At 41.9% G+C, this 144,179-nt stretch overlaps 2 pseudogenes; both read left to right on the top strand.

Moving 5' to 3' along the window:
- The first annotated feature begins 26,098 nt into the window (after nucleotides 1–26,098).
- Nucleotides 26,099–78,997, top strand: LOC132654827 (baculoviral IAP repeat-containing protein 1a-like; annotated as a pseudogene).
- Nucleotides 78,998–84,121: 5,124 nt separating this feature from the next.
- On the top strand, nucleotides 84,122–87,101 carry LOC132654826 (baculoviral IAP repeat-containing protein 1a-like; annotated as a pseudogene).
- The last annotated feature ends 57,078 nt before the right edge of the window (nucleotides 87,102–144,179 follow it).

The raw sequence follows: 144,179 nt of genomic DNA, 5'->3' as shown, positions 1-144,179 counted from the left end.
AGGGAACTCCTAAAAATGATAAACACCTTCAGCAAAGTGGCTGGATACAAAATTAACTAAAAAAAAATCAGTAGCCCTCCTGTATACAGAAGACAAAAGGGCTGAGAAAGAAATTAGGGAAACAACACCCTTCACAATAGCCACAAATGACCTAAAGTACCTTGGTGTAACCCTAACTAAGGAATTCAAAGACATGTATGAAAAAAATTTCAAGTCTCTGAAAAAAGAATTAGAAGAAGATGTCAGAAGATGGAAAAATCTCCCATGGTCAGGGCTTAGCAGGATTAACATAGTAAAACTGGCCATCTTACCAAAAGCAATCTACAGATTCAATGCAATTCCCATCAAATTACCAACATACTTCTTTACAGACCTGGAAACAAAAATTCTCAACTTCATATGGAATAACAAGAAACCCAGAATTGCTAAAACAATCCTCTACAATAAAAGATCTTCTGGAGGTATCTCCACCCCTGATCTTAAGCTGTACTATAGAGCAACAGTAATATAAACTGCACCCTACTGGCCTAGAAACAGAATGGTGTGTTTTAAGTGGTTATTAATATTTACTATTGGTTTATCTTCTGGTAATGCTGCTGTTAATCCTCAGCATCTGCATAACCAAATCACCACACAGAGACTGGGTTTTTAGTTAACCTAGAAAACAATGCTGGGCAATATTTACTCCCTCCTAAACCTCCAAGCCCTCAGTTTCCTAACATTTAGATTTCCCACATTATATTTGCTTTTTGTGAAATCTTAGGTCTGGTTCATGCTCCATGTCCTCCAAGATCTCTTCTCTATCTCTGCTCTCTTAGCTCTCCTCACGCCCCTTCTCCTCCTTCTCTTCCCACACCTTTCCTGCTCTCTAGCTCCTCCCCTTTCCTGTCCTCTGCCTCCTGCCATTCACTACATTTTATCTAGTTGCTTTATTTTGTCCTGTTTACACAAGTGTTAAGACAGGATGCTTAGAATGAGTATCACAATGCAATATCTGGATTAAAACCAGAGAGTTGGGGGTGGGGGAGAAATCAGTATTTGAATGAACAAGGGTAAGGTGTATACATTAAAAAAAAATTATAAGATCAATGTGTATCAATGGAACTGAACAGAAGACCCAGAAATAAACCCACACACTTATGGACCCCTGATGTTTGACAAAGATGCCAAAACCATACAATGGAAAAAATATATCATCTTCAACAAATGGTGCTGGTCTAACTGGATGTCTACATGTAGAAAAATGCAAATAGATCCACCCTTATCACCCTGCACAAAACTAAAGTCCAAGTGGATCAAAGACCTCAACATAAAACCAGACACATTAAATCAGTTAGAAGAAAAATTGGGGAAAACCCTAGATCTCATCGATACAGTAGATAACTTCCTGAACAGACCACCAACAGAACAGTCTCCAAGAGCAACAATCAATAAATGGGATCTCATGAAACTGAAAAGCTTCTGGAGAGCAAAGGACACCGTCATCAAAACAAAATGACTCCCTACAGATTGGGAAAGAATCTTCCCCAACCCTTTATCTGACTGAAGGCTAATATCCAGTATATATAAAGAACTAAAGAAGCTGCAAAGCAGCAAACCAAGTAATCCACTTAAAAAATGGGGAACAGAGCTAAACAGAGAATTCTCTGTAGAGGAATATCGGATGGCAGAGAAACACTTAAAGAAATGCTCAACTTCATTAGCCATTAGGGAAATGCAAATCAAAAAAACCCCTGAGATTTCACCTTACACCCATCAGAATGGCCAAGATGAAAAACTCAAGTGACAACACATGCTGGAGAGGTTGTGGAGAAAGGGGAACCCTCCTCCACTGCTGGTGGGAATGTAAACTTGTACAACCACTCTGGAAATCAATCTGGCACTTTCTCAAACAACTAGACATAGCGCTTCCTCAAGAACCAACCATACCACTCCTAGGCATATATCCAAAAGAGGCTCAAGTACACAATAAGGACATTTGCTCAACCATGTTTGTAGCAGCTTTATTTGTAATAGCCAGAAGCTGGAAATAGCCCAGATGCCCCTCAACTGAAAAATGGATGCAGAAATTGTGGTACATCTACACCATGGAGTATTACTCTGCAATGAAAAATAAGGAAATCATGAAATTTGCAGGTAAATGGTGGGATCTGGAAAGGATCATCCTGAGTGAGCTGTCCCAGAAGCAGAAAGACACACAAGGTATATACTCACTCATATAGACATATATCAGGATAAACCTACTAAAATCTGTACATCTAAAGAAACTAATCAAGAGAGAGGACCCTGACTAAAATGCTCAATCCCTATCCTGAAAGGCAAGGAGGATGGACAGAAGAAGAAGAAGAAAACAGGAAACAAGTTAGGAGCCTCCCACAGAGGGCCTCTGAAAGGCTTTGCCCTGCATACTATCAAAGCAGATGCTGAGACTTATGGCCAACTGTTAGGCAGAGTGCGTGGAATCTTATGAAAGAAGTAGGAAATAGTAAGACCTGGAGAGGACAGGAACCCCACAAGGAGAGCAACAAAACCAGAAAATTTGAACACAGGGGTCTTCTCAGAGACTCATACTCCAACCAAGTACCAGGCATGGAGATAACCTAGAACCCCTGCACAGATGTAGCCCATAGCAGCTTAGTGTCCAAGTGGGTTCCATAGTAATGGGAAGAGGGACTGCCTCTGACATAATCTGATTGGCCTGCTCTTTGATCACCTCCCCCTGAGGGGGAAGCAGCCTTACCAGTCCACAGAAGATGACAATGCAGCCACTCCTGATGAGATCTGATAGACTAAGATCAGAAGGAAGGAGAGGAGGACCTCCCTTATCAGTGGACTTGGGGAGGGGCATGCATGAAGAAGGGAGAAGAAGGTGGGATTGGGAGGGGAGGAGTGAGGGGCTTATGGGGAGATACAAAGTGAATAACGTGTAATTAATAAAATTAAATTAAATTAAAAAAATAAATAACAATTAAATTCTTAAAAATAACACACTTTCATCATATTAGCCAATAGGCAACGCTGTGGAGAATTTTCTTTCTTTTTTAAGCTTTAGTTAAGAAAAAATTACATCATTCCCCCAGCTCCCTTTTCTCCTTCTAGTTCCTCCTTAATCTCTCCACCTTTAATCCTTCCCAAACTAATGACTTCTTTTTCTTTGACTGTTGTCATTTCACACACACACAAATACTTAAATACAACATATCTTGTCCATTTATTGATTCTTCAAAAAATGAAGAATCAGGAAAACAAATAACCCAATCAAGAAATGAGCTATAAATTAATGAAGAAGTAAAAATAGTCACAAAATATCTTTAAAAGTATTCAGCACCCTTAACATTTAGGAAAATGTAATTCAAAATTGCTTTGGGATTTCATCTTACCCCTGCCAGAACGGGAAAGATCAAAAACATCAATTGCTGGAGAAAATGTTGGGGAAAGGGAGCCATCAGTCAGGATTTCAAACTGGTGCAGCCACTCTGAACCAATGTGGAGAATCCTCAAAAGGCTAAAAATCAATCTGCAATATGACTCAGTTATGCTCCTCCTTAGCATATGTGCCCAAAGGACTCAACAAGCCACTCCACAGAGATTTGTTCAGCCCTGTTCATTGCTTCTCTAGTTATGATAGCTAAGGAACAGAAACAGCCTAAATCTCTGTCGGCTGATGGGTGAATAAGGAAAGTGTGGTACACACAGGCAGTGGAACTCTATTCAGCTCTAAAGACGCAAAACAATGAAACCATGAAATCTGCAGATAAACAGTGAAAGCAGAAAATATACTGAGTGAGCAGAGTCAATCCCAGAAGGATAAATGCTGCAAGTTCTCTCTTATTTGTGGTCCCCAGTTCTGAACCTTAGATGTGAATCTATAACCTGGAGTAAGTGCAAAACCCAGGCAGGTAGGAAGAGGCCATGGGCAAGGGGAGAGGGGGCTCTAGAGAGGGGGATAGGGCACAGATGCTATTAAGAGGGGAAAGGGGAAAATGGAGGGGGGAGAGAGAGAGGAAAATGCGGAGGGAAAGGGAGGGATGGTGGATAAGTAACTCTAGGGATGTTTGAAAAAGTCATAAGGAAACATTATTTTATGTTTTTAAAACTGCATATATATGTATGTATGTGTATATAATTTAAATTAAGTTATAAAACATGATGCTGTTCCAAAGAGTTATAGACTATCTAATAAAAGTCCCAGTGCCAGACATGGATAACCTCCCTTTGAGTCTCCCACAAGAATCCCAGAAGCAGGTTATTGCCTTTGCCCTTGGTTTCCTTCTAGAACTTGTAAAAGACCCTACTGCTAAAGATGGCACACACTTTGGACATAGTCCTTGAAGGGTTCAGGCTCAAAGAGATCTGGAAACCTCTTCCTTGACGATTCGCCCTCACGGTATCTGAAGGTGTTATGCAGGCTGCCATGAGAGAAAAGCAATCAGCACTCCTACCCCTCAGAAAAGCCTGGAGCCTCTACAGTGAGGGGCTCATTTACCTCTGTGGCAGGGAAGCTGCCCCTGGGAAATAGCAACTATACGGCCACCTAAATAAGACCTGCAGAATGACACAAGTTTGACATGCCAGTGCGTAAGGGGGAATGTCACAAGGCCTCCCGGCTGTAAGAAGTCTGGGCAGTGAACAGCTGCTGAGAGAGGGACAAGCCCCTGATAGGATATCCAGTCCCAACTGGTCAGCCCCAAACACATATGCATATGAGGAACACTAAATAGACTCAGTAAGGATGTGTGTGTATCATAATTAAAGAAGGAGTCAGTAATTTGGTGGGATCATAGAGGGGTGGGTAGAAATAATGTAAATACAGTTCTCAGATATGAAACTATCAAAAAGTTTTTAAATAGGGCAAAACGAGGAACACCTTTGTGCAAGCATATGACCAATCTACACATTTCAGTGCTCTCAAAGGAATATCAAATCTATTTTTGGGTAGAGGTAGTGCTGCCACATGATGCTTTATCTACCTCATTCAATTTGGAATTTTCCTACCTAGCTACACTTTTGCAAAAGCTGCTGCAAACTGAAGGTTTTCACTTGTTTGGGGGACAGGGTTTTGCTCTACAGCCCATGCTAGCCTCAAGGCTGACATCATCTCACTTAGCCTATTGAGTGGTTGGACTAGAAGCATGTGCCACCATACCTGGCCAAGTTGAACCTTTTAAAGCACACTCTTTCATCGGGCAATTTTTATGATGAGTTTGCCCAGTGTAGCAGATAACCATTTTTGACTATCCCTAATAAGATAAAAAGAACTCCTCCTCACTAGCATGCGAAGTGCCCAGCAATGGTCCTTCTCGACTTCTATCAATCCTCAGGCTACTCAACATCTAGTCTAGTTATTTTTGAACTTCTCCCTTGATACACCACACCTTACAGTCTCATTAGCAGTTAAGAGACAAAGGTCATGTTCTTATCTATAGACACAATTACCCTACTCTAGCTTCCTGTTCCTTCCCTTTACAGAAGGAACTGGCCAGGACTTGCCAGCCTAAGGCTCTGCTTGGTGAATTTCCATTTTCACTAGCACAGCCTGTCATTACTTTTCTGTTGCTGGGATAAAAGCCCTTGACAAAAGCAGTGCACAGAGAATAAGGCTTATTCTGGCTTACAGTTTGAAGATCTCTATTTCATCGTGGCACAGAAGACCAGCCAGTTGGTCACAGTGCATCAGCAGCGAGGAGGCAGAGAAAATGAACAGGAAGTGGCACCAGCGTCTCAAAGCCATGTCTCAAAGCCATGTTCCCCATGACCCACTTCCTCCACCAGGCTCCACCTCTTAAAGGTTCGACAATATATCACCAGCTAGAAACCAAATGCTCAAAGACATGAGCTGCGCATGAGGACATTTCACATTCTGACCACATTATAAATCCAGAGACAGTGTCCTCCAGTAACCTCTGTATGTGAATCTCTCTCCCACTCTCCTCCTTGTCATAGTCTTCGCTTTTAATTTTCTAAAATTATTCTACCTACCATGTTTTTTGGTCTATCCTAGGAAGTCACCAGGATCGAATGGGAGCTTCACCTTAATGACCTTCCATGGATCCTACCTCAAAACACAATAAAGTTCCCACTCTTAGACTCTTACAATGATGATTCCAGTTTAACACATGACTCTTTACAGAACTATCAAACCATCACGGCACAGCTAATCTTGGTTGTCAGCTTGACTACATCTGGAATCAAATAAAATGCAAGCTCTGGGCATTCCCATGAGGGATTTTCTTAATCAGGTTACTTGAAGGAGGAAGACTTATCCTAATGTCAAGCACTCTCTGCTGGCAGCCCAGATAAAGAGACATGGAAGAAGAGAAGTGCTTTTTTCTTGTACTCATTCTCACAGGCAAGTTCATCTATCCTGCTTCTGTGGCATTCCTTCACTGGTATTAGAAACAACTTCTTCATGAGTAAAATGTAGACTGAAGACCAACCAGCCCTCTCCAGGAATCCCCTAGGACTCCAGTGCCAGACTGGGACTGCTGAGTCATCATCCCACCTTGTAGAGTCAACAACAGCCAGATTCTCAGCCTCACAGTGTGAGACAGCCATTGCTGGATGACCCAGGCTACATCCTGTAAGCCAGTCTCATAATATCCATGCATTTGGATATACAGATACATTTCCACATCTATTCTATATATCTATCTATGTCTACATATCTATATTGCTACCTAGACCTATATTTACATATTCTATCAGTTCTGTTCCTTTAGAAAACTCTGCCTAAAACAGAAGGGGGAACTTCCCAGGAAAAGAAAATGACAGCTACAAAAGCTCTGGAACAAGACTATACACAAATATTTTTGTTGCAACACATAAGGAAATCAGTCTCAAACTGACTAGGAAAGTTGCTTCTTTCTAGAGAGCTTTCATAATGCAGTCTGTGTTCAGTTCCACAGGTGTGTCCTGTTTCCATTCCAAGGCATACCTAAAAGTGCTCTAAACTGATTCAAATCTAATTGTTAAACTTTATTTTTTATACAATTTTTTATTTATCACAATTTATCCATTTTGGATCCCAGCTATAGTCCCCTCCCTCATCACCTCCCAATCCTGTCCGCCTTCCCTCCCTCATCTCCTCCCATGCCCCTTGCCCAGTCCACTAATAGTGGAGGACCTTCTCCCCTTCCATCTGACCCTAGCTTATCAGGTCTCATCAAGACTGTATTTCATAGTCATTTGAGGGGGGCTGGTAAGGCTGCTCCCCCCTTAGGGGGAGGTGACCAAAGAGCCAGCCACTGAGTTCATGTCAGAGACAGTCCCTGTTCCCCTTATTAGTGAACTTACTTGGAGACTGAGCTGCCGCAGGCTACCTCTATGCAGGGGTTCTGGGTTGTCTCCATGCATGGTCCTTGGGTGGAGTATCAGTCTCAGAAAAGACCCCTAGGCCCAGATTTATTGGTTCTGTTGCTCTCCTTGTGGAGCTCCAGACCTTCCTAGGTCTTTCTGTCTCCCCCTTCTTTCATAAGATTCCCTGCACTTTGCCTGAATTTTGGCTATAAGTCTCAGCATCTGTTTTGATACCCTGCTGTATAGGGTCTTTCAGAGGCCCTCTGTGGTTAGGCTCTTCTCTTGTTCCTTGTTTTCACCTTCCTCTGATGTCTATCTCATTTGCCTTTCTGAATGAAGATTGAGCATCTTACCCAGGGTCCTCTTTCTTGCTTAGCTTCTTTAGGTGTACAGATTTTAGTATGTTTATCCTGTTTTATACACCTAAAATGTACTTATAAATGAGTACATACCATGTGTGTCTTTCTGCTTCTGGGATAGGCCACTCAGGATGACCTTCTGTAGTTTCCACCATTTGCCTGCAGATTTTATGATTTCCTTGTTTTTAATTGCTGTTTAATTCCTTGTTTTTAGATCCATTGTGTAAATGTACCACAATTTCTGTATCCATTCCTCAACTGAGGGACATCTGGGTTGTTTCCAGGTTCTGGCTATTATGAATAAAACTGCTACAAACATGGTTGAGCAAATGTCCTTATTGTATACTTAAGCATCTTTTGTATATATGCCTAGGAGTGGTATAGCTGGATCTTGAGGTATCACTATTCCTAATTGTCTGAGAAAGCACCAGATTGATTTCCAAAGTGGTTGTACAAGTTTACATTCCCCCCAGCAGTAGAGGAGGGTTCCCATTTCTCCACATCCTCTCCTGCATGTCTTGTCACTTGAGTTCTTGATCTTAACCATTCTGATGGGTGTAAGGTGAAATCTTAGGGTCGTTTTGATTTGCATTTGCCTGATGACTCAGGATGTTGAGCATTTCTTTAAGTGTTTCTCTGCCATTTAATATTCCTCTATTGAGAATTCTCTGTTTAGCTCTGTACCCCATTTTTTAATTGGATTTGTCAATGTTTAACTTCTTGAGTTCTTTATATATTCTGGATATTAGCCCTCTGTCAGATAAAGGGTTGGTGAAGATTCTTTCCCAATCTGTAGACTCTTGTTTTATTCTGATGACAGTGTCATATGCTTTACAGAAACGTTTCAGTTTCATGAGGTCCTATTTATTGATTGTTGCTCTTAAACCCTGTGCTGCTGATGTTCTGTTTAGGAAGTTATCTCCTGTGCCAACGAACTCAAGACGCTTCCCCATTTTTTCTTCTGACAGATTTAATGTGTCTGGTTTTATGTTGAGGTCTTTCATCCACTTGGACTTTAGTTTTGTGCAGGGTGATAAGTATGGATCTATTTGTATTTTTCTACTGTGGATATCCAGTTAGACCAGCACCATTTGCTGAAGATGTTATCTTTTTTCCATTGAATGGTTTTGGTATCTTTGTCAAAGATCAAGTGTTCATAAGTGTGTGGGTTTATTTCTGGGTCTTCTATTCAATTCCATTGATCCTCCTGCCTGTTTCTATTCCCCAGGACCAGGCAGATTTTATTACTGTTGTTCTATATTACAGCTTGAGATAAGGGATGGAGATACCTCCAGAAGATTTTTTATTGTAGAAGATTGATTTAGCGATTCTGGGTTTCTTGTTATTCTATATGAAGTTGAGAATTTTTCTTTCAAGGTCTGTAAAGAATTGTGTTGGTAATTTGATGGGAGTTGCATTGAGTCTTTAGATTGTTTTTAGTAAGATGGCCATTTTTACTATGTTAATCCTGCCAAGCCATGAGCATGGGTGATCTTTCCATCTTCTGATATCTTCTTCTATTTATTTTTTCAGAGACTAGAAGTTTTTTTTCATACAAGTCTTTGACTTGCTTGGTTAAAGTTACACCAAGGTACTTTATGTCCTTTGTAGCTATTGTGAAGGGTGTTGTTTCCCTAATTTCTTTCTCAGCCCTTTTTTCTTTTGTATACAGGAAGGCTACTGATTTTTTTTTTAGTTAATTTTGTATCCAGCCACTTTGCTGAAGGTGTTTATCAGCTGTAGGAGTTCTCTGGTTGAATTTTTGGGGTCACTCATGTATACTATCATATCATCTGTGAATAGTGATACTTTGACGTCTTCCTTTCTAATTTGTATTCCCTTGATCTCCTTTAGTTGTCTTATTGCTCTAGCTAGGACTTCAAGCACAATGGTGAACAGATATGGAAAGCCTGGGCAGCCTAGCCTTGTCCCTGATTTCAGTGGATTGATTTAAGTTTCTCTTCATTTATTTTGATGTTGGCTATAGGCTTGCTGTATATTGCCTTTACTATGTTTAGGTAAGTGCCTTGTATCCCTTATCTTTTGGGGACTTTAAACATGAATGGATGTTGGACTTTGTCAGCATCTAAGGACAACTGTTAAACTTTAAAATGTAAAGGTTTAAGTAATCATCTGGTCTTTAGATAGAACAGGAATAATATCCCAAACCCTTAAAAATTTCTTTAAAAACGTTTTATTAGTGTACATTAATTATATACAATAACATTTCATATATAGATTATGTTTTACATGTTTATTATATATATTACAGTTTATTTCAATCTTGGTCACCACCAGCTTCCCATTACCCTTTCATATCTCCCTCTAGTTCTCCTGCTCCCCTTCTGTCTAAAATCATATGTTTCATACCAGCCCAGGACTACATAGCAAGAGTTATCCTCAACTTAGATAGATAGATAGATAGATGAAGTTAGAAGATGAGTGACATCAGTGGCCACTTTTTTCTTTTCCTGTTCCTTTTTAAAGTATTTGACTTTTGGGTGTTTTGTCTGCATGTATATCTGTGCACTGCTTGCATGCCTGGTGCCCACAGAGGTCAGAAAGAGGGCATCAAAACCCCTAGAACTGAGTTACAGGAGGCTGTGAACTGCCTGATATGGATGTTGGGTGCAAACCTGAGTCCTCTGCAGGAGTAGTGACTGTTCTCCCATGGAGACATTTTTCAGGCCCCACTTTTTTTCTTTTTATGTGGAACTGTTGAAAATATAGAAGCCTTCTTCTTAATCCCTCTTCCCTTGTGGCAAGTTGGGAAACAATCTAGCTGTATTTAAAACTTGTTCTAGAATCTATCAACAAACTTTGTTTTATTTTAATTAAAACTAGCATATGTAATGCGTATCTACTGTAATTACGTATCTGCTTGAAAGGACAATAACAATAAAGCCTAGGAGCTGAGCACTAAATTCAAGAAGTCAAGGTCTCCCAATGCCTTAGAGGCCACTGTGCCAATCCCTTGTCCTGGTTGATGCTGTCCTCCTCTTCCAGTTCTCTGTCCTTTTACCAAACACACACACACACACACACACACACACACACACACACAAACACATCTACATGAACCTTCAACTTTGCCTGTTCTTCTTCAGTTGTTTGTTGTTTCTTTTTGTTTTAGTTCTATGTCCTGTGTGTGGGAGAGAGAGAGACAGAGAGATTGAATCTAGGTGCCATGATTGCTAAGTACACACTAAACTGCTGCCCTACTCCTGAAATTCTTGGTTTTCCTATATTTCCTCTGTAAGATGTTTGACCTGGAATTGAAGGCCTTTCCTGAGAGTGAGAAGCACTTTGCTACTGAGCTATAGCTATAGCCCTCAAATTGTTTGAGACAAGATTTTACTCTGTCTACAAAGAGAGTTCCAGAATAGTCAGGGTGACAGAGAACCCCTGTTTCAAAAAAGCCAATTTAAGAAAAGATTTTACTATGCAGCTGATCTTGATTTGTAGTATAGCTCACATTTCTCTTGAACTCACATTTTCTTGCCTTGGTCTCATGAGTTCTCAAAGCACAGCCATGTGCTACCATAATACATGACTTACTTACTATTTTTGTTGGGGAGTAGTCAGCTGGTAGAGGGGTCTTTGAGACAGAGTGCCAGATAACCTGGGATGGCCTCAAACTCAGTGTTTAGGGAGGATGGCCTTAAACTCATCCACCTGCCTCCACCTCCCAAGTGCTGGATGACAGGCATGCTCCACCACGCCCAGATCTTGTTTTGTTTTGTTTTTTAGATTATTTATTTTTATTTTGTACATTGGTGTTTTGTCTGCATGTGTGAGGAAGTCAGATACCCTGGAACAGAAGTATAGACAGTTGTGAGGGGTCATGTGGGTGCTGGGAATTGAGCCCTGGTTTCTGGAAGGGCAGTAGGAGCTCTTGAACACTGAGCCATCTCTTTAGCCCCAGCTTTTGTTTAGATAGACAACAGCAAGATGTAAACTGACAATTGACAACAGTGACTATATCCTTTCTTCCAAGTGTCTCTCTAGGACACCCCAGGGCTCTTAGTTGCTAATGGGAGTCTGGAATGAACACAAATTCAGACCTTGACAAGAACAGAATTCCGGAGACTTACAACAAGGTCAAAGTGCAGACAGTAAGTGACAGGGTGTGCTCATTCCTGAGGGAACACTTCCTCCCCCCAAACTCAGGGGCTATTGCAGAAGAGGGGCCCAAGAGGTCAGAAGAGCCAGAGGCTATAGAGGACAGCTTGGGTTTGTCTTGTTTTGTGCACAGCAGGGTCTTTCCCTCAGGAACTCACAGTTGCTGTGGTTGCTTATCCATACAAGCCTGCCCCAAATCCAGCCAAGCCAAGCCCCACCTTTAGGAGGGGAGCTGTTGACACTTGTTTCTGCTGGAGTCAGTCTTCTACAGCCTGTGGGCCTTGAGGTTTCTCGAGCTCTGCTGGATGGCCCCATGTCAGTGACAGATCCTGTCTCACCAGGTAAAGAAACCCAGAAACCAGCACAATACTGAGAAAATACGAGGAAAAAAAGGTAACAATGTAAATTAACAATTTTATTTCCCCAAAATTGGGTTACTAGAGAGAAAAGAGTAGAAAAAGGATGACATGAAAAGTAAATAATAGACAATGATTGCCCATGCTTGATGGTGGTATAGACAAGTGCTCTAATTGAAAAGGCCATTGACTATCCAATACAATAGCAGTCAAAGACCTATACCTAGGATTTGCCTAGCTGAAGGAGAGATCTGATCTTCACCACACGCCTCCACTATGTGGCACGTGTATACCTTGTGAGCACATGCAAAATAAATAAAATGCAATAAAACTTTTTTTATAAAAGGAAGAGGAGCATAAGGATGGAGTGGGAAAAGAAGCTGTTCGTATATTTGGAAAGTTAGTAGAGGGGGTACTGGTTCTTGATTATTATGACATGATTGTAAATTAGTCCTTATAGGCAGCTCCTGGGTTTGGATATTTCTTGCCCTTTGAGCAGTTTGTGGAACCTTTAACAGGTGGAGCCTCCCTGGAGGAAATGAGTACTTGGTTACAGCCTGAAGGGTTTATAGCCTGGCCCAACTTCTTACTTTCTTTCTCTCCTTCTTCCCTGAAGATGAAATGTAACCAGTAACCTCTGCTCCTTCTCCCACCCTTTCCCTGCCACAATGGAAGTTAGGACTTCAACTGTCTTCATTAAGTTGCTTTTGTCAGGGTAGCTTGTCCAAGCAAAAGGAATGCTGCAGCTTGTGTGGGCAAACATGAAGTAACTAAACAGAGCTGCCAAGTCATGGCCAGTTCCTTCTGCAGAGGCATGGAACAGGAAGCCAGGGTTGGGGAAGTGTGTCTTTTGTCTCATCCTCATTAAGTTGACTTTAAGGAGAGGGCATCGGGGGACAACTAAAAAGAACCAAAGAGGTGAGTAGCTGTGTGGGGCCTCAGAGGCATGATTCCTGGAGGATTTTATACATTAATGATAAGGAGTCTTCAAAAAATCTTATTAGGTATTGTAAAATGTGATAATTTCTCTATGGTTGGTTGCCAAATGTACCCTTAAATGAAAAGGTGCACTCTTCATTACCTTCAAGGTCTGCAATTTAGCATGGTGGCACATGCAGAGAATCCCAACACTCAGGAGACTGAGGCAGGATGATGTCAACGGTGAGGCCAACTTGGGCTTCTAGCAGGGCCCTGTCCCCAAAGCAAAATAAAAAGAGATGGAAGAAATTAAAGCCTTCAGTTTGCTGTGGTTTTTTGCAGAAATATGGGTAGTAGAAAAATTCGCAACTGGATGAGATAGATCAAGGTAGAGTGTGTAAAACATGTGATAAGGAAGGTCTGTCCAACTGTAGCTCAAGTGTTAAGCTAGATACTCCTGTGGGATATACTGAAATGCTGAGAATGCAGACAAGGCCTGAGGATTGCTCTATGTGGATAAAGGGTGGAAGAGGAAGCTGCAGTTGCACAATTGTGTCTTTTGGCTTAAGCCTTTGGTTTAAGTAATGATTCATTTTTCAAAAGTTCTCTAAGCAGATAAACTCTACATATGGGTCTGATGTTGGGGAAAGATGAGATAGGCTGTTGTAGACTAAATTGGTCATTTGCTACAAATTGTGTTGTATGATGATCAATGAGAATGAAAAGTTTCAGGTCTAGTAAGCCAGATGGTAATGTGCAGGTAAATCCTTAGGCATGACATCCAGAAAGAAGGAAAAAAGTGGGGTTACTTCTGAAATTTCAAATGATGTGATAATTTATGCCAATGATGGCTACAGGGTCTGTTCCACCAACTCCTCCAACTGTCAAAGCACCAGGGTGAATTTCTAATTTATTATAGTCTTACCTGTCTCAAATGTATATATGAAAGAAACAATCAAAGATCTGTTGTGGTTATTTAATATTTATTATTAATATATCTTTTAGTTAAGCAGCGGTTAGTCCTAGATCAGCTGTATACCCAAATCACCACACAGAGACTGGGATTTATTAATTAACCTAGAACACAATGCTGGGCAATAGTTATTCCATCCTAAACCTCCAAGCTGACATAGTTTCCTACCATTCAGATTTCACCCACAATACTTGCTTTCAGTCATATCTTAGGTGCAGTTCATCTCTCCATGTAGTTTCAAGACCTCTCCTGCCGACCTCTGCTCCTACTCCCTGGCTTCCTTTCCTTCCCCTCCGGACCAGGAGGTCCCACCCTATCCTCTCCATTGCACAGCATTGGGGCTGGTTGTTTAATTGACAATACAGAAAACAAATGGTGGCATGTTTACACAAACTTGAGACAGTTTGTGATGCTTATTTTAAGCATCACCATGCAATGTCCTAATTGAACCCAGATAGTGGGGTAGAGAAATCAACATTTAAATGAATGAGGGTAAATTGTGTACATTCCAAAAGAACATTATACCAACAAAGCTCCCAGTAGGCAGTTCTTCTGTTAATGCCATTCCTGCTGCTGTCTTTGCAGTGTACAAAAAAAAAATTCTTTTCTTTCTAAAATGAAATAAAACAACAAAGAATATAAAATGAAAATGCCCTGCACTCTGCCCAAAAGTTGCCCATAAGTATCAGCATTTGCATTGGTAGTCTGCAGGGCAGAGCCTTTCAGAGTCCTCTGTGGGAGGCTCCTAACTTGTTTCCTGTTTTCTTCTTCTTCTGATGTCTGTCCTCTTTGCCTTTCTGGATAGGAACTGAGCATTTTAGCAAGAGTCCTTCCTCTTGATTAGTTTCTTTAGGTGTATAGATTTTAGTAGGTTTATCCTATGTTATATGTCTATATGAGTGTGTATATACCATGTGTGTCTTTCTGCTTCTGGGAAAGCTCACTCAGGATGATCCTTTCCAGATCCCACCTGCAAATTTCATGATTTCCTTGTTTTTAATTGCTGTTTAATTCCTTGTTTTTAATTCCATTGTGTAAAAGTACCACAATTTCTGTATCCATTCCTCAACTGAGAGACATCTGGGTTGTTTCCAGATTCTGGCTATTACAAATAAAGCTGCTATGAACATGGTTGAGCAAATGTCCTTGTTGTATACTTGAGAATCTTTGGATACATGCCTAGGAGTAGTATAGCTAGATCTTGAGGTAGCACTATTCCTAATTGTCTGAGAAAGTGCCAGATTGATTTCTGAAGTGGTTGTACAAGTTTACATTTCCACCAGCAATGGAGGAGGGTTCCTCTTTCTCCACATCCTCTCCAGCATGTATTGTCACTGGAGTTTTTGATCTTAGCCATTCTGACGGGTGTTAGGTGAAATCTCAGCGTCGTTTTGATTTGCATCTCCCTGATGGCTAAGGACATTGAGCAGTTCTTTAGGTGTTTCTATGCCATTCTATATTCCTCTACAGAGAATTCTCTATTTACCCTGTACCCCATTTTTTAATTGGATTGCTTGATTTGTTGCTCTTTAACTTCTTTATATATTCTGGATATTGGTCCTCTGTCAGATATAGGGTTGGTGAAGATCCTTTCCTAGTCTGTAGGCTGTCATTTTGTTCTGAAGACATTGTCCTTTGTTCTACAGAAGATTTTTAGTTTCATGAGGTCCCATTTATTGATTGTTGCTCTGAGAGCCTGTGCTGTTGATATTCTGTTCAGGACATCTGTGTTCTCTGCCAATGAGTTCTAGGCTCCTCCCCAATTTTTCTTCTCACCAATTTAGTGTGTCTGGTTTTATGCTGAGGTCTTTGATCCACTTGGACTTCAGTTTTGTGCAGGGTGATAAATATGGATCTATTTTCATTTTTTTGCATGTAGACATCCAGTTGGACCAGCACCATTTGTTGAAGATGCTGTATTTTTTCCATTGAATGGTTTTGGCTTCTTTTTCAAAAATCAAGTATCCATAGGTGTGTGGATTTATTTCTGGGTCTTCTATTTGGTTCCATTTATCCACCATTCTGTTTCTATGCCAATACATGCAGTTTTTATTACTATTGCTCTGTAGTACAGCTTGAGATCAGGGATAGAGGTACCTCCAGATGATCTGTTGTTGTACAGGATCGTTTTGGAGATTCTGGGATTTTTGTTTTTCCATATGAAGTTGAGAATTTTTCTTTCAAGGTCTGTAAAGAATTGTGTTGGGATTTTGATAGGAATTGCATTGAATCTGTATATTGCTTTTGGCAGGATGGCCATTTTCACTATGTTAATCCTATTGATCTATGAGCATGGGAGAGCTTCCCTTTTTCTGGTATCCTTTTCAATTTCTTTCTTCAGAGACTTGAAATTTTTTTTTTCCGACAGGTCTTTCACTTGCTTGGTTAGAGTCACACTGAGGCACTTTATGTCCTTTGTGGCTATTGTGAAGGGTGTTGTTTCCCTAATTTCTTTCTCAGTCCTTTTATCTTTGGTATACAGGAGACCTTCTTAATTTTTTGAGTTAATTTTGTATCCAGCCACTTTGCTGAAGGTTTTTATCAGCTGTAGGAGTTCTCTGGTTGAATTTTTGGGGTCACTCATGTATACTATCATATCATCTGTGAATAGTGATACTTTGACTTCTTCCTTTCTAATTTGTATTCCCTTGATCTCCTTTAGTTGTCTTATTGCTCTAGCTAGGACTTCAAGTACAATGGTGAACAGATATGGAAAGACTGGGCAGCCTTGCCTTGTCCCTGATTTCAGTGGATTGATTTAAGTTTCTCTTCATTTATTTTGATGTTGGCTATAGGTTTGCTGTATATTGCCTTTACTATGTTTAAGTATGTGCCTTTTTTAACTTATTGTTTGAGAGTGTGAAGTATATATACATTTGATTAAAGATATGTCATATATTTTATATATGCTAAATACATATATATTTTAATTTTTCCAAAATTTATTGACTAAATATTTTGTGAGTTTGTCAGTTAAAATTCTTTGGCTATTTTCTTTAAAGCTTTTAAAATTTATTCTTTGAGATTTCATACATGCATGTTATGTGTCTGGATCATACACACTGTGAAGCTTGCTCACACATTCCACACAGGTCCATTTCTCATCCTCATTTTCCTCCATCTCTCTCTCTTTTTCTCTTTCTCTCTCTCTCTTTCTTTCTTTCTTTTTCCCTTCCTTCCTTCTTTTTTTTTTAACATAATCAACTGAATTCAACTAGTGCTGTCTGTATGGGTTTGAGGCCATCCTCTGTATCATAGAGAACCTACAACTGTCCACATCTCAGGGAGAATAAAAAAAAAAGACTCTGTCCCAAAGCACCCATAAACTGCCAATATGCTATTCATTTGGGATGGGACCTTCTGAGGCCCTCCCTTGTCTGTGCTAGAATGTTGACTGGCTTCATCCTATAACGTCTTATGCAATTAAATACAGGTGCTGTTGAGTTCATGAGTTCAATGTCCATGTCATTAAAAACAACATTTTCAGCTTCTTCCTCATTCTCTAGCTCTTAGTTTCTTTCTACCCTCTCATTTATGATGTTCTCTAAGCCTCATGGGGTGAGGTTGATATGGACATCTCATTTAGGGCTAAACATTCAAGAGTTACATATTCTGAGCACTTTGACCAGATATGAATCTATACATTGATAGGTATACGTATATTATATGAATCTATAATCTTCTGTTCACTGCAAGAGGAACTTCTTTGACCAAGACTGAGAGCAGAGTTAATCCATGGGAATATATATTAATACTCAGACAGCAATTTGGTATTACCTAATGTAAAACATCAGTAATGGGTTGCTGCCCTGGTTGGCTTTGGAGGTCACCTTGACACAGTCTAGAATTTTTCTAAGTGGCTTTTGGCTTTTGGTCATGGTATTTATCACACTGTCATAGAAGAAAAGCAATTAGAGCAGTTTCTCCCTAGGGTCTATGACCTCCCAGCTCCAGGCATTTTAAAAAGATTTATTTTTACAAAGGCTGTCACTCTGCAGCTTTAGCTGGCTTGGAACTTGCTAAGTAGACTAGGCTTACCTCTAATTCATAGAAATCTTCCTGCCTCTGCCTTCTGTGTGATGGGATTAAAGACAGGTGATGCCACACACAGTTTAACCAAAGGCTTTTAGCTTGGTTCACAGTACCAGGTGTGAATTTCTCCCAGGTGGAGCATGCCTCAAATCTAATGAGAAAGCCATTCACTACCCCTGTAACAGTCATGCCACTATGTCACCACTGTGCCTCTCTCACCAGAGATTCTTTGGAGAAATATAAAACTATTGGTGGCTACATGAGAACCCAGAGTAAAGTTACTACCAACTGTTAAGGATAAAAAAAAAACCCTAAGAACAACATATATAGAGAGCAATGGAATGGGTTGACATGTAATAAAGGAGAGTTAAGATGCTCCACTGCACAGGTGGACAGAGGGGAGGATGTCCAGATTCACAAATGGCCTGAGACAGGGGTTCATGAGAACAGTTAGGTCTGTGACTTGTTTTGACCCAAAGATACTGAGGAGGTACATGACAAACTGGCCTTCCCCCGTGTCTGTGAACCAATGGGTTTCACTGTCTCTTTATCTGTCTCATACACATCTTAGCTGAAACACCATTATTACATAATATCTTTGGCTTTTTTTTCCTCACAATTACAGACACTCAATAGGTATTCTGCACGCATCAATAACTCTGCTTTTCTTTTAGTTTTTTTCTTTCTCTGTGTGGTGTGTGGTGCATGTGTGTATACTACGAGCATACAGAGGCTAGAGGTGAGCCTTGGTGCTATTTCTCAGGGATATCCACCTTGTTGGTTCAGACAGGTCCTTTCACTGGCCTAAGGGTACCGATTCTTTGGCTTGGCTGTCTGTCCAGATAGACCTAGAAATCCACCTGTTTGTCTTTCTGTACTGCTGGGATCAGAAGCATGCATCACCATGGCCACTTCCTTTTAGGTGGGTTACAGGGGTTGAACTTGGGTCATCATGTTCTGGAGGCAAGCATTTTCACCTCCTGAGCCATTTACATAGCCTAACTTTGTTCTTGCTTTTGTGCTCATGAAAATATTTCTTTTGTTCAGTGCTCAGAGACATAACTCATGAGTCCTGGCACTGTAGAAATAATGGTAGAACTCTTAGGTAGCAAAATAAATGGATTGAAGGGAGCTGTGGATGGGGTGGTTTGGGTGAGAATGACTCATAGGTTTGTGTGTTTGAATACTTGGTCCCCAGTTGGTGGAACTGTTTGTGAAGGGCTAGAAGGTGACTTTGTGTGTCACAAGGATGGGCTTTGAGACATCAAAAGCCTAACCATTCTCAGTGCACTCTCTGTTTCTTGCTCTCCTTCCTGTGGTTTCAGATGCGAACTCTAGGCTGTTTCTGCCATTCTGCTTTCACTCCACTGTCAAGAACTCTAACCCTCTGGAACCATGAACCCACTTAAATACTTTCTTTTATAAGTTGTATGCCACTAACTTTATACCACCACCTACCAGAAGGGTTGCTCTAGCTGAGCACTTTTCTAAGCCATTTAGCAGGGAGAGAGTAAAGGAGCTGTCTGTTACAGACCACAAGAGAGTGGCAGTTATGGCAGCTTCTCTGTGTGGGATAAAAAAAGGAAATGACTCAGCATCTTCCTGATGCTATTGCCAGCCCAAACCATCCCAAGCAGGTGGTGCTAAAGCATGGGTCCTCCTTACTCCAGATAGCTGCTGAATGCTTCCCAGAAGTCAGTCACACCCCAGCATTTCAGGCCATGAGTTCATCAACAGAACTGTGTGAATACAAAATTAGTTGCTCACATAGGAAATGCCATGTGGAGGCTCAGTGTGCAGCCGTCATGGTCATGAGCCCTGATATCCACTGAGGTGAATGTTGGAATCTTTGTTTCTGCCCAAGGACTGTGGCTTGTGCAAGGAGAAACATGGCGTTTTTCTCATGTTGCTGTTTTCAAATAATTGAATGACTGCATCACCTTTTCCTGGAAAAATGAGAATAGAGTAAATTAGAAGTGTGGTAGGGCTAAGGAGATTGAGGAAAAATGGAAAACCAACGAGTACTCATAGATACAGTTCTTTCTTTTGGGAGTGGTAAATTGTTTGAAAATCACTGATTGTACCAGTCTGTGAATGTCCTCAAATCCATAAACTGCATTGCAAAGAGGAGAACGTATAATGAGTGCATTGTGTCCCAATAACATTGTAATATTAATAGTGAAAATGCTTGAAAGTAGGAATTTATGTGATAAACTGCATGATTGTGTCTTACCTGAACTATTAGAAAGGATGATAAAGTATCTGAATGGAGAACCCATCCCTGACCCCAGCTCTGAGGCAAGAAATTTCATGAATATCTCCTTTTTGGCTGTTTGCAGGTGCTGAATAGAAACATTTGAATCACTGAGGCCTACTTATATATCTACTTTGAAACACTCTATTGTAGTGGTTCTCAGCCTTCCTCATGCTGAGACACTTTAATACAGCTCCTCCTGTGGTGACCCAGACATAAAGTTATATTTGTTGCTACTTCACAAGTCCAACTTTGCTACTGTATGAATCTTAATGTAAATATCTGTGTTTTCTGATGGTCTTAGGCAACCCCTGTGAAAGAGGCCTTTGACCACAAGGGTTCAAAGCCCACAGGTTGAAAACCATGGATGTATAGGCTCTCTGGGGAATGTCAAGAGATGCAGCCTTCATTGAAGACATAGTATATTTGATAACCATTATGAATTATTTAAAAATCTCTTATTGGGTGTAATAAAGTTGATGATACAGCAAATGAATTGTAGACGATAGTGTATGTACTAAAGTGTAACCTTCTTTATACTACCACCTTCTACTTGCTTCATTCTGAACTGATAGGGTTTTAAGAACATATTGTCTAGATAGCTCAGCAAGTAAAGGTACCTGTGTGGAAGCCTGATAACATGAGTTTGCTCCCTGGGATACACCTGGCAGAAAGAGAGACCTGATATGCACTCACACACACACATACTTTCCAAATATAATAAAAAGAATTCATTAAGTTATCTAGGATTTGGGAGAGCAAGGCACGAGTTCAAGGCTAGCCAAGACTATATAGCAAGAGTGTTTTAAGCTTGGGGACACTGGTGCTCTAAGCAGCTGGCACATGCTTTCATTATTATTAACCCTATTTTAGCAGAAAAGTAAAAATTAATCCATTCAAGAGGAGAGGATTTACGATGCTCGCAGAGGATATTCATTTATTTGTTTATTATTCTTTTTTGGGAGAAGGGAGTTTTAAGACAGAGTTTAGCTCTAGCCGTCCTGGAACTCGCTCTATAGATCAGAATAGCCTTGTGCCCAGAGGTCCATCTGGTTCTGCTCCTGAGTGATGCACTTTGGGTGTGTACCACCACACTGGCAATTCCAGAGGCAGTAGAAACCCTCTTGCTTACTGCTACAAACTGTTGATGAAAAGTGTCCATTTGATTCAACTGGGAAGCACAGCCTCATTGCAGGAAGGAATCAGGTTGAACTGAAAGTTCCAGTTCATCAGCTAACCAGTAGGAGGGGCTAGTTGGCTGAGATAAACAAGGCTTCACAAATGGGAAAATTTTTTATTTGGGTTACTCTAAAAAAACCCAATTTTCAGAATTATTTTACTAGATACAAGATGGAAATGAGATAGACCAAAAATTGGCTTTGTTTCTTGATTGCTGGAGAAATCACATATCATGTTTGAATGTTTTTGCAAACCTCTATTTTCAAAGTTACCCAAGTTGGCTTGGGTGGGTGTTTGGAGTAAACTTTATATGTGGCTTTGAAGAACAGGAGGTTCTTTGGGAACTTGAAATAGCCACTGACCAATAGATTATGATGGAACCACACAAGCTCAGTTTCACTTACTTATGACCACGTGTGGAGGCCATGCTTGTCCCCCAGGATAGCCACTGGGGTGCTGGACTTGGACATCACTGTGACTCCTGACCAGGCTTTTCCCTTGGGAAATCAGTTTTTGGTTTGTAAGCAGACTTTAATTTCTGTTACAGAGAGACATGGAATTCTGATATGTGAAACCTCATTGCAGGAAACCACCTGAGAAAAAGCAGGACTGTGACCTTACTGAAGGTAAAAGGAGCCCAGATGACCATTAGCAAAGCCAGTGCCTAACAGACACCCAAACCCTTAAGAGGATGCATGTGTTAGACTCAGCAATTCTTATTTCAGGAATTTACTCTGAGAAAATGTTTAAATTTGAGGAAAGGTTTTGTTTTTAGCAGTTTGAACCCATCTTTGTTTATGAAGAGAAAAATGGCAGTGGCATAAATGCTCCATTGTAGGGGAATGATTAGCCATTCAGAAGTCAATGAACTAAACAACAAACAAGCAACGAAAGCCCAAAGCAGTGCAGGTAAAAGAGATTGCCTGGCAAGCCTGAGCTCAATCTCTGGGTTCCACTGTGGAGGGAAAAACAAGCCTCACAGACACACTGTGGCCTGGGTCACCCACAATCACAAGTCACAAACACTCACACACACAACCTATTAGGGGGAAATCAAGGTTCCCTTCTTGGGTTCTTAGTCTTGTTAATTAAAAAAAAGTAGAGAATCAGAAGGAATCTCAGGGATCATTTTATTCAAATTTCAGAGAAAAACGATGAGACAGGCGAGGTATAAATCACAGCAGCTTCCAGAAGGAGAGACATGGAGAAGAGGAGAGAAAGTTACACCTTTCAGTTAGGACCCAAGGACACAGGCAAATTCAGCAGTGGAGTTCAACAAGCAATGTGTGGGTTGCGAGTGGAGGTCTTCAGAGAAATGGAGTCTAGCGTGTCAGGAACCCACACTTAGGCTTTTGGTCAGTATCCAAAAAAAAAAAAAAAAATAAAAGAAGGAAGAAAGAAATAGAAAAAAAAGGGAAAGTTACAGGCTTAAGGAATTTTATTTATTCATCATTTATTTTGAGTGTAGGTATGTTATGTTTGCATGCATGTCTGTGCAACCAACATACATGCCTGGTGTCCATGGAGGCCAGAAGAGGGCGCTAGATCTCCCTGAAACTGGAGTAGAGACTATTGTGAGCTGGGACTTGGGTTTACTGGGAATGGAACCCAGGTCCTCTGGAAGAGCATCCAGTGTTTTTAGTCCTCAACCCCCTAAGCTACAGTTTCCCTGTTAGAACGGAGAAAGTTGGGCAGGTTTAGCAGTGCTGAGTGGTGAAAGCTCTGTAAATACAAACACTATCCTCTGAGGAAATAATTATGCCTCCCAACTTAGCGAATCTTCTGGTGAGTCAGATTCCCTGTGGAATGGTCTCTTGGCTAGGAGACTGGCAAGGGACATTATCTGTAATGTTCTAATCCTTGGAGCAGATCAGAAAGTCTACAAGAGCAGTGAGTGCAAAAGAACTCAGATAAGGGGAGAAAAGTCCTGTTTGCTCAAGCCCTGACTGCAGGGCTGTCTCTAGTAGCTAGCAAACCAATAAATACCCAGTGGGAAAATAAAAATAGTTTACTCTTGCAGGAAAACCACAGACTTGTGTCTCTGTCTACTATTACCCTGCTATGTCCCTGTACTGCCCATGGCTGTGCTGGCTGAGGCAGCTCAGAGGTGTGGTACTTTCCTTGTATGCAAAAGGTCCTGGGCTCAGTGCTTAACACCCACCCTGGACTACTGAAGGGACTAAGGGCTTGGTTACTCCAAGCCTGTTAGGCAAAATAGAGGACCCAGTCTTGATCCCTAACAGCCACCCCAGTACATTGCAGGTATATGTACATTTATGCGTATGTCGATGTCTGTCTATATCTATGTCTATGTCTCTGTTCTGTTTATGTCTATATCTAGGTCTCTGTCTCTATGTCTGTATCTATGTCTATGTCTTTGTATGTCCATGTCTATATCTATATAGGATAATGGGACAATGCAACATTTTAATAGAGAAAAATAATGATAAAATAAATACTGTAGCAACTATAATAACAATTATGTTCTACTAATATAATAATAGAATAGGGACTAGCGTAGAGGAAGTTCCATAGATTAACAGGAAAGACAGCAGCAGTGGAAGACTGGAAGCCCTTCCTGACCTGGGTTTCATTTCAACCAAAGGAGCATGCTGAAGAAGAGATAGCTTTGTAAGAATACTGGGAGAGGCAAATATGGTGTGAACTGTCATGCAGAGCTGTCCCTTTCCTCTCTTGGGTCTGGGTCACAGTCCAGGCAGCAATCTTAGCTGATTAGAATGTCTCCTTTAATAAACTATCTCCTTGCCTGTAAGCATCCCTGTGCTTCATACAACCCACTGGAAGGAGGGATAAGATATTGGGAAGCTCAGTGGCTGACTGCCAGACTAAAATCCTCCCCTGCATCTGGAGTTTGTAAGCAAGGGAGAGTAAAACCACTGAACTGGACCACCCATGAGTAATAAAAAGTTTAATTAGGAAATTAAAGTGCCAGGTGTTCACTTGGAGGCCAGGGAACAGTGGCACAGAAAAAGCCTTGTCAATCTTAAGGGAATAGGGAGGAGAGGTGTGGCTCAAAACAGCCTGGGAGTTAGTGCAGGCTTTTGCTGTGAGGGTTAACAGGAACTAGATGTCTGTGCCCCAGGTAGGTGACTGTTAGGGACAGATGGATAAAGGAAGTGGTGATTTTCCTGGTAAACAGAAAGGTGCCTTTGAGGTTCCTGAGGGATGCTGAATTTACCCTCTGGTTTACTCAATAACCTTCTGTTTCCCTGGCCAGAGTCCTGCCTGAGATAGGACATGGTTATTGGCACTACCACTGTGGGGGCCACTGTGGACCTAACACAACTTACACGCAGAGCACTAGCCCTGACAAGTGAACAGAAGAGAAGGGTTTAAAGAACAGGGTAATTTTACCACGTTGTCTCTGTGAGGCTATGGGATTTCGTGTATATTTTTCTCTAACATGCATGGCAAATATGTGCCCGCCCGCATCACAATAATGGGGCCATTATTCACATTTGGAACAAGTCTTGGTGATACAAACTATGTTGCATCCTATAGGCTGATGTGGTCTGTCTGTTTTTAAGCTCTTGGCCTTTAGTTCAAACAACTGAAAACAAGGGCTCTAACATTTTCAAAAGAAGCAAATAAGTTCTTTTGGAGCAAAATGAAGCTACAGATTAGAGGAGGATACACTGTCAAGATGGACAAATGTCTGTGTGAATGAGAGTTCTGACACACCCTGATTATTGCTTGGGCTTTCACTCAAGGGGTTGAGGAAATGAGGGGTTGAGTTACAAGAAAGGAGACAGGTTCTTTGTTTTGTCTGAAAGCCTGAATTTAACCAAGCCTTTAATCCCTGAGCATCTCCTTCACAGAACACATATGACTTTCTTCATATGCATATGTAGTTATGCAAAAGATAAGATGCTCAATAGGGAACTTTCCATAAATGAGAGAAAGTAGTTTTACTTTCCTGCATATGCAGCTCAAACCAGTGAGCAGGTGAGATCAGCCTGTCCATTCTCCCTTCCTAATTCATTGGTGCCATACCTGACTAGAGACTGCCTACACTTGACTGTCCAAAAGAGGAAAGAAAAAAATTCAAAAGCCCAGAAAGTGGCCCAATGAAAGTGGCAGGTCTTCTGTGGTATATGTAGGTTATTACAAGAGGGAGATGTGCACAACCCAAACCAAAGAGGGTCCCAGGGTAAACACCTTCCTGTGGCACCTGCCTCGGCCACAAGTTGTAGACCAGAATGGAATACATAGCATAATTCTATCTCAGAATAACAAAAAAAGAAACAAAAGGTGGGCAGAGCCTTTATGGATGGAAACAGGCCTATTTGTCTTGTTCATAGCTGGTCCTCATGACCTAGTCCACTTGCTTGAAACACAAGTCAACACAGCAATTATTTCTTCTTAGTCCCTTTGTTTTGACATATGGGGCAGGGGCATGACTGTCTGTATCCCCATGTCCATGTGGAAGTCAGACGACAACTTTTGGGCATCAGTTCTCTTCTTTCACCATCCTGGGATTAGCTGCAAGTGTTTTTACTTTCTGAACCACCTCATGGGACCTAAATTCATGTTCTTTATAGCAAAGCATTGTTATCACCATTATCTGTTTTCCTTTCTCTTTTAGAAGATGGCCGAGCACGGGGAGGCCACTGAGGAGCCAGTTACTGAGTTTGATTATGATCATCTCCATGAGCTCTCTGCTCTTCTCGGTGTGAATGCAGTGCAGCTGGCCAAGAGCCAAGATGAAGAAGAGCATAAAGCACAAATGAAAATGAAGAAAGTTTTTAACCCACAGATGCACAGTGAAGCCAGGAGATTAAAGACTTTTGTGACCTATGACCCATATAGCTCATGGACGCCTCAGGACATGGCAGCTGCTGGGTTTTACCTTACTGATGTGAAACCTGGGGTGCAGTGCTTTTGCTGTAGCTTAATCCTCTTTTACACCAGCCTCAGGAAATTTCCCATAGAAATCCACAAGAAATTTCATCCAGAATGTGAGTTCCTGTTGGGCAAAGATGTCGGTAACATTGGCAAGTATGACATAAGGGTGAAGAGTCCAGAGAAGAGGCTGAGAGGCAGCAAAGCACAGTATCAAGAAGCGGAGGCCAGGCTGGAGTCCTTTGAGAAATGGCTGTTTTATGCCCATGGGACCTCGCCACATGGACTCTCCGCAGTCGGCTTTGTCTTTACAGGTAACTAACTGGGTCCCATTTTGTGAGGTTTTCTCTGGTGGTTAAGGGTTAGGTTCCATTTTGTGGGCAGTATTTTGCTAATCAACAATTATTGGAGAACTGTATTACATTAGACATAATGTGTATTTCATTACATTTCAATTTTAATAACTTTGCTCCTCGTGTGTGTGTGTGTATAAAGTAAAATGTGGTCATTTTGATTTGCATCTCCCTGATGGCTAAGGATGTTGAGTGTTAATTTGGTGTTTCTCTGCCATTCTATATTCCTCTACAGAGAATTCTCTCTTTAGATCCTTTTTGTTTACTTGATTTGTTGCTTTTTAACTTCTTTATTTCTTTATATATTCTGGATATTAGTCCAGATATAGGGTTGGTGAAGATCCATTCCCGGTCTGTAGGCTGTCGTTTTGTTCTGATGACAGTGTCCTTTGCTCTACAGAAGCTTTTTAGTTTCATGAGGTGCCATTTATTGTTTTTTTTTTTGCTCTTAGAGCCTGTGCTGTTGATGTTTTACTCTGGAATTTGTCTCCTGTGCCAACGAGTTCTAGGCTCTTCCCCACTTTTTCTTCTAAGCGATTTAGTGTGTCTGGTTTTATGTTGAGATCTTTGATCTACTTGCCCTTTAGTTTTGAGCAGGGTGATAAATGTGGATCTATTTTCATTTTTCTGCATGTAGACATCCAGCTGGACCAGCACTATTTGTTGAAGATGCTGTCTTTTTTCTATTGAATGGTTTTGGCTTCTTTGTCAAAAATCAAGTATCCATAGGTGTGTGGGTTTATTTCTGGGTCTTCTATTCGTTTCCATTGATCCACCATTCTGTTTCTATGCCAATGCATGCAGTTTTTATTACTATTGCTCTGTAGTACAGCTTGAGATCAGCCAAGGAGATACTTCTAGATGATCTTTTGTTGTAAAGGATCATTTTGGAGATTCTGGGTTTTTTGTTTTTCCATATGAAATTGAGGATTTTTCTTTCACAGTCTGTTAAGAATTGTGTTGGTATTTTGATGGGAATTGCATTGAATCTGTATATTGCTTTTGGTAGGATGGTCATTTTCACCATGCTAATCCTACTGATCTATGACCAAGGTTTGGTTATGAGTCTCAGCATCTGCTTTGATATACTGCTAGGTAGAGTCTTTTAGATGTCCTCTATGGTATGCTCCTGTCCTGTTTCTTGTTTTCTCCTACTTCCAATGTCCATCCCATTTGTCTTTCTAAGTGAGGTTTGATCATCTTACCCCGGAACCTCCTTCTTGTTTAACTTCTTTAGGTGTACAGATTTTAGTAGGTTTGTCCTATCTTATAGGCTTAGTATCCACTTATAAGTGAGTATATACTGTTTGTGTCTTTCTGCTTCTGGGATACCTAACTCAGGATGATCTTTTCTAGATCCCACTATTTGTCTACAAATTTCATGATTTCCTTGTTTTTAATTGCTGAGTAGTATTCCATTGTGTAAATGTACCACAATTTCTGTATCCATTCCTCTGTTGAGGTTCATCTGGGTTGTTTCCAGGTTCTGGCTATTATGAATAAAGCTGCTACAAACATGGTTGAGCAAATGTCCTTGTTGTGTATTTGAGCATCTTTGGATATATGCCTAGGAGTGGTATAGCTGGATCTTGAGGAAGCGCTATTCCTAATTGTCTGAGAAAGCACCAGATTGATTTCTGAAGTGGTTGTACAAGTTACATTCCCACCAGCAATGGAAGAGGGTTCCTCTTTCTCCACATCCTCTCTACCATGTGTTGTCACTTGAGATTTTTATCTTAGCCATTCTGATGGGTGTTAGGTGAAATCTCAGGGTCGTTTTGATTTGCATATCCCTGATGGCCAAGGAAGTTGAGTGTTACTTTAGGTGTTTCTCTGCCATTCTATAGTCCTCTATACAGAATTTTCTCTTTAGCTCTTTTTTGTTTACTTGATTTGTTGCTTTTTAACTTCTTTATTTCTTTATATATTCTGGATATTGGTCCTCTGTCAGATATAGGGATGGTGAAGATCCTTTCCCAGTCTGTAGGCTGTCATTTTGTTTCTGATGACAGTGTCCTTTGTTCTACAGAAGATTTTTAGTTTGATGAGATCCCATTTATTGATTGTCGCTCTTAGAGCCTGTGCTGTTGATGTTCTGTTCAGGACATCTGTGTTCTCTGACAATGAGTTCTAGGCTCTTCCCCACTTTTTCTTCTAACCGATTTAGTGTGTCTGGTTTTATATTGAGGTCTTTGATCCACTTGGACTTTAGTGTTGTGCAGGGTGATAAACATGGATCTATTTTCATTTTTCTGCATGTAGACATCCAGTTGGACCAGCACCATTTGTTGAAGATGCTGTTTGTAGTACAGCTTGAGATCAGGGGTGGACATACCTCTAGATGATCTGTTGTTGTACAGGATAATTTTGGAGATTCTGGGTTTTTTGTTTTTCATAGGAAGTGGAGAATTTTTCTTTCAACGTCTGTAAAGAATTATGTTGGTATTTGGATAGGAATTGCATTGAATCTGTATATTGCTTTTGGCAGGTTGGCCATTTTCGCTATGTTAATCCTACCAATCCATGAACATGCAAGATCTTTCCATCTTCTGATATCCTCTTCAATTTCTTTCTTTAGAGACCTGAATTTTTTTTCAAACAGGTCTTTCACTTGCTTGGTTAGAATCACACCAAGGTACTTTATGTTTTTAGTGGCTGTCATGAAGGATGTTGTTTCCCTAGTTTCTTTCTAGGCCCTTTTATCTTTGGTATACAGGAGGGCTTAAGAGTTTTTGAGTTAATTTTGTATTTAGCCACTTTGCTGAATGTGTTTATCAGCTGAAGGAGTTCTCTGGTTGAATTTTTGGGGACACTCATGTGTACTATCATATTATCTGTGAATAGTGACATTTGACTTCTTCCTTTCTGATTTGTATTCCCTTGATCTCCTTTAGTTGTCATATTGCTGTAGCTAGGACTTCAAGTACAATGTTGAAGAGATATGGGGAGAATGGGCAGCTTTGCCTTGTCCCTGATTTCATTGGAATTGATTTAAGTTTCTCTCACTTTAGTTTGATGTTGGCGATAGGCTTGTCCTAAATTGCCTTTACTATGTATCTTGTATCTTGTACTATGTATCTTGTATCCCTGGTCTCTCCAAGACTTTAATCATGAATCGGTTTTGGATTTTGTGAAATGCTTTTTTGGCATCTAAGGAGAAGATCATGTGGCTTTTCTGCATAAGTTTGTTTATGTGATGGATTACATTGATGGATTTCTTTATGTTGAACTACCCTTGCATGCCTGCCATGAAGCCTATTTGGTGATGGTGGATGGTATATTTTATGTGTTCTTGGATTCCGCTTGCAAGTATTTTATTGAGTAGTTTTACATCAATGTTCACAAGAGAGATAGGTCTGAAGTTCTCTTTTTTTGTTGGGTCTTTGTGTAGTTTAGGTATGTGACTGTGGCTTCATAGAATGAGTTTGGTAATGTTCCTTCTGTTTCTATTTGTCAAATAGTTTAAAGAGAACTGGAGTTAGCTCTTTCTGAAGGTCTGGTAGAGTTCTGCACTGAAAACATCTGGCCCTGTTTTTTTTTTTTTTTTTTTTTTTGAAAGGGAGACTATTGATGACTGCTTCTATTTCCTTGGGGCATATAGGACTTTTCAACTTTTCTGCCTGATCTGTATTTAACTTTGGTAAGTGCAATCTATCAAGAAAATTGTCCATTTCATTTAGATTTTTAAATTTCGTTGTGTATAGCTTTTGTAGTCAGACCTAATGATTGTTTGGATTTCTTCACTGCCTGTTGTTATGTCCCTCTTTTAGGTTCTCTTTGCCTTTTAGTTAGTTTGGCTAAGGGCTTGTCTATCTTGTTGATTTTCTTAAAGAATCAGCTCTTGGTTTCATTGATTCTTTGAATTGTTTTATTTGTTTCTAATTGACTGATTTCTAACCTGAGCTTGTATATTTCCAGCTGTCTACTCCTCTTGTGTGTTTGCTTCTTTTTTTTCCTAGGGCTTTCAAGTGAGTTATTAAGTTGCTTGTATAGGATGTTACAAATTTCTTCTTGCAGGCACTGAGTGCTATGAGCTTTCCTCTCAGCGCTGCTTTTGTTGTGTCCCATAAGTTTGGGTATGTTGTACCTTCATTTTTATTGAATTCTAGGAAGTCTTTAATTTCTTTCTTTATTTCTTCTCTGATCCAGCTCTCTTTGAGTTGCAAGTTGTTCAGTTTTCATTTATGTGTAGACTTTTTGCTATTTCTGTTTTTGTTGAGGTCCAGATTTAGACCATGGTGATCTAATAGGATACAAGGGATTATTTCAATCTTCTTGTATCTGCTGAGGCTTGCTTTGTGACCAACTATATGGTCTATTTTTGAGAAGGTTCCATGAGGTGTTCAAAGAAGGTATACTCTTTTGAATTTGGGTGAAAAGTTCTATAGACATCTATTAGGTCCATTTGATTTAGGAGCTCTGTAAGTGCCCTTATTTCCCTGTTTAGCTTCTGTCTGGATGATCTGTCCCTTGATGAGAGTGGAGTGTTGAAGTCTCCCACTATTAAGGCGTTGGGATGGATGAGTGATTTCAGCTTTAGTAATGTTTCATTTACAAATGTAGGTGGTCTTGTATTTGGGGCATAGCTGTTCAAAATTTTGATGTCCTCCTGGTGGAATTTTCCTTTGATGAGAATGAAGTGCCCCTCCTCATCTTTTTTGATTAATTTTGGTTGAAAGTCTATTTTATTAGATATTAGGATAGCTACTCCAGGTTGTTTTTTGGGTCCATTTGCTTGAAAAACATTTTTCTAGCCCTTTACTCTGAGGTAGTGTTTATCTCTGTTGCAGACGTGTGTTTCTTGGATGCAGCAGAATGTTGTATCCTGTTTCTGCAAGCATCCTGTTAGTCTGTGTCTTTTTATTGAAGATTTGAGTCCATTGATGTTGATGGATAATAGTGACCAATGACTGTTAGTTCCATTTATTGTGGAGTTGGTGGTCTTACTGTGATTCATTGCTTTTTTTTTTAATTTTGTTGGAAAATTATCTGTATCCTATGTTTTCTTGGGTGTAGTGTTTTCATTGGATTGGAGTTTTCCTTCTAGTATCTTCTGTAGGGCTGGTTTCCTATGTAGATATTGCTTAAATTTTGTTTTGTTATGGAATAGTTTGTTTTCTCCATCTATGCTGATTGAAAGCTTTGCTGGGTATAGTAGTCTGGGTTGGCAACTGTGGTCTCATAAGGTCTGCATGACATCTGCCCAGGTCCTTCTGGCTTTCATAGTTTCTGATAAGAAGTCTTGTGTGTTTCTGATAGGTCTACATTTATATGTTACTTGGGCTTTTTCTCTTGCTGCTTTTAATATATTTTCTTTGTTCTGTAGATTTAGTGTTCTGACTACGATGTGACATGAGGAGTTTCTTTTCTGGTCTAGTCTATTTGGTGTTATGTAGGCCTCTTGTATATTTATGGATATCTCTAATTTGGGAAATTTTTCTTCTATGATTTTCTTGAAGATATTTTCTGGACCTTGGAGCCTGGTATGTTCTTTCTTGTCTATTCCTATTATTCTTTGAATTTGCCTTTTTGTGGTGTCCTTGATTTCTTTGATGTTTGTTTTTGGGAGTTCTCCGATTTTACTTTTTCTTTGAGAAAAGTTTCATTTTCTGCAAGTGTATATTCAGCACCAGAGATTCTCTTTTCCATCTCTTGTATTCTATTGGTGATGGTTACCTTTTTGTTTCTTGATCTTTTCTCTAAGTTCTCCAGCTCCAGGTTTTTCTCTGTTTGTGTTTTCTTTATTGCTTCTAATTCTGTTTTCATGCATCATTTCCTTCATCTGCTTGAATGTGGATTCCTATCTCTCTATGATAGTCTCTGTTTTTTGTTGTTTTCCTCTCTATATGCCACTAAATTGCCTCTACTTGTTTGGCTATATTTGCCTATGTTTCTTTGAGAGCTTTGTTCATTTCTTCTTTATTTGCTTCCATCCATGTTTCAGTTTCTTTGAGAGATTTGTTTGTTTCCTCTTTATGTGACTCTAATAACTGGATAAGCATAGCTTTAAAATAATTTTCCTGTGTTTCCAATGAATTGGAGTATCCATAGATTTTGGGGGTTGCTAGTGACACCATGATGTCCTGGATTTTGTTGGATGTGTTCTTTCGCCAACCTCTGGCCATTTGCTTATCTGTAACTGTCACTGTTTGTTCCTGGACTCTTCATTTCAGAGTGGTACCATCTTTCTCTGGTGTCTGGAGAATTATTCAGGAAGATGAGAGAGGTCCAGTGGTTTGAGAGTGTGCGTTGGTGTTTCAGCTGTACCTATGGGAGAAAGATTCATGGGCACAGAAGGACAAATGTGGGTGGGCATGTGAGTGTGTGTGTGCATGGGCATGTGTATGGAAGTGTGCCTTGACTGACAGGGTGTTAGAGAATATAAATGCCTGAAGTGTGGAGCAGGAGACTGTGCAGGCACCAAAGGGATTATAGGTGCTGGAGGTGTTCACAGGTGCAATTCGCTTGTGCAGATTCCCTGAATACCTCAATGGCATTGCAGGCCACAGGTATTCAGCTCTGAGCTCCAGGAGTTATTTGCCTGAACTCTACTGGTAGACCCCCAGTATTCTGGGGGCCTCAATGTTGAGAACACTGTCCCTCTGTTTCCCACAGTTTGCACATGGGTGGGAGGGTTGGATGTCTGGCTGCTAGCTTAGAAGGACCCTGGATCTGGGGCTCTGCAAGCTCTGGAAGGCACCCTCACTCTCTAACAGGTCAAATTGGAAAGCACAGGGGTTCCCCCTGTTTTCTACTCTCAGTTGGGGCCTGCTCAGTCAATGCAGGGGTAGGAGCTCCTTCAGCTCACTGGTGCTGTAGCCACTGAACTTGGAAGTCCAGCTGCAGCAGCTAGACTGGGAGGCTGGTCCAGGTGCCTGATGGGAAGTCCTGGGGGGCCAAAACAGTGGTCCACAGACCTACGTGGCCCAGTGCCTGGTGTAAATGGGTGGTTTGGCTGTTCTGGCAACTTTGATGGTGTACAGCCAGCTGTCACCACTGAGGGATTGGGTGGCCCTTACAGTCACTGGCTGGGAGGACCTGTGGAGTTCGTATGGCCACCTCCATACCTGGGACTCAGAAGGATGGTACTGTGGATCTGGGAATCAGAAGGCTGGTAGAGCTGGCAGCTGTGGCTAAGGAGCTAGGAGCCCTGCCTCTGCTGTCTCAGTCCCCAGGCAGTGAGTTCTCTGCTGAGAGTCTCTGGAGTCTCTAAGAGTCTCTGTGGGACCGCTCTACTGAGGAGGAGGGAGCCCCTAAATGGGGAAGTGAATATTCGCCACTCTCCATCCCCAGAGAAGTCCACGGGTGACCTGAATCTAAATGGTCTAGCTCATGTGATGTCTCCGCTCATTCAGGAAGCCTCAATGTTGATTTTGTGGCTTCAGTTGCCCTTCTAATCACCAATTTCAGAGTTTCAGTTCCTCTGCCTCTCTGATACGGTGTGCTGCCATCTTGGATCCACCTTAAAGTAATTTTGCTTTCATTTGAGAACATATTTTTTGGTTTGGTTTGGTGTGTGTGTGTTCACTTTGTGGGCACAGGTTGACCTAGCATGCTTTCCCTATCACTCTCTTCCTATCCTTAGACAGAGATCACTGAACCAGAACTCAGATTGGCTGACTAGCTGGCCAGGGAGTGTCTAGGACCTGCCTGTCTCTGTTGACCCAGGGCGAGGGTTGAAGAAGTGTGTGACCATACCCCACCTTTACATACACACTGGGCTTCAAACTGCAGACCCTCAAGCCTGTACTGTGCCATTTTCCCTACTAACCTACCTACTCAGCAACCCAAATACTAAGACAATGTCTGTCAGGCAACAGCCCCGTGACTTATCCCAACTAATAAATGTGTTGGTCTGTATAGGGGTAGAATTAGTGTATAAAACAAAGAAAGTCAGAATGTTTAAGGCATTACAAGTGGTTTCACATGTGTGGAATATGCACCAAATGAAAATGCTTGCTGGATGCAGTGGCACATACGTGTAATCCCAGCACTAGGAAGATGAAGAGTGGAGAATCAGGAGTTCAAAGCCACCATCTGCTGAAAGGCAAGAGGGCCAGATATCTAGGTCATCCACATCCTCGTGCCACAAGAGAAAAGTTGTTTTGCTTCAGAGATTCAAGGATTTTGGTATTTCAGTGGTCTTTAGCTCTCCGCTTAGAAAAAAACATATTTTAATTAATTTTAGTTATCTGTTTAGTACTGGTTTTGTCATTTCTTTGCTTTTCTTTATTTGTTTCTGCCAACAAAGATTTACTTCTTTCACTGGTTTTCAAGCCTTGATTATGGAACATCTCATGGAAATGAAAAGATCACTATAATAAGCACTTGTCAGCACCTGGTCAGGAACTATCTCCTTCTCCACTGCCTGCCAATGTTTTCTATGGAATAACAAGAACCAGCCTACTTCAAAGTGAGTTCCAGGGACCACGTAAAGCATCTGTTAGTATTATAGTGTGTGAGATGGAACCACAGTATCCTTAAGTCTTCTAGGAAAAGATGGCATAAGTGTCTAATGTCAAATACGTGAATCAGCATTGAAATGCTCATCTTCCTCCCTCTGTTACAGTTTTGTTTGTTTGTGTGTTTGTTTTTAAAATAAAAAAGTGCACTTCTGGGGCTGTGAGAATGGGGGTGTTGTTCTTCTGCTAGGATGTGTGTGGAGGTCAGAAGATATAGCAAACACAGCTGCCCTCTTAGCTGTTTTTCCAGCCCAGAATTATGAATCCATTTTCCCCACCTTTCACCTTTTCAATTATTTCTTAAAAGAAATCACTTAAGCTGCTCTGTATAATTTCCTGCACTTTATACTTGGCTGAATGTTCCTATTTATTTAGTTATTTATTTATTTATGGCTGTATTTTTTCTGTAATGTCAGTGAATGGTGCTTGACTCGAAAGGGCTTTTATTTTATTTTATTGATGGGCCTCATTATATATCCCAGGCTGGCCTCAACTTGCTCATCTTTCTGCTTCAACCTCTGACATGATAGGATTGTGGGTACACACCACCGTGACTGGGATATATTTTTTCCAAATAGTTGTAGCTCATACCGTGTATAGGAAAGTTCCTGGGTAGATGTTAGATCACACACAAACCAACTAGGGAAGTATTTACCAGACACCTTACACAGAGGCAGCCATGCTCACAGAAATGAAAGGCTATCTAGGATTATTTGTAAATGGAAACATAAATAGGCACAATTCATTTAGGGTGAACAGTCTTTAAAAATTCTAAAACTAGCACCTGGGAGGCCAGAGGGCATGTGGATCTCTATGAGCTCAAGGGCAGCCTGGTTTCTGGTCTATAAAGTGAGTCTAGGACAGCCAAGGCTACACAGAGAAACTCTGTCTCAAAAAACAAAACAAAAACAAAAACAAAAAAAAACCCAAAACTAACCAAACCAAAAAAATTCTTAAATTATATCGCAACATGTTCACAAATGTATAGAAAAAGCTATGAAATGGTGATGTAAATTAAATAGATGATCTTGGGCTTGGGTTTGTTGAGCTGTGAGGTGGCAAGAAAACTTCACACTTTACTTGCTTCACTTAAATTATTGAAAAGGAAGCCTAAAAGAAAGTAAGAGGAGGTTTAAAGGGAAGAGAGGACACAGAGGAAAGGAAAAAGAGGTGAAAACAGTAGCTGAGGAAGAAATGGTTCCTGGAAATCAATGATATAGTCATAGGAACGATGGGCCCTGGGTTTAGTGTTGCTGGCTACACACTGGACAACTTCCAGCCACACCATTCCCATGTGATCAGCCCTAACTAGAGCTGCACATCTGCCTCTAGTGGTCTTTGGTTGCTTCTCTGACACAGCAGAGTGAACATGACCTACACAGGAAGAGGAGACAGTCCAGCCACTGGCCCACAGCTGGAAGGAGTAAGGCCTTGTTAGGCCCAGCATGAGCCTAAATATAAGAAGGTATGAAGAGAATTCAGGAAACTAATCATCCATCGATGCAAAATCACAAGAGGTTCATCTTGACCACTGTGCAATGTGGTCACCCCTGCTGGTCAGCTAGGAGTGGCACCTGGAGACAAAGATCTTAGGTTTTTAAAAGACAAAAGGTGGGAATCTCCTGGGGTTGCTATCTTGGTGATTCGGGATTAGATGAGGTGTTTAACTTTTAAAATAATTGGTTAGTTCTGGTCACCCTTAGGTCTGGTCAGCCCTGTTGTAAATATCTGATCTTTAAGTCAGTTTGGAATTTCCTGCCATATGAGACATAGCTACAGTTAAAGGTGGGAGAATGATTAAATCATCTCGGTTTCCAAACAAAGCTCATTTTACAGGCACCAGCCAGTGATTTACTCTCCATTTAGTAGGGATCTCTGCTTGTTTTCTTCCTTATCTCTGCCCTCACAGATGGCTGATGTCAGGAACTTTTACATTTCTCGGCTCTCTGGAGAAGCACTAAGAGGCTTTAATTAATATGGGCCTAAAACTTGAAAATATAAGGCAATTAAAAGAAACATAGGTTACAAAGTTAGTGTGATTCTTTCAGCCTGCTCACACAAGAAGGACCAGACAGAGCTGGAGTGAGGCAAACTTGCACGTGGAGGCCACCTGACATCCAGTCCTGAACTGAGGCACTGACCCTTGTAGAGCCTTGATTGTAAAATGCAGATAATAACATATAGCTTGTTGGTCTTGTAAAACCTACCACACATCACATGCAATGAGTGACGTACCTTCCATATGTCTGTCAGCATGAGCACAGGGCTGACATCAGAACTCAGTCTCCAAATTTCCTGTTGTGTTCTTTATCCTTAGCTTCTGAGACTTCAGTTTTAAACACTGGCCTGATCACTTCTTTTATGAAATTTTGGTAAAATATCTGAATATTTTCTTACATTTTTTTTAAAAACTGAATAATAAATGTGAGCTGGTTTTAGTATAGTTTTAAGTTTTAAAACATGGACTCACTCTGTATCCCAAACTGACATCAAACTCACCGTGCTCCTTTCTTTGATTTCCAAGTGTTGAGATTGCAATTTGCATCATCATGCCCAGCTATCACAATAGTTTTTAAAGATTATTATTTTTACAGTATTCTGCCTGCATGTACACCTGCACACCAGAAGGGGGCACCAGATCTCACTATAGATGGTTATGAGCCACCACATGTCTGCTGGGAATTGAACTCAGGACCTTTGGAAGAACAGCCAATATTCTTAACTTCTGAGCCATCTCTCCAGTCCCTGCAATTGTTTTAAAAATAGCATTTAAGAAAGTAATGTTGAGGTGGGAAGGACAGCACATGTCAGTGATTCCAGGTCTTGTGAGTGGGAGACAAGAGGAGCAGGAATTCAAGGTTTTTGTTCCAGAGAGCCTAAAATGAGTCTGTGCCATATAAAATCCTATCTCAAAAGAGAAAGAGTTATTGAAATATTTTAAAAGCAAGTTCATTTATTACTATTCTAAAAAGAATTGATAACATCAAGTCACTGCTCTGTGCCACATGGGTACATTTAGGTATAGGGCAATGCATGGAAAGTTGAAAAATGGAGCCAGGATCCATGGATGCCACAGAAACCGAATGGAAGTCCTGGAGCTATGTAGAGTTCATCTCCTCATGATGTTAAAAGCAGCAAGGCAAGGCTGGTCTCATCCCCATTGACAAAAGAGCTCTCAGTCTCCTCCTTACCACACTGCTAGGAACACTAGTGTCAGTTAGAGAAACATTGTTCAGTCTTAAAAGCAGCTTGGTTTGTATGGGAAAAGGAATGCATTTCAAGATGATATTCGACATATGTTATAAAAATCAAAACCAATAGATTAATATCTGCTATTTTAAAAATTATCATGGCAGTTTTCTTTAGTAGGTGAAATATGCTACAACTAATTTTCATATTGTTCCCTTTACTGTCACTGTGATCTGACTGTGGGAACGAGGCTCAACTGCCTGTTCTGCATGTTTAGTTTAAGAAAAAATTGTGCTCTATTGTGTGCTTATAATGCTCCTGAGACAGAGGCAGGAGATTACTTTTAGCAAGGAATTTATCACCAGTCTGGGCAACATAGGAACCCCTCAATATAAAATAAAAATAAAGTAATCTTAAGACTGAATTTTAAGTAAATATATGTATTTTCCTTAATATAAATAAAAATAATTCTATCAGAACACTTGTAATTCTCATGAAAAAGGTTTGGGGTGAGTTAAAATCTTTTTTAATACAATATGTTTTGATCATGATTTTCCCCCTCCTCCAAATCCTCCCACATCCTCCCCACTTCCCTACTCAGCCAACTTGTGTTCTTTCTCTCTGTGTTTCAAAACGCCCCTCTTCACAAGAAAATCATAACAATCAAAAAACTAGTATGACCAAAAAAAAAAAAGTGTGTTTTGTGTTGGCAAGTATTCCTGGGCATAGGCCTGCCCTGAAGTGTGTGGTTATACCCAGTGACACTCCACTGGAGACTGATTGTTCCCTCATCAGTAGGTTCCAGTGGAAATAGCTTCTTGGTTAGGGTCCTTGTGTCCACTTCCCTGCTCAGTGCTGGGTCTCCATCTGGTTGGGACCTACTCAGGTCTTGTGTTTGCAAGTATTTTTCCTGACAGTATTAGTGATGTATAAAGTCCAATAGTTTGAGAGGTTTTATCAAATGGTCTTTGCAGTGTAGAACATCTCTGTTTATAGAGTCTTTTTTAATTTTGTGGCATACAGTTTTAGAAGTATGATCTATTGATTCTTTGGATTTCCTCGGTATGTATTGTTATATCCCCTTTTTCATTTCTGATTTTATTAATTTGGATACTCTCCCTCTGTCTTTTAGTTGGTATGGCTAAGGGTTTGTCTAATTTGTTGATTTTCTCAAAGAATCAGCTCTTGGTTTTGTTGATTTTCTCAAAGAATCAGCTCTTGGTTTTGTTGATTTTCTGTATTGTTCTCTTTGTTTCTAGGTTATTGATTTCATCCTGATGCCTACTCCTCTTGGATGTGTTTTCTTCCATTTTTCTAGAGCCTTCAAGTGAGCTATTAAGTTGCTAGTATAAGCTCTCTACATTTGTTTATGAAGGCACATAGTGCTATGAACTTTCCTCTTAGTACTTCTTTCATTGTGTCCCATAAGTTTAGGTATGTTGTGCTTTCATTTTCATTGAATTCTGGAAAGCTTTTAATTTCTTTATTTCCTCCATGACCCAGTAGTCATTAGCAAGAGAGTTGTTCAATTTCCATGAGTTTTTAGGCAATCTATTGTTTCTGTTATTGTTGAAGACTAGCTTTAATCCATGGTAGTCTGATAGCATACAAGGTGTCATTTCAATTTTCTTATATTTGTTGAGGCTTGCTTTGTATCTAAGTATGTGGTCAGTTTTGAAGAAGATTCAAAGAGGTCCTGAGAAGAAGGCATATTCTTTTGTGTTTGAGTGAAATGTTCTGTGGATCTCTGTTAAGTCCAAATGACTCATAACGTCAATTAGCTTCATTATTTCTCTGTTTAGTTGCTGTCTCAATGATCTGTCTTTGGTGAGAGAGATGTGTTGAAGTCCTCCCACTGTTAACGTGTGGGGTTCAACATGTGATTTAAGCTTTAGTAATGTTTCTTGTATGACTGTGGGTGCTCTTGCATTTTGGCCATATATGTTCAGAAATGAAATATAATCTTGGTTGATTTTTCCTTGGATGAGTATGAAGTGCCCTTTCTCATCTCTTTTAATTAATTTTGGATGAAAGTCTATTTTACTAGATATTAGAATAGCCACTCCAGCTTGCTTCTGTGACCATTTACTTAGAAAACCTTTTTCCAGCCCTTTATTCTGAGGTAATGTCTATCATTGTTGCTGAGGTGTGTTTCTTGTTAGCAACTGAATGATGGGTCCTGTTTACACATCCATTCTGTTAGCATGTGTGTGTGTGAGTGTGTGTGTGTTTAACAGGGAGTTGAGGCCATTGATGTTGAGAGAGATTGATGACCACTGGTTGTTGAGTCCCATTATTTTGATGGTGGTGGTGGTTTTGGTGGTGGTGGTGTTTGTGGTGCTGGGTGTGTGTGTGTGTGTGTGTGTGCCCCTTCCCTGTTTTGGTTTATTGTTGTGGGGTTATTTGTTTTCTGTGTTTTTCTGGGTGTGATTAGCCTGCTGGGGTTGCAGTTTTCCCTCTGTAGTTTTCCTTCTGTAGGGCTGGGTTTGTGGTTAGATATTGTTTAAATTTGTTTTTGTCATAAAATATCTTGCTTTCTCCCTCTATGGTGATTAACGTTTTGCTGGACATATTAGTCACGGCTGACATATATGGTGTCTTAGTGTCTGTAAGATAGCTGCTCAAGCCCTTCTTGCTTTTAGAGTTTCTGGTGAGAAGTCAGATTTACTTCTGATAGGTCTGCCTTTTTACGTGACTTGGCCTTTTTCCCTTTCAGCTTTCAATATTCTCTTTTGTTCTGTACATTTAGTGTTTTGATTATTATGTGATGGGAGAATTTTTTTTCTGGTCCAGTCTATTTGGTGTTCTGTAGACTTGTATATTAATAGGCACCTCTTTCTATAGGTTGGGGAACTTTTCTTCTATGATTTTGTTGAAAATATTTTCTGGGCCTGGGAGCTTGGAGTCTTCTCCTTTGATTCCTATTATTCTTAGGGTTGGTCTTTTGCTATTGTCTCAGATTTCATTGAAGTTTTGTGTCAGGAATGTTTTATATTTAACATTTTCTTTGGCTGATGAATCGATTTCTTCAATAGTATCTTCTACAGCTGAGATTCTCTCTTCCATCTCTTGTATTCTGTTGGTGATGCTTTTGTCTGTAGTTTCTGTTCTCTTCCCTAGGTTTTCCATCTTCAGGATTGCCTCAGATTGTGTTTTCTTTGTGGCTTCTATTTACCTTTTTAGGTCTTGAACAGTTTTATTCTTTTCTTTCTCCCATTTGTCTGTTTTTTTTTTTTTTCTGTGTTTCTTTGAGGGATTTATTCATTTCCTTTACCTGTTTGATTGTATTTTCCTGAATTTCTTTGAGGGATTTATTTACTTCTTTTAAGGCCTTAATCATTTGTTTTCACAACCTCAGATTTAAGATTGTTTTCTTGAGCTTCTGGTGTGATAATATCCCCAGGACTTTCTGTGGTAGGATAGTTGGGTTTGGGTGATGTCACGTGGCCCTGGGATTTGTTGCTTGTGTTCTTGCACTGATTCTTAGTCATTTGGTTGACTTTGGTATTAGCAGGCCTGGTGGTCTCTGATGGTAGCAGGTCTCTGGAGTTATAGGTGGAAATCTTGGTCCCAGATGGCCTCAGTCTTCTGGTTTTCCTACTCCTCCCTGATCCATGCGGGTCTGCTACTCCCTGATCCTCAATGCTGCTCTCTGATCATTACTGTTCTCCAAGGCCACAGATCGGAGTGGTTCCTGGGAAATGGCACAGGCCCGGGGAACTGAGGTTTAGGGCTCACAGGGAAGTGGAGCTCAAGCACTCTGGGCTGACCTCAACACTATTGCTGGCAGGCTCTGGCAGGCCAGTATATGGGGAAGCGTGGGGGATGTTTCACCTGCTACTCTCTGATCTGTGCAGGTCTCTAGGGCTGCCGATTGGTGTGGGTCCTGGGAAATGGTACAGCTCCGGGAACTCAGAGTATATTTTAATTATATTTTTAAGTATAGATGTGAATTTCTTAAAAGTAAGAAATTGTCAGAGGAAATTGCCCAGTATATTCAAAGCTTCGAGGGATTTGTTCATGTAACGGTAATTTACAAGGGCCATTTCTAATAGCATATGTTTGTTACCTAAGAATATGTGATTCATCAGGGTGAATCACATATTATTTCTCTCTCTCTCTCTGTCTCTCTGTCTCTCTCTCTTCATTTTTTTTTTGTTTGTTTGTTTTCCCAAATACTCTGTTTTTCTTCCTTTCTCTTGTCTTGTCCTGCCTCTTCTCTGCACAGAGGAAACAAAACTCTTGTCTTGTGAAGCTGGAACCACTTAGACAGTTTCCAGGCTGGCTTTGGGTTGCTTCTGCTGCCTCCTTCATCTTCCCTCTGAGTGAGGCCACTCACTACTCTAGCTACCTCCTGCTGCCTCCATCTGGATGTCTGACTCAATCTTCTGACCTAGTACATGGCAGAGGCAGGGCACTCAAAGGTGGCTCCCGAACCTGGTTATTTATACCCTTAAATTAGTAAGGACTTCCTAGTGGCAAGCAGTGGGAACCCACCTTAAACTGAAGCCAAAGGAGACTGTATTGTCTGACTGACTGAGAGGCAGCCTCTGCAGAGGGCATGGGCTGACAGTTGGGGTGCAGTTTTCTCAGAGGGAGAGCTGCATGGTTGGAGAACATGGCTCCCTTCCCATGTCTCAGTTCCTCATGAGTCCAAATACACCTCTGTGTGTAACTGCAGTTCTGTGGTTGAGCACGGTGTATGGTAAGAGTGACCCCGAGAAGCTTCCATTTCACTGATGTTTGGCACTGCATAAAAGTTTACAAGATCAATAGAAATCAAACCAAAATTAAAGGAGTGCTTTGTTCAAATTCTGCTGCTCGAATGAAAATTCACTTCAGTTTGGGAAGACCTTAAGTTGCAGGCCACAGATAGATGTATATCATGTAAGTCAGCCAATCAGGCAGTAACCTGAATTTCTTTTCCTCAGAGAGAACATTTTGTGAATTCCTGGGTCAGAAGAGAATTACCTATGGTATCAGGTAAAACCTCAGGCACATTCCAAAGTCTTTGTTTGGTTCTTTCTTTTGGTGTTTCTCTCTCTCTCTCTCTCTCTCTCTCTCTCTCTCTCTCTCTCTCTCTCTGTATCTCGGTCTCTGTCTCTCCATCTCTCTGTCTCTCTGTCTCTCTGTCTCTCTCCCTGTGCACACGGTGCATATATACAGGTGCTTTTGGAAGCCAGACAAGGGCATCAGATCCCTTCGAGGTGGAGTAACAGGCATTTGTGAGCTGTCTGATGTGGGTGCTGGGAACCAAATTCAGGTCCCCTAAAAGAGTAGAAAGTGCTTTTAACCACTGGGCCATCCCTTCAGCCCTCATCAACTTTCTTCAAAAAAAAATTTTATAAATGATTTCTCCATCATGGAATGACTTTTTTTTTTTTTTTTTACTTTATGGCTGGGAGAGACGGCTGAGGGGGATTTATTCAATTCCTTTACCTGTTTGATTGTATTTTCCTGAATTTCTTTGTACTTGTGCTCCTGGGAAGGACTTGGGTTATGTTTCTAGCACCCTGTAGTAGCTGACAACTCTGCAAGTCTAGTTCCAGAGAATCCAATACCGTCCTCTGACCTCCTTGGCTATTGCACACATGTGGTACAGCCAAACACGCAGACAGAACACCTACATCAAAAATAAAAATAAGTGAATCCTTAAAAGTAAAGTTTTAAAAAATTGACACCCAGCCAAGCTCTGTGGCACATGCCTGTAATCCCAGCACTCAGGGAGGCAGAGGCTGGTGGATCTTTGTGTTTGAAACCTGGCTGGTCTACAAAGCATGTCCAGGACAGACAAGTCTACACAAAGAAAATCTGTCTCTAAAACAAAGGAAAATAAAACCCAATTTACACTCAGTTATTTCCATAATGTATATGTGTATGTGTGGGTGCATGTGTGAAGGTCGGAAGCCAGAGGACAACATAGGAGTTGCTTCTCTCCTTCTGCCATGAGGGTTCCAGGGATTAATTAAAAGTTTGTTGGGCTCAGCAGCAAGCATCTGTACCGTGGAGCCATGAACTGGCTTACTGTTTAGCATAGGTAAACACAGCTAAGTGTGGTAGGGTAGGCGCTGTCATAGATGCTTCTTTAAAACAGCTAACATTTTGGATAACATGTTTTGGAAGCATTTTTGAGCATCTCTCCTGTTCCAGGCTGGCCTCAAATGCAAATGAATTTTGAACTTTTGTTTCTCCTGCTGAGTGCTGAGACAGAGCTTCTTGGGTGCTGGTGATGGAACTGAGGACTTCCTGAAAGCTACTAGAGCATGCTACCAACTGAGCTACATTTCCAGTCCCCCAAAACATTCTTAAGTGACATAGTGTGCTGTTAAGAAATTAAGGAATATTCACATTAAAATGATGTGACAGGCTTAAGGATATTACTCACTTGCCTAGAATGAACAAGGTCCTTGTGTTTCATGCCAACATCCAAAGGAAAACAAAACCTTAACGTTAGGAATTTAGCTCAGTTGTAGGGCATCCATACATTAAGTAAGACAGGCTCTGAGTTCAGTACTAGCAGAGGTCAGAGACATGGGAACATGGGGTAGTAGACAGGTGAAAATAGTGGTAAGAATAGAGTAAGAATAGAGTAAGAATTCTACGGTCACATGAGTGTGCTTCTCCCTGTATTTCCTGCTCTTGGAAGGTGGAATAAGGTGTCCATGGCCAGGAGGACTATGATAACAGGTTAGAGGCCAGTATAGGCTGCATGAGGTTACTGCCAAGTGTAGAGGTCTATGCCTGTAATCCCAGCACTAAGAAAGCTGAGTCAGAAATATGATGGGTTTAAGGATAGCTTAGCCTAGCCTACATGACAAAGCACTGTGCCTCCTTCCCCAAATGAGCATGAGGGTGAAGGGATGCCTCAGATGTTATGAGTATTTGTTGTTCTTGCCAAGGACTCAGTTTCAGTTCAAAGTGTCTCCAAGGTAGTCGCTTACAACAATTTCTAACTTCATCTCGAGGGGATGTAACATCCTCTCTGTCCACCTGGGGCCCCAGGCACACCTGTGGTATACATACATGCTTCCTGTAGGCAAAACACTCACACATACATTCATAATCGAGTGAGTGTACACACACAGACACACACACACATATACAAACAAAGAGAGAGAGAGAATGAGAGAGAGAGAGAGAGAGAGAGAGAGAGAGAGAGAGAGAGAGAGAGAGATGGCATCCTTCTGGCTGGAAACACCGTTTCCCAGTAACTTGCTAAATAACAAACACAAAGGGAAAAAGAAGATGCAGACAATGTTTGTTCTCTTGGTCTTTGAACGCAGAGCTGTTTCTTTGGCCACATATGCAAGAGTCAACAAAAAAAAAGTGATATTGTTGCCATGGGGAATGTGCTGTCAAAAAGGCATGATCATGAATACTACCATAGCAAAACTGGAAGAGTCTACAGTGTTACCCAGCATGCTCTTTTTTATTAAAGAAGCAAGTCATGAGCAGGATTCCTGGGAAGAGAATCACTGAAAGTATTTATCTGATTAGGAACTCTAAGGGTCAGGGATGGGGCAGTAAGTGCAGGGTGCTTTCCTTGCAAACACAAAGCTTTGCATTCTTTTTCCAGAAACCATGTGACAAAGCCAGGTGTTACTGTTGTGCATGTGTAATCTCAGGGCTGGGGAAGCAGGGAAAGATGGAATCCTGGGGATCTTCAACCACACCATAGAAGTGAAAGCCCCTCACAACAAGGGAGACACAGTGAAGGTTGTCCTCTGACTTCCACAGATATCTGAACAATGTACCTGCACGTATACCTGCACACACATGAACACACACAGAACTCTAAGTCCTGAGACAGCTTCCTAATATAGGTGAAGGAAATGATCAGATAAAGAAGGAAGCCAAAGAAAGACACAAGTGCCAGCCTGCTCCAACCAGAGAAACATACTTGTGAGAACTAAGAAAAAACAGTAGAGCAGGCCAATCAGTTCATGTCAGAGGCAGTCCCTGTTCCCATTACTATGGAACCCACTTGGACACTGAACTGCCATGGGCTACATCTGTGAAGGGGTTCTGGGTTATCTCCATGCATGGTACTTATTTGGAGTATGAGTCTCAGGAAAGACCCCTGTGCTCAGATTTTTTGGTTCTGTTGCTCTCCTTGTAGAGCTCCTGTCCTCTCCAGGTCTTACTATTTTCCACTTCTTTCCTAAGATTCCCTGCACTCTGTGCAAAGTTGGCCATATGTCTCAGCATCTGCTTTGATAGTCTGCAGGGCAGAGCCTTTCAGAGTCCCTCTGTGGCAGGTTCCTAATTTGTCTCCTGTTTTCTTCTTCTGATGTCCATCCTCTTTGCCTTTTAGGATGGGGATTGAACATTATAGCCAGAGTCCTCCCTCTTGATTAGATTCTTTAGGTGTGCAGATTTTATTAGGTGCTCTTTGATCACCTTCCCGTGAGAGGAGAGCAGCCTTACCAGGCTACAGAGGAAGACAATGCAGCCACTCCTGATGAGATCTGATAGACTAGCATCAGAAGGAAGGAGAGCAGGACCTCCCCTATCAGTGGACTTGGGGAGGAGTATTCGTCAAGTAGGGGGAGGGAAGGTGTGATTGGGAAGGGAAGAGGGTGGGGTTCATGGGGGGGATACAAAGTGAATAAAGTGTAATTAATAAAAATAAAAAATATATACATAGGATACATTGTTGAAAAAAAAAAGAGAAAAACAGTAGAATCTATTCACCATGACATTATGGCTTAATAGAAGTCAAAAGTCAATAAAATAAAAGGTTCTAGACTCTAAAAATATTTTTCTGGTAAAATTAAAGTGTAGTATCCCAAATGTCAAAGAAAAACTTAAAGCAAAAGGGGAAATAAAGGGGAATCTAGGATTATATGTGAACACAGCAGGCTTTCATCTTGAGAAACTTGTCAGACCAAGGTTGGGACACTTTAATTTTCAAGGCCTCACAGTGTGGAGAAGACTATACCAGTGGCCCAGGGCCAGGATGAGGTAAACCCTCTTCCCAGTATGGTGATCTCCAAGAGCAAGCCATGAAAATGACTGTTTTTAAGAAAGCCACAGGAGAAATGACCTTTCTCAAATCTTCACACTGTCTCCGGAAATAGGAAAATCCTCTCAATATTCTTCCATCCTGATGCTAGATGACCAGGGGATACTATTAAATTACACCTTAACACAGTGACCATGCACAGAAATGAAAAGAATGAATGCAATACCTCACTGTTTGACACTCTGCTCCAGCAGATCTAACATGGTCTTTCTATACCTCTTATTTCTTCCCGCTCTTCTAATCACCCTCAATTATTCTGACACAAGCACAGATCATGAGATTATTCCTCCTATATACACAACTCACTTGGACTTTGTTATCAAAGCCTGCTCTTCTCACCCACATCTTTTCCCCAAGCTTACTGCAATGACAGCGTCTTTGCTAATGAAGAAATGAGGAAGGACACTTATAAGGACTGGCCACGAGTCACCTGTGGCTGTTGAAGCTCTTGTCAAAGCAGGGCTTTTCTACACAGGTCAGTCGGGGTTTTCCCCTTTATTTGTACATTTCTGTGTGTGAGTGTTGCCTGAAGGTAAGTATGGGTGCCACATGTCTGCCTGGTGCCCTCAGAGGCTAGACAGGGTGTTGGATCCTGGAACTGGAGTTATAGTTGCCATGAGCCAGCATGTGGTGCTGGAAACAAACCTGACTCCTTTGCAAGAGCAGCCAGTGCTCTTCATGCTGAGCATCTCTTTAGCACCTGAAATAGTCAGTGTTTTGTGTCTGCCATGTAGTCTAATCCCGGACTTGCACTTTTCTTTATTTCCATTTATTATAGATCTCTTGGGGCCTCATAAGACCTTCACCTTTCCATAGTTCCCTTGGTGCTCAGCCTCTGTGCTTGGGGATCTTGAGGTCACTTCATCTGACAGGCTTATTCCACTGGCACAAAACTCACCACCCGGTCTTACCGCATTGTCTTCTCTTGCCAGCCTTGCCTGAGTGTCACGGATGATGTGCTCCTATTTCTAGGGGAGGAGAGCTGGCAATAATGTGAGGAGAGACAGGGATTCTTCATAATCTGCCTTATATACAGGCTCCTAAGTTTGCTCTTCCATCCTGTCCCAGCTACAAGTACATTCTTCCAATTTACTCTGTAAGCAATTGATGGTTGATTGCCTATGTCTGTGAATGTCCCCTATGTCATCATTGTCCAGAACAGACAGAAATCTCTGCCCTCATGGAGCTGCTACTGCAGATCCTGATGGCAAATCTTTCAGGATGATGGTTTGGGAGAGGTTCATCAAAGCACATGGTGCACAGGAAACTTCAGCTACTTTTGCTGACTGTTGCTGACCACCCCACTGAAGGACCAAGAGTCCTGTGTGAACTCTTGTGTCCTGTGCGTGGTATTGCCACATAATCCAACTGGAGGAGCAAGCAGGATTTCACTAGTGAAATCTGGAGTCGAATTCTTGTGAGTTGACAGGTGTATGTGCTGTTGAGGTGACCCCATCTCCTTTTCCTAGGCAAAAAGGACCTTGTCCGGTGTTTTTCCTGTGGAGGATGTATGGAGAAGTGGGAGGAAGGTGACCACCCATTAGCAGATCACACCAAGTTTTTCCCAAAGTGAGCAAAATGAGTTCTCTTGACTTTGAACTCACTTCATCTGTTATTCCCTCACTGTCCAGGTTTCTTATCTGTGGGTAGTGTCTGCTCACTCTCTGGTTCCCACTGTGAAGGATACATCCATGTATCTTTATTTCTTTTCCCCCTTGATACTCTCCCTCTCTAGCTTTTTTCTCATTATAGTAAGATCATAGTTGGATCTATGTACACACTTTTAAAAACAGGATCTGTGTAGCACAGACTGTCATAACAATTCTGTCTAGTAGGACTTGATCTCATGATCCTCCTGCCTCAGCCTCCCAAGCCCACTGCAGAGGCCACGTCATGTCTGCCAGTTTAAGGCCTTTCTGATTTTTTTGAGTACAAACTAGTTTTTCTTTTCACCTCCTTTTAGAATGCTTTACAGGTTTCTATTTCTATTGTCTAAGATTTCCTCAGTAGTTTTCTTTTTCCACGGTTGGGAGTGAAAGCACTGATTTGAGCACACCAGGCAATCACTTTACTATGGAGCTACTCTCACCCCTCTTCTGTCAGTCCTTAAATGTATTTTTATTCCTCTTCTACACATAAGAAAACCCTAGAAAGATCCACTTGCACAAGGAAATTTGTTATTGTGTAGTAATTAGAATTTTCAAAGATAAATATCAATATGCGCAGATTGAAAAGTGGGTATTTCTGGGCAAGGTGGTTGCCACATGAAATCCTAGGTCTCAGGAAGCTGAATGACGAAAAATGTAGTTTTGTTTTATATTAAATACTTTGATATGAATTATCCTAAAGTTGATCTGTTTTGAAATCCAGCACTTGTAATTAAGAAAGAAGAGTCTTTTGATCCGGTTTCCCTTGGAAGGCAGGAAAATCTGCAACTGTGTTGGTGCCTCGGCAGTCTGTGTTCAGGTCCACCAGTGTGTTTTCTTTCCATCCAACACATACATAAAAGTGCTCTAAATTGATTTATGTTTAATTATCAACATTTAAATGTAAAGGTTTAAACAACCATCTGGTCTTGAGATAGCATGCTAATAATATCTGAATCACTTAAAATATTCCTTAAAAATGTTTTCTTAGTGTACATTAATACATACAATAACATTGCATATATACATATACATTATGTTTTACATATATGTTATATATATTACAGTTTACCACAATCATGCTCACCACTGTCCTCCCATTACCTTCTCTTATCTCTCTCTAGCTCTTCTCAGTTCTTTTTCTTCTAAAATCACATGTTTTGTGCCCTCCCAGGGCTATATAGCAAGATTTATCCTGGTTTTAAATAGATAAATAAATACATAGAATATTTACATTTAATTTTGAAGTTAGAAGATGAGTGACAGCAGTGCTCACTTTTTTCTTTTTCTTTTACTTTTTAAAGCATTTGACTTTTGGGTGTTTTGTCTGCATGTATATCTGTGCACTGCTTGCATGCCTGGTGTCCACAGAGGTCAGAAAGAGGGCAATAAATATCCTAGAACTGAGTTACAGGAGGCTGTGAACTGCCTGATATGGGTGTTGGGAAGCAAACCTGAGTCCTCCCAGGAGTAGTGACTGTTCTCCCACTGAGACATTGTAGGCCCCACTTTTTTTCTTTTTTCTTTAGGAGTATGTAGAAAATAGTTGAGAATGCCAGGGCCTTCTTCTCAATCCCTGTGTGGCAAGGAGGGAGAGAATTTTTTTGTACTTAAAGCTTGTTCTAGAATCTATCAACAAACTTTGTTTTATTTTAATTAAAACTAGCATATGTAATGCATATCTACTGTACTTACGTATCTGGTTGAAAGGACAATAACAATAAATCCTGGGAGCTGAGTGCTAAAGTCAAGAAGTCAAGGTCTCTCAATGCCTTAGAGGCCACTGTGCCACTCCCTTGTCCTTGTTGATGCTGTCCTCCTCATCCAGGGGGAAACATAGTCCTGATTTTCAGTTACTGTCCTTTTACCAAACACACACACACACACACACCTACATAAACCTTCAGCTTTGCCTGTTTTTCTTCAGTCGTTTGTTGGTTCTTTTTATTTTAGTTCTACGTGTGTTGTGTGTGTGTGAAAGGGAACAGGAAGTTGAATCCAGAGTGTCATGAGTGAGAAGCAGCACTTTGCCACTGAACTACTGCTCCAGCCCTCAGATTGTTTAAGACAGAATTCTAGTATGTCTACAGAGTGAGTCCCAGAAAGCCAGGGCTACACAGAGAAACCCTATTTCAGAAAAAAACAATTAAAAAATTTGCTGTGTAGCTGATCTTGATTTGTAGTATAGCTCAAATTTCCCCTGAACTCACATCTTGCCTTAATGAATACTAGATGCACAGCCATGTGCTACCATAATTGATTGCCTTGACTGCTATGTTTGTTGGGGGGGGTGTCAGCTCGTAGAGGGGTGTTTGAGACAGAGCACCATATAACCTGTGATGGCCTCCAACTCAGTATTTAGAGAGGATGGCCTTAAACTCATCCAACTGCCTCCACATTCCAAGTGCTGGATGATAGGCATGCTCCACTACACCCAACATTTTTTTTTTGTTTTTTAGCTTATTCATTTTTATTTTATACATTGGTGTTTCATCTGCATGTGTGAGGAAGTCAGATCCCATGGAGCAAGAGCTATAGACCATTGTGAGCTGTCATGTGGGTGCTGAGAATTGAGCCCTGGTTTCTGGAAGAGCAGCCAGTGCTCTTGAACAGTAAGCCATGTCTTTAGCCTCAGCTTTTGTTTAGATAGACAATAGCAAGATGTAAACTGACAACTGGCAACAATGACCATATCCTTTCATCCAAGTTTCTCTCTAGGACACCCCAGGGCTCTCAGTTGCTAATGGGAGTCTGGAATGAACATAAATTCAGACCTTAACAAGAACAGAATTCCAGAGACTTACAACAAGGTCAAAGTGCAGACAGTATGTGACATGGATTGTTCATTCCTAAGGAGGACACTTCCTCCTCCCAAACTCAGGAGACATTGCAGAAGAGGGGCCCAAGAGGTAAGAAGAGCCAGAGGTTGTAGAGGACAGCTTGGGTTTTCTTGTTTTGTACACAGCAGGGTCCTTCTCTCAGGAATTCAGTTGCTGTGGTTGCCTATCCATGCAAGCCTGTGCCAAATCCAGACAAGCCAAGCCCCACCTCTAGGAGGGGAGCTGTTGACACTTGTTTCTCCTAGATTCATTCTTCTTCATACCATGGGCCTTGAGGTTTCCCGAGCTCTGCTGGATGGCCCTGTGTCCACTCACCCATGAGCAGCACTAATTGAATTCATTTAAAAGAGGATACAAAGCTGGGAGGGGACCTAACTTGAGGAGGAGTCTGGGGAAACTGAAGAAAGGTAATGGGGGTTGATATAATCCACATACATTGTACACACATCTGTGATTTCCAAAGAATAAAATACTTTTAAAAAAAGAACAGGCTTCCAAACCGTGGCTCAGAAAGCTCTGCCACATTGATCAGCGATTATGGATGAACGAGAGCAACAGAGGATATAATTGGCGAGGGAGAGAAGAGTGAGTCAGGAGAGGTGCTCAGGGGAATTTTGCAGTTCTGATTGACTAGCAATGAGATTGCTTCTTTATTACACAGGTTTCACAGAACAAAGACGGACTAATGACAGACTAACCTGTCCAAGAAGTGCAGATGATTTCTTTGATTTTTCATTACAAAGTGTTACAACTTCAGTCATCATTAGAAAATATAAACAGAACAGATTTATGCTTATTATAAGCCTTATAACTCCAAGTTATAGAATCTAAAGATTGTGTTATCCAAAGCAAACACATTTCTTATATAACAGCCTACTTTAAGGCTGACAGAATTTGTAGTTTTAAGGCACTCCAGACAAACAGAAAACACCTGAAATTTTTTTATGAAGACCAAATATTAATACCTAACTCCTTTTACTACTTGTGTCATCATCTACACTATAAAGTAGGAACAAGTTATTTTAGTCAATCTATCTTATTTACTGATTTCTCTTCCTCCAGGGGTGTACCCTCTATGACCCCCGATAGGATATTCAAACTACATTTTCAGAGAGTTCTAAGAGTATTGTAAAGGGAGGCCTTGAATCTGTTACCTGGTTTTCTGGCCAGTCAGAGTTTGTCCTTGTCTTTGTTTCCCCTGCACCAGTTATTCTGTTTGAGTTTGCTTAAGGGCAGATATCCACAAAAGATTCCTGTAGTAATGGCCTCATAAAAGAATTTCTAGTTTACGTGCTAATCTGTGCTCAATGATCTCCAAAGCATAAGGAAACCTTCACAACAGTGGCCAGATAATGTAATTTTTCTAAAAGAAAATAACTCAGACATAATTTTCTTGGGAAAAGACAGAAAAAATCATAATGCATAAAGGATTCCCCACCCCCCAAATAAAACACATAGAGCCTAAAAACCTACAAAAGAGGGAAAGAATGAAAATGATTGCAGCATTTGGCTCACCTATGCTAGAGCCATGTCAAACAGCTGTGATGGCTTCATTGCTTTTCCTGTGCTGTGGCTGTGCCGTGAGATGCTCCCAGAGCCATGGTGTGAGGTTGACAGAGATATCTCATTTATTGCTGAGCACTTGATCATCAATTATTATCTAGCCAAGGTTCAAAGCAGCAGAATTCTTTGCATAGGAACATAAATATTTCGAAGGCAATTTGACAGGATGTCCATTAAGCCAGATAGCATTAGTTGATCCTGCCCTCCTAAGACCTTTGTAGACTCTCTGGGCCATGGGCGTTTGACCAGGTTTAATTTAGGTTTTTGTTTTCTTTAGTTTAGGTTTAGTTTCTTTAGTTTAGGTTTTGTTTTCTTTCATTTTGTCTCACTGTGTTGCCCTTTCTGTAGATTAGTCTGGCCTTTGACCCAGAGATCCACTGGTCATTGAGACCCAAGTGCTGAGATTTACAGGCCTGCACCACCAAACCCAGCTTGACCACATTTAGAGCATCTGTGAAGCAGCCTCAAGACCAATTCAAAAGCAGTTGGTTATCCCCAAAGATTCAGGCCACTCTTCACCATTGGCCACATCTTGTCTGGCATGATAGTGATGTTGTAGAATGCAGGTGGCCCTCCTACCCCAGCAGACTGCAAAGCCTCTTCCAGTACTGTGACAGGGAGACAGCAGGGAGGAAATTCTGAGCCAGTTCCAGCTTGATTCCTCTCTATCCTGAAAGCTACATGCTCTGTGTATTCAGAAATAGGTCTGTAGTTCTTATTTTGTGAGACAGGTCTCTCATTAAACCTGGAGCTGGCCAATGAGACTTACTGGCTGGTTATTGAGCCCCTACGGTCTTCCTGTCTCTCCTTCTCCGGCACTAAGATTACACTGTCCCTATTGCCTCGCTGTTACACAGGTGCTGGAGATCTGAGCCCAGTCCCCATGTTTGCCCAGCAAGCATTAAAATTTTATTTAACTGTGTGATATCTATGTTTTTAATCTTAATGTGAATTTCATGTAGTTGACATACTCAGTTCCTGTGGGTTTGTTTCTGACAGTTTGACAAGAGTTGAAATGGTTAAAAATTATTGTTATCTAAATTCTTAATTGTACACTTTGTTTAGTATGTTTTAATCTCCTTTGTTGTTCTTTTTCCATGACTCTATAATTTCTCATATTTTAATCTATGAATTTTTATTTATTTTTTACCTTATTCACTTAGGTAAAGTGTATTTGTGTGTGCACTGTGTGTTCTACATAGGGCCAAAGGGAGACAGCGAATCTCTTCTCCTTTATGTCAAACTCTTGTTCCCTTGAAGCAGGGTCTCTCTCTGAACCTGCTAGCATCCAGCGAGCCCTAGTTATCCACTTGCCTCTGCACCCACAATATAGCATTCTGGAAGCTGAGGCTAAAAGATGGCTGTGAGTTCAAGATCAGCCTGGATTATATTATAAAACCCCATCTCTAAAACCCTATCTGCCCTTTTGCTGCAGGCAGTAGTGCTGTGTCACTATTTTTTATTCTTTAAGATTATTTTAGCTGGTTTCACAGACAGGCACTGACTCTGTTCTCACCCCAACACATTCCCCGAATATCCTCACCATTACTTTACAAACCACATGCATTGTTATTGGAACCCACTGACTGAAGGTTACACAGGATGCAAGACTGACAGAGTCACTGAAAATGTTCACTTTCTATTTCACTCCTGGTCCTGAATCTTCATGTTCTCAATGAAGCTAATACAGACACTTAACTGCATGGGACCATTTCATGACTTTTATCTTCTTTGCATAGTTGCGTATTTCTTCAAAACCTGAAGTCCTCTGCAGAAGTGATTCCAGCCCCTGAGAGCCACCATGCACTTCTGGAAGCCATGGTAATGAGCCCCGCCTCTTCTCTGACTCAGCAACACATGATTGTGGGGTTGAGCTGTGATTGTCAACTGTAAATGTATCATAATTAGATAGAGTCCACGAGAATCTAAGAAGCAACTGTCACACGATAGCTATAGATGGGGCTTCACAGTGAACAGTGAGCCCTCCTCCCAGAAGAAGCAGATGCTTGAGACCCTTTTAGACTTCAACTTGATTAAAACACAGACTAAACACATTTCATCTGCCCTTTTGCTGCAGGCAGTAGGCTTGACTTTCTGCTAGAACTTTTGAAACTTAAAGTCACGTGTCATTTTCCTTAGTTGGACTTTTCCTTGAGACAGATTTTCAGTTTGTAGCATAGGCTGATCTTGATGTTTGTGTGGAGCCAAACCTGACCTGGAACTTGTGATCTCTGCCTCGGCCTTAAAAATGCTATGGTTCCAACTGTCTGCACTCAAGTCCAGCTGATTTGACTTTTGATGTTGTTTCTTGTATTGAAACCAAGACCTCTTTTGTGCTACACAATAACTCTGGACTGAGACATATTTCTGGCCCGTGAATGTGCTTTATAAACAAAACCAAATGCCAAGTAATAAATCAGGAAATCTATTTTTGCAACAGAAGACACAACTTTCAATCCGATGGGCATACCAACTGCTGCATGCCACAGTTGTTTGGTAGGTGTGCTATGATTGCTCCCCACAAAGCAAAAGCAAATCTGGGAATCATGGTTCACGTCTACAATATAGGATTCTGGAAGCTGAAGCTAAAAGATGGCTGTGAGTTCAAGATCAGCCTGGATTATACTATAAAACCCCATCTCTAAAAACAAACAAAGCAAAAAAAAAAAAAAAAAAAAAAAAAAAAAAAAAGCTGACAGCAAACAAACCAGAAAAAATGAAGAAAAAAGGGTGAAAACTGAAAAGATAATCAACTCTGGTTGATGTCATATGTGTACAATATTTGCGAATTTCAAAATGAGGTTGCATGGTCAGGAAACTTTGTTCAGTTGGGAGAATACATGCCACAAAGACAGAGTGAAGTCTAGAAGACTTTGGGTTCTCAATGATAACATGTCTCACTATCATGCAAATTTCAATTTAATAAAGGATTTCTCTTTCAAAGGAAATCACAACTGAAAGCAATCACGAGGTCTCAGTTCATCCCACCGAGGCTGGTAGGGACATAAAAGCACATGGGATTCTGTGTATTTGTATATTGGACAGGAAAGCATATTTCTAATTATCTGGAAAGCTCCTAGAGGAGAGCACTGAGGTAAAGGGGGCTGTGAGTGAGAGAGTCAGTGCTCCTGTGGCATCTTGAGAGTGAATGCAGGACTACAGACAAAGGTCCTCATGCCAGATCCAAAGCAGCCAGTGTTAAAGGCATTGTGCAGCAGGTTGGTCTCCTGAGATCCTAAAGGGAAATTAAGGTGCCAGGATATCCAAGTCCCTGTCAAATGAGAGGCCTTAGACATTTTACCCCATATTCTGATGCTATAGAAAGATGAGAGGGTCTTAGGGTATGGAGGGGGTCATGGGAAGGAGAGGAGAGTCCTAATCCACCCTTAGCAGACAAACAAAGCAATCAGAGAGATGTGAAGGTACATTGTCCTCTGCTTCCCTTCTCTCCACAGGCTTGGCTCTGAGGGAAGCCCACTGGTTTCAAGAGGCAAAGAGTCTGAGTGAGCAGCTACAAGGCGCCTATACCAAAGCCACTTTCCGCCACATGAATTTGCCAGAGGTGTGCTCCAGCCAAGGCACTGACCACTTGCTTGGCTGTGATGTGTCCATAGTTTCAAAGCACATCAGCAGGCCAGTGCAAGGGGCCCTGACGATTCCTGAGGTCTTCACCAATCTCAGCTCGGTCATGTGTGTGGAGGGGGAAGCTGGCAGTGGGAAGACAACCTTCCTGAAGAAAATAGCTTTTCTTTGGGCATCAGGGTGCTGTCCCCTGTTGAACAGGTTCCAGCTGGTCTTCTACCTCTCCCTTAGTTCCACCAGACCAGATCAGGGTCTGGCAAGCATCATCTGTGCCCAACTTCTTGAGGCAGGAGGCTGTGTTAGTGAAGAATGCCCTGAGCAGCATTATCCAGCAGTTAAAAAACCAGGCGTTGTTCCTGTTGGATGACTATAATGGGGTGGACTCGCTCCCCCAAGCGCTAGAGACACTGATTACCAAAAACTACTTGTCACTAACCTGCTTATTGATCACTGTCCATACAAACAGGGCCAGGTCCATCCATCCATACCTGGATACAATTCTAGAGATCAAAGAGTTTCCTTTCTATAATACAGTCTCTGTATTAAGGAAGGTCTTCTCAGAGAGTATAACATGTCTGCAAGAGTTTATGGTTTACTTTGGACAGAATGAGAATTTACAGGGAATTCACAAAACTCCTCTTTTCATGGCAGCAGTCTGTACTGACTGGTTTAAAAATCCTTCTGACCAGCCCTTTCATGATGTGGCAGTTTTCAAGTCCTATATGATGTACCTGTCCTTAAAGTACAAAGCTGCAGCTGAGGCCCTCAAGACCACTGTGTCCTCATGTGGGCAGCTGGCCTTGAGCGGGCGTTTTTCTTCATGCTTTGAGTTCAACAATGATGACCTCACAGAGGCCGGAGTGGATGAAGAAGACATGACCACCTGCTTGATGAGCAAATTCACTGCCCAGAGGCTGAGACCAGTCTACCGGTTTTTAAGTCCTCTCTTCCAAGAATTTCTTGCTGCTATGAGGCTGACTGAACTCTGGGTTCAGACAGACAGGAAGACCAAGATCTGGGAATTCATTATTTGAGACAAATTAACTCGTCCTTGAAGGCTCTGGCCACCTACCACAACTTTTTGAAGTATGTCTCTGGCTATCCTTCATCAAAGGCAGGGCCAGAAGTTGTGTCTCATCAAAGGCAGGGTCAGAAGTTGGTGGATGAGAAAGAGTCACTGAAGAACATGTCTGAAGAAGAGGATTATGAAAAGCAGGAGTAGAACCTTCCTTGATAACACAGTCAATTAAAAAAAAAATGTGACAGTTTTCTCCTGAAGCTTTTTCTTTGATTTTTTTCAGAAAATTTATTGGGCATTGCTCTAAACTTTGCTTATGAAAGCAACACAGTTTCTGCATGTTCTCCATTGATTTTACAATTCCTTCTTGGGAGAACATTGGCTTTAAATGTATTGAATTTCCATTACTTTAGGGACCACCCAGAAAGCCTGTTACTGTTGGCAAGTATTAAAGTCTTCATAAATGGAAAGAAAATGTCACCTAATGTAGGTTACTAAGTCATGAAAAAGTGTTATGAAACATTACAGCCACCAACTCTAGATGAGGACTATGCATCTGCCTTTGAACATATGAAGGAATGGGAGGAAATTTTAGCTAAAAATGAAGAGAATTTATACAGTTTTTTGAATATCCAATGCAGCTATCTACCCAAAATAAATTCTGGGTATTGGAAACTGTCACCCAATTCACACAAGATCCCTAGGTTGGAAGTTGCAGTGGCCAACATGGGCCCTGCAGACCAAGCACTGCTCTGGGTCCTAATGGAAGTCTTCTCAGCTTCACAGAATATTGAGCTTTGCTTGTCCAACAGCAGTGGCTTTCTTGAAATCATCAAGACCTCTGTCACCAAATGCTCTGTGTGCAGGCTGGAGCTCAGCACAGCAGAACAGGAGCTGCATCTCACCCTGCCTGCCCTGCAGTCTCTTGAGGTCTCAGGGACGAACTAGTTACCAGGTATCCCTGAGTGTGCTTACACAAGCATTCTGGCTGACTCTGTGGTTTTTCATTCTTAGTGTTAGCTGAGTAAACTTCTTAGGCACACGCCATGAATGTGCCATGATAGGAGAGATCTGAATACTCTCACTGTTTGGGGCAGTGTATAAGGCCCAGAATCCTAGAATGGGTTTCAAGTAACTCAGACAATACTAGGAAAATATTGCCACCTTTGTTTCATCTCTCAATGTCCTTAGAAGGGTGCTTGAGTAGCTTGTTGTTGGTAAATGGGGCATTGTGTGTCAGATGATGCTGGAGAACCTTCTGCACTCTCGCTGCCCAGAGGAGGAAATGGCTTCTCCACAGAAGACATTTAATCTGCATAAATAATAATTATGTCTTCTTCTAAGCACTGTTTGATAGTTTTCAGGATAGACTTTATAATGATGTCTTTTAAAATATATTTATGTCAGTGTGTGTGTGTGTGTGTGTGTATGTGTGTTCCTGTGCATGGATGTTTAGTTGCCCCCCAGAGGTAAGAAAAGAGTGTCAGATCCTTTGGAGCTGTGGTTACAGGTTGTTTCAGCTGCCTAATGTGGGTGATGGGAACCTAACTGTGGTCCTCTGCTGAACAACAGGAGCTCTTAGTTGCCAAGCCATCTTTTCAGCTCCTAGACTTTACTATCTTTCATTCAGTTCATTTCTCAGTTTTTATACCATGGCAAATATTTAATTTTTAAATTTTGTTATTTTTAGTAGCAGCACTTTGATTTTTTTTAGCAGCCTGCTATATGCTCAAGTATTCTTTGCTCTGTCTGTATTGTCCTTTTTCTTTTTGTCTTTTAACTTTTTTTAATGACTTTTTTGTTTTTTTTAATAATTTATTTAATTTTTATTTTATGTGCATTTTGTGTGATGATGTCAGATCCCTTGAAATTGACATCACAAACAGTTGTGAACTGCCATATGGGTGTTGGGAATTGAACCCTGGTCCTTTGGAAGAGCAGACAACACTCTTAACCACTGAGCCATCTCTCCAGCCCTGTCCTTTTTCTTTTTAAGAATTACTTTTGAGACTATAAAATATATCATGTCCTTTTTTCCTATCTTCCATCCAAGCATTTCCATATACCCCTTCTTGCTCTCTTTCAGATTCATGGCATGTATTTAAAATTTAGTTGTTGATATTGATATTGACATATATACATACATGTGTGTATATATATTTCTAATATACTTGTATACTAATTATGTGTATACATTTCTCAATATTTAAATACCGGATCAGTCTGAATATTACTACTTGTATATAGGATTTAAGGGCTGACCATTTGTTAGGACATAACCAACTGGCATGCTTTTCCCTGGGAAGACTGTTTTTCCCATCATTAGCATCCCTTAGGTTTTTATAGTTCTTTATGTAGGGTTGAGGCCTCATGAGCTTTCAATCTTTCTTTTTCCTTTTTATTTCTTTTTTCCTTCCTTCTTTTTCTCTCTCTGTTTATTTTGTTTGCCTGTTTTATTGTTTTTACTGACATTTATTTCATTATATTTTTGACAATGTCATACATGAGTGCTGTATTTACATACTTTCTATGCCATGCTCTCTTCCCTCCAACACCTACTGTTGTTCCCCAGTTCCCTGTCAACCTAGTCTACATATCTGTATATATAAACACATATATAAATACAAACTGCTGAGTCTATTAGTGTTGCTTGTATACGTATGTGCTCAGGGCTGACCGCTTGGGATTGGATAACCTGCTGGGCATTGTCTGTGGAGAAGCTGGTCCCCCCTCAGCGTCCACTAAGCACACATAGCTCTTCATCTAGGGGTGGGACTACCCATATTATTTTTAACTGGTGTTGTCATTGTATAGGCCTTGCTTAGGCAACCACATTGTTGAGATTTTATGGGTGTAGCTTTCTGGTCATTTGTATAGAACTCACTATCTCATAGCAGATATTCTGATCCTCTGGCTCTTACAAGCTTCCTGTCCCCTCTCCTACCATGTTCCCTGAGCCTTGGGTATAAGAGCAGTCTTATATATATCAATTGGGATGGGCTCCACATGGTTGCTTGTTCCCTAGGTTTTGTCCAGTTGTGGACTTCTGTGTTTTATAGTCTCTGTCTTCTATAAAAAAGAAGCTTCTTTGACAGGTGGTGGTGGCATACACCTTTAATCCCAATACTTGGGAGGCAGAGGCAGACAGTGTTCTGTGAGTCTGAGACAGTCTGGTCTACAGAGTGAGTTCCAGGACAGCCAGGGATATGCATTGAAACCCTGTCTCCAAAAAGCACACACACACACACACACACACACACACACACACACACGGAAAAGAAAAAGAAAAAGAAAGAAGAAGCTTCTTTGATTTCTTTGCTGCAGATCGACAGCTACATTTCTCTGTGGATATAAGGACAAGTATTCAGAATGCAGGTAGAAATTACACTTGTTTAGCAAATGGCAAGAGTAGGCTGTCTTTCAGGGTCCATGACCTTACCAGCCACAGGAAGTTAGCTAGGTTTATGGTAGCAGGCATGAATTTCCTATTCCTGAGCAGTCTTTACATTTTATTGGGTAGGTGTTGGTTACCTCCAAGATAAAAAAAGCCATTAATATACCATAGGATATATCCATGCTGGTCATTGTTATGGTTCATAAGCTTTGTGGCTAGGTAGGATGGTGAATTGCTTTTCTCCCTTGACAGCTTTCATAGCACCTTTAGGTACTGTGAGTTAGTCTTTTTTGTTTGTTTTGTTTGTCTTAATCAGTGGTGAAAGAATGGTCTCAGAACTGTTTGTCTCAATTGGCCATTTAAGTTTAATAGTAAAAGACTGGTTAGTGATAACAATGCATCGTAAAACCTTCAGAAGAAAAGAAGAATGTTTCCTGGACCTTTGTGTGTATGTGGCAGTTTTAAGTTATTAGTTTTCGAAATCAGTACTTTTTAATGGACACAACTTGACCAAAAATCTGTCACAGAATTTTGAGACCCATTAAAACAAGTTTAATGAGAAGGGAGAGAGAGAGAGAGAGAGTCTTTAGGGAAGAGGCTTCCAAGGTCAGTTCTAGATTCTTTCACATCTTGAGCTTGAAATATGTCATGTCTTGAGTAATAGGATCTTGTCATCAAATTCTGTGAGGTAACCAAGGGAAACAGCAAAAGCCTATGTTATATTGGAGGGGGGTGTCTCCTGACCACAATGTGAAGAGAAATTTTTATACCTTGCACTTGGACTTTATTTTTTTCATGGCATTTTCACCTCCAGTGGCATAACTTCACTTCAGTTATGTTTATATGTACACCTATACTTACATATATTATATGTGCATTTTTAGGTAAACATTAAATACGACTTATTCCTGGTTTTTAAAAATGTGCCTCCTGCTCTTGGTTCTGGTGTTTAGATAGTGTCTTTGCTTGCGCAGGTTAGATTTAAACTCACTATGTACTGGATAGTTCTGCTTCTACATATCTCATCCTTGAAAAAAAAATTAATGTGATGAAAAATATCCACTCACAGATTCCAGAAGAGCTGGTTGACTCTCATGCAACAGGTAGACAAAGCAGGGTAAGAATGTAGCTCAGCTGGTAGAATGTTGATATGCCATAAACATGCATTGTATAACATAAACATTCATAAGATCTTGGGGTGAATTCCCAACACTGTGCAAACTGAGCAAGGTTGTTCATGTTTGTATTCTCAATACATGGTAGGTGGTGGTAGAAGAAATTCATGGGCAGCTTCGGCTACATACTAAATTTAAGGTCAGACTGGGAACTTGAGATTCTGTCTCAAAATAAGAGAAATGAGAAAAATGTAGATGGAGGGATAGATGGAAGGGAGTGTAAAAAAAATGGAAAGTGAGAAATAATGTAATTTTATTTTAATCTCAAAACAATTTAAAAATTAAAGATAAGAGATATAGGATAAAAATATAGCTCAAAGTAGATCAATGACAGTTCAAGAATGAAACCATAACAGGTAATCTTTTAGACGTTAGATTTGAAAATGGATCCTTAACTATGACATAGAACACAAAAGAAAAAATATGCATTTGAACTAAGAAAACAACCAGCAGGTAACTATTACCCTAAGTTTACAGTAGTGGAATGAATACCTTGGCATTAACTAAATGCTTTTTTATTGAACAGAAGGCAGAAACACACACACACACACACACACACACATACACACACACACACAAGTAACATTGGACAAACCAATCAGGTGTATTTATATATTTGTGAATATATGTATACACACATATGTGTGCATAAAACAATTATATTTTTCTCCCTTCCTCTTCTTTGCTTCAACCTCTTTGATGAACTCCCCTTGCTCTCAATCGAATTTATGACCTTTTTCTTTAGATGTTTTATACACACATACATACACACACACACACTCTCTCTCTCACACACACACATACACACATATGCAACCTGCTCAGTCCATACAATGTTGCACACACACACACACACACACATATATATATATATATATATATATTTGCATCCATATCAGTCCATATGATGTCACACACACACAGAGTGATGACCATTTGACATTGTATAACCATTTGGTGTGCTCTTCCCTGGGAAGAGTATTAATCTCAATCTCAGCAGTCCTTAGTTGCCTGATGTTCTTCCTTCTGGCTGAGGCTTCATGAGCTTCATCCTGTCCATGTTAGTATGTCCATTGGTGTGAATCTTGTTCAGGTCATGTTTAGGAAACCTTCTTAGTGAGACTTCATGGGTGTAGATTCTCTGACATTTCCAGAAGACAGAACCTCAGTAAATCTTGGCATTCCTCTGGCTCTTAGAATCTTTCCTATCCTTTTCCCCACAATGATCTCTGAGCCTTAGGCCAATCAGTCATGTTGTAGATGTGTCAGTTGGGACTAGGCATCACAATTCTTAATTTTGATCAGTTTTGGTTTTCTGTAATAGTCTTCCTCTGTTGCAAAGAGAAGTGTCTTTGATGAGGGTAGGGATAGTCTGTGGGCACAAGGACAGATATGTAGAATGTAGTTAGGGATAATGCTGGTTTAGTACAGTAGTTTAGTACAGTGGAGGTTGTTCTTCAACATCCAAGCTTTGCAAGCCCTGAGAACTTGGCTAGGTTTCCAGTACCAGTCATGTCTTCCCTTTTGTTGAGTGGACCTTATGTCCAATTAGAGATGGTTGGTTACCATTAAGGTATAAACGCCACCATTACTCTGTTAGAGGTATTGTGTCACGCTGGTCATTGCTGTGGTTCATAGATACCATAGCTGTGAAGAATTGGTTGCTTCCCTCCCTTGGAAGCTTGCATGCTGCCTTCTGGTACAACAAAAGCTAGTCCTCAGGGAGGAGGGTCTCAGGTCAGTTCCAGCTCACATCTTAAGGTCCTGTGCCTGAAGTGCATGGTCTCTTCAGCAATAGAGATATATCTTCCCCCTCTGGAAGGCAAACAATGCCATCAGAAATAGTCTATAATGTTTGGGGAGCTTCTTAGACAATCCTGACTGACAACACAAAAAGAGGGCTTCTCATGCCTGGTGTCAGGATTTTTGTTAGATAACCTAGGGATTTTGGGTGGAGCATTGTCAGCACAGATGGGAAATTTTCATTTAAGTTATGTATATTTGTATGTTATTTATATATGTATGTATAGATTTATATATTACTTAAATGTATCATAGGTATATTTAAGTAGATATAGTAGTTAATAGTCCCTCCATCCTCCTTCTCTATTTGTCTCCTTCCTCTCCTCTGTGTTTAAAGTCCCCTGTTTTTCGTATTTTCTCTTTACATTGCTTGAACCCTGTGATTTCCCCTCTGTTGCTATTTCTCTCTCTATTGCTCTCCTCACACTGGCCTTTCCCCCCTGTTTTATGCTGCTACTCCAGATTATATACTCATATCTGAGATTTTGAGCCAGGAACCTCCAGTTGTCTTTCTAGGTTTGGATTGCCTCACTTGTTTAGTTGGGCCAAGGGCCTGTCAATCTTGTTTATCTTCTCAAAAAAGCCACAATTCTTATTTGTTGATTCCTGTTGTTTTATTTTAGTTCATTAATTTCCACTTTGAGTTTTACTATTTCTTGCCATTAACTGGATCTGGGTTTGGTTTCTTTTCATTTTTCCAAATGTTTGAGTTGTACCATTAAGTCACTGATCTGTACTTTATCTGTTTTTTTTTTTCAATGTAGTACTTAGAGCTATAAAATTGTCATGTAGGATTATTTTTAATCTGTCTCCAGGTTTTTGTGTTGTGTTGTATTTATTTAGTTATAGTTAATCTCTTTCATTTCTGTCTTGATTTCCTCTTTGACCCATTCATCATTCAGTAATGTGTTTAATCTCCATACTATGTGTATTTACTAGAGATGTGTTGATTTTAAGTTTTATATATTATATTATGACCATACTGGATACACTGAGTTATTTAAATCTTTCAGAATTTGTACAGATTTGTTTTGTGTCCCAGAATATGATCTATTTTAGAGAAGCTTGTGTGCGTAGCTTAGTAGACTGTATGTTCTTTGGTGTTTGGGTGAAATATTCTATAGGCATCTGTCAAGTTCATTTCATAGATGATGTCATGTAAAGTCGATGTTTCTATGCTTATTTTTTATTCTATTGGCGAAACAAGGTTATTGAAATCAGCTAATTCCAATGCGTTGGTGTTAGTATGTGTCTCTAATTCCAGAAGTACACTGTTTATACAATTGGATGCATCAGAATTTGGTGCATATATGTTTACAATAATAATGTGTTTTGGTTAGCTGTTTTCTGATTAGAGTGAAGTATTTTTCCTCATTTCCTCTACATCATTTTTGTTTAAAGTATATTTTCAGATATTAGCATAACAATGCTTCTTGACTTTTAGTGTCATTTAATTGGAGTATTTTGTGTATCCTTTACTCTATATAAGTGCCTATCTTTATTTTTTTAATATTCATAGAAGCTTTTTTCTTTTTTAATAATAATTTTTATTTTTTATATTAATCACAGGTTATTTACTTTGTATCCCAGTTGTAGCCCCATCCCTCATTCCCACCCAATCCTACCGCCCCTTCCTCATCTTCTCCCTGCCCCTTTCCAAGTCCACTGATAGGGCACTGATAGGGGAGGACCTCCTCCCCTTCCATCTGCCCCTAGCTTATTAGGTCTCTTCAGGAATGGCTGCAATGTCCTCTTCTGTGATCTAGCAAGTCTGCTCCTCCCTTCGGGTGGGGGGATGAAAAGCCAGCCATTGAGTTCATGTCAGAAATAGTTCCTCTTCCCCTTACTAGGGTACACATTTGGATACTGAGCTACCTTGGGCTATATCTGAGGAGGGGTTATAGGCTATTTCCATACATGGTTCTTGGCTGGAGAAATAGTCTCATAAAAGACCCCTGTTCCCTGATATATTTGGTCCTTGTGGAGCTCCTGTCGTCTCAGACAATTAGGAATAGTGATTCCTCAAGGTCCAGCTATACCACTCCTAGGCATATATCCAAAAGATGCTCAAGTACAAAACAAGGACATTTGCTCAACTGTGTTTGTAGCAGGTTTATTTGTAAGAGCCAGAACCTGGAAACAACCAAGATGTCCCTCAGTTGAGTAATGAATAGAGATATTGTGGTACTTTTACACAATGGAATACTACTCAGCAATTAAAAATGAGGAAATCATGAAATTTGCAGGCAAATGGTGGGACCTAGAAATGAGTGAGGTATCCTGAGTGAGGTATCCCAAAAGTAGAAAGACACACATGGTATATATTCACTTATATATTCCTATAAGATACGATAAACATACTGAAATCTATACACCTAAAGAAGATAAACAAAAAAGGGGAACCAGGGTAAGTTGATGAATCCTTACTTAGAAAGACAAATGGGATGGACAGTGGATGTAGGAGCAAAAAGAAACAGGACAGGAAACTACCACAGAGGGCCTCTGAAAGATTCTACCTAGCAGTGTTTCAAAGCAGATGCTGAGACTCATAACCAAACCTTGGGCAGAGTGCAGGGAATCGTATGAAAGAAGGGGAAGTTAGTAAGTGCCTATCTTTAAATCTAAGATATGTTGCTCATAGACAATAGATAGATGAATTTATTATGATGATGATGATGATGATGATGATGTTTTTAGAAACAAGGTGTTTTTGTTTGGCCTTGGTTATCTTGGAACCTGCTCTGTAGAACAGGCTAGCCTCATTCACAGAGATCCACCTGCCTCTGCCTCCTCAGTGCAGGAATTAAAGGTTGTGCTACTACTGCCTGACATGATTTTTTTTTTTCTTGATTCATTCAGCCAGCCTGAATCATTTGATTGGAGAATTGGGACCATTAATATTTGAAGGTATTATTGAAGTGCATATGTTGGTTGTAGTGATGTGTTGTTGATTTCTGGTGTTGTTTGTGCTCTCAGTGGTACTTTGTACTTTAGTAATCATACCTTCAAATTCCTTCATCTCTTAGCTCTGTTCACCCCTCTCTTCAGTCTGAAATAATGTCTCCCTTAATTTCTTTAGGCTGTTTTTTTGGATATAGTTTTCATAGGCTATTTATATCATAGAATTTCCCCCCAATCACATATGTTAGATAGTTTTACTATCAGTATTAACCTAGATTTTCTGTTGTTGTTTTTTTAGGATTTAATATGCAGTGACACAGAATTTTCTGGCATTTAGTGTTTCCATTGAGAAATCAGCTGGTATTCTGATGGGTGTTCCTGTATGTGTGACTTGTATTTCTTCTCCTGATGTTTTCAAATTTTTTGTATACTTAATGTTTTCATTAAAATATGCCATGTAGCAGAGTGCAGGGAATCTTATTAAAGAAGGGTGAGAAAGACCTGGAGAAGTCAGGAGCTCCACAAGAGAGCAACAGAACCATAAATTCTGAACACAGGGGTCTTTTCTGAGACTGATACTCCAACCAAGGACCATTCATGGAGATAACCTAGAACCTCTGCACAGATGTAGCCTATGGCAGCTCAATCTCCAAGTGGGGTCCCTAGTAAAGAGAAAAGGGCCTGTCTCTGACATGAACTCAGTGGCTGGCTCTCTGATCACCTTCTCCTGAGAGGGTGCAGCCTTGCCAGGCAACAGAGGAAGACAATGCAGCCAGTCCTGATGAGACCTGATAGGCTAGGGTCAGATGGAAGGGAAGGAGGACCTCCCCTATCAGTGGGCTGAGGATGGGCTTGGAAGGAGAAGAGGGAGGGATGGTTAGATTGGGAGGGGATAAAGGAGGGGCTATAGCTGGGATGCAAAGTAAATAAATTTTAATAAATAAGAAGAAAAGAAACAACAATAGCTAAAAGGTTAAAAAAGACATCAGCATTATTGTGTAGTTAGTAATTAAATTATTGAAATTAAAAGAAAATATGCCATGAAGAGTTTCTTTTCAGGCTTTTTTATTTGGCGTTCTCTGTGCTTCCCATATCTTCTGTATGGGTATGTCTTTTTTTAATTTTGCCAAATTTTCTTCTATGATGTTGTTGGGGAGCTGGTCTATGTCATTGACACGGGCTTTTTCTCTCTCATCTATTTCTCAAATTCGAAAGTTTGGTCTTTTCTTGCTGTCCCACATTTCCTGTATGTTTCTTTGCTGTGTTTCCCCCCATTTTCTTTGCTAATTTTTTGTACTTTATCTTCAAGTCAGTCCTCATACTGAATCATCCACTTGATTCATTCTACTTGTAAGTCTGTCCTTTGAGTTTTTTAGTTCAGTTATTGGGTTTTTCAATTTTATATATATTTATCTTGAGTCCTCCTCAGTGTTTCTATCTTTACTGAATTTTATTTTCAAATCCTGAATTTTCTTTGTCATTCCATCAGTTTTATGATTGTGAGGGTTGGATTGGGCCTACAAGTTGGATATGGCTCAGGTGGACACTGGAGCCTGAGCTGATATGCAAGATGTGCATTTTAGTCCAAGTTTGTGGGGGTTGGGGAGGGTGGGAGGTGGAGAGCATCAGGAAAACTCACCTAGCTAGACCCTGGAGAAGATTGTGTAGGATGTGGCTGAAGGTTGGGGATGGAAAGGAAGGCAGGGTGGATTGTAAAAGAATTCTACAGTTTGGCAGTGACACAGGCAGAGGTGGCTGGACTAGACCTAGGTACTGGATGTGCGATCCAAGCTAGATCTATGTGTTTTGGGGATGGATGAGAGAGGAGGGTTGGAGAGGTACCTGGACAGACTTTGGAAGAGGATGCACAGTATCAGGTTGGTGGAGAGGTTCTGAGTTACATTTTTATGTAAATTGGAGGTAAGAATTCAAATATAATCGTTTGCATGTGCAAAACCAGTTGTTTCCCATGCTGTTTGTTGGTTGGGGGAAATTTTATATATTTTGTGAGTCTAGAGACCAGCACAGGGCTTCTCCTATAGTCTATAATCAGCAGATGGCAGTATCTTCATGGCTGTGCTTCCTACACAGATGTTAGGAAGTCTGAGAAATTTCATTCTGAAAGCGTGAAAATGGCTAAAGATGACAGCATAGTTTAGAACTTCCACTGGGGACCTTGAGTGATGGGAACTATGTGCTGCTTTCCAGATCAACTCTTTGCTGACTTGGACAAGTTCCCGGGACTGAAAGAACTGTCTGTGAGACTAGACGGCAAAGCAGATGTGCTTTCAGTCCTTCCTGGAGAGTTCCCAAACCTCCACCACATGGAGAAGTTATCCATCCAAACTTCCATGGAGTCTGACCTCTGCAGACTAGGTAAGGATGGTGATTGGATCTCCAGCTCATATCTCATCTGGAAAAGCTACTTGCCTAGTAATTGGTAGAACCATCATTAGTTAAACCTTCCCTGGGCTTCACAGTGTGAATTGTTCCCACATGGAAAGGTGTGGGAACAGTGCTCTTCCTCTTTAAGAGAGCAGAGATTTATTTGTTACCTGAGTCTTTAACATGTGGGGAACTGTTCTCAGCCCTTCACAACCGCTGTCTCAGTCTTCACAGCCCCTGTGTGAGAGAAGGCATGATGATTATTGCTGATTGTCAGCTGGGGAAATGAGGTCAGGGATGGCTCAAGGCTAAGGAAATGTGTCTCCAAACAGAAGGTTTGACTACATAGCCTGAGCTTTACACTCCTAACACTTCCTCTCCAAAGCAGTGTGTGGAGTCCTCTTCTTTTGCTGTCTGAGTGGCAAGTACAGATCTGTTTACTGAGGGCGAAGGAATCTGACTGGGAACAGTGTAGGTGTTGCAGCTCTGAAGGGAAAGGCTTCCCCTACAGGAGTTCTGCTCCAGCTGCCTGGAGAGTTTCCCCAGTGCAAGTGTAATAGCTCTGCTTCTGCGGGGGAGTTTTCCCCAGCAAAAATTCTGCTCAGCCAAAAGGGTTTCAGTGTGCTCCAGAAGATATCCTGGCAGTCCAGAGCCAAGGAATACCACCAAGCCACACCATGTAACAAACCTCGTACAAGAGATGTATTGGGAGGGAAAACCTGGGAGGGTGGTTGCTTCTTCTCAAGCAAGAAGCAGCAGAGAACTGGGTGGAACACAGAGTTTATGTAGGGTTGCATGGTGTGTGGTTGGAGCGGCACAGCTTTCCAGGGAGGTCTAGGAGTAGAGGGATTCTGTGGCCTGATTGTTGGGACGAGATCAGGGATTGAGACAATTTTATTGCTTGTAGGCCTGGGGCCTTGTGGGTTTACAATGTACACAAAGTTTACAAAGGGAGTACATGGCTTTTGAGTTGGCTTGAAAGCCAAGAAGCAGTTAGAACCTTTTCTCCATTTCTTTCATCCCAGCCTCCTGTTGACAGACAACTGTGCAGCCATCTTTCTAGAACATGCCATTTAGCAAAATGACCAAAGCAACATCAGATCCTTAATTTTTTTTCAGTTAACTTTTTTTTAATTAATTACACATTATTCATTTTGTATCTGCCCATAAGCCCCTCCCTACTCCCCTCCCGATCCCACCTACCCTCCCCTTTATGCATGCATGCCACTCCCCAAGTCCACTGATAGGGAAGTTTCTCCTCCCCTTTCTGATCTTAGTCTATCTGTTCACATCAAAAGTGGCTGCATTGTCCTCTACTGTGGAGATCCTTAATTTTTAAGGCACTGAACACTAAGGATATGTAAGCTAGGAACTGACATAGCAGATTTGCATGTCAAAAAGTCACTAAAGTATGGAGGCTCCTGCCTATAGTCCCAGCATTTGGAAGTCTTAGACAGGAAGACTATCATATCAAAGCCAGCCTCTCTCTGTAAATGTAGTTATTTCCATGCTAGTTGGAGATACAATATGAGACCCCTTCTGAAAAGAAACAAAAGCAAGCAAACAAAACATTTTCCAAGTTGAAGTTAAATGTGCTTAAGTCACTCCTGTTGGCTTCAGTCCCATAGATCTGTGTGGTGAAAGGAAACATGGAGTTCTCCCAGTTTTCCCCTGACCTCCCAACATGTGCTTGGCACATGGATGATCTCCACACACCACATACACATAGACAAAATAAATAGGTTTACATGTTTTTAAAGTTGTGTTTCAGAGTTGTTCTCTTTTTTTATGTTACTTTGCACAGATTTCCTATTGTGTCAGTAAAGGGTGCAAACATAGAGACATCAGGATGCTGACATTGGGGGTGAAATATAGTGAACAGAAATAGTTTTCTTTTTCAGTTCTCTGTTTCCAGAGGGGGTCAAGAACTTGCCCCGGGTCATCTGCTCACTAGTCAGTTGCAGAAACTGAGCATAACCCCAATGAATGTAGTCTGACTTCTAGATACTGTGCCACTGTGTCACAGAGGCACTGGGCCCCTGAGTCACAGCCTGTTAAATCAGTGTGGCTGGAACTGATGTTGAGGGTCCAATTCTGATAGAAATTTGTGGCCTTCTCTAATTAATGAAATTCTTTCATCTTTTGCAGTTAAATTGATTCAGAACTCTCCAAATCTTCATGTCTTCCATTTGAAATGTAATTTCCTGTTGAATTGTGAATCTTTCATGGCTGTGCTTGCTTACTGCAAGAAACTCAGAGAGATTGAGTTTTCTGGACGATGCTTTGAAACCACATCATTTGGTATGAACTGGACAACTTTGACTACAGATGCTCTTGTGCACAGTCATTCAATACTCTAGGATTAAAATGCAACTGCTATCATGGGAACTGTGAGGAGACTTGATCTTCATTGAGGCTTTCACAAAAGTGAAACACATTTGTCTACAATTTAAATCTTTCATTTTCAGAGCAGTGTCTTCCACTTAGTCATAGTAATTCAACCTGAACATTATATCACCTTTCATCACATTTGAAATACTCTTTATTTCAACAGTACTCTTCTTTTTCATAGGAAACGCGTCTGACCTAACTAAAATTTATTTTTTCTGTCCTAGTCACCGTCTTGCCAAATTTTGTTTCTCTGAAGATACTGAATCTTAACGACCAACACTTTCCAGATAAGGAAACATCAAGAAAGTTTGGTAAGTTTGTAAAACAACATTTCTTAATTTTTTTTTCATCTTCTTCTCCTCTCCCTCCTCCTAGAGTGAACCCATAACCAAGCAAGTTGTGTATAGTTGTTCCTTGACACCCATGGCAGTTGGATCTAAAGCTTGCTGCTGCTGTAAACACTAGAAGATCCTCTATGATATAAAATGGTGCCATGTTTGCTCATGACTCCACACATCCTCCAGGTACTTTAACCCATATCTCCATTGCCTACAACACCTATCGCCCTGTAAACAAATGTTATGCTGTGTTCTTCTGGGAATATTGAAGAGGGAGAAGAGTCTGTATGTGTTTGGTACAGACACAATGTTTAAAAATTCAGCCTGTGGTTGTGGAATGTGCCCATACTTTAGCACAATGACTCATCTATCCAATCTCCCCACAAAGCACACATGTACATACATGTGTACACATACACACATTCACACACACAGAGTTGTTATCTCTACCTAAAAGAAACAAAAGGGATCAAGGAGAAACTCAGGCTCTCCTTATGCACAATGAATCTGAGAAGAACTGTGAAGATAAAGCTCTCTATCCTATATTGGCATTGTCTTGCTTTTTTTAAGAGTGTTTCCCATAAATGCTCATTGTTTAATGAGACTAGATCTCAGACTCAGCACAGAAATCTGAACACTTGCCTCCTCCTGACTGGGTCTTATGATGCCTGAGGAGTGGCCTTTTCCTGGGCCTTTTTTGTTTACGTTCATTGACTTATTTCAAGTCTGTGTTGGGTGGCTGTGCATGATTCACCAAATTATAGGTCATGCATCAACCATGCTGGTCCTTTGGAGGATACCATAGTAATATTCAGTCTCACCTCTCCCATTCCCCTTCCTCACTTGTTGATCTTCATTCATTAGTCCGGTGCCACCCTTTGCCACACCTTTTGCATACTCCACAAAGCTGAGAGGCCTTCTGTTTCAATAATTTCGAGGGGAAAAACACCCCCATAGTTTCTAAGAATGCTTTGTCTACAATCCCTTTAAAAATGGCCTTGCTTACCACAATTAAAACATCTCACATTTTGTTTGTTCTTAAGACTGTTAGAAATTACTTCTGCTATCAGAGCAGCATTATAAACATGAGATCCAATATCAGCCATGTTTCTGGTCCATTCATCTATTGGTGCCAATCCTGCTTAAAAGGACTGCTCACACTTTTGCATTCTGAATTAGCATTTTTTTTCTGTTTTGGTTTTTTTGAGAAAGGATTTCTCTGTGTAGCCATGGCTATCTGGAACTCATTCTGCAGATCAGGCTGGCTTCAAACTCACAGATCCACCTGCCTCAGCCTCCTGACTGCTAGGATTAGAGACATGTACCAACACCACCTATCTCTGAATTAGCATTTCAAAAGCCAAAAATTCAATCAAAATTTGTCTGACTTGTGAATCTGATACTATTTTATTCACAGCTGAAGTCAATCTTTGCAAAAGGGTCAGTATAGGGATATTTTGGTCTTTGTCGATTTTACTAAATGACTCCAACCTCTTTCCTGATTCTTCAACTTTGTACCAAACATTTAAAGCTGCTAAGCAACATAGTGTCATGGTGTGATTATCATATTCCAACTACCTTTGTAACTCTTCATATTGACCTTTACCTAGCAATGGATCCTGGGAAATATTAATACTTCTAGTCTTATATCATTGTTCTATAGTCCTAGCTTCCTCTTTCTACCATGTTTGCCATTGTAACTGAGAACTGGCTTCCAATATTGCTGTTGCCAAATCTTTCCAGACAAAGGATAATTCTGTTCTAAGTTGCCAATAACTTTAATATTTACTTCACATAGGGTGAATGCATACCAAATAAAATGATTACTTCTTTAAATCTCAAATTTAATATGCCTATAAGATTCCATTTAACTTCCTCAGAACATTGGGGGTGTCTATCATCTTTTGTATAGTTGCTGTATAATCTAAGGTTGGTTTTCTAATAACCTTAAGCTGCCCCTCTTCAGTTTCATCATGCAGTGGCACAGTAATTTCTTATCTAAATGTCTCTCTCTTTGTCTGAGTGTTGTTCTCATTTTTATTTATAAGTATCTCTAATTTTTCTTCTAAGGCTTGTATCCTACCAGTCCAATTTGATATTTTTATTTTCCCTATATCTCTAAATTTTATTTTTTTCCATTGAGAGGGTAAAAAATCTACTATGGCTATTAAGGATAAAATATTAATTGCTAGCTGGTAGTAATTATAATCTTAATTACGTCAATCTCAGTTAAGTCATTTATCTTTTCATTTTCTTCTTCTGTTTTAAAGCTATCTAAAGCAGGATTATGCAGGGTTCTAGCACCTTGTATTATGGTATTTCCCATCTTATCTCTTTCTTGGAGAACTTCCAGGTGACTTAACAAATCTTACAGCTTCTCAGTTTGTCTGCACTGGCATAATTTCCCTGTCCATGTGGTTTTGCCATGTGATGAAGCACTATATATATATGTACAAATTTCAATCACTCAATTTCATGAATAAAGATGCAGGAGCAAGATGCTTGGGTAAAAAATTTAAAAAGGCTGCTGTTTGAGAGAGGCAGAGAAAGCATTCAGCTGACCTTCCTCCTCAACCTATGTGACAAAGGGAAGCTCTCTTTCCCAATACCATCTCCAAAACCCCTCAAAACTCAGTGTCTTACTCTTCTACTTCCCATGTGTTTCTTTATCCATCCTTCTGCCTTTTCTTACTATTTTTTTCTACATTCACTCCCTATCAACTGGTTGCTTGCTCCACCTCTTGAACTTTTGTTGACTTTATTTAATCCTGTTCAGGCAAATTCTTGGCTTAAAGGTATTTACTAAGGATGAGCCCGACCACAACTAGAAACAGGATATTTTGATAAACAATACAAGCTCGGGGTTCACAGTGTGATCAAATATCTTGGAACACTGACCCCTTTTCTCTTCTTCTTTGAGAGGACAGTGATGAGGAGGGCCTCTGTTAGGTGGGGCCTCCTAGAGTGCAGAATGACTAGGTCACAGCTGCTCAAATGGAACAACTACAGAGGATGGCTTGCTGTGTCTCCCACAGCACTGGCTCTCGGTTCTCTCAGGAACCTGGAGGAACTGCTTCTTCCCACTGGGGACGGGATTCACCAAGTGGCCAGACTGATTGTCCAGCAGTGTCTGCAGCTTCAGTGTCTCTGAGTTCTTGCCTTTCACCACACCTTGGATGACGACAGTGTGATGGAAATTGGTGAGCTTCCCTCAGAGAAAAGGTTTCCCCTGTGTGTAAGCAGTGGTGCCCCTGGAGCTACCTGCTGCAAATGTCTAGACCTGAGAAAGGCTTCCAAAGCATTCCTCATTTGTACTATCATGCTGCTGCTTCTCATGCCCTTTTGAAAATTTAGATTTATCTTGGTCAATGCTCTCCTTTTTTTTTTTTTTTCTTTAGAGGTGGTCAAGGTAGTGGGGTAAGGGAGGGGAGATAGAGAAGTATTCAGGCTGTGGTTTATTTTCCCAGTTCTGGGGATTAAACTCAGTACTTCACATACACCAGAGCAGTGTTCCGCTACTGCACCACACCCCGGTAAAATCTATGTCTCCACCCTTGTTGCTTCAGATACCTGACCGTATCCCCTTTTAGTCAACTGGATACTGGAAATATGTAAACAAGTTGTAGCAAGTTGAAATATAGAGCTGCATCCATTTTCCTGCACATGTTAATGAAACATTTGCCATCTAAGTCAGTGTGGCAATGAACCAGGTTAGGGCACAGAGCTTCCCCAGTGCCCAAAAACCCAAGTTGTATCCATTCTCCAATAGTGCCCTCCACTTCCATACACAAATGACCACTGCACTGCTCTCTCTCATCGTAGCTTTATTTACAGCTAGACTTTTCATATAAGGGAATTCTATACGATAGGCAATGCTTTGTCTTTTTTCACCAAAAATTGTGTTTGTACCTTATTTCAGAATAATACATATGACCATAGTGCATTGATTTCACAGCTGTGTGTCTGTTCATTATTTGAACACATGTTCCCTCTGTGTGTCTATTCAATGGGTACTTGAGTTGTTTCTAGTAGCTGGTTACTGTGAAGTGCTTCTAAGAGCATTCTTATAAAATATACACATTTGGGTATTTCTGGGGATGGAATTTCTGATATACCTTACAAATATTGATTAAACCATGTTTTTTGCTTAGATGTGGTACATGCTTGTAAGTCTACACTTGAGGAGGTTCAAGGGTTCCTTGTCTAAATAGCAAGTTCAAGGCCAGGTTGGGTCACAGGAGACTGACTGATCACAAACAAAGAAACAGGAGCAAAAGTCTCCATGGTGTTGTGGTAGCTTTTACCTTCAACAGAGGTTGGTTGACATTCTGTCCCTAGTAAATATTGTCAACCCCTTGTAGTTTGGGTACTCTGATGATTCTCATGGGTAATAAAATCCAAAGCTTTACTGTTTGCCCTGGCCAGCGGAGCTTGTTATTCGGGGGATAGAAGAGGATCTGATCCTGTGAAATGATGGATGAGAGAAAAGAATGAGTCTAAGAAAACAGGTGCTTGTCAAGGACTAACTTTACTGAGCAAAATAAGCTTTTATAAAGGGTTTAAGATGAGGAAGTAGGGTGGGTGAAAAGTTACAGATTCTTCTCAGCCAGGGGACTGAAACATTTTGTGATAAGCCACAGTTCTGTGAGCACATCTCTGCTGCTGCCAAGCAGTATGTTTACTGCAGGTAAGGGAACGGGCAAGTTGAGGCAAGTTGGTGAGTTTCCACAGGTGGTCCCTGACAACTGTTGTTATAAACAATTTTTTACCAAAAAAATTTTACCAATAAAGACTCAGGAGCCAGATGCCAGGATGAAAACCTACTAGCTCAGAGAGGCAGAGGAAGGACCCAGCTGACATTCCTTCTCAGCTCAGGTCTGGATGGAAAAAACCCAAAAGGTTTACTAGCTCAAGTAGCAGCTCAGGAAGCAAAGGCCAAAAATCCCAAGGCTGAGGGCTTGCTAGTTCAAAGCCCCAAAGCCATGGAGCTGAGGAGCTGAGGCCCAAGCTAAAGCCAGAGCTTGAGGTAATAGCTCTTTTCTATGTCTCCACACTGTCTTAAATACCCCTCAATGCAAAGTCCCTCCTATTCTTTAATCACTATGAGCTAGTTTATTGCTCTGCCTCTTGATATAAGGTTAACTTTATTAAATTTGATGTACAGAAAGCTCTTGAATTAAGGGTGTGTGTTACAGCTGGGTGAACCACACCATAATCACCTGTTCACAATAAAAAATTCTTGGACTGAAGGTGTGTGATAGGGCTTGTTATGCCCAATGGTAACTTTTGGGGGGTGTGGGTCAGGCCTGCTATTCTCAGCTCAACCAAAGGAGATAAGAAACAGGGTTTTATAGTTCACAATTATGGGGTTCATAATGGAATCAAATATCCTGCACCACTTTAGTTGAGTTGAGGAACATCTTTCAGATTGACCAGCATCTGAAAGAAAAACATGAGAGGAAAGAGAAATGGTTTACCTTTCTGAGATGCATCTCAGAAGCCAGATAGATCCCACTTGGCTCATGGATACTGCACTAGGGCTCGAAAATTCTAAAAAGAAAAACACATTATCTTAAGGTGAACCCATCTTCCTAGAGGTGGTCTCCTAGCCAGGTCCCTGACCTGCCCCACATGATTAACCCTTAAAAGAGGAGCTAAGGGCATGATTCCATGTGAGATAGATTCCATTATTTACACCATAATTACTTCCAAAGGGTGTTTTTAAATCTCCAGGTATGAAACTGAAGATGTACTCAGCAGTACTCATTTAGATTGTGTGAAGCCCTGAGGTCATGCCCAAGCACCACAAAAGTCAATCAGTCATTCAATCAATCACTTAGTCATTCAATCTATTGATCTCTGCCACCTGTATACCTTCCTTATGGCTCTAATTTTCTTTTATATCTTCAAGCTAAGTGCAAAGCACACGTAGAGTTGTAAGATCTTTCTGGTAGATCAGTGTTTTTGTTTGTTTGTTTGTTTGTTTCTTTTTTACCAGTATTGGCACTTCCTCCTGGTTTCTGTTTCCCCTTTGCAGTTTGGCAAGGTCATTCCCTATCTGCCAGGCAGCTGTTTGGTGCTTTCAAAGAATGTCCTCTAAAACATCATGTTGACCATTTCCTTCTTTCATTGTCAGGGTTGGGAGTAGTACCAGTAACTTGTCACCATTATTGAAAGCCTCAGGAGTCTCATTTCATAAATGTTTTCTTTTCTAGCCAAGGTAGCAACCAGTGGAGACTTCCAGAAACTTGAGAACTTAAATCTTTCAGTAAATCATAATATTACAGAGGAAGGATACAGACATTTCTTTCAAGTCCTCGACAACCTGCCAAACCTACAAGATCTGAACATCAGCAGGAATCTCTCAGAATGCATCCAAGTTCAGGCCACCACTGTCAAGGCTCTGAGCCAGTGTGTGATGAGACTGCCCAGCCTCATCTGGCTCAGGATGCTCAGCTGGCTCCTGGATGAAGAGGACATGAAAGTGATGAACGCTATGAAGGAAAGACACCCTCAGTGCAAACGCTTGATTATCTTCTGGAAATGGGTACTGCCATTCTCTCCTGTCATTCAGAAGTGAAGGATGCAGCTGAAGGCTACTGACAGTTTTAAATATCTGATTTCCTAAAACATTTTACTGTAGCTAAGCAAGATGGTACTCCTCTGTACTTTCAGCATTTAGGAGACTGAAGTGGGAGAATCAAGAAGTTTAGACCAGCCTGTGTTACATAGCAAGATCTTGTCTTAACTGATCAGCCTGCTCTTTGATCACCTCGCCCTGAGGGGGGAGCAGCCTTACCAGGCCACAGAAGATGACAGTGCAGCCACTCCTGATGAGACCTAATAGACTAGGATCAGAAGGGAGGAAAGGGGGACCTCCCCTATCAGTGGACTTGGGGAGAGGCATGTGTGAAAAAGGGTGAGGTGGGATTTGAGGGGAGGAGGGAGGGGATTTATGGGGGATACAAAGTGATTTAAGTGTAATTAATAAAAGTTAAAAAAATAAAGGCATAACTAACCATCATATGAAATAATATTTATTAAAGGTGTAGGCTGCTGATACTTTTCTAGAAGCCTGCCTGTTCCTCACTAAACTTAGCAGCAATGATGAACAGTGCCTTGGCAGTCCTTGTATAGTCCTTCTGTCTAAAGATTACAGGTTTTGTCAAGTTCATCCAGAGACCACTCCATTGCAAGGTCAACAGGAATGGTCTGGGGAAAAGAACATCAGTGTATAAAAGCCAGAACATGGAAGGAGTATTTGATGGAGGTAAGAAACAGATGGTTTTAGTATTACATCAGTCCCACACATGATGAAGCAAGAGTCAACTTCACCACAGGATGCAGCTGGCTTTCCAGGAGATGCTTAGTCTTTGCAGGGCTTTTGTATGTTCGCCAGCCTTGGTGTGGCCATGCTTGCTGTCATCTCTCATTCATTGCCAATGTGAGGGGGGAAATGGGCTTAGAGAAAACTGCTTTCATTCCAGAGGCTTTTGAAAAGTTTGCATGTGCTGTAATGGTCTTAAGGTTTCCTTTGTTTTTCCATTTTGTTGTTTAGAGACAGGTTTTCAGGAGGTAGCCTTTGATAGCCTAGAACTGAATATGTAGACCGGGCCTACCTGAAACTCACAGAGATTTGTCTGCCTCTGCCTCCTAGGGCTAGGATTGTTAAAATCATATTTGCAGAAACGTTAAGGACTCATGGATATATTAACTTGGCTTTGACAGTCATTTAGTATTCCATACGTATATAAAAATCTTACCTTGATACTTGTGTTTGCTTAACATAAATATATACTTTTAATTGGTCAATTTATACCTCAGTAAATCTGGAAAAAATATATTTCCAAACAGCTCTAAAATTTTATTAAATCTTTTATTATATCTGTAAAGTTGAGTCAGAAAGTATTCTTACTTTCCATTCTACCCCTTTCTGTATTATTCTTTATCCTACAGTTCTCTGAGTGTTTTGTTTTTTTTTAATGTGTAAAATAAAGACTCAGGACTTTGAGAGATGTTAAGAACACTTGTTAAGAGATTGTTAAGAACACTTGTTACTTTTACAGAGAACCCATGTTTGGTTCCAAGACAGTCTATCTCTATTTCTCTTTCTGTTCGCTCTCTCTGTTTCTTTTGAGACAGGGTTTCTCTGTGTAGTCATGGCTGTTTTTAGACTCACTCTGTAGACCAAGTTTGAGAGACCTGTCTCTCAAACTCAGAGACACCTTGTCTCTATAGGATCAGACATTATCTTGTTTATTATCTGATTTGACATGTAATACTTTATTGTCAGAAATGTTTAAATATTATATCAGAATCCAGTGAGTAGACAGAAATGACAGGTCACTCTGTTCCAGGTAGCAAGGTGTAGTTATGCTTGACAATAAGGTGGACTGGCAGTGCTTTCACTAAAGGAATCAATAAATCTGTAATTACTAATTGGCCTTTTGTACCTTATTTTACTTCATTACTGGTAACTCCAGTGGGGCCCATCACTGGCCTCAGGAAGCACCTGCTCCACCTTCCCTGAGGCATCACTCCTGTTTCCTTCTCAGAGAGCTGCAGCTCAGCCCCCTGCTGTTTCTCCTATATGACCACATGTGTGGCAGAGGAAGTGGGTGTCTGAGTTCTCCTGACTTTGTCTCTGTTAAGTGCACTTCCTGGACCACCTCATCCAGCTCAATGGCTTTGAGTTCCAGGTCTACACCGCCTCCTCCATCTCCAGCTCTAGCCTGAGACTATAGATACATCTTCAATAGGCATTGAAATATCACATCTCCAAAGCTAACTCTCCTTCACCAAAGTACTCTTTTTTAATTAAATTTCATATTTTATCTTAATTACAGTTTATTCACTTTGTATCCCAGCCATAGTCCCCTCCCTCCTCTCATCCCAATCCTGCCCTTTCTCCCTCATCTCCTCCTATGCCCCTCTCCACGTCCAAGGATAAGGGAGATCCTCCTCCCCTTCCATTTGACCCTAGCTTTTCTGGTCTCCTCAGAACTGGGTGCATTGTCCTCCTCTGTGGCCTGGCAAGGCTTCTCCCCCTTCCTTGGGAGGTGGTCAAAGAGCCAGCTACTGAGTTCATGTCAGAGACTGTCCCCTTATTAGCTGCCATGGCCTACATCTGTGCAGGGGTACTAGGTTATCTCCATGAATGGTCCTTGGTTGGAGTATCAGTCTCAGAAAAGACCCCTTAGCCCAGATATTTTGGTTCTGTTGCTATCCTTGTGGAGATCCTGTTCTCTCCAGGTCTTACTATCTCCCTCTTCTTTCCCAAGATTCCTTGCACTTTGCCCAACGTTTGTTTATGGGTCTCAGCACCTGCCCCAAAGTATCTTTCTGCAGGCTTTCATTTCCCCAAACTCCCACTTCACTGTCTGAAACCTCTGCTGCTAACATTGCAGTTCACCACAACATGTACTACAGCGAGAAGCTTACCTAGCCAAGGTTCAAAGCAGCATAATTCTTTGCATATGAACATAAATATTCAGAAGGAATTTTGACAGGATGTCCATTAAGCCAGATAGCATTAGTAGACCCTGCCCTGCTAAGACCTTTATAGACTTTCTGGGCCATGGGCTTTTGACCAGGGTTAGTTTGGGTTTTTGTTTTCTTTAGGTTTAATTTCTTTACTTTAGGTTCTTTAGTTTAGTTTAGTTTCTTTAGTTTAGGGTTTGTTTTCTTTCATTTTGTCTCACTGAATTGCCCTTTCTGTTCTGACCTTGCTATGTAGATCAGTCTGGCCTTTGACCCAGAGATCCACCTGTCTTTGACACCCAAGTGCCGAGATTTACAGGCCTGCACCACCACACCCAGCTTGACCATGATTAGAGCATCTGTGAAGCAGCCTCAAGTCCAATTCAATAGCAGTTGGTTATCCCCAAAGATTCAGGCCACTCTTCACTGTTGGCCACATCTTGTCTGGCATGATGGTGATGTTGTAGAATACAGGAGGCCCTCCTCCCCCAGCAGACTGCAAAGCCTCTTCCAGTACTGTGACAGGGAGATAGCAGGGAGGAAATTCTGAGTCAGTTCCAGCTTAATTTCTCTTTGTTCTGAAAGCAACATGTTCTGTGTATTCAGAAATAGGTCTGTAGTTTTGTCCAACTTATTTTTTGAGACAAGTCTCTCACTAAACCTGGAGCTTGCCAATGAGACTTACTGGCTGGCTAGTGAGCCCCTATGGTCTTCCTGTCTCTCCTTCTCTGGCACTAAGATTACACTGTCCCTATTCCCTTGCTGTTACACAGGTGCTGGAGATCTGAGCCCAGTCTCCATGTTTGTGCAGCAAGCATTGAATTTTATTTAACTGTGTGATATCTATGTTTTTATTCTTAATGTGAATTTCATGTAGTTGGCACACTCAGATCTTGTGGATTTGTTTCTGACAGTTTGACAAGAATTAAAAATTATTGTTAACCAAATTCTTAATTGTACACTTTGTTGAATATTTTTTACTGTCCTTTGTTGTTCTTTTTTCATGACTATATAGAGTTTTCTCATTTTATAATCTGTGAATTTTTATTTATTTTTACCTTGTTTACTTAGTTAATGTGTGTTTGTGTGTGCATTGTGTTTTCTACATAGGGCCAAAGGGAGACAGGGAGTCTCCTCTCCTTTATGTCACCCTCCTGTTCCCTTGAAGCAGGGTCTCTCTCTGAACCTGGAGAAAAGGTAGCATCCAACAAGCCCTAGTTATCCTCTCGCCTCTGCACCCACAGTGCTGTGTCACTATTTTCTATTCTTTAAGATTATTTTAGCTGATTTCACAGACAGACACTTGAAAGAATCAGACCAAGTTTGTAACCTATGTTTCTTTCAATTCCCTATAAATTATATTTTCAAGTTCTAGGCCCATGTTAATTAAAGCCTCTTAGTGCTTCTCCAGAGAGCCGAGGAATGTAAAGGTTCCTGACATCAGCCATCTGTGAGGACAGAGATAAGGAAGAGAACAAGCAGAGATCCCTACTAAATGGAGAATAAATCACCAGCTGCACCTGTGAGATGACCTTTGTTTGGAAACTAAGATGAGTTAATCACTTTCCCACTTTAACTGTAGCTTTATCTCATATGGCAGGAAATTCCAAACTGACTTGAAGAGGAGATATTTACAACAGGGCTGACCGGACATAAGGGTGACCAGAACTAACCAATTATTTTAAAAGTTAAACACCTCATCCAATCCCAAATCGCCAAGATAGCAACCCCAGGAGATTCCCGCCGTTTGTCTTTTAAAAACCTAAGGTCTTTGTCTCCCAGTGCCACTCCTTGCTGACCAGCAGGGTTGACCCCATTGCCCAATGGTAAGAATGAACCTCTTGTGATTTTGCATGGATGGATGATTAGTTTCCTGAGTTCTATTCATCCCTTCTTATATTTAGGCTCTTGCTGGGCCTAACACACTAACTCTGTTCTCACTCCAACACATTCCCCGAATATTCTCACCATTACTTTACAAATCACATGCGGTTTTTGGAACCCAGAGACTGAAGGTTATACAGGATGCAAGACTGACAGAGTCACTGAGAATGTTTACTTTCTGCCTCATTCCTGGTCCTGAATCTTCATGTTCTCCATAAAGCTAATGTAGACATTTAACTGCATGGAATCATTTCATGACTTTTATCTTCTCTGCATAGTTGCATATTTCTTCAAAACCTGAAGTCTTCTGCAGAAGTGATTCCAGCCCTTTAGAGCCACCATGCACTTCTGGAAGCCATGGTAATGAGCCCCGTCCCTTCTCTGACTCAGCAACACATCATTGTGGCGTTGAGCCATAATTGTCAACTTTAAATGTACCATAATTAGATAAAGTCCACGAGAATCTAAGAAGCAACTGTCACACGATAGCTATAGATGGGGCATCACAGTGAACAGTGAGCCCTTCTCCCAGAAGAAGCAGACCCTTGAGACTCTTTTAGACTTCAACTTGATTAAAATGCAGACTAAACACATTCCATCTGCCCTTTTCCTGCAGGGCAGTAGGCTTGACTTTCTGCTAGAACTTTTGAACATTAAAGTCATGTGTCATTTTCCTTGGTTGGACTTTTGCTTGAGACAGATTTTCAGATTTTCAGCTTAGGCTGATCTTGAATTTTCTGTGTAGCCAAACCTGACCTGGAACTTGTGATTTCTTTCTCAGCCTTAAAAATGCTATGGTTCCAACTGTGCACCCAAGTCGAGCTGATTTGACTTTTGATGTTGTTTCTTGTATTGAAACCAAGACCCCTTTTGTGCTACACAAGCACTCTGAAGTGAGATATATTTCTGGCCTATGAATGTGCTTTGTAAACAAAACCAAATGCCCAGTAGTAAATCAGGAATTCTATTTTTGCAACAGAAGACACAACTGTCAATCCAATGGGCATACCAACTGCTGCATGCCACAGTTGTTTGGTAGTTGTGCTATGATTGCCTTCCCACAAATCAAAAGCAAATCTGGGAATCATGGCTCATGTCTACAATATAGCATTCTGGAAGCTGAGGCAAGAAGATGGCTGTGAGTACAAGATCAGCCTGGATTATACTATAAAACCCCATCTCTAAAAGCAAAGCAAAACAAAACAAAACAAAAACTAGACAGCAAACAAACCAGAAAAAAAAATGAAGAAAAAGGGGTGAAAACTGAAAAGATAATCAACTCTGGGTTGATGTGATATGTGTAAATATTTGCGAATTTCAAAATAACGTTGCAAGGACTGGAAATGTTGTCCTGTTGGTAGAATACATGCTACAAACAGAGTGAAGTCTAGAAGACATTGGGTTCTCAATGATAACATTATGTCTCACGGTCATGCAAATTTTAATTTAATAAAGGATTTCCCTTTCAAAGGAAATCACAAGTGAAAGCAATCACAAGGACCCAGTTCATCACAGGGAGGCTGGTAGGAACATGAAAGCACATGGGATTCTGTGTATTTGTACACTGGACAAGGAAGCATATTGCTTTTTTTTCAATTTTTCATCAATTACACTTTATTCATTCTGCATCCCCCCATAAGTCCCTCCCTCCTCCCCACCCAATCCCACACTCCCTCCTCCCTCTGCTTGCATGCCATTCCCCAAGTCCACTGATAGGGGAGGTTCTCCACTCCTTTCTGATCTTAGTCTATCAGTTCACATCAAAAGTGACTGCATTGTCCTCTACTATGGCCTAGTAAGGGTGCTCCCCTCCAGGGGGAGGTGATCAAAGAGCAGGCCAATCAGATTATGACAGAGGCAGTCCCTCTTCACATTACTATGTAACCCAATTGGACTCTGAACTTCCCTGGGCTACATCTGTGCAGGGGTTCTGGGTTATCTCTATGAATAGTCCTTGGTTGGAGTATGAGTCTCTGGGAAGTTCCCTGTGTTAAAATTTTCTTGTTCTGTTGCTCTCCTTGTGGAGACAGGAAAGCATATTTCTAATTGTCTGAGGAGCTCCTAGAGGAGAGCACTGAGGTGAAGCCAGTTGTGGGTGAGAGAGTCAGTGCTCCAATGCCATCATGAGAGTGAATGCAGGACTACTGACAGCAGTCCTCATTCCAGATCCAAAGCAGCCAGTGTTAAAGGTATCATGCAGCAGGCTGGTCTCCTGGGATCCTAAAGGGAAGTTAGGGTACCAGGATATCCAAGTCTCTGTCAAATGAGAGGCCTTAGACATAGTACCCCACATTCTGATTCTATGAAAAGATGAGAGGGTATGGAGGCGGTTCATGGGAAGTGAAGGAGAGTCCTAATCTACTCTTAGCAGACAAGCAAAGCATTCAGAGAGATATGAAGATACACCTTCCTCTGCCTCCCTTCTCTCCACAGGCTTGGCTCTGAGGGAAGCCCAGTGGTTTCAGGAGGCAAAGAGTCTGAGTGAGCAGCTGCGAGGTGCCTACAACAAAGCCATTTTCTGCCACATGAATTTGCCAGAGTTGTGCTCTAGCCAAGGCACTGACCACTTGCTTGGCTGTGATGTGTCCATCATTTCAAAGCACACCAGCAGGCCAGTGCAAGGGGCCCTGACATTCCCTGAGATCTTCGCCAGTCTCAGCTTGGTCATGTGTGTGGATGGGGAAGTTGGCAGTGGGAAGACAACCTTCCTGAAGAAAATAGCTTTTCTTTGGGCATCAGGGTGCTTTCACCTGTTGAACAGGTTCCAGCTAGTCTTCTACCTCTCCCTTAGTTCCACCAGACCAGACCAGGGTCTGGCCAGTATCATCTGTGCCCAACTTCTAGATGTAGGAGGCTGTGTTAGTGAAGCATGCCTGAGCAGCAGCATCCAGCAGTTAAAACACCAGGTGCTGTTCCTGTTGGATGACTATAATGGGGTGGACTCCCTGCCCCAAGCCCTAGAGACACTGATTACCAAAAACTACTTGTCACTAACCTGCTTATTGATCACTGTCCATACAAACAGGGCCAGGTCCATCCGTCCATACCTGGATACAATTCTAGAGATCAAAGAGTTTCCTTTCTATAATTCATTCTCTGTATTATGGAAGGTCTTCTCATAGAGTATAACACTTCTGCAAGAGTTTATGGTTTACTTTGGACAGAATGTGGATTTACAGGGAATTCACAAAACTCCTCTCTTCATGGCAGCAGTCTGTTCTTACTGGTTTCAAAATCCTTCTGATCAGCCCTTTCATGATGTAGCAGTTTTAAAGTCCTATATGAAGTACTTTGTCCTTAATGTACAAAGCTGCAGCTGAGGCCCTTACGGCCACTGTGTGCTCAGGTGGGCAGCTGGCCTTGAGGGGGCATTTTTCTTCATGCTCTGAGTTCAAAAATGATGACCTCACAAGAGGCTGGAGTGGATGAAGATGAAGACTTGACCACCTGCTTGATGAGCAAATTCACCGCCCAAAGGCTGAGACCAGTCTACCAGTTTTTAAGTCCTCTCTTCCAAGAATTTCTTGCTGCCATGAGGCTGACTGAACTCTGGGTTCGGACAGACAGGAAGACCAAGACCTGGGAATTCATTTTTTGAGACAAATTAACTCGCCCTTGAAGGCTCTGACCACCTACAACAACTTTTTATAGTATGTCTCTAGCCACCCTTCATCAAGGGCAGGGCCAGAAGTTGTGTCTCATTTGCTTCAGTTGGTGGATGAGAAAGAGTCGCTGGAGAACATGTCTGACTATGAGAATTACAAGAAACTCTACCCGGAAATTTTCAAGTGGTTCGAGTTTGTTAGGGCGCAGTGCCAGGAATCTACAGAAGCTTTCTGTTCATTCCTTTCAGAACATTTATTAGATATTGCTTTAAACATTGCTTATGAAAGCAACACAGTTTCTGCATGTTCTCCATTGATTTTGCTATTCCCTCGAGGGAGAACACTGGCTTTGAGAATATTGAATTTCCTGTACTTTTGGGACCACCCAGAACGCCTGTCACTGTTGAAGAGTTTACAGGTTTCCATAAAAGGAAATAAAATGTCTTCTCATATAGATTATTCATTCAAGACATATTTTGAAAACTTACAACCACCAGCTATAGATAAGGACTACACATGTGCATTTGAACATATAAAAGATTGGAAGAAAACATTTACTGAAAATGAGGAGATCATCAGTAAATATGTAAATATCCGACCCAGGGCCCCACCAGACATCAGTGAAGGGTACTGGAAACTGTCACCCAAGCCACACAAGATCCCTAGGTTGGAAGTTGCAGTGGCTGACATGGGCCAGCAGACCAAGCACTGCACTGGGTCCTAATGGAAGTTTTCTCAGCTTCACAGAATATTGAGCTCTGCTTGTCCGACAGCAGTGGCTTTCTTGAAAGCATCCGCCCAGCTCTGGAGCTGAATAAGACCTCTGTCACCAAGTGCTCCCTGTGCAGGCTGGAGCTCAGCACCGCAGAACAGGAGCTGCTTCTCACCCTGCCTGCCATGCAGTCTCTTGAGTTCTATGGGATGCACCATCTACCAGGTATCCCTGAGTGTGCTTTCACAAGCATTCTGGCTGACTCTGTGGTTTCTCATTCTTAGTGTTAGATGAGTAAAACTTCTCAGGCACAAGCCATGAATGTGCCTCGATAGGAGAGATCTTAATACTCTCACTGTTTGGGGCAGTGTATAAGGCCCTGAATCCTAGAATGGGTTTCAAGTAACTCAGACAACACTAGGAAAATATTGCCACCCATCCTTCCCATTTATTCCTGAATTATAGGTGAGCGTCATTTTATTTCCTTCAATATATTTTGACGTGTTGATATCACTGTAAATATTTAACTTTTTTATTTTATAATGAATAGTAAAGCTTCCTTTTCATCAGCCTGTTGCATGGTTGGACATGCTTTGAGATGATGTCTTCTGTAGTCTAGACTGGCCTTATCCTGGTTATCTACCTGATCCTTCTGCGTCCATTTCCCCAGCACTAGATTACAGGATTGCAGGGTATGGCACCACATCCTGGCTCTGAAACAGCATCAAAATCTAATAAGTACCAACTCACTCATGACAAAAACTTTGATTGACTTTTAAGAAAACCAGCTGGAGATGAAGCTCAGGTGTTGATTACTTGCCTGGCACAAATAGCTGGGTTTGGCCATAGAATTTTGCAATCTGGGGAAGGTTGTGCATGCCTGTGAGGCCAGCATGTAGAAGGTAGAGGCAGGAGGATCAAATGTTCAGTGGCTGCTTGGGCCAGAAAGAGAAATACCATAGGCTTGCTCGAAAAAGAGAAATATTTTATTTTAAACTGTTATTTCCACTTTATTTTTAAATATTTTTATAAATTACAGTTTATTCACTGTAGCCCCATTCCTCATCCTCTCCCACTCCCACCCTCCCTCCACCATCTCCTTTCATGCCCATCCCCAAGTCCACTGATAGGGGAGATCCTCTTCCCCTTCCCTCTGACACTAGCCTATCAAGTCTCAGCAGAACTGTCTGCATTGTCTTACTCTGTGGCCTGGTAAGGCTGCTCCCCACTCAAGGGGAGGGGATCAAAGAGCCAGCCACTGAGCTCATGTCAGAAAGAGTCCCTGTTCCCATTACTATGGAACCCACTTGGAGACTGAGATGCCATGGTCCACATCTGTGCAGGGGTTCTAGGTTATCTCCATGCATGGTCTTTGGTTGAAGTATCAGTCTCAGAAAAGACCCCTCTGCCAAGATTTTTTGGTTCTGTTGCTCTCTTTGTGGAGCTCTTGTTCCTTCCAAGTCTTTCTGTCTCCTTATTTTTTCATAATATTCCCTGCACTCGGCCCAAAGTTTGGCTATGAGTCTCAGCATCTCCTTTACCTTGCTGGGTAAAGTCTTTCAACAGCCCTTTGTGCTAAGCTCCTGTCCTGTTGCCTGAATTTTATTACACCAAATTACAAACAACAAAATAATGTTTTGGCCATTTAAAATATATGATTTAATGGCATAAATAACATCCACATTCTTGTCCATCCATCACCCCTACCCTTTCTTAGGACCTTTTAATTCTCCCATCCAGCAACTTGATTCCATTAAACAGAAACTATTTTTTTTTAATTTAGATTTTTTTTAAAAAATTTATTCATTTATTTATTTTGTGTATATGTGTGCCCTGCATGTACAACAGCATGTTGTAAGGTGCCATCAGATCCCATTATAGATGGTTGTGAGCCACCATGTTTATGTTGGGAATTGAACTCAGGAAGAGCAGACAGGGCTCTTAACCACTGAGCCATCTCTCCAGCCCTAAACAGTAACTCTTCCCTTCATTAGCCCATTTTCTTTCTTTCTTTCCTTCTTTCTTTCTTTCTTTCTTTCTTTCTTTCTTTCTTTCTTTCTTTCTTCCTTTCTTTCTTTCTTCCTCCTTCCTTCCTCCTTCCTTCCTTTCTTCCTTCCTTCCTTCTTTCCTCCTTCCTTCCTTCCTTCCTTCCTTCCTTCCTTCTTTCTTTCTTTCTTTCTTTCTTTCTTTCTTCATTTATTTATTCACTTTACATCCCAATCTCAGCCCCCTCCCTCCTCTTCTCACACCCTCCTTCCTTCTTCCCCATATCCCTCCTCTCCTCCCCCTTATAAAAGGGGAGCCCCCTCCCACCTACTCTTCCCAGCACATCAAGGCATATCAGGACTGAGCACATTTTCTACTGCAGAGGGCAGGCAAGGCAGCCCCACAGAGCATACAGGAGAGTCCTTGTCAGAGACAGACCCTGCTCCCTTTGTTAAGGGACCCACATGAAGCCCAAGCTGTCCATCATGTACACACGAGTAGGGGCCTTGAACCACTCCATGCATGGTTCTTAGTTGTTATTTCAGTCTCCTCAAGCCCCCCTGTGCCAAGGGTATTTGGCTCTGTTGGTCTTCTTGTGGAGATCATGTTCCCTCCAGGTCCTTCTACTCTTCCTCCCATTCTCCCACAAGGCTCCCTGTGCTCCACCCAATGTTTGGCTGTGAGCCTCAGCATCTGTTTCAATCTGCTGCTGGGTGGAGCCTCTCAAAAGCCAGCTATGCTAGCTCCTGTCTACAAGCATGGCAGAGAACCCTTAATAGTGTTAGGGGTTGCCTCTCTCCCATGGTGTGGCCAAACATTGCTTGGACATACCTCAGTCTCTGCACATTTTTATCCCTGCACATTTTGCAGGCAGGGTAAATTTTGGGTCCAAGTTTTTGTAGGTGGGTTGGTGTTTCCCTCCCTCTACTTGGAGTCTTGTCCGGTTAGTGGGTGGCCTCTTTAGTCTCCATGTTTCTCACTAGAGTCACCCCCAAGGCCTTCCAGAAGCCTACCTTATTGTAGGTCTCCAGCCTGTCTCAGAGATGCCCCAGGCCATGATTTCTCTTCTCCTGCAAGCCCTCTGTCCTCCTTCCACCTCTCTTTCTCTCCCCACACCAGATCCCTATCTCATGTCCCTCATTACTCTCTCTCCTATCCTGTCTCCCCTCTTTGAGCACTTCCTCTATCTATTCTATTTCACCTTCTCAGTGAGATTCATGCATCCTCCCCTGTGTCCTTGTCACTTAGCTTCTTTGGATCTGTGAATTATAGTATGGTTATCCTGTATGTCCTGCATCCTAATATCTGCTTATAAGTAAGAACATACTATGTGTGTCTTTTTGGGTCTGGGTTATCTCACTCAGGATGATCTTTTCTAGTTCCCACCATTTGCCTGCAAATTTCATGATTTCCTTGTTTTTAATAGCTGAGTAGTATTTCATTATGTAAATGTACCACAGTTTCTTTATCCATTCTTTGGTTGAGGGACATCTGGGTTGTTTCCAGTTTCTGGCTATTACAAATAAAGCTGTTATGAACATAGTTGAGCAAATATCCTTGTTTTGTGATAGAGCATCCTTTGGGTATATGCCCAGGAGTGGTACAGCAGGGTCTTGAGGTAGAGTTATTCCCAATTTTCTGAGAAACTGCCCGATTGAATTTCAAAGTGGTTGTACAAGTTTACACTCCCACAAACAATGCAGGAGTGGTGCCCTTTCTCCACATCCTTGCCAGCATATTCTGTCACTTGAGTTTTTGATCCCAGCCATTCTGCCTAGGGTAAGGTGGAATCTCAGAGTTGTTTTGATTTGCATTTCCTGGATGACTAAGGATGTTGAACATTTTTAAGTGCTTCTCAGACATTAGAGATTCCTCTGTTGAGAATTCTCTTTTTATCTCTGTGCCCATTTTAAAAATTGGATTATTTGTTTTGTTGGTATTTAATTTCTTGATATATTTTGGATGTTTGCCTTTTGTCAGATATAGGATTGGTGAAGATCTTTTCCCAATCTGTAGGCTGCCATTTTGTTCTGTTGACAGTGTCCTTTGCCTTATAGAAATTTTTCAATTTCAAGAGGTCCTATTTATTGACTATTGATTTTAGAGCTTGAGCTGTTGGTGTTCTGTTCAGGAAGCTGTCTCCTGTGCCAATGCGTTCAAAGCTCTTCCCCACTTTTTTTTTTTTTTCTAACAGATTTGGTATCTCTGGCTTTATGTTAAGATCCTTGATCCACTTGGACTTTAGTTTTGTGCAAGGTGATAAATATGGATCTATTTACATTTTAAACATGTAGACATTCAGTTAAACCGGTGTCATTTCTTGAAGATGCTATTATTTTTCCCTTGTAAGGTTTTGGTTCCTTTGTCAAAAAGCAAGTGTCCATAAGTGTCTGGGTTTTTTTTCTCAGCCTTCAACTCGATTCCATTGATTCACCAGTCTCTTTCAATGTCAGTACCGTGCAGTTTTTATCATTGTCACTCTGTAGTACAGCTTAAAATCAGGGATAGTTAGATCAGTCTTTTGTAGAATCTGTTTTACTGTCTGTCCCAACAAACTTATCTACCTAGATATGTTATATAAGTATAATCATATAATAATTAACCCCATGTGTAGCTCATTTGCCTTCATATAATGTTTTCAAAGTTTACCGTGGCATAGCATATATTAGACTTTCATTTCTTTTTATAAGTGAATAATAATAATATTACTTTGTGTGTAGGTTTAAAATTGTGCATGTGCCATTTTGTTTATATATTAATCTGTTCGTGGACACTGAGTTTTAATGCTGCAGTTATAATTTGTGTTACTAGTGTCTGTTTGAGCTCTGCTGTATTGGTTTTTATATATTCCCACAAGTAGAATTGTTGCTTTATATAGTTCTTATGTTTTTGAAACAGGGTCTCTCTCTATGGCTAGAATGTCTTGGAACTCACAGGAATCTTCCAGCCTCAGCCTCCCAGTCATTGGGGTTAGATCTCTCAGCCACCATATCTTTTTTGTGTTTAACCTTTGAGGAACTCCCCAACTGTGTTCCATTGTGGCTACCCCATGTATCTCCCACTGCAATGTGCAAGCCTCAGCTTTTTCTACATCTTCCACCCCATTTTCCCTTTGTTTTGCTTATCTTAGACACATTCTAGTAAGTGAGCATTCTCGCCTGTAGTTCGGATTTACATTCCTCTAGTGACTGTGTGGGCCTCTTTGTGTGACTGTGTACCTTTCTGTGAGAAAAGTGCGCTTAAATCCTTGTCCATATAAACATGTTGTCAAGGTATGGAGGTTCATACCTGCACTCTCAGGAATCCAGAGTGAGGGAAGAGGGCAGTCCTGACTTTGAGACCAGCTTGAGCTATATAATGGGTCTGGGGCAGCCAAGGCTGTAGAGTAAAACTATCTCAAACAAAACAGAACAGAATCATTGTTGCTCTATTGCAGGAGTTCTTTGTGTACTGGGGATATTAAACCCTTATGATACAGGGAAAGCATCTCACTGGGAGAGCATTGGTCTACCAGTTGTAAGACCAGAAGTTCTGTCTCAGCCTGAAAAAAAATCTATCCAAACCTAAATTCAGAGATGTAGCTTGAAAGACATTTCCTCCCATCCTGTAGATTGTCATTTCATCTTGTAAGGTCCTTTGATGCATGAACAAAAGTTAATTTTGATAAGGTCTATACTAGCAAGGGTCCCATAGAAGAACAGAACTTACAGAGCATATATATATATATATATATATATATATATATATATGAATGACTTACATGATGTGGTCTAGCTAGTACAATAATTATTGTCTACAATTGCTAGTCCAAGAATCCAGTAGTTGTTCAGTTTATGAGGCTGGTTGTCTCAGCTGGTCTCCAGTATATGCTAGAATCCTGAAGAAACAGGCTCTAATGATAGTGAAAGAACAGATTTGCTAACAAGAGGCATAGCAAGCAGGCAGAGAGAGACAGAGAGAGAGAGGGGGAGAGAAAGAGAACTTTCATTTTTTTTATGTCCTTATGTAGGCTACCTGGAGGAAGTATGGTCCTGATTAAAGATGGCTCTTCCCGACTCAAAGGTCCAAGTTAGAAGTTGATCTTCCCACTTCAAATTATTTAATTAGAAAAAAAGAAAAAACCTCACAGGTGTGCCCAATCATTTAGGTTTTAGTTAATTTTAGATGTAATGAAGTTAACAACCAAGGATAGCCCAAGGTCTACTTTTTTTCTTTTTTTTTTTTTTTTTTTTTTGCTATGGCTTTTTATAGTATATCTAAGGATCCATTGTGAAATCCAAGGTCATGAAGATTACCTGTTTTCTTCTAAGAGTTTTATGCTTTTAGCTCTTACATATGTTGTCAATCCAATTTAACCTTTTTATGAGTTGGAAGCGGGAATCCAACTGTGTTCTTTTGCATATGCAAAAACAGTTGTTCCCATGCTGTTGGTTGGGGAGATATCTCATTTATTTTTTGAATCTAGAGACCAGCATAGGGCTTTCCCTGCATTCTGTGATGAGTAGATGTTGCAGCTGGCAGTATCTTCCTGGATGTGCTTCCTAGATGTTAGGAAGTCTGAGAAACTTCATCTTGAAAGCATGAAAATGGTTGAAGGTCACAACACACTTGAGAACTTCCACTGGGGACCTTGAGTGATGGGAACTATGTGCTGCTTTCCAGATCAGCTCTTTGCTAACTTGGACAAGTTTCCCAGCCTGAAAGAACTGTCTTTGAGACTAGATGGCAAAGCAGTTGTGCTTTCAGTCCTTCCTGGAGAGTTCCCACACCTCCTATCCATCCAAACTTCCATGGAGTCTGACCTCTCCAGACTAGGTAAGGATGGTGCTTGGATCTCCAGCTCATGTCTCAGCTGGAAAAGCTAGTTGGCTAGTAATTGTTAGAACCATTAACTAATCATTAGTTAAACCTTCCCTGGGCTTCACAGCATGAACTGTGGGAATACTAACCTTCCTTGGAGATTTTGTGAACCTTGAGCTTTTACAATATACTAAGATCTGTTCTGAGCACTTGACAAATATTAACTCACTCTTTGCACTCAGTGTGTGAGCTGAGGTACTGCGATTATTGCCACTGTGCAGCTGGAGAAATTAAGGCAGAAAGAAAGATGTTAAGCGATTTCCGCAAGTTTTCTCAGCTACAACAGCCTGCTTATGCAGCCACAGCCATATCGCCATGATAAGCCTGATGCTTTTCTCCACCCTCACTCAGGGAAGCAGAGTCTTTCCTTCTCTTCTTCCTACCTCTTTACTAAGCACGATTTCCCTGATACTTGGGCTTCCTTCCTCGCCCTCTGAAACAACCCCCTCACCCTAACCTAGTACTGTGCCGTGGCTGGTCTGCCATAGTCCTGCCTTCCACTGTTGAACATACCAGCGTAACTGAAACAGCACATATTTTCTCAGTTTTTCTTCATCTTTCTCTCCAAAATTATCTGTAAAGTTTTTTAAGATTTATTTATTTACTATTTACACATTATTCTACCTGCATGTATGCCTGCACAGCAGAAGAGGGCACCAGATCACATTATATATGATTGTGAGCCACGATGTGGTTGCTGGGAATTGAACTCAGGAACTTTGGAAGAGCAGCCAGTGCTAGTTGATGGCAAGCCTTGATGTTGAATTTTGAGAACAGAAAATTGATCCAGAGAGGGTCAGGAACTTGTCCCAGGTCAGTTCCAGAAGCTGAGCACAAGCCCAACATGGCCTGAGCTCCAGACATTGTGTGGGACAAGGTCTCTGGAGAGTAGGACCCAGGCTCTTGTCCACAGAAGATGGCTAGATCTGTGTGATACTGGTCACCCATGGTTGTTCAGTGAGGAACTGTCAGCGGGTTCATAGGTCGTATGTGTGACAGTTGGTGAAGGGATCCAAATGATTGCTGGGTAAACCCTCATGGAGGCACAGAAGTTCCACTCACCTGGAAACAAGGGCTGCAAGTTGAGTTTGGAGGTCAGGATATGGTCCCATTGACTATTTGGCTTTCACCAAGGTCTTTACCATTCTCAACCTTTTTTTCTTCTTTAGGCTTCAGACTCTTCAGGTAGAGGGATAGGCCAAGGCCCACATTTCTTCTTCTTTGGGTCCAGGCCACTTTATGGTTGGCGATTGTGCAGGATCACATCTTTTTTCTTTAGGCCTAGGCTCCTTGGTTTAGGGAGAGGCTGAGGCCCAAATCTCTCCTTTGTGGCCAGGCCTCTTCAGTGTTATGGATAAGCTGAGGCCAATACCTCTTCCTTGCCCCCAGACCTCTTCAGGTTTAGTCATAGGCCTAGGCCTACATCACTTTGTTGGTCCCAGACTTCTTCAAGGTAGGATAGTGCCAGGCATATATCTTTCTTTTGGGCACAGACTTCTTTAGGTTTAAGGACATTCCTAGGCAACCATTTTTCTTTGGGCCCCGGCATCTTCAGGGATAGAATAAGCTTAGGCCCACATGTCTTCTTTGGCTCAGGCCTCATTATTCTGAGATAGACCTAGGCCTACATCTCTTCTTCCTTAGGCCCAATCCTCTTCAGGGATAGGGACAAACCCAGACCCACATCTCTTCAACATGAGGCCTGGGCCCCTAAATGTTATGGACAGGCCCAGGCCTCCATCCCTTCTTAGAGCCCAGGCCTTTTAAGTGTTAGGGATAGGCCTGGCCCACATCACTTCTTCTTTGGGCCCAGGCTTGTTCAGGGTAAGAAATAGGTCCAGGTCCACATCTCTTCTTCTTTGGGCCTAGGGTTCTTCAGGGTTAATGATTAGTCAAGGCCAACAACTCTTATTTGGGCCCTGGCCAATTCAGGGTCTGGAACTGGCCCAGACCCTGATCTCTGCTTTGGGCTCAGGCCTCTTTAGGCATAGGGATAGGCCCAGGCCCACATGTATTTTTATTTGGTTCCAGGTATCTTTAGGGTTAGGGGTTGGACAAGGCCCACATTTCCTCTTTCTAGGGACCAGGTCTCTTCAGGGTTAAGGATTGGCCCAAGCCCACACTTCTTCTTTGGGTCCAGGCTTGTTCAGTGTTAGAGATTGGCCCAGCCCCATCCCTCTCCATCTTTGGGCCCAGGCCACTTTGTGGTTAAGGATAGGCCCAGGCCCTAAACTCTTCTTTTTTGGGCCCAGGCCTCTTCAGGGTTAGTGATAGGCCCAGGCCCACAATTCTTCTTTGGTCCCAGGCCTATACAGTGTTATGGATAAGCCCAGGCACACATATCTTCTTCCTTCGGCCAGAGTTAGGGATTGGCCCAGACTCACATCTCTTAATCTTTGGTCCCAGGCAACCTCAGTTAGGGGCAGGCCCAATACCACATCTCTACTTCCTTGGGCCCAGCTCTTTTCAGAAATAGGATAGGCCCAGGCATATATCTCTCTTTTAAACACAGATTCCTTCAAGTTTAGCGACATGCCCATGCCCCCATCCATTCTCTGGGCCCAGGTCTCAACATAGTTAGGGACTGGCTCAGTTCCACAACTCTTCTTTTTTGGGCCCAGGCCTCTTCAGGTTTAGGGAATGGTCCAGGCACATATCTCTTCTTCCTTAGGTTCAGGTCTCTTCAGAGTTAGGGAATGGCTTAAGGCCTCACCTCTTCTTCTTTGGCCCCAGGCCTCCTCAGTGTTAGGGATAGGCAACTTCAGGGTTAGGGATAGGCCCTTGCCAAACCTCTTCTTCTTTGAGCACAGGCTTCTTCAGGTTTAGGGATAGGCCAGGGCCCATATTTCTTATTGCGGAGGCCCAGGCCCACGTTACTTCTTCTTTATGTCTGGGCCCATTCAGGTATAGGGACAGGCCAAGTTCACTATTGCTTTTTTGTGCCTAGGACTCTTCAGGATTAGTGATGGGCCCAGGCCCAAACTTCTTCTCTGGGCCTAGGCCTATACAGTGTTAGGGATAGGCCCAGGCACACATATCTTGTTTCTTGAGCCCATGACACTTCAGGGTTATGGATTGGCCCAGATCCACATCTCTTAATCTTTAGGCCCAGGCATATATCTCTCTTTTGGGCACTTATTTCTTCAGAATTATAGACATGCCCCCATCCCTTCTCTGGGCCCAGGTCTCAACATAGTTAGGGATTGGCTCAGTCCCACACCTCTTCTTCTTTGGGGCCATACCTCTCCAGGTTTAGGGATTGGCCTAGGCCCACTTCTCTTTGATGTTAGGGATTGGCCCAAGGCCTCACCACTTCTTTGGTCCCAGGCCTCCTCAATTTTGGGGATAGGCCAATTCAGGGTAAGGGATAGACCCTTGCCAAAACTCTTCTTCTTTGGGCCCAGGCCTCTTCATGGTTAGGTATAGTCCAAGCCATACATACTTTCTTCCTTGGGCCCAGGTTTTGGATAAAAAAGAAAGAGAAACAGTAGATGTAATGGAAGTTTTGGTGTCTCTGTATGTTGTTACTATGCTTTTGTTTTAATCTGAAGTGTGAGATTTCAGTTGGGGTATAGTTTGTCCATGCCTTTTAATTGTCATGTGTGGGGCATCATCTTTGTCAGTTGCTAATAGCCTTCCTTGTGGGGCACAGACAGGAGTGTGGTCTAGGACTCTGAGTATAAATGAGGTCAAAAAAGAGACAGTGTGATGTTTGGTATTGGCATGTGGCTTGTAGCCATTTGGTGAGAAAAGAGACCAGAGACGGTGTCACAGTTTGGAGCAGACAGACTAAGAGAAATGCTTTGGGATACAGCAGCATGGAGGATACTGCTGGCTGTGTCTGAAGGTTTCTATAGAGCCCTAAGATTTCTATAGAGTCCTAAAAGTACCCCTTGACTCTAACTATCAGGGAGAAGTAATGGGGTCTGGACCCCTTCTCCCTACTCACCTCTTTTCTCTCTTTGGGGGAGTTAGTGGAAGGGAGGTAGAAGTGAAAGCATGCCACATAAGGGAGAGTTTTTAAAGACTGCTGCAGGGGGCATTATGCCACAGGTGGTGACCCACATGGTTTAGGATAAAATGGGCTAACAAGTGACACCCAGACATGGCTTAATAATGATGGGGAACTTGGTTGTGGAGCTGTAAACAGGAGATGGCAAGTTCTGAAAGAGTGAATGTGAGGTTTCAAGATGTCACTAAGACGTTTATAGCAGTGGCTGTTGTGTAGTTCTTTCCTAAAATGCCCCCAGACAGAATTTTCTGTTACTGCTTTGTTTTCTTCCTATATTCTGTTTTTTAAAAGATTTAAAGAATGACAGATGAGATAGAAAGACTAGAGGTGTAACAACTCAATTCTGTTGTTAGGGAAAGGATTACAGAGCTGGTTGTTCAACGGGAAAGTTTATGGGTAGAGATTGAAGCTCTTGGAAAGCAAAAAGCGCTACTGAAAAATGGGATTTTACCCTCTCTTGCTGCTCTGCACTGCTCCATGAGCCAGGTGTTCAGAGTACCTGCAAGGGGGCAAGAGTCCCATAAGAACAGGAAGCCCAGCAGGCCAAAACAGTTCTGGAGCCAAGGGCTCCACTAGTGGAAGTGCCTGTGACTACACAGGTAGCATGAGCTTTCCCAGGCTTTGTGCAACATATGCCTGCTAATGATGGTGGTGAGACTGACAATGACATGACATGGAGTCCAGTAGAAATGTTAGATCAAAAGTAATATAAAATGTCTATCATATGGTATGGAATGCATTCAAATTTGGTTAAACATATGTTAAATAATGAGACTATGAAATATAAACTTATTCCCCAAGAATGGAAAGGGTTGGTGTCAGCTGTGTTAGAAGCTGGTCAGCAATTGAAATCATTATTGTGGTGAAAGAATGATGCCATGAAAATATAACAACAAAATATAAGAAGGGGGATAAATGTTGGCAAAGATCAACAGCTTGGTGAAGGGCATTATGCTGACTTGTGAGAACAAATCTCATCTGATGAGGTAGTGATTGAACAATGTTGTTTTACAGCATGAAGAGCATGGCATTTGGTTGAGGAGTCTGGTAAAAGAACCACTTCATTTAATAATTTGCAAGGAAATTATTAGGTTAGAAGCTTCAAATCTCAAAATTGCAGAATTTTTTTATTTTTTAAATTTTTTATTATTATTAATTACACTTTATTCATTTTGTATCCCCCCATAAACCCCTCCCTCCTCCCTCCCAATCCCATCCTTCCTCCCTTTTCTGCATGCATTTCCCTCCCCAAGTCCACTGATAGGGGAAGTCTTCCTCTCCTTCTTTCTGATCTTAGACTATCAGTTCTCATCAGAAGTGGCTGCATTGTCATCTTCTGTGGCGTGGTAAGGCTGCTCCCATCACAGGGAGAGGTGATCAAAGAGCAGGCCAATCAGATTATGTCAGAGGCAGTCCCTCTTCCCATTACTATGTAACCCACTTGGACACTGAACTGCCATGGGCTACATCTGTGCAGGGGTTCTGGGTTATCTCTATGAATAGTCCTTGGTTGGAGTATGAGTCTCTGTGAAGTTCCCTGTGTTCAAATTTTCTTGTTCTGTTGCTCTCCTTGTGGAGTTCCTGTCCTCTCCAGCTCTTGCTATTTCCCACTTTTACATAAAATTCCATTCACTCTGCCGACAGTTGGCCATCAGGCTCAGCATCTGCTTTGATAGTCTGCAGGGCAGAGGCTTTCAGAGGCCCTCTGTGGCAGGTTCCTAGGTTGTTTCCTGTTTTCTTCTTCTGGCTTTCAGAGGCCCTCTGTAGCAGGTTCCTACGTTGTTTCCTGTTTTCTTCTTCTTCTGATATCCAGTATATATAAAGCACTAAAGAAGCTGAAAAGCAGCAAACCAAGTAATCCACTTAAAAAATGGGGAACAGAGCTAAACAGAGAACTCTCTGTAGAGGAATATCAAATGGCAGAGTAGCACTTAAGGAAATGATCAACCTCATTAGCCATTAGGGATATGAAAATCAAAACAACCCTAATATTTCACCTTACACCCATCAGAATGGCCAAGATCAAAAACTCAAGAGACAACATATGCTGGAGAGGTTGTGGAGAAAGGGGAACCCTTCTCCACTGCTGGTGGGAATGTAAACTTGTACAACCATTCTGGAAATCAATCTGGCGTTTTCTCAGATCACTAGGAATAGCGCTTCCTCAAGATCCAGCCATACCACTCCTAGGCATATATCCAAAAGAGGCTCAAGTACACAAAAAGGACATTTGCTCAACCATGTTTGTAGCAGATTTATTTGTAATAGCCAGAAGCTGGAAACAGCCCAGATGCCCCTCAACTGAAGAATGGATGCAGAAATTGTGGTACATCTATACAATGGAGTATTACTCAGCAATGAAAAGTAAGGAAATCATGAAATTTGCAGGTAAATGGTGGGACCTGGAAAGGATCATCCTGAGTGAGTTGTTCCAGAAACAAAAAGACACCCACGGTATATACTCACTCATATAAACATACAACATAGGATAAACCCACTAAAATCGGTACATCTAAACAAACTAAGCAAAAGAGAGGACCCTATCTAAAACCCTCAATCCCCATCCTGAAAGGCAAAGAGGATGGACATCAGAGGCAGAATTTTCTTAACTCAGAAAAATACAGTTATATCACTCCTAGCGAAGAAGCTGCTTCTGGCTACAATGTTCAATCGCCAGATTCCCCGGAATTTGTAGGCATTGTAAGAAGGGAAAGCATTGGAGTAATGAGTGTATATCTAAATGGGATTCAGAAGGTCACCTCTTGCCATCATTAAACAGGCAGAGGGGCCTTTCATCTCGAGGCCCAACAGCAAAAAATAGGAACTGTCCTGCTTTGGTAAGCCAGGAGATGATAAACAGGAGGAAGCTCAAAGTGAAAAATTGTTACCTAAGGTCTCTGAGAAGATTTGGGCACAATGACAGATGACAAGCACTCTGCATTGTGGTATGCCAACCACTGGGCAAGATTGCCCCAACTCTTCCACTGCTAGGGCCGGGCCTAACCTGTGGACAAAGCTGTGGACACCTGAAGAGTCATTGTTTCACTTTGCTGAGGATGAGGTGAGGTCAATCTCATTCTTCACTGAAATAGTCTCTCATCCTCTGTCTCTGATGGCTAGAATGCCTATGCTTTTGATGCCATGAGACCACAGGAACTAGGGACAGTGCCTAGGTGATGGACTAACTAGTCATCTCTGTCATTTTGATTGGTACATTTATTTAGTTTATAATTTATCCTTCTCAGATCTCTGATCACATTGATGGCTAAGTTAAGCTAATGGTAGCTTTGCAGCTAAAGAACAGAAAATTAGATCCACTGTTCATTAATTGGTTGTTATGCCAGGTTCACGGGACCCTCAGAGACCACCATGAGATGACTCGATGTAATTGCAAGAGACCTTTATTACGAGAGGGATCGAACTCGGGACCCAAGTCTCACTGGTGCAGCAGTAGAGAAGTGGGACCCCGAGTTCTAAGTGAACAGAATTTTTAAAGGGAAATTCTGTGAGCAGGGGTTTCCATGGCAGCAAGCAGGGGGGCACAAGCCTTGGCGTTACAGAATTGGGTGAAGTTTAGCAGGGCAGGGTGACCTTTTCTGAGGCACACAATCACAATGGCTAAGGCACACAATCACAATGGCTATTTTTCTAAACCATATCTGAAATATTGGGGAGAATTTTCCCTTCCGATTCTCAATGAATTTCCATTTATTATTGCCAGGGAGTTTGTCTCTATTTTCTACGAAGCATTTATTTTGTTATATTTCCTGCAGGCTGTTGCTAGGAGAATTAACTTTGTTTTCTGCCAGGTGTACACTCTGTGATATTTCTTGGTACCTGAATTCAGTTCCCAGTCAAAATCTTTATTTCAAAATGGAGTTATATTCTGGCTAATTTAAACTCTTCATGGTCAGTTCTTTACCTAGTTAGAACTAGTAGAGGTACTAGATCCTTTATTTAGAAAGGCAAACAGGTTTGCCTTGCTCACAGGCTTCATGTTAGCTGTCTGTTTCTTATGGTGAATATCTGGATAGAAAGATATGGAATTTATGTAAGATCTGAGGATAAAGGAGTTTAGGTTGTGAGAATCTAGAGTGTGTTGTTTGATGGTCTGGAAAAATGTTTCCAAGTCGGTAAATGCAAGAAAGATTGGAAAGCCTAAGTAGGTTTCTTAAGGTATGTGAATGTGAGTTATAAAGATATAGAAAAGTGATTTAAGGCATATTAGAAATGAGAAATATTTCAGATTTCTCCCTCCTGTCTGCTATGGTTGTGCTTGTGTTGCTGTAAGATTTCAGTAGTTCAGATTTTTGACATTGAACAACAGAGTTGATAATTAGTTGGAACTTATTATCCAGTCATAAGCTTGAGCTTTTAATTTCCTTTGGTTGTCTTCTGAGATAGACTTAAAGGTGCATCTCATCATGTTAAAAATATCTGTCTAATGTGTATATCTGACCCAAAAGCCATAGCGTTTAGTATGGTATTTTCAATATCTGCTATTTCTGAGGTGGACTTTGACATAGCATTTAGGAATGTCTTAAACCTATTCCTTCTAGTTGCTTTGTTAAGGAAAGTTCAAATGTCCAAGGCTCAGCACCAAAGCCCTTAATGCATTTCTGCCTAACTTTTCAGTATGGGGTGGAGGGAGGGGCTAAAGTAGATGCTGAGTGTATAGAAAGTGGCTGAGCTCCATTGGTGGCTGATTACCAACATCTCTGCCCACAGAAAAAGTGTTAGTTTCAGACCTTGGACACATATGTTCATAAAAGTTACAAAAAAAAAAAAAACAATTAAGAAGAATTGGTACACATTCTGTTGGATGCAGTTTTATCTGTTACTCTCAGAATATTGTTACATTAGATTTAAAAAAATATTTCTTTTGTAAACTAAAAATTCATATGAGTTTCAGGAAATCAAAAAGTCATGAGACCTGGATCTGGCATAGCTCAATGGACCCCAGATGAGTCTTCCCCCTGGACTTGGGATTCCTCACTTTTCCCATTTAATAGGAAAAAAAATTTAACTTCTGACTCTAATCTGAATTTATCCCAGTAGATTTTTTCCTGGTAGACTCTATTCCAGGATCAGCTACTGACTGCCAGCTGAACTCTGAACCTGCTGGAGGCTGAAGTAAACCAGTCCAGTCAATGTGATGGCTCCATGTCTTTTCATATGGATCAACTAACCAGATGCTTCTTAGGACTGCTCCATTGCCCAGCCTTTGACTGGCATTTCAGCTGTCCTAGCCCCTGATGGCAATCCTATTGTCAGCACTGAAGCAACTGAAGAAGAGTCTTCAGTCCAAAATCCCACCTAACAGGCTGAAATGCTAAGTCAAAAGGGACTCCCTGGCAGTATTGCAGCCTTTAGAGACACTAGAGAGAAAAGATTCCAGAGGATGGGTTAAATCCTGGCATAATAGTTCTCCTTGGCTTCCTTCCTCTATATCCACCCTGAAGTGACCCCCCTACTCACTTTGATTTTTATCTTTGGGCCTTGTATTTTAAATCACTTGAAGGCTTTAATAAAGTAATGTTTGGGAGCAAGGCAGTAATGGCACTGAGATCCCATTGTGGAAAGGTAAATCTCCAGGGGTCATATCTGGAAGACTGAAGACTGGGTCTGCAAATGATCATGGGAATGGGGGAAATGAGAGACCAAAGAATTAAGAGTCAGTGGGTATTGTTTTAAAGTTTAAAGTTCCAGCCACCTGGGTAAAACAAAACAGAAACAGAAACAACTAGATTTAGTGCATTTTTCCCCCTCCCACTAATAGAGTTACTAGGAAACCAGCCCATATGACTAGGCCACAACTGTTTGTGGTCTTGGAGCCTAAAGTGGACCAATCATTTCAAAAGTCAATTTCCCTTACCCAATCATGTAATGACAAAGCATGTAAGTACCTGCATGTAGTTTTGCCCTATAAAAATCTTGTTCCCCTAGATCGTGGTGCCGCATTTCTAACCTGTTTCCACAGGGGTTTGTGTCCCATGTTTGAACACATATACAATTAAAAATCCTCATGTATTTTCAGTGGAGTCTATTCCTGGTGTTTGGGGGTTTAAGAACTGGGCAAAACATGCTTACCTCCTGGGATTTACCACCATCCAAACAACTGTGACTTTCTGCTCCCAAACTCATGCTGTGGCTGACATGTAGGGATCAGTGAAGGGTTGTCATCCAGTCATCCATAATGCCCTCCCCAGGCCAGAGCTCAGGCTGATCCAGGCCTGAAAACTCAGTGAATCTCACAAACAAAAACTGAACTGGGTCAACAGAGGCTGGGCTACACCTGCTGCTTCTGTCATGGTAGCTGTGGAAACAGAGGAAGAGGAGGAGGGGCCCTGCTGTCACCTTCAGGTTAGGCAATGTGAAAAGAACACACCAATCTTGCCTAGTGCACTCCTCACCTCTCACCCTAGTGCCAAGCACCAAAGACAGTTGCCCAGAGTGACTTCCCACTCATGACCCTCCTTGGTTAATGACAGGTGGGTTGGGGCCATACCCTACATGCTAATGAGGCCTGATTGGGATTTTGTGTGTCTGTAGGTGTCACCACCTGAATCAAGGTGCTGTCAAGCCCTTACACTAGAGATGTGGCCAGTGACAGTCTTCACCTTAGGGCAAGGATGTAGGTGAAGCTCTGCTCTGAATTTGAATCAATTATATATGATATGTTTATTCTCACCACATTTCTCTGAGGACAGAGAGCAGGGTCTGTGGGGGTTACAATCAAAAGACATGTGACTGGCCCAGTTTTCCACTAGAGATGGCTCACCTTGGAGTCTTAACCCCTGAATCAAATCTTGGTGGCCAACTATTGTGGGCTGAAACAAATTTTTTAGTTGATCCCAGGAGTGGGATATGGGACTACTTCCAACTGTCCACAGCAGAAACTATTGGTCTGGTGCAGGTTGAGAGGGCTCTTTGCCAGCTGCAGACAGTTTCAATCTGAAGACTGTGGTGATGGATTAAATGCCAGGGCCCAGACAGAGAAGAGAACTCAGAGAAAGAAGAAGGATGTTGTTGCTCCCCCTGCTGCTCCTGGATGCTTTGGATGCAGTTGGATGAAATATGTTGAAGAAATCCTGAAACAAAGATTGGAATGCCCTAGGGAACCCAATGACCCTAACTGGCAGGAAATAGCTAAGGAGAACTCCACCCCCTCTCCCCATTATTATTCTTTCTCTTCTACCTGGTGTTGGGGTATTGGAAGAGATTGGAGTGAAGGGAGGAAGAGGCATAAGAAACCAAAATAAAATAGTATAAAAGGCTATGCTAAAAACCCTCCTCTTGGATCCAAGTGAGAATCAAATCAAAGCTTCTGAGCAAGTGATGTCCAGTTTGGGCAGAAGCTGCGATCTTTTTGCTAGACCCAAACAGCAGTGACTATCTGGACAAGGAGGCCTGAGCTAACCTTGCTGTTGCTTGTGATCTACTTCCTGTAGCCTTTGGCTACTGTGCCACTTTTAAAACAAGTACATGTAGCTGTGCAGGGCCTTTAATCCCAACACTAGTGGCGTAGGTAGATCTATGTGAGTTTGAGGCCAGCCTGCTCTACAAAGAAAGTCCAGAGCAGCCGGGCTGTTACACAGAGAAATTGTGTCTTGGAAAAAAACAAACAAACAAACAAAAAAAAAAAGAACAAAGTAATGAAAACCAAGTTCATGTGACCTTGAATAAAATACTCTCCAGAAGTGATGGAGGCTAAGATACTAGCTGAGATATATGCCAGGACCCTCCCACAGCCTTGTCTCTTAAGGGCTGCTCCAAATAGCAACTGTTGAAGAGAACATTTATTTGAGTCACATTTTTTTTTTTTTTATGTCAGGGGTCCCTAGGAACATCCAACCTGGACGTCCACTCATGTGCACTCCTGTGTAGCCATGATGTGTGTGTTGTGTCTGGTAGGGTGTCCCTCCTGCTAGTAACAAATCCAAAATGCAAGGAATAGAGGCCTTGAGCATCCATTATGAATCCAGGGAGTCAGCCCACATCCTTTCTTAACCTAGCTAACCCGTGTATACTCTTCCCTTGAACACAATCTCCAACCCCCCCACCCCTGACAACCTCCAGCATTTGTTTCATCAGCCTGTTGACAACTGTCTTCTTGCGAGCTGGGATCCCATCCCTGTGCTGGACTCAATAGGGGGTGAGGAAAAAATGACAGCCCCTTGCCCTCATGGAGCTCACAGTCTAGTTGGGGACTCAAGGTGCACATGAGTACACACAGCACATATACACACACATACAGAAGAGACAGGCAGAGGACTAAAGAGCACATAACAATCTAGGGAGACACTGTGTGTTAACTTAGGTACTCCTACAAAGGTGCCTGGGCCTGGAGTCTAGCCCTGGTGAATAAGGGAGGGTTGAGGGTGGGGAAGAACATTTCAGAGCAGTACAGAGGAAGGCATGGTCCAGTTACAGTAGGGAAGAGACAAGCTGGACAATTACCTGAGGGCCATGGTAAGGGATTCATTAAGTTAGCCAAGAAAAGGAGGAGCATGGAAGCTCCTGGGGATGAGGGGCGCCTCCCCTTTCTCAGATCTATTTGAATACTTGGTGACCCCAGAAAAAGGCATAGGGGTTCAGTAAGAATCAATAACCCCAAATGCATGGGGGATACCAACAGTTAGACCCCAGGTCAGGAATACATTGGTTCCTCTCAAGCCCAGGTAGGGAAGAGCAATCTCTATTCCTAATGAGTGGTTCACTATAGGGAAGGAGGGGAACATTTGTGGGCTCTCAAATGACCTGCTCCCATATGAAGATATGAGTCCTTGATCAGCAATGGACCATGCCTACTTGTACCCCTGCTCATTTAGGGACACACACAGTTCCTCTGCTGTCATCTCCCACTGCCTAGACCTACAGGCACCATGTGCTGGGCTCTGTTGCCTCTCTCCCCTCACTATCCCAGGTAACACCTGCCTGGAAATGATCACCTGGCCAGCATGTGGCTAATGGCAGCAGGATTCTTTCTCCCTGGGATAGACAGAGAAAATGATTTACCATCCCTTCAGCAGTGCAACCTCCCGTTGAGATTCCAGAGTGAAGTAGAGCCATGATTAAGCTGAGGGCTCCATCACAAGAAGGAAAACAGGAACCAAGCGCAGGAGCCTTGGAAATGTCTGGGGAAGAAAGCCAGGTTCCACAAATCAGGTGTACCTTTAAGACTTGGAAGAAGGGATGGATGGACTAAAAGGGGCTCAGGCTCAGCATTCTTTATCACAAACAAGAGGAGATCAGGAGGAGAGAGACACACTTGTATGGAATAAGGACAGGATGGCACATGAAATCCCAGGGCTGAGGTCTTTAATCTGGAGTCCAGAGGCTCCTGAAACTGCTTGGGATTGTGAGAGCTACACGGGTATGTGTGTTCTCCAAGGAGAAGGTCCATAGCCTCCATCAGGTTGTAAAGGGACACTTGCCCCTCAAGTGTTAACTTTTCTAGTTCAGAAAAGGCATGGTGCCCTGACTCTGGAGACAGTGTGGGAGAACCAGGCTTAGGTTTTGCTCACCTGGGTAGAACTTGTCTCCACAGAACCCATGGATCTAGCTAGCCAAAGAATGGGATGACTTAGGCAAAGCCACAGCACTTAGTGGAGCCTGGGTGCCCTCTACTTCTGCATGCTGCCCTGCTGGGCTCAGGATGGGAAGGGTGAGCCAGGTCTCCTCTCTGAAGAGCCCTTCACTTGCCCCGTGTACTCATGTGCTTGATTTCAGATAATTCATTTATTCATTTGTTTTTATTTTCTCTTTGTGAGTATTTTGCCTCCATGTGTGGACATGACCTTTGAAAAAGCCTGGGCTTACAGAAGCAGGAGAGGTTGCTGGATACCCTGGAACTGGAACTTTGACAGTTGTAAGGCTCTCTTGACTAGTAAGCCAGCCTTTCAGTCCCAAGTTCAGATGTCTTTTACAATGAAAGCCTAAGCAGAAAACTGGTGTATGAGTCACACCCCTCTCTCCCTGAGACTGAGGCTGAGTATGGAGACCAGAGCAGTTCCTGTGCACTAACACACAGAAGAAACAGTTTGCAGGGAAATTCAGGCCTGATGTCTATAAATCTTCCATATTATACCTATATCTTTTAAGATAATAGTGGTTATAATTTTGAGTGAGGTAGTGGCTTTGACGATGAGAAGAAATCTCCCCTTTTAGATGCAAACCATGTTCTAGTCTCTTATTTTTTAAATTTATTTATAATTTTATAAATTACAGTTTATTCACTTTGTATCCCTGCTGTAGCCACCTCCCTCATCTCTTCCCATGCCCATCTCCAAGTCCACTGATAGGGGAGGTCCTCCTCCCCTTCCTTCTGACCCTAGCCTATTAAGTCTCATTAGGAATGGCTGCACTGTCATCCTCTGTGGCCTGGTAAGGCTACACCCTCATCAGGGGTAGGTGATCAAAGAGTCAGCCACTGAGTTCATGTCAAAGAGAGTTCCTATTCCCATCAGTAGGGAACCCACTTGGAGTCTGACCTGCCATTGGCTACATTTGTGCAGATGTTATCTCCATTCATGGTCCTAGGTTGGATTATCAGTCTCAGAAAAGACCCCCGTGCCCAGAATTTTTGATCTTTTGCTCTCCTTGTAGAGTTCCAGTCCCCTCAAGGTCTTCTTATCTTCCTGTTCTTTCATAAGATTCCCTGAACTCTGCCCAAAGTTTGGCTATGAGTCTCAGCAAACTCCAGTGAGAACATGTTTTGGAGAGGATGTGGAGAAAAAGGAATCCTCCTTCATTGCTGGTGGGGATGTAAACTTGTACAACCACTTTGGAAATCAACCTGTTGCTTTCTTAGACAATTAGGAATTCTGCTTCTGAAAGATCCAGCACCATGTGCTCACGAGGTTTACTGCCCTGAAAATCTTCTATGCTCCCCTTAGGCACTCCTCTTCCCCTGTCCCCAGCCCACAGCTAATCCTTTTTTCTGTTTTCATAGTTTTGTCCTTTACAAGCTCAGGACTTAAAGTCCAACAAATCCATACTCTGGATAGCCCTGCCCTAGAAAGCCCCACCCCTGAATGATTCCTATACAAAGCCTATGTATGCCCAGTTCCTTTCTGCCTTCTCACAGGAGCAAAGGCAGCCACTGCTGGTCTCATCCATCCAATAAATTTCTTTTAAGACAGGTGCTGTTGTAACTGTCTTGTTGGAAGAAGACAAGGAAAAAGAATCAGAAAAGGAGCAGCACTCAGGCTACAAAACTCCTCAGCTCATAAGGGTTGGGGCAACCCTGTCCTGGGAGCTGCAATGTCTCTGTTGAGGATGCCTCCTCTCAGAGAGGTTCCTGGGCTCCTGTGCCTCAGGATTCCCTTGGAATACTGTCCGACCTCAGAGCTGGGATACCTTCCCAGGCCTCTGAGTTGTGAGTTTCTTGGACCCCCCTCCAATTGAGTTCATTCCAGGCAGGCCACCACTACAACCACCATCACCACTTTTCCCCCTAATACCTATGTTCATGGACATGCCAGATAAAGAATAGCTAATAACCCACAGCCTAACTCAAGTTGAGATTAATGGTGCACAGAGGTGAGGTAGGAAACAAGATATGGTTACTATTGGAGTCAGATACAAGGGAGAGATGATGGCATCCTGCAGGCTAAGGGGCAGCAATAAACCACAATGACGTCAGAGAATCAGAGATGGTGAGGCAGAGTGTGAGGTTCAGACATTTGAGCTGAGGAAGAAGCATGTCCACCCTGTTCCTCCTCTCAAGGATAATTGTACCTATGGGAAGATGGGTGTGGGGTGGGGCTGACAGGAGATACATGATTCCTGGGAGGTGTCTCTGAGAAACACTTCTAGCTACTGTTTCTAATGATGCTTGTAACAGGCTGGTAGACAACAAGGCTGGATCAAGCTGGGAGTTAGCAGAGGCCTGGATGCCCTTTGTGATTCTCAGAATGAAGTGAGGTGAGGTGTCTGTGACCTCACAGGGTACATCCCTGCCACAGGAGCAGTTGTGGTCTTAGTCTGAAGACAACTTGGAGTCCACCAAGGAGGGCTGAGATTCACAGCAAGCCCCTGTGTCTGCATAGATGTGGGCCTTTTCCTAGGAAGGACCCTACCTGAAATTCATCAGGTGAGTTATGCTCTCAGTACCAGCCTCTTCTTCACTGGGGTCTTTGTGAGTCGGGGAGACTAAACATGGTGTGGGACATGAATAAATAGAGACATGATTGTGAGGGAACTGAATTGTGAGGGATGATTCTCAGCATAGGAAGAGCAAGAAACAGCTGGGATCAGAAGTTCCATAGCAGTGGACTGGCCTCTAAAGACCACAGGGAGAGGAATTATTTGATTCCTCTCTGAGGAAGAGAGGCTTCAGAATGATGCCACACAGGTGTATCTGGATTGGGATTCAATGCTATAGTCTATGTGAGGAAGGATAATAAACTGAGGTTGTCATGTTCACATCTGTCCAGAACACATTGCTTGTCCAGGGAAAATAATCCAAGTACCCTAGCACTGAACTGTGATACTTCAGTCCTGGCCAGTAGCAAACTTTTTATTTCTATTCAGATACCTGATACAATACGGAAATAAACATCACTGTTAGTATCATAGGTAATAGCATGACAATCCTCTCCCCTCTCATTCTGTACTGACAGACATATTTTCACTTTGTATGGGTGCTCATGGCTGCAGGTCCACATCCATATGTGTGAAAGTGCATCAATATCACATAACTTCCCTTACAAATATTCACATGCTTACATGAAAGAGTAATCTATGTTGAGGCTGTGTTAATAAATGATGATCTCACCACAGGTACAGCCTCCCACTTTGCTGTGTGCTCAGCAGAGTGTGGGAAAGCATGTTCATTCCACACACTACACTCAGGCACATAGGAAGAAGCAGGAGAGAGGTGTGGTCACGCCTCTGTTGCCTCATAGCATAGCTCATTGACAAGGCAAAGGCTGCGGTGTTGGTGTGAAGGAACTCTGTGTACAAATGTGGGCTGAAAATCAGAATGAATTGCAGGTGTACAAGAAAGTTTGGGGTGTATCATGGGACAAATACATAGAGATTCCTGGGATGAAGTCCTGATTTAACCTCAGTGTGCTATAGTGGGGAGGGGAGGGTGATACTTTATGAGGCCCAATGTCCCAAAGTGACATTGAACTGCACCTGTGCACAGACAGGTAGAGGATGAAGCTCTGCTGTTGTGCCCCAAGACAGGGGCAACTGTCAGCTCTGGCAGCCATAGTGTGCAGGGCAGGTGGGAGATGCTACACAGAGTCCTTCTGCCTGGGGTTCTGGAGAGAGTTAGCTTCTTCCCAGCAGGACTCTTGTATTTGCACCCTGAGTTGTCCACAGCATGACTGATGGCAGGCACTCTATAAGACTCTGCACTTTAGCACTCTACATAACTCTGTACATTATATACATTTCATTTCTTGTTTGTTTTCCAAGATAAGTTTTCTCTGTGTAGCCATGGCTGCCCTAGAAATCTCTTTGTCCCCTAAATTATTCTCATGCTCAGAGACCCACCTGCTACTGCCTCTCAAGTGCTGTATTTGAACGTGTGTACAATCACTGACTACCAACACTCTCCCAAACTCTGTATACTATGAGCAGTCGAACTTAGCCAGCACACTCTACACATTTCCATTTATGTTGTACATTACTTACAGTGCATATATCTAGGTGCAATTGTGTGTGAGTGTGTATGTGTGTACCTTCAGGTACATAGGCACGCTAGGAATAGTAGTAGCAAAACCAGAAATGCTGTGACTCAGTCTCAAAGAAGTTGTCGAGGTGTTCCTTATGTAATACACCAGGAGAGCTTGTAAGAAGCTGAAACCTCAGTGGGCACAAGCAAGTCTGCAGAGTGCCATGTATATACTGTTTCTGGGTGAGGCCACTATACACAAGCCATCAAGAAAGGCCTCTGGAAGAAACGGTCAAGTGAGTACCTGGTCTAAGACTCAAGGCTGGAGCCCACAGAAAGTTCAACACCAACTACTTCCACCACCCACCCTCAGCCAACACCTGCAGCTCAAGGTGGGAGGGAAGTGCTTCCCGGGACCTTCTCCCAGGCTGCCCTACATATGAACTTTCCTGGAAACAGCCATCTCGACATTCAGCTCACAGACCCTACCCTGCCCAACCATACACACTGATTTCCCTCTCTCTTCATCTAACTTCATCCTTATAACTTCATTAGGAAACAAGCATTAATGTATTTGTGGATGAATCTGTGTGTCCATGTGTGGGAGAGAAATTGTGTCAGGTGTGCTTTTCTAGTAGTCTCCACCTGTACTTGTGAGAATAGGGGACAGCAGCTGAGGCAGAGCCAGCACCTATCACAGGACTCCAGTTCCCAAAGTGGAAAAGGATGAAGCTCTCTGTCATGCTGTTATCCAGGGAATGGCATCCTCAGAAGTCACAGGCTACCTCTGTAGGGTCAGAGAGGGAAACTTCATGACATCCTGCTACCTGGGCAAGCCTACTTCAAGCTGTGTTTAATGGTGGTGAATGGACATTGTGCAGACCAAATTTTCAATCATCTTGGTACCCAGAATGCTGCAGATAGTACACTTCATGTCTCATGACAAGAGAAAGTTGCTGATAAACTGAAGAGCAGAAATGATAGATCAAGTCTTAAGTGTTGCTCACTAGAGTGAGGATGACCCATCCCTCTGACCTTGCTAGACCCAAAAGTAAAGTTCCTAGGAGCAACAAGAGGACTGGGTGTGAGTCTCTTAATAGGAAATGATTATAAGAGAAGCCTTCAGCTATTGTCCCCAAATACTAGTCCAAAAGACACTGTGTGCCTGGACAGCCTTTCAGCTTTCCCAAACAGAGATATCCTTGGCCTCTGTGACCTCACATGAAAGTCATTATCATGATTGTGGGTGTGTCCCAGGTCTGTAAGCATCAGAGCCTCCTAGAGTGCGCTAGGGCTTGGAGTGGAACCAGGACAAGGTCAGCAGGGATGCCTTTCAGGTAAGTCAGTGTAGAAAATTCTGTGGGTGAAGAAGTGACTCAAATCAGTGTATGAACTTGTCAAACACCTTTAAAGAAGGGTGAGAACAGCATAGTTCAAGGTCTGAGGGTTTCTAATATACAGGACAGATGTGAACCTGAGAAGAAGGTCAGCAGCAAGGACCACAGCGACTCCCTGGTAGAGCGTCGTCAAACATAACTGGAGAGATGGTACAGTATGCCCACACAGCAGAAAGATGTCATGTGAAGATGGACACAGCCTCCAGTTAATTAGCAAGGCATCCTCTAGACATTGGAGGCCTAACATCTATTGTTTCTCTAACTAGCTGTGATATTCCATCATGGTATCTCAAAGAAGGAAGGAAATGCTTCATGGTGCTACCTTGTTGAGACTCTCTCGTGGGACGCACAAATTAGAATCATCAATCTTTACACATGTGCCATGGGCCCAACCATCCCATGCACAGTCTCATGAGAATGAGAGGATCGTTCCCAACATTCTCTCCCCTAAATATTGGATGTATGACTTGTTTCATCTGGACTCTCAGTAGTAAGTGTCTGTGATGCTCTGAGAACATTTGAGATGACAGAAAAGGATAGCCAAGTTTTCCTGTATGCACAGCCACAGGACTACCTGTAGTGGAATGCCACCTGTGGTGCTCCGTATTAAAACTCTATTTTATTTGGGTTGTTAGGCCTCTTCCTTCCTTCTTTCAACCAACCAAACTTAAGTAGCAGATAAAAATGTTTCATGTGTAGAGGAGACCAAGACTTCTTATTTTCTCCCAGATATTTAGGGTAAAGGGGCTCATTAAGGGTTACGTACCAATCTCTGCCAACCACAGGCACAGCAGTCTCCTTCATGCTGCTGCACCTTGAAGGGTTTCTCTCCCCCTCTCTGCTTCAAACTGCTACAGCATCGCTGGTCTCCAGTTTCTGGTTTCCAGCCTCTGGTCTCTCCAAACTGCTACACTGCACACACCAACACTCAATGCCACACAATGCCATACCCTTTGTTTCTCTTCTGTATATTTATACTCCCAGAGTTCTAGGCCTTTAAATCTTACTGTTAACATGGCTTTCCTTTTCCATGAAATTTTGAAGCTTCTTATACATTTCCTATCAGTAACTGGTCAATTTCTTCATTTCCTTGTGCTATTGGACCTAGCAAACCTGTGGAAGACAGAATATGAGTAATCAATATTGGATAGTTTCTGCTTCTGATGGCTTGGGGCAATTACATAAATAACAGTTAAGTCTGAGTTAGCAGGAACAAATTCATCCATTTCTATATGTAAAACAACTCTGCATATTGAGAGTCAGTAAATATATTAAGAGGTTTAGGAAAATCTAATAATACCATTATATTACATACAATTCTGATTTTTGAAATGAAGAATATGGGATTTTGATTACCTTGCTTATTTTGTGTGATTTATAACCTGCCATTCCCATCTTGTTTGCATCAGTACAGAATGTTGGTGGCTCTGGAATTGGTGTTCCCTTAACAATACATGGAAGAATCCAATTAGTTATTTTCAGAAGCTGTATATGTTTGCTTTTAGGATATTTGTTATTAATTTCGAACACCTTTACAATACATGGAAAAATTCAATTAGTTGTTTTTATAAATTGTATATGTTTGTTTTTAGACTTCCAGCTGACAGGCCCTTCTGTCTGTTTAATGGTGGCCAGAGGGATGACCTTCTGAATCCCATTTAGATATACACTAATTACTCCAGTGCTTTCCATTCTTACAACGCCAAAAAGTTCCAGGGAATCTGGGCATTTGAACATTGCAGCCAGAATCAGCCTGTTTGCTCTGAGTTAATACTCTTGCTTTTTTGAACTTTGAATTTTCCAGCCTTATAATTTCCATGGAATTTGACCAAATTTACCACAATTAAAGTACTGGGCAATTTGATATTTGAGACTTTTAGGTTCAGCTCTCATGTGATATTGGCATGATGTTGCTGAGAGTCAACGCCAGTGGTCTGTCTTATCCATTTGTCTATTTGGGCTCAAATTATAGCCCAACGGAAATCTCACACTTCTGATTAAAAACAAAAGCATAGTTACATAACATACAAGGAAAACAAAGCTTCTAATCATCTAATGTCTCTTTCTTTTATTTTTCCCCAAAAGAGACTATATATGAAGGTGAAATATGTTTACATCTATAGGAGGATTCATAAGGATGCAGAACCTCAATCATTAGGAAAAACAAGTATTCTGTCTGAAAGGATGACAGGATGCAAAACTACAAATATAAGAAGCTACATGGGTGAGTCTAAGTAAAGAAACAATTTAGAAAAATTAAGAAAAGGGTATGCCTAGAAAAATTTGTGACTTTAAGAAGTGAAGACTTAAAAAAAATGTGGGCATGAAATTATCCACAAAGCTGAAAAACAGGGGGCTCTACCAAAAAGAGATGTGGGCTTGGCTTTATTACTAATACTAATGAGGCATGGGCTAAGAAGGAAAGATGTGGGCCTGGGTCTTTCCCTAACCCTGAAGAGGCCTGGGCCCAAAGGAGAAGAGAAGTGGGCCCAGGCCTATCACTATCCCTGAAGAGGCCTGGGCCCAAAGGAGAAGAGAAGTGGGCCCAGGCCTATCACTATCCCTGAAGAGGCCTGGGCCCAAAGGAGAAGAGAAGGGTGCCTGGGCCTATCCCTAACCCTGAAGAGGCCTAGGCCCAAAGGAGAAGAGAAGGGGGCCTGGGCCTATCCCTAACCCTGAAGAGACCTGGGCCCAAAGGAGAAGAGAGAAGGGCCTGGGCCTATCCCTAACCCTGAAGAAGCTTGGGCCCAAAAGAGAAGAGACAAGGGCCTGGGCCTATTCCTAACCCTGAAGAGGCCTGGGCCCAAAGGAGAAGAGACAAGGGCCTGGGCCTATCCCTAACCCTGAAGAGGCCTGGGCCCAAAGGAGAAGAGAGAAGGGCCTGGGCCTATCCCTAACCCTGAAGAAGCCTGGGTCCAAAAGAGAAGAGAGAAGGGCCTGGGCCTATCCCTAACCCTGAAGAGGCCTGGGCCCAAAAAAGAAGAAAAGAGGGCTAGGGCCTATTGCTAACCCTGAAGAGGCCTGGGCCCAAAAGAGAAGAGAAGTGGGCCTGGTCCTATCCCTAACCCAGAAGAGGCCTGGGCCCAAAGGGGAAGAGAAATGGGCCAGAGCCTATCCCTAACCTGGAACTGTCTTAGGCCAAAATAAGAATTGGTATGGCCCTCGGGCCTCTCTGTATTTCTGAAGAACCATGGGCTCGTTCTTGTTCTTGTTCCAATGAACTGACATCTAGAAACATTTTATCCTCCAAGAAGCAAGACATTGATAATGACCTGATTATGAACACATGTGTAGTACCATGCATGACCTCCAAGGAAACCTGGCAGCTCCTTGAACACCAAGTAGCCTCATTCTATATTGTCAACAAGGGTGTGCGGGCTGACCCTTTCTATACTACCCAGGATGCATTTCACCACTAAGGAGGCGGGCCTTAAAGAGACTACTCTCATCTGAATGACCAGTTGAAATGGACAAAACCATGACCCTGACCTGGTGTAAAGCCAGGCATTATCTTTATGTTAATTGATTTTCTTAAACCAACCACAGCCTAATTAGTGACCAATTTCATGCAATGTTAACAGAAATCTGGACTCACCATTGATGAGTGCCATCGGACCATGGCCATGAACGCCAATCATTAGTAACCTAGATGATCCTTTTGGTACAGTGTGGATTGTGGGCTGTACCTGCCATTCTAACAACACAGACAACATTCTCACCTCAAGTGTGTCAAGAAAAAAGCAGGGCTTTTAAGTATTCTGGACCACATATAAACATCAGAGAACATGGGACACTGTGGGAGCAAGGGTGTGTGGGCCGCACCCAGGGAACCCTCTGTGTCCTGGTCTTATCTGGAACACTACAAATGAAGGACAACAAATTGACCTCAACTCTGACTTAGGTAACACACCACTCCGGAGAGGATGGACACACTTTAACACCATGAGGTGGATGTCTGAAGAATGACACAAAGACAAAGGCCACAAAGTGACATCAAATGAGTCCTGCCAACTCCTTGTTTACTGAGTCCACAAGGTCCAGCTTAACTTCAATGGTTCTCTTCATCCAACCCAGGAGTTGTGCTCCAGTTTAGAACCACAAGCAGAATACATGGCCTTCATCATGTCTGGACCACAGCAGAGAAACCATCGGGGCAACTTTGGCATGCTGGGTGTGTGGACCCCACCCAGATATGTTATAGGCTCCAGCTGTTTTCAAGAGATCCAAGACAAGAGATCTCTGTGTTAGTGAACAACAAGATCTCAAAGGAAACTGTAGACAGAACAACCAAATCTGGTGTCTGATGTGTGACATCACCCTCACAGACTTCCAGACTATGATTCAAACCCTCATGACCTGACACATTGTTGACTTTGGTCCTCAACCTGACCTGACCAGAAACTTCAAGTCATCTGTGGATTAACAAAGTGATGACCCAGACACAACTTCAGTGCAGATGTGTAATGAACAACCCTGAAATCTTCCTCTGAAGTCATGTTTGTGGACATGCTCACCAACAGAATTGCCAAAGATTCCTTAATCCCTTGCAGGGCCTACCTAGAAGTGCCTACCTAGTATTTATATATCAATTTCTATGCCACTCTTAAAATTTCTGAAGACTTGTAATCTTCTATCATTCTTTCTTGGAAATGTCCTAGCACTGTGTATATAATATAAATATAAGTTTCATATGCTAACATGATCATCCTGAAATGTTTAATTTGGCTCTTTTCCTATGTTTCTAAATGATCCTTTCAATCTTTGAATTACTTAAGAACAGGCTGAGATGGTTGCTCACAAATATAGGAGGCTCCATGAGTAAGACAAATATCTGTATGCTCAGACCTCATTCTCAAGATCAATGTATCTGTTTGGGGGTTTTATCTTTGCCCTTCTTAAGAAACAACAACCAATATTGCAATGGGTGAAATAGGCAGGAACTCTCATCTACTCTTACATTCACCGAGATAAGATTTCCTTGTTGGATGAGCTGCTATCTACCCCTTCCTGTGCAGATATCAGATGAGCACCAACTGATAAAGAATGCTGACGAAGGGCTTGGGGAGTAGAGTAGGAACAGAAAGTCCAATGCGGGTCACAGGGCACTGCCTCCACTCCTGGAAAGCAGCTTGCGGACCCTGAATGCAATCCACTTGGTCCAGCATCAGAAGGCTGTTGTTTTAAAAACAAGAGTCCCAAATCATTAGATTCTACCCCTAAAGACTCAGGAGCCAGATGCTGAGGTCAAAGCCAACTATCCCTATGAAAGCACCCTGCTGACCCTCCTGACTAGTTGATATCCCAGAAGGAAGAAGCCTTTCTACTCAGCTCAAGTCCCGGAAGAAAAAGCCAAAAGCCAAAAGCACCTTCTCCACCTTCTTCTCCATACTGCTTTAAACAGCCTTGAAATCAAAAGTCCTTCTTTTCTGTTAGTCTATGACAGCTGGTTACTGGAATGGAAATTTTGGTTTCTTTGCAATCTCATATTTTTGTTTTAATTAAATGTGTGTGATTTTAGTTGGGCCATAGTTTGTCCACACCTCTTAGTAGTCAAGTGCAGGGTGTGATCTTTGCCAGCTGCTAAGGGCCTTCCACTTGCTGCACAGAGGGGAGTGTTCTAGGACTCAGTATAAATATGAGGCTGTGAAAGAGAAGACGTGCTGTTTTTTGTGACGGTCAGTCTGGGCATTTGGCATGGAGCAGTTTGGAGAGACAAGAGGCCAGAGATGGTGTGCTGGTTTGGATCAGACAGAAAGAAACTCTCCATGGCACAGCAGCATGGAGGTGATTGCTAGCTGTGTCTGTAGTTGACAGAGATAGGTATAGAGTCCTAAAAGAAACCCTTGACCCTAAATTGCTGGGAGGAGTAAGGTTGTCTGGGCACCCTCTACCCACTAACACTTTGTCTATCGTACTTAATTTTGGGGTGTTGGTGGAAGAAAGGTAGAGGCCTAACTACCCCAAATATAGTAGAGTTTTAAAAAGATCTCTACAGGTGGCCTTCTGCTATAGGTGAATTGCTCCAGAGTTAACTTTCTTTAATCTTGTTTACAGAAAGATTTTGGATTAAAGTTACATGATAGGGTGAACCACACCACAGCTATCTGTTCACAATAAGTAGAAAGTTCTTAGATTAAAGGTGGGTGCCATGCCTGAACCACTCCACACCTGAAAAAAAAGATTTTCACAGTTCACAATCTCAGGGTTCACAATGGAATCCTATAATCCTGAAGCCTCCTCTAGAAGCAGCCAAACTGTCAACAACCTCTCACTTTGGGGTGTGGTCCCTGAGACCCTTTCTATAGTCACTGCCTTGATCTCAGAGTGTGTTCCTGAGTTCAGTACAGCAGATACAGGAGACACTGCTTTATTCTAAACTCTCTGACCTCTGGATCTTAAAATCTTTCTACCCCTCTTCCAGATGGTCTCTGAGACTCATGGATGGTGAAAAATACTCTCACATAAATCCCTGGGGTATATGAGTTGGTTGCTTGAGAAAATCAGAAGAATGACATACCATTATGCAGTTTCACAAAAATAGTGAGATTCAGGATAAAAACTAACAAAATTGGAGATGAGAATGGGCACATAACCACAGACAGCAGGGAAACCCATCGAATCCTAAGATATGGTTTTAAAACCTTTCACCAAATTGGAGAATCTAAAAAGAAATCATTTTCTGGATAAATAGCACTTAACATAGTAAAATAAAGGCAAGTTAAACAGGTGAAATAGACCAATACCTTGTTAGGAAATAGAAGCAGTAACTAAATTTCTCAAAACCTCTCTGAACTCAAATCCATGCTGGTGTACAATTTGATTCCAGGGCAACACAAATCTAGGCAGAAAAACCCTATTTTGAAAAATAGGTTTCTAAGCAACAATAACAAAACCTCCAGAAAAGTTTATTTTGGCACAGAAGTCTACTATCCTTTCAAACTGATAATGGCAACTCTCCTCAATATATCTCAGAATTAGAAACAGAAGGAACACTGTGCAATTCCTTTTATGAGGCCAAGGTATCAATTTACCCAAATCACAAATATCTCAAAGAACGTAAATTATAAAATAATTTCCCGTATGAACATAGATGCAAAAGACTCAACATACCTGTCAACTACATCAGAGAATGCACAAAATGATCATTCACTATGATCAAGTAGGCTTCATCCCTGAGATTAAGGATAGCTCAATAAACAAAAATCAAAACATGGAATCCACTATGTAAGCAAACCAAAAAAAGGAAAACACATGATCATCTCATCACATTAGATGCAGAAAAGGCCTTTTGACCAAATGCAGCACCTATTCAGGGAATAAGAATTGGGAATTTTAGGGATAAGAGGGATATACCTCAGCACAATAAACCTTCCCACATGTGTGCACATACACCCCTGTAAAACTCCCCACACCTGTGCGCATTCACAGTAAACCCCCACACTTTTGCACATACACCACATGCACATCACAAATTCAACTTTTAAATTAGAAAACTTACAACCTGAAGATGTAGTCAGTTGTGTTTACCTGCCATGCAGGAGGCTTCAGTTTAATCCTCAACACTGTCAAACTGTGCATAAAACAGAAATATTACAAATGTTGCCTTCTGGGATGACTTGATGACTGGATGAAATGGAGCAGAGTTTTCCTTTTGACATGAAGATGTTTAAATCTTAGTCCTTTCAGTTTCAAAACCCTAACCTAAACCCAAAGACCAATCAATGATTTTAATAAGATCCTCACACTGAGCCTTTTAAAATTTCCTTAGCCTGCAATGCTTTTTCTCCTTACATCTTTAAAAAAGCATGATTTTGTTGTGCTTCTCCCATGAAGCATGATGTCTTTCCTCACCCTCCTGGTCATATCTCATGCCTCCTCTCCTAGTGAACTTACTGAGGTGGATTGCAGGCCTCTCAACTCAGAGACTGCCCTCTTGACAGTGAGCACATATGCCTACCTGTGCACTGACAGTCAAGAGACACACATGACTTCAATAGATGACTTTCCACTACTCACTAATATGCCATTTTAAAACACATGACTAAGGAGTACAATTTGCATCACAAAAATGTGTTGTGATTTCAGGGGGATAAATGACCGAAACAATGTGGGGAAAGTCACATTTTGGGCAAGCCTGAGCTAAATCAAATTAAACCAGCTTTTCTCCTGTCGAACTTTTGAGCACCTTCCCTTTCTGATGCTCATTCTCAAATAAGCATTCATTATTTCATGTTTAACCAAATGTTTCTGTGCTGTGCATTCCAAGGCACTAGGGTTCATCAAAACACACTTCAGAAATATTGCTCTAAATCTTTAAGTAATGTGGACACATTAAATGTCATATTCTTGTTCCATTAATTATACATCCTTGCTTTAAGCCTATCTTCAGTAGCCTTTGTGACAAATCCACTAAACTTACCTTCTTCTACATAAAAACAGCCAAAGGGATAAATGGCTTTTGTATGTGCCTGTTTATCTTCTAAGTATTTTAACTGACACCTAAAACGTTTACATATTTATAGATGTGGTATTTTGAAATAAAAACACATAGTATACCCTCCATTGCATTGATTGCTGGTATCCAATATTTATGAAGAACTCAAAAAACTAAACATCACATCAAAAGTGGCTGCATTGACCTCTACTATGGCCTGGTAAGGCTGCTCCCCCCCAGGGGGAGGTGATCAAATAGCAGGCCAATCAGATTATGTCAGAGGCAGTCCCTCTTCACATTACTATGTAACCCAATTGGACTCTGAACTGCCCTGGGCTACATCTGTGCAGGGGTTCTGGGTTATCTCTATGAATAGTCCTTGGTTGGAGTATGAGTCTCTGGGAAGTTCCCTGTGTTCAAATTTTCTTGTTCTGTTGCTCTCCTTGTGGAGACCCTGTCCTCTCCAGCTCTTACTATTTCCCAGTTCTTCCCTAAAATTCCATTCACTCTGCCCAACAGTTGCCCATCAGGCTCAGCATCTGCTTTGATAGTCTGTAGGGCAGAGGCTTTCAGAGGCCCTCTGTGGTAGGTTCCTAGATTGTTTCCTGTTTTCTTCTTCTGATGTCCATCCTCTTTGCCTTTCCGGATGGGGATTGGACATTTTAGTTAGGGTCCTCTCTGTTGCTTAGTTTCTTTAGATGCACAGGTTTTAGTGGGTTTGTCCTATGTTGTATGTCTATATGAGTGAGTATATACCATGTGTGTCTTTTTGCTTCTGATAGACTAAGATCAGAAAGGAGAGGAGAACCTCCCCTATCAGTGGACTTGGGGAGTGGCATGCATGGAGAGGGAGGAGGGAGGGTGGGATCGGGAGGGGAGGAGGGAAGGGCTTATGGGGGGATGCAGAATGAATAAAGTGTAATTGATGAAAAATTAAAAAAAAATAAAAAAATTTCATGGAGGACAATAAGTATGGTATTATATATATATATATATATATATATATATATATATATATAACTGTGATCCAATTTTGTTCATTTAATAATTATTTTTACACTGTGTTCAATAAATTGTTCTATAAGGTGTATTCATCCTAGAAAATAAATTAAATTTATTATTATTAAAAAAAAAAACCTCACAAGTTTGTTGAACATTTGCATTTCATCTTTTGAAAACCTTTCTTGAAGTGCTGTTGTTACTTCTTTCTCTGATAATTTCAGAGTTGTGTATCAAAGATGAATACATTTAGAAATGACTTTGGCACAGGCTAAGAAATAGGGATATAGATTCATTTTTTTTTTTTGTGGATTCTCAAAACTGTCATTAACTTTTGTTGACAAGGTTGTATTTTTTTTCCATTGTAAGGGTAGTTTTGACATCTGTGTCAAAAATCAGGTAGTTAGTGGCCAGAATGATGGAACATGAGTTAAAAGCACTTGCTGTTTTTCTTTCTTTCTTTTTTTTTTTTTTTTTCAATGCAGTTTATTCAGGAACCTTGAACAATCCTCGGACCCTGGGGAAAGCCAGCCCACAGCTTAAATAGCCTCTGGATAGCCAACCCAGGCGTGCCAGGTGGGCAATGCAGATAGGTCCACGGAAGCAAGCCAGATCCTCAGCCTTAGCCAAATGTGGAATTGTTCCTGACAGAGAGCACTCACCATCGGGAAGGTGGAAGGCGGAAACCAGCTCCATCTTTAAGGCATAGCATTCCGCAGCTCTCTACAGTTCCCCCTTTTTGTTTTAGACTCATCAGGCAAGAGTAGAGGTCTGATCTCTGATATTAGAAATAAATTGGGACTTTGTACCGATGTTCATTTAGGTGTCATCCACCCAAAGAGCATCAGACCCGACTGATACCTTTTTCTCAGAGGCGGGACGTGGGGCATCATCCCGCATGCAATCAGACATGCTCTTCTCTGGGTAAAAAGCGGCTGACCCTGAGTGCAGTGCTTAGCCTCACATCCTGAGCGTATCATTTTAGCTTTTTATGGTATCCAACCATGCTTGGGGAGAATGTCCTGCTTCAATGGCTGTAAAGGCCTTAATGATCATGGCTGCATCACACTGTTGTGAGACTCTAATCTTGCATATATACCACAGGCAAACCAAGGAGACCAACACCATAAGGCCTGCTAACGCTCCCATGCCCGCCCATTCCTTCAGATGATTCATGGCTGCAGCAATCCATGTTGATAATCCTGTGGCTAGTCCTGCGTCCACTCTGGTAGAATTTACTGTGACAATGGCCACTCTCAGCTGCTCCATCGTAGTATCGAATTCTCCAGTCCAATTACCTAAAATATAGCTCGACAATTGTTTAGACAGATTTGCAGCACAGGAAAAATTCTCATGTTGTATGCTAGTGAGGACAGGGTCTCCACAAGGAGAGCAACAGAACAAGAAAATTTGAACACAGGGAACTTCCAAGAGACTCATACTCCAACCAAGGACTATTCATGGAGATAACCCAGAACCCCTGCACAGATGTAGCCCAGGGCAGTTCAGAGTCCAATTGGGTTACATAGTAATGTGAAGAGGGACTGCCTCTGACATAATCTGATTGGCCTGCTCTTTGATCACCTCCCCCTGGCGGGGAGCAGCCTTACCAGGCCATAGTAGAGGACAATATAGCCACTTTTGATGTGAACTGACAGACTAAGTTCAGAAAGGAGAGGAGAACCTCCCCTATTAGTGGACTTGGGGAGTGGCATGCAAGCAGAGGGAGGAGGGAGGGTGGGATTGGGAGGGGAGGAGGGAGGGGCTTATGGGGGGATGCAGAATGAATAAAGTGTAATTGATGAAAAATTTAAAATAAAAGGGAAAAAATAATTTAAGAACCTTAAATGACTTTCAAAATTGGAGGAAAACATGGAGTTAGTCAATTGGCATGGAGCACATCTTGCCCCTGGGGGCAATGGTCTCCTGAACCTACTCAGACCTCGGACACCACCACTGCTAGTTCTAGAACTGACGCAGGATGTTCCAACGAGGGGTTAAGGCTTCTCATAATATTTCCTATAAGCCCACACCTGTTTGTCTATATCCCCCATTTTTATTCATTATTAGCCAGATAGAGCCAAGTAATTGTTGTCATGATACTTGCTTTTTTGCCCAATGCTGGAATGCTAGTAAATTTAGGTATGCCCTGGTTACTCGCATGCCTCACTGGGTGCCTGTGCCCATTGATGCCCCTCACGCTATGACTCTCTTCAGACAGAAAAGGGATCTTGGAACTACAGCCACCATTATTACTACCATCTCATTGGCGGCTGTTGGAACTACCACCAGGGCATTAGCCATGAGTCACACTAGGCAGACTGCTCAGACCCTGAATAATCATTTAGCCAATGTAGCTCATGCCTTAGTTGTACATAAAGGAATTAATGCTCAACTAAAAGGAAGCTTGATGGTGGTCAATCAGAGGATTGACCTCTTGCAGGAGCAAATTGATACCCTATGGCAAATCGCTCAACCTGGCTGTCACTTGCTGCTTTTCTAGAGGACCTAAGTTCTGTTTCCAGAGATTGCTCACAACAACCTGTAATTCAGCAATAAGGAATCTAACTCTCCTCTGCTGGTCTTACTTGGTATCCATTTAAAATATCATGTATCCACACAGAGACATGCATATCCAAAAGAATGTTTTAAAATTCAGGTGGATCTAGACATTAGTAGCATGGCTCTATAGCAAAAATTAAAATAAGGTATAGTGACAACTTTGGAAATATTCATTTTCCTCCAGTTGGCTTTAGTTGTCTTGGGTCTTTTATGATTTCTTATGAATTTTAAGAAATTTTGTTTGTTTCTGTGAAGAATATTATTGATGAGAATTGCAATGAATCTGTCTATTCTATTAGGTTCCATAGACATCTTTACACTAATTCTTCCAGGCTGTGAACATGAGGATTATCCATATATTTTCTAGCATGTTCTTTAATTTTTTTCTTCAGTGTTTAAAACTTCACTCTGGAGACATTTTACTTCATTGATTATGTTGACACTGAAAAAAAAAAGAACAGAACTGGGAAAAGTGTGAATGAGTTTGTTTCCCTGTTTTGATTCCAAGCATATCTGCTAATAAAAAATAGAAAGACTTTGACTGCGCTCTGGGACCTCTGCAGAGACTGATACCCCAACCAAAGACCATGCATGGAGAGGACCTAAAACTCCTGATCGGAAGTAGCCCCTCTGTCATGAACTCAGTTTCAAGCTCTCTGATCACCTCTTCCTGAGGGTGCAGCTTGCCGGGCCACAGAGGAAGAAAATGCAGCCAGTCCTGATGAGACCTCATAGGCTTGGGTCAGATAGAAGGGGAGAAGGTGCTCCCCTATCAGTGGATTAGGGAAAAGGCATGGGGGCAAAGAGGGTGGGAAGGTAGGATTGGGAGGAGAAGAAGAGAGAAGCCTACAGACAGGTGCAAAGTGAATACATTGTAACTAAATAACAATATTTATAAAAGAAAATAGAAAGGCTCCTGATTCTGGTTAATTTTGTATTTTGGCACTTTGATGAAAATGTTCATTGATTCTAAGATTCTTCTAGAACTTTTAGGTTCTCTTAAATATAGAACCCACAATGAAGGATACTTTGAATTCTTCCTCTCCTCTTTTTATTCCTTTAATTCCCTTGTCCATTGCTCTATCTGAGACTTCAAGATGTACATTGATAAGAATGCAGACAGAATATACCCTTGACTTGGACTTGCTTTTAGTGGAAATTCTCTGGGTTTTTCCTCATTTAACACAGCCATGTAAATTTGTTATATGAACCTTTATTCTATTAAAATGAATTCCTTCCAAAAAAAAAAAAAACAAAAAACAAAAACCAAACTAAACATCAATACACCAAGTAACCCAATTAAAAATGAAGAACAATATAAACATAGAATTAAACAGAGGAATCTCAAATGGCTGAAAAGCAATTAATGAAATGTTCAATATCCTTAGTCATTGGGAAAACACAAATTATAACAACTGAGATTTCATGTTAAACCCTTCAGAATGTCTACGATCAAGAACTCAAGCCACAGCTCATGCTGGTGGGGATGTGGAACACTGGGAACACTCCCCCTTTGCTGGTTGTTGTGCAAACTTGTAGAACCCCTTTGAAAATGAATGTGGTAGTTTTTCAGAATTGGTAACAATTAGATCTCACAACCCTGTTCTATCACTCCTAGACATATATCCAAAGGATGCTCCACCAAACCATAAGGAGACATGTTCAACTATGTCCAAAACAGCTTTACTTGTAATAGCCCCAAACTGGAAACATCCTAGAAGTTCCTCAACCGAAGAATGAATAAAGAAAAGGTGGTTCATTTCTGCAATGAATACTATTTACCTATTAAAAACAAAAACCTCATGGAATAAACAGATAATGAATAGAATTAGAAAAGATGATCCTGAGTGAGGTAACCCAGACCCAGAAAGACAACAGGGTATAAGCTCATAAGTAGATATTAGCTATCAAATATAGGATAATCATGCTACAATTGACAGATCAACAAAGCTAACTAAGAAGACCCAAGGGGGAAGCTTGAATCTCACTCAGAAGAGGAAATTGAATAGACATCAGGGGTAGATAAAGGGAGGAGACAGTGTACGGAAGGGTTGGGGAGGAGAGCAGGAGGAATTAGATTTGGGGAGGACAGAGGAAAAGAGTACTGGGTAAGAGAACTGGAACCTGGTGGGCGGCATCTATGGGACAAGCTAGAAAACTGGGACAATGGAAGCACCCTGGAATCTGTGAGGGTGACCCTAGCTAAGACTCCTAGTAATATGGATATAGAACCTGAAATTGCCATCTTCTGTAACCACACAAGACTTCCAGTAGGGGGAAACCTATCCATGATTTGTCCTGCCTGTTAGATGTGCAGGAGTAAATATGAAGCAGAAATTGAGGGAATGGACAAGGTTGAGACCCATGCTATGAGAAAGAGCCCACCCCTTTCACTATTAATGATATTTGACTTTTTACAGGCAGGCACCTAGCATATCTGTTTTATAAGAGGCTTCACTCAGCAACTGTTGGAAACAGATGCAATGACCCATACTCAAACATTAGGATGAGCTTGGGGAATCCTTAGGAAGAGGAGGAGGAAGGATTGAAGGGCTCAAGGACACTAAAAGAAAACCTACAGAATCAACTAACCTGGGCTCATAGGGGCTCACAGGGACTGAACCCCCAAACAGAGAGCATGCATGGGACAGACCTATCCCCTCTGCACATATGCAGAATTTACGCAGCTGGGTCTTCATGTTGGACTTCTAATAGCAAAAGGAGGGTCTGTCTCTGACTGTTGCCTGCCTTGGATCCCTTTCCCCTAACAGGGTTGCTTTGTTTATCCAGAATAGCAAAAGATGCCCTACTCCTACTGCAACTTGATATGCCAAGGCTGGTTGATATCCATGTGAAGCCTCCCATTTTCTTGGAAAAAGGGACGATGGAGGATGGGTGAGAATTTTGGTGAGAAGGAGGTACTTGGAAGAAAGGAGGGAAGGAAAACTTTGATTATGATGTAAAAATAATAAAAATAAATTAATGATTCTGTTGCTCTCCTCTTGGAGCTCCTGTCCTGTTCCCACTTCTTTCATAAGATTCCCTGCACTCTGCCCAAAGTTTGGCTATAGGTCTCAGCATCTCCTTTGATACCCTGCAGGGTAGAGACCTTCAGAGGCCCTCTGCGGTAGGCTCCTGTCCTGTTCCCCATTTTCTCCTCTTCTGATGTCCATTCTCTTTGCCTTTCTGAATGAGGGAGGACTGAGCATCTTACCCAGATGCTCCTACTTGATTAGCTACCTCCTTCTTCATTAGTTTCTGTAGTTTTACAGATTTTAGTATGTTTATCCTATATTATATGTCTAATATCCACTTACGAGTGAGTATAGACCCTGTGTGTCTTCCTGTTTCTGGGATACCTCACACAGGATGATCTTTTCCAGTTCCCACCATTTGCCTGCAGATTTCATGATTTCCTTGTTTTTAAATGCTCCATAAGGAGAGCAACAGAACCAAAAATTCTGGGCACAGGGTCTTTTTCTGAGACTGATACCCCAACCAAGGACCATTCATGGAGGTAATCTTGATCTCCTGCACTGATGTACCCCATGGCACTTTGGTGTCCACGTGTGTTCCATAGATATGGGACAGTGAATGTCTCTGACATGAACTGATTGGCCTGCTCTTAGATCACCTCTCCCTCAGGAGGGTGCAGCCTTACCAGGCTACAGAGGAAGATAATGCAGCCACTCCTGATGGTATCTGATAGACTGGGAGGAGAAGAAAGGGGAGGAAGACCTCCTATTTGTGGACTGGGGAAGGGGTATGGGTGGTATAGAGGGAGGGAGGGAGCTACAGGTAGGATACAAAGTGAGTAAAATGTAATTAATAAAATAAAAATAAAAAATGATCTTACATATTTAAAAATTAATAAATGCACGCAGAAGAAATAAAATACGGAATTTATGGTCTAAAAGGGAACATATTGAATAATGTTTAAATGTAAGTGTATCCCATCAAACATTTATCATTTTTTTGAGCAAAAGTTCCCAATGCACTTTAAACAAGTTCTGCATAGTTTATAATTAATAAAACCTACAGTCATTTGGGAAGAAAGATCCTCAATCGAGAAATTGCCTCACTGCCTATAGACATGCCTGAAGCAGTACTTTCTTAGTTGATGATTCATGTGGGAGGGCACAGCACACTGTGTGTGGTTCCACCCCTGGGAAATGGCCCTGGGTTGTAGAAAAAGGCAAGTTGAGCAAGCCAGTGTGCCACTTTCCTCCATGGTTCCTGCCTCTGCCATGTTCAGGTATAGGGTGTTCAATTAGCCCAACAGGAATAATGACTTAAGCAGGTTGACACAGAGGGCCAGTAACTAGCATCAGACCAATCTCCAACACCTGGGGGTCCCCCCAGCCCTGCCCTACATGGTAACCAGAAGCTGACCAGGGGAGGCTAGGAGCTCTGTGCTGTATCTTGTGCTCAGAGTTTCCAGGGAACTGAGTGGAAGGGGCTCTACCGTGAGACATACTGAGTTGTACTGGCTCTGTCCTGTGCTGTTTGCAGATAGATACTCTCTTTCTCAGCAACCTTCCTAATAACTGTCAGCCTTTCAAGTGAAAGCCATTTCAGGCTCTGCTTCCTGGAGCCTCATTGTGTGGGACAAGGTCTCTGGAGAGTAGGACCCAAGTCTTGTCCACAGATGACTAGGTCAGTGTGATACTGGTCACCCATGGATCTTCATTGAGGAACTGTCAGCAGTTTCATAGGTCGTATGTGTGACAGTTGGAGAAGGGATCCAAATGATCGCTGGGTAAGCCCCAGTGGAGGCACAGAACTTTCTCTCACCTGGAAACAAGGGCTGCAAGTTGAGTTTGGAGGTCAGGCCAGGGACCCATATGATTCTATGTCTTTCACCTAGGTCTTTACCATTCTGAACCTTTCTTCTTCTTTAGGCTTGAGATCCTGCCTAAAGTGATAGGCCCAGGCCCACATCTCTTCTTAGTATCCAGGCTTATTCTGTGTTAGGGAAAGACCCAGGCCAACATCTCTACATTTTAGGCCCAGGCCTCTTGAGGTGTGGTGAAAGGCCCAGTCCCACAACTCTTCTTCTTTGGGCCCAGGCCTTTTCATTGTTAGGATAGGTCCAGGTCCACACCTGTTCTACTTTGGGCCTAGGCTACTTTATGGTTAGGGATAGTCCCAGGACCACATCTTTTTTTCTTTAGGCCTGGGCTTCTTGGTTTAGGGAGAGGCCAAGCCCTGAATCTCTTCTTTGCGGCCATGCCTCTTCAGTGTTAGGGATAGGCCCAGGCCAGTACCTCTTGTTTGGCCCCAGGCCTCTTCATGGTTAGTGATAGGCCTAGGACTACATCACTTTTTTTTTTCTCCCATACTTCTTCAAGGATACGATAGGCCCAGGCATATATCTCTCTTTTGGGCACAGACTTCTTTGGGTTTAGGGACAGGACTAGCAACTCATCTCTTCTTTGTGCCCAGGCCTCTTCATTCTTAGAGATAGACCTAGGCCCACATCTCTTCTTCCTTAGGCACAAGCCTCTCCAGGGATAGGGACAGGCCCAGGCCAAGGCACACATCTCTTCAACTTGAGGCCCGGGCCCCTTCAGGTAGTGAGAACCTCAGGCTCTCATCCCTTCGTAGCACCCAGGCCTATTTGGTGTTAGGGATAGGCCTGGCCCACACCACTTCTTCTTCTTTGGGCCCAGGCCGGTTCAGGGTATGAAATAGGCCCAGGTCCACACACATTCTTCTTTGGTTCCAAGCATCTTTAGAGTTAAGGTTAGGCCAAAGCTAACATGTCCTCTTCCTAGGGCCCAGTTCTCTTCAGGATTATGGATTGGACCAAGCATACAGTTCTACTTTGGGCCCAGGCTTCTTCAATGTTAAGGATTAGCCCAGTCCTATACCTCTTAATCATGGGCCCAGGCCAATATGTGGTTAGGGGTAGGCCGAGGCCCACACCTCTTTTTCTTTGGCCACAGGCCTCTTCAGGTTTAGGTATAGGCCAGGGCCCACATCTCTTATTCTAGAGCCCCAGGCTTCTTCACAGTTAGAGGACCAGACCCATGTCACTTCTTCTTTATTCCCAGGCCCATTCAGGTTTAGGGACAGCTAAAGTTCACCATTGCTTTTTTGTGCCTAGGACTCTTCAGGGTTTGTGATGGGCCCAGGCCCACACTTCTTCTTTGTGCCTAGGCCTATACAGTGTTATGGATAGGCCCAGGCACACATATATTCCTCCTTGGGCCCATGACTGTTCAGGGTTACGGATTGGCCCAGATCCACACCTCTTAATCTTAATCTTGGGCCCAGTCCACTTTAGAGCTAGGGGTAGGCCCAATACCACATCTCTTCTTCCTTGGGCCCTGCTCTCTTCAAGGATAGGATAAGCCCAGGAATTTATCTCTCTTTTGGGCACAGATTTCTTCAGGTTTAGAGACATGTCCAGGCCTCCATCCCTTCTCTGGGCCCAGGTCTCAACATAGTTAGGAATTGGCTCAGTTCCACAACTCTTCTTTTTTGGGCCCAGGCCTCTTCAGGTTTAGGGATTGGTCTAGGCCCACATCTCTTCTTCATTAGGTCCAGGTCTCTTCAGGGATAGGGAAAGGCCCAGGGCCTCACCACTTCTTCTTTGGTTGCAGGCTTCCTCAGTTGGGGATAGTCCACTCCAGGTTTAGGAATAGGCTCTTGCCAAAACTCTTCTTTTTTGGGCACAGGCCTCTTTAGGGTTAGGGATAGTCCAAGGCACACATCCTTTCTTCCTTGGGCCCAGGTTTTGGAAAAAAAGAAAAAGAGTGAAACAGTAGTTGTAATGGAAGTTTTGGTGTCTTTGTATGTTATGTTACTATACTTTTGTTTTAATCTGAAGTGTGAGATTTCAGTTCGGCTATAGTTTGTCCATACCTTTGATATGTCATGGGTAGGGCACCATCTTTGCCAGTTGCTAATAGCCTTCCTTGTGGGGCATAAAAAGGGGCATGGTCTAGGACTCTGAGTATAACTGAGGCCAAAAAAGAGACAGTGCGACATTTAGTATTGGCATGTGGCTTGTAGCCATTTGGTGAGGCCAGAGATGGTGTAGCATTTTGGAGCAGACAGACTGAGAAAAATCTTCGGGGCACAGCAGCATGGAAGAGCCTGTAGCTGTGTCTACAGTTGACAAAGATTTCTACAGAGCCCTAAAAGAACTCCTTGATTCTATCAGGGAAAAGTAAAGGAGTCTGGACCCCTGCTCCTCACTAACGTCTTCTCTCTTTTACATAGAGTTGGGGGTTAGTGGAAGGGAGGTAGAGGCCTAAGCACCCAAAATAAAGTAGAGTTTTGAAAAGACTTGTACAGGTGGCATTTTGTCACAGGTGGTGCCCAACATCATTTAAGATAAAAAGGGCTAACAAGTGACACCCAGACATGACTTAAGAATAATGGGGAACTTGGTTTTGGAGCTATACACAGGAGATGGCAAGTTATAAAAGAGTGAATGTAATGTTTCAAGATGGCACTAAAAGTTTTATAGCAGTGGCTGATGCCAGGTTCTCTCCTGAAATGTTCCCAGGTGAAATTTTCTGTTGTTGCTTTGTTTTCTTCCTATATTCTCTTTTTTAGAAGATTAAAAAATTACGGATGAGATAGGAAGAACAAAGGTGTCACTCAGTTCTCTTCTTCTGGAAAGAATTACAGACTTGGTGGTTCAATAGGAAAGTTTATGGGTAGAGACTGAAGCTCTTGGAAAGCAAAAAGTGCTACTGAAAAATGGGAGTTTACCCTCTATTGCTGCTCTGCCATGCTCCATGAGGCAGGTGTTCAGAGTACTCCAAGGGGGAAGAGAAGAACTAGAAGCCCAGCAAGTCAAAAGAGCTCTGGTCCCAAGGGCTCCATTACAGGAAGTATCTGTGGCTACAAAGGCAGCTTCAGCTTTCCCAGTCTTTGTGCAACATATGCCTGATAATGATGGTGGTGAAGCTGACAATGACATGACATGGAGTCCAGTAGAAATGTTAAATGATAAGAAACTTTAAAAGTCTATCATATGGTATGGAATGCATTTAAATTTGGTTAAATAAATGTTAAATAACTAGACTATGAAAAATAGACTTATTCACCAAAAGTGGAAAGGGTTGGTTTTAGCTCTATTAAAAGCTGGTCAGTAGATAATATTTTAATTGTGGTGAAGGAATGAAGCCACAAATATAGAACAACAAAATGTAAGAAAGGGGACAAATGTTGGTAAAGATCAACTGTTTGTTGAAGGACATTATGCTGACTTATGAAAACAAATCAAATCTGAAGATGTAGTGATTGAACAATGTCATTTTGCAGCAGTAAGAGCATGGGATATGGTAGAGGAGCCTGGCAAAAGAACCTCCTCATTTACTAAGGTAATTGAAGGCCCTGAAGAAGCCCTCACCAACAGAGATTGGGTTCAGCTTGAAATTGAGCCAAACCAGACCCTGAGACCAGACAGGTGTTGACACAGATCATGGCTTATGAGAATGCAAATACTACATGTAACAGAGAACTTAGACCATTAAAAGAATGAGGGGCCCAAAGAGACAGATGTTAAGACAGACCACTGGCATTGCCTCTCAGGAGCATTATGCCAGTATCATAGGACGAGCCATAGCTAAAAGTCTCAAAAATCAAAATGACTGGTGCTTTAATTTTGGTGAATTTGGTGACTTTGCAAAGAAATCATGAGGCTAGAACCTTCACTCATAAGGGGAAGAAGCTGCTTCTGGCTATAACGTTCAATTGCCAGATTCGCTGGAATTTGTAGGTATTGTAAGAAGGGAAAGCATTGGAGTAATGAGTGTATATCTAAATGGCATTCAGAAGGTCACCTCTTGCCACCATTAAACAGTCAGAGGGGCCTGTCAGCTCGAGGCCCCACAGCAAAATATAGGAGCTCTCCTGCTATGGTCAGCCAGGAGATGACAAGCAGGAAGAAGATCAAAATGGAAAATTGCTGATCTAACCCATTCTGAATCCAGCAGGGCTTTGGATCTGGGCATAAATACCCTCCTTACCCTTTCAGCAATATTTGCATGTTACAAAATAACCATTGGTGTGTATGGTCCTTTTCATTCAGGGACAGAAAGGATGATCTTGGGAAGAAGTGGATTAACTTCTCAAGGATTTATTTTGCATCCAGTTCTTGTAGATGGGGAGTGTAAGAAAGAATATACAATCATGACATATGTAAAACAGGAGGTGCCAATTAATGCAGGGGGTAGAATTTCTCAGCTGTTACTATATCTTTATGTCAAGGGCAAAGTCGATCCCATAGAAAGAACAGGTGCCTTTGGGAATACTAAAAAAACATGTGCTCTGGCATCAGTGGTTAATAGTACAAATGAATGATGTTGAGATGTAAGGTTTGATAGATACAAGAGCTGACATCAAAAGTCTTGGAAACAAGAATGGCCACTTCAGAAGATTTCTACACCATTTATAGGAATTGGTAAATTGTCTCAAGTAAGACAAAGTGTTGTACAGTAGATTAAAAGTGTGGGACCAGAATGGCAACCAGGGAATTGAGACCTTATGTGGCTGACATACCCATACATTTGTGGGGAAGAGATCTTTTACAAGAATGGGGTACTCAAATTAATATGCCTATAATCCCTGAGACAGCCAATGCTCAAATAAGGGGCGAAATGGTAGAGGCTTCTGTGGAAGGTATTGATATGTGTAATCAAGAACAATCACAAGCTGTGCCCACTGTCCAAGTACAGGACATCACAGGGATTGAGTTTACAATTTTATAAGAGGGGACACTGCTGAAATACCAACAGCCTTGCCCCCAAAGTAGTTATCAAACAGACCAGTGTGGCTAGAGCAGTGGCCCATAATGAAAGAAAAGTTACAGGTTTTGCCCCCATCTTTGTTTAGGGCTACCAGCTACGTTTAGTTCCCTGATTAGTGCTAACTGCAACTTTTGTCCTTCAAGGTTTTTGATGTTCAGTTTTAATGCAATATGGTAGTGTCAACAAGATTAGCTAGCCCTTTTATGAACTGTGTCTAATTTTGCTTTGATTTTAGTTCAGAAAAAAGAGATTTAATGTTATGCTAAGGACTGCAGTTGAGTACAAGACTGAACTTTATCTATTGTCATTGGCTATGGTGTTTTAAGGTTCAGCCTAGGGTGGGTAAGTATGCAGTTTTCCTATGTCTATCTACATGAAATATAGTCCTAAAACATGCATCTAAGGAATATGCCAGAATTAGAGATGATAGCATTCTGTTTTATAGGATACAATTTAGAGCAGATGATAAAGATAGACAAAGAGTAACTCAAATATGCTGGCCCTCAAACTTGTCAGAGATCTGATGAATGTGACACTTTAATATGTTTAAATTTATTGTGAGAAAAGATTCCAAAATCCAGGCAGAAGCTACTCCACGATCTCTGAGAAGATTTGAGCACAAGGACAAATGACTGCAACTCTGGATTGTGGTATGCTAACCACTGGACAAGACTTCCCCAACTAGCCCACTGCTAGGGCCCAGCCTAAACTGTGGACAAAGCTGTGGACAGCTGGAGAGTCATTGTTTCACTTAGCTGAGGACAAGGTGAGGTCAATCTCTTACTCCACAGCAATAGTCTCTCATCCTATGTTTCTGATGGCTGGACTGCCTCTGCTCATGGTGCCATGATAACACAGGAGCCAGGGACATCACCTAGGTGATGGACTAACTAGTCATCTCTGTCATTTTGGTTGGTACATGGATTGGTACATTTATTTAGCTCATAATTTATCCTTCTCAAGTCTCTGATCACACTGACGGCTAAGCTAGCTAATGGTAGCTTTGCAGCTAAAGAACAATTAGATCCACTGTTAGTTCATTGGTCAGTTCATTAGCTAATTAGAATGAGTTGGGACTAGATCATTTATTTAGAAAGGCAAACAGGTTTGCCTTGCTCACAGGCTTCATGTTAGTTGTCTATGTCTTATGGTGAATAGCTGGATAGAAAGATATGGAATTTATGTAGGGTCTGAGGATATAGGAGGTTCAGATGTGAGAATCTAGACTGTGTTGACTGATGGTCTGGAAAAATGTTTCCAAGTTGGTAAATGCAAGAAAGATTGTTAGGCCTAGGTAGGTGTCTTAAAGGTATGTGAATGTAAGTTATAATTATATAGAAAAGTGATTTAAGACACATTAAAAATAGAAATGGGAGATATTTAAGATTTCTCTCTCCTCTCTGCTATTTTCGTGATGGTCTTGCTGTAAGACTTCAAAATTTCAGAGTTTTCACACTGATCAACAGCGTTCTGAGAAGTTGTTGGAATTTATTATCCAGTCATAAGCTTGTGATTTTAATTTCCTTTGGTTGTCCTCTGAGATAGACTTAAAGGTGCATCTCATCATGCTAAAAACATCTGTGTAATATGTATTTCTGACCCAAAAAGCATAGTGTTTACTATGGTATTTCTCATATCTGACATTTCTGAGGTAGACTTTGACATAGTATTTAGGAATATCTTAAGCCTATTCTTTCTAGTTGCTTTGTTAAGGAAAGTCCAAGCATCCACTTTTAGCATCAAAACCATTAATGTATTTCTGCCTAACTTTCCAGTGTGACATGGAGGTGGGGGGCTAAAAGTAGATGCTGAGTGTACAAAAAGTGGCTGAGCCTCATTGGTGGCTGATTACCAACATCTGTGCCCACAGAAAAATTGTTAGTTTCAGACCATGGACACATGTTTATAAAGGTTACAAAACAAATAGCTAAGAAGAACTGATACTCATTTTGTTGGATCCAGTTTTTCCTGTTACTCTCAGAATGTTCTTATATTAGATTTGCTGATATTTTACTTTTCTGAGGTTTTTAAAAAAATATATTTCTTTTGCAAACTAAAAATTCATATGAGTTTCAGGCAATCAAAAAGTCATGAGACCTGGATCTGCCATAGTTCAAATGGACCACAGATTCCCCTTAGTCGTGGGATTCCTCACTTTTCCCATTTAATAGGAAAAAAATAACTTTGACTCTAATCTGAATTTGTTCCAGCTGATTTTTACGTGATTGACTCTATTCTGGAATCAGAAACTGACTGCCAGCTGAAAACTGAACTTGCTGGAAGCTGAAGTAATCCAGTCCAGCCAAAGTGATGGCTCCATGTCTCTTCATATGGATCAACTAACCAGATTCTTCCCAGTACTGCTCCATTGCCCATTACTTCCCATACTGCTCCATTTGACTGATATTTCAGCTGTCATAGGCCCTGATGGCAATCCTAATGTCAGCACTGAAGCAACTTCAGAAGAAAAGTCTTCAGTCCAAAATCCCACCTAAAAGGCTGAAATGCAAAGTCAAAAGGGGCTCCCTGGCATTAGCTCTTATCTTGGAAACCTGCTTAGCTGGAGCAGCAACTAGTATTGCAGCCTTTAGAGACACTAGAGAGAAAAGATTCCAGAGGATGGTTTAAATCCTGGCATTATTGTTCTCCTTGGCTTCCTTCCTCTATGTCCACACTGAAGGGACCCCCTTCATTTTGATTTTTATCTTTGAGCCTTGTATTTTAAATCACTTGAAGACTTTAATAAAGTAATGTTTAGGAGTAAGGCAGTAATGGTACTGAGATCCCATTGTGAAAAGGTAAATCTGAATTACCCCAGGGGTCATATCTGGAAGACTGAAGATTGGGCCTTCAAATGATAATGGTGAGGGGAGAATGAGAGACCAGAGAATTAAGAGTCAGTGGGTATTGTTTTAAAGTTTAAAGCTCCAGCCACCTGGGTAAAAGAAAACAGAAAGAAAAATAACTAGATTTAATGCGTTTCCCCCCTCCCACTAATACAGTTGCTAGGAAACCAGCCCATGTGACTAGGCCACAACTGTTTGTGGTCTTGGAGCCTAAAGTGGACCAATCATTTCAAAAGTCAATTTCCCTTACCCAATCATGTAATGCCAAAGCATGTAAGTACCTGCATGTAGTTTTGCCCTATAAAAATCTTGTTCCCCTAGATCATGGTGCTGCATTTTTAATCTGTTTCCACAGGGGGGTTGTGTCCCGTGTTCAAACACATATACAATTAAAAATCCTAATGTATTTTCAGTGGAGTCTATTCCTGGTGTTTGGGGGTTTGAGAACTGGGCACAACATGCTCACCTCCTGGGATTTACCACCATCCAAACAAATATGACTTTCTGCTCCCAACCTCACACTGTGGCTGACAGGTAGTGCTCAGTGAAGGGTTGTCATCCAGTCATCCATAATGTCCTCTCCAGGCCAGAGCTCAGGCTGAGCCAAGCCTGAAACCCCTGTGAAGCTCACAAACAAAAACTGAACTGGGTTAACAGACTGGTCTACAGCTGCTGCTTCTGCCATGGTAGCTGTGGAAACAGAGGAAGAGGAGGAAGGGCCCTGCTGTCACCTTCAGGTAAGGCAATGTGACAAGAACACACCAACCCTCCCTAGTGTGCTCCTCACCCCTCACCCTAGTGCCAAGCACCAAAGACAATAGCCCACAGTGACTTCCAACTCCTTGGCTAATGACTGGTAGGTTGGGTCCATACCCTACACACTAATGAGCCTTGATGGGGCTTTGGTGTGTCTGTAGGTGTTACCACCTGACATCAAGGTGCTGTCAAGCACTTGCACTAGAGATGTGGCCAGTGACAGGCTTCACCCTAGGGCAAGGATGTAGGTGCGGCTGTGCTCTGAATTTGAATCAATTATGTATGACTTGTTCATTCTCACCACATCTCTGTGAGGACAGAGAGCAGGATCTGTGAGGGTTAAAGTCAAAAGAGGTTGATTGGCCCAATTTTCCATTGGAGATGGCCCACCTTGGAGGCTAAACCCCTGAATCAAATCTACTTGGTGGCCCACTGTTGTGACTGTAAACAAGTTTTTGATTTGATCCCAGGACTGGTCAGACTGTCCACTGAATCAAATTATTTGTCTGGTGCAGGCTGAGAGCACTGTTTCTCAGTTGCATACAGTTTAAATCTGAAGACTCTGGAGATGGAATACATGCCAGGGCCCATAGAGAGAAGAGTGCTCAGAGAAAAAAGGCTGCTGATGCTCCCCTTGCTACTCTTGGTTGCTGTGGATGCAGTTGGATGAGATAAGTTGAAGAAATCCTGAAACAAAGATTGGAATGCCCTAAGGAACCCAATGACCCTAACTGGCAGGAAATAGCTAAAGAGAAATCCACCCCTCTCCCCATTATTGTTCCTACTCTTCTACCTTGTGTTGGGGTGTTAGAAGAGATTGGGTGAAGAGAGGAAGAGGCATAAGAAACCAAAATAAAATAGTAATAAAAGTTATGCTAACACCCCACCTCTTGGATGCAAGTGAGAATCACCTCAAAGCTTCTGAGCAGGTGATTCCAGTTTGGGCAGAAGCTGGGATCTGTTTGCTAGACCCAAACAGCAATGACTATCTGGACAAAAAGGCCTGAGCTAACTCTGCTGTAGCTTGTGATCTGATTCCTCTAGTCTTTGGCTACTATTCCACTTTAAAAACAAGTGCAATGAATATCTGGACAAACAGGCCTGAGCTAACTCTGCTGTAGCTTGTGGTCTGCTTTTTGTAGTCTTTGGCTACTATTCCTCTTTAAAAACAAGTGCATGTAGCAGTGCAGGGCCTTTTATCCCAGCACTAGGGACACAGGTAGATCTATGTGTGTTTGAGGCCAGCGTGCTCTACAAAGAAAGTCCAGAGCAGCCAGGCTGTTACACAGAGAAACTGTGTCTTAAAACAAACAAACAAACAAAGAAACAAAAACCCAAAAAGAACAAAGTAATGAAAACCAAGTTCATGCGACCATGAATAAAATATTCCCCAGAAGTGATGGAGGCTAAGATACAGGCTGAGATATAAGACTCCCAAAGCCTTGTCCACTAAGGGCTGCTCCAAATATTAACTTTTGAAGAGAACATTTATTTGAGTCACATTTTTTTTTATGTCTGGGGTCCCCAGGAACATCCAACCTGGAAGTCCACTCATGTGCACTCCTGTGTAGCTATGATGTGTGTATTGTGTCTGGTAGGATGTCACTCCTGCTCCTACCAACTCCAATATGCAAGGACCAGAGGCCTTGAGCATCCATTATGGATTCAAGGACTCAGCCCACAACCTAACTCAACCTAGCTAACGCATGTGTACTCTCCCCTTGCACACAATCTCCTACCATCCCCCCACCCCTGACAACCTACAGCATTTGATTCATCAGCCTATTGACAATTGTCTTCTTGAGAGCTGGGATCCCAGCCCTATGCTGGACTCAATAGGGGATGAAGAAGAAAGGACAGCCCCTTCCCTCAGGGAGCTCACAGTCTAGTTGGGGACTCAAGGTGCATATGAATACACATAGCACAGATACACACACGTTCAGAAGAGACAAGCACAGGACTGAACAGCACATAACACTCTAGGGAGACACTGTGTGTTAACTTGAGTACTACTATAAAGGAGCCTGGGCTGGGAGCCTATCCCTGGTGAATGAGGAGGGTTGAGGGTGGGAAAGAACATTTCAGAGAAGTACAGGGGAAGGCATGGTCCAGTTACAGTAGGGAAGAGACAAGCTGGGCAATTACCTGAGGGCCATAGTAAGGGCTTCAGTAAGTTAGCCAAGGAAAGCAGGAGCATGGAAGCTCCTGGGGATGGGGAGCACCTCCCTTTTCTCAGATGTCTTTGAGTACTCAGTGACCCCAGAATAAGGCATAGGGGTTCAATAAGAATCAATAACCCCAACTGCATGGGGGCTACATACAGTAAGACCCCAGGTCAGTAATCCACAGGTTCCTACCAAGCCCAGGTAGGGAAGATTGCTCTCTTTTCCTAACCAGTGGTTCACAATAAGGTAAGAGGGAAACATTTGTGGGCTCCCAAATGACCTGCTTACATGTGAAGATAAGAATCCTTGATCAGCAGTGGCCAAGACCCACACCCCTACCAGTATCCCTGCTCATTCAGGGACACACACAACCTCTCCGCTGTCGTCTCCCACTGCCTAGACCCACAGGTACCATGTGCTGGGCTTTGTTGCCTCTCTACTCTCACTGTCCCAGATGACACCTGCCTGGAGCTGATCACCTGGCCAGCATGTGGTTAATGGAAGCAGGATTCTTTCCCTCTGGGATAGACAGAGAAAAAGATTTACCATCCATTCAGCAATTCAACCTCCCCTTGAAATTCCACAGTGAAGTAGAGCCATGACTAAGCTGAAGGCTCCATTGTAAAATGTCACAGCCTGGCAGACACAAAACGGAAAAATGGAACCAAGCTCAGGAGCCTTGGACATGTCTGGGGAGTGAAGCCAGGTTCCACAAATCAGGTGTACCTTTAAGACTGCGAAGAAGGGATGTATGGACTAAAAGGGGCTCAGCCTCAGCATTCTTTATCACAAACAAGAGGAGACCAAGAGTAGAGAGACACACTTGTATGGAATAAGGACAGGATGGCACATGAAATCCCAGGGCTGAGGTCTTTAATCTGGAATCGGGAGATTCCTGAAACTGCCTGGGATTGTGAGAGCTACATGGGTATGTGTGTTCTCCACGGAGAAGGTCCATAGCCTCCATCAGGTTGTAAAGGGACACTTGCCCCTCAAGTTTTAACCTTTCTAGTTCAGAAAGGGCATGGTGCCCTGGCTTCTGAGGAGAGTGTGGGAGAACAAGGCTTAGGTTTTTCTCACCTGGGTAGACCTTGTCTCCACAGAACCCATGGAGCTAGCTAGCTAAGCAATGTTAAGACTTAGGCAAAGCCACAGCACTTAGTGGATCCTGGGTGCCCTCTGCTTCTGCCTGCTGCCCTGCTGGGCTCTGGACTTGGAGGGGTGAGCCAGGTCTCCTCACTGAAGAGCCCTTCAGGTGCCCTTTGTACTCCTGTGCTTGACTTCAGGTAATTCTTTTTATTCATTTGTTTTTATTTTCTCTGTGTGAGTGTTTTGCCTCCATATGTGGATGTGCCATTTGTCAAGATGAAAAACTCAAGTCACAACACATGCTGGAGAGGTTGTGGAGAAAGGGGAACCCTCATCCACTGCTGGTGGGAATGTAAACTGGTACAACCTCTTTGGAAATCTATCTGGTGCTTTCTCAGACAATTAGGAATAGTGCTTCCTCAAGACCCAGCTATAACACTGCTAGGTATATACCCAAACTTTGCTCAAGTACACAAAAGGGATACTTGCGCAACCATGTTTATAGCAGCTTTATTTGTAATAGCCAGAATCTGGAAACAACCCAGATGTCCATCAAGGGAGGAATGAATACAGAAATTGTGGAATTTTTACACAATGGAATAGTACTCAGCAATCAAAAAGGAGGAAATCATGAAATTTGCAGGCAAATGGTGGGATCTAGAAAAGTTCATTCTGAGTGAAATATCCAAGAAGGAGAAAGACAAACACAGTATATACTTGCTTATATAGACTTATATGATATGATAAACATAATGAAATCTATACACATAAAAAAGATAATTAAGAAAGCAGACACGGGGTAAGATAATCAATCCTCATTTAGAAAGACAGATAGGATGTGCATTGAACATATGACAGGAGTCTACTGAAGGCATCCGGAAGACTCTAACTAGCAGTGTTTTCAAAGCAGATACAAAGACTCATAACCAAACCTTTGGCAGAGTACAGGGAATCATATCAAAGAAGGGGAGTTAGTATGATGGGAAAGGATAGGAGCTCCATAAGAACCAAATATATATGGGTACAGGGTCTTTTCTGAGACTGTCATTCAACCAAGGACCATATATGGATATAACCTAGAACCTCTGCTCGGATGTAGCCCATGGTAGCTCAGTAACCAATTGGTTTCCCATAGTAAAGGGCACAAGGACTGTTTCTAACAGGAACTCAATGGCTGGCTCTTTGACCTCCCCACCCACCAAGGGAGGAGCAGTCCTGTTAAGCCACAGAGGAGGACTTTGCAGCCAGTCCTGAAGATACCTGATAAAACAGGATCAGATGAATAGAGAGGAGGTCCCCCCCATCAGTGGACTTGGAAAGGGGCAGGGTGGAGATGAGGGAGGGAGGGTGGGAGTGGGAGGGAATGAGGGAGCGGGATACAGCTGGGATACAGAGTTAATAAAATGTAACTGATAAGAAAAAAATAAAATTAAAAAAAAAATCAAAACATGAAACCCACTATGTAAGCAAACTGAAAGAAGGAAAACATATGATCATCTCATCACATTAGATGCAGAAAAGGCCTTTTGACCAAATGCAGCACCTATTCAGGGAATAAAAATTGGGAATTTTAGG

Source organism: Meriones unguiculatus, chromosome 6 (assembly GCF_030254825.1).
Source record: "Meriones unguiculatus strain TT.TT164.6M chromosome 6, Bangor_MerUng_6.1, whole genome shotgun sequence".
Classification (NCBI taxonomy): Eukaryota; Metazoa; Chordata; class Mammalia; order Rodentia; family Muridae; genus Meriones; species Meriones unguiculatus.
The sequence above is the reverse complement of the archived record's forward strand: the minus strand, read 5'-3'. Positions and strand labels throughout refer to the sequence as shown.